The sequence below is a fragment of the Pelodiscus sinensis genome, chromosome 1, assembly GCF_052426305.1.
Source record: "Pelodiscus sinensis isolate ZL-2025 chromosome 1, ASM5242630v1, whole genome shotgun sequence".
Taxonomy (NCBI): Eukaryota; Metazoa; Chordata; order Testudines; family Trionychidae; genus Pelodiscus; species Pelodiscus sinensis.
Genome location: NC_143052.1, coordinates 124,583,090 through 124,727,268, shown reverse-complemented (window position 1 = coordinate 124,727,268; position 144,179 = coordinate 124,583,090). Strand labels below are relative to the sequence as shown.

The 144,179-nt window shown below is 43.4% G+C and overlaps 1 protein-coding gene across 4 annotated transcripts; it reads right to left on the bottom strand.

The window, feature by feature from the left end:
* Window positions 1-25,091: 25,091 nt before the first annotated feature.
* On the bottom strand, window positions 25,092-142,102 carry PRR5 (proline rich 5). 4 transcript variants are annotated; one of them, XM_089770203.1, is made up of 10 exons: window positions 141,750-142,102; window positions 108,590-108,732; window positions 85,283-85,545; window positions 71,749-71,829; window positions 62,992-63,040; window positions 62,049-62,106; window positions 54,944-55,035; window positions 53,967-54,107; window positions 28,697-28,787; window positions 25,092-26,258 (listed from the first exon to the last, which is right to left on the bottom strand). In XM_089770203.1, exons 3-10 carry the CDS (start codon window positions 85,411-85,413, stop codon window positions 25,708-25,710), a joined length of 1,194 nt encoding a protein of 397 aa, XP_089626329.1. In that variant the 5' UTR covers window positions 85,414-85,545; window positions 108,590-108,732; window positions 141,750-142,102; the 3' UTR covers window positions 25,092-25,707. The 4 variants fall into 4 exon arrangements, with proteins under 4 accessions (XP_089626329.1, XP_089626323.1, XP_089626326.1 ...); XM_089770197.1 differs by having other exon boundaries at window positions 28,649-28,787; window positions 141,750-142,087; XM_089770200.1 differs by having other exon boundaries at window positions 28,649-28,787; window positions 85,283-85,396; window positions 141,750-142,087.
* Window positions 142,103-144,179: the final 2,077 nt, after the last annotated feature.

Below are 144,179 nucleotides of genomic sequence, written 5' to 3'. Positions count from 1 at the left end.
AAAATAATCTGATTTAACAAAGTTGTAAATTTCAAGTAGTTTAGGTAAATTGTATTGAATCTCTGTATGGACATTGCCATTAAGGAGTTTAAATCATTTAAACTGAACCAAATTAATGCCTCTTTAATTCTTTAAATTAATGACAGTGTCCATACAGGGTTTTAATGCAGTTTACATAAACCACTTAAAATTCACATCTTTATTTACATTGATTTAATTTTTTGAGTGTCCCTGTGTAGACAAAAGAGTAAAATTTTGTGTGGGCACTTCCAATTAAATCAGGCTTATTTCAGGTTAGTTCAGATCAGTTAGAAATCATCTAAACTAAATCAATCAAAACCACAAAAAAAAGTGTACTAAGAGGTTTAATTAAACTAGCTTAAAATTGACATAAATTAAACTGGTGCAACTTTAACCTTACATACAAGGATCTATACTGCAAGATCATTAAGAAAGGAGCTGTGTGTGTTTTATTTGTCTCTATAAAGCAAGGTCTGTGAAAAGAAGTGGATGCCTAAAGGCCAGATTTTGCAGTAGAAGTAGCCCTTTTGTGGATCTTCATCAAAGTACACAGCACACTATACACTGCATAAACAACAACAGAATTTCTAAATACTATGCTGAGAGAGCCAGGTTGGTGGCAGATTCTTCGTTTGTCTGCATCAGTTTCTTTACTTTCAGGAAACAAACAGCATCCCATCACTGCTAATCATGGTGTTTTTTGGGGTTTTTTTTGCAAAGCTGAAATCCCTTTGAGATGCCTGTGACCACCATACTTCCTAGTGATTTTTTAGGGATTTCCCACAGTTTGTATTTACTACAGTAAAATATTATAAGGAAATATAAGGAAATTCCTCATTCTATTTATACAATAATGTAAATATACTGGGTCAATATTATTTTACTGAAATGTATCATTTTGGCCACAATGATTTCAAAGAACATCTCTGGAAAACAGAGACTCTGGCAGCTTCTATTAGAACAAGAAAATGCTCTGTATATTTCACAGTGCTATATGTTGAACTGTTTTGGATGGAGAAGGCTCTTTCAATTTTGCATAATTATTGTTTCATTCCGTTCTAAAGCAATCTCTAAAGACTCAAATCCTTTACTCTTCTAAAGGTTTTGAAGGTAACGTTTTACATCTGTTTTCAATAGCAGATAGGCCAACATCACATCCAAAATATATAATTACCTTTATTCTTTTTCATACACTGAATGCATTTATTTTACCACATACTGCATGAGAGTATATTCCTATACCAATTTCATCTTTTTTGCGAGCAAGACAGTGGGAACACCCTCCCCTTCCCCCGCCCCGGCCCAGATATTACTGAGGATAGAGAGAACAGAACTTTGTGCTTCAGAACAGCATTTGGGCTATGATAAGATAAGTTTTTTTTTTTTTAAAGAAGTGACACAAGTATGTCTAGAGAAGAAAGATGAAAGTGTACTTTTCTGCTTTGGAGATGAAAGGCAGACATTTAAAAGACATTTTCTGGAGAGAAGACGTATTAGAAAGTCTAACTATTTTTAAAAAAATCACGCCGAGATATTGTTGTGCTTAGATGTAGAGATCAAAACCAGATCTGCTATTTAGAAAATAACAGGAGGTCCAAACATGCAGGAGAAATGGAAACTTCCTTCTTATGGGAATCTGTAGTATGTTTACATTTGCTTCTGGAGAATATTAGACAATTGCAAAGTTTGATCTCTAGGCACTACTGTCCTACAAACAAACAAACAATAATAGTTTCCTCAAAGTGTGTATATCTGTGTTCTGAGCTTTGGTCTGAACTCACTTCAGTTGTACATCTCAGCTCAATTTCTGTCATTAATAGGTGATTTTCCATCATTAGAGGTACTCCATTGATTGTTTTCATGGACACAAACTGTTAAGCAACCCTAAATAAACAGTGCCTCATCTGCTGGAGAGAAACAGATACCCTAAATGTCCTCTTATCTTCCTGGAAAGAGGGGATGTTGGCAGCGATAACTGTCAAAAGTCAGTGCAATTCTTGGCCATTTTTGTACCATCTTCTACCATTTGACAAAGGTCCATCAACCAGGGATATAAATAATGAGAACGGTCATTATAATAATAATTTGCTGACAGTGATAAAGGAAGAAGAAGTAAGGGTGCTATAAGACAATGCACAGAAAGTATCCATAAAGGAGTCATGCTTAGATATCATCTCCTCCCAAATCTGTTTCCAGAATGGTCTCTTTTGACTATTTTATCTTCATATCACATTTCCCATATTGTGGAGATGAATGACAGAGATGCACACTGGTGAGTCCAAGCATAAGGCATTGATAATGATCATTTATTAGCTAGACGCTTGCTTGCTCTGAACTGTAAAGTACAGGCAGTCCCTGGGTTACATGGATCCGACTTGCATCAGATCCCTACTTACAAACGGGGTAAGGCAACCTCGCACTAGCTGCTTCTCCCCAGCAGACCAGGGAGACGCGAAGCTAGCGCGCCCCCCCCCCCCCCCCCAGCAGACCAGGGAGACGCGGAGCGGCTTTTCTCAGCAGACACCTCAGCTTGAGAATAAAGAACTGAGGGAAGTGAGGTGTGGGAGAATAAAACTGAGCTCTGGAGAAATGTTTGGCTAGAGTTTCCCCTACAATATGTACCAGTTCCGACTTACATACAAATTCAACTTAAGAACAAACCTACAGTCCCTATCTTGTACGTAACCCGGGGACTGCCTGTAATCATGATTTGATGCTATGGCACTATATTGTGATTTTTAGTATAAGAAAGCTACAGCCTTACTGTGCGATACTATGATTCTACATCAACACTTACTGTTGCAATGCAAACAACTTGTAATAAAGAATCAGGGAAAGACTTCCAAAGAAGGTAATATGTACTGGGAATACAAATAATAATACAGGCAGTCCCCTAGACTGGGAATACAAATAATACAGGCAGTCCCCTAGACTAACTTATAGGTTATTAAAGCAGACTAATAATGAGTATGTTAGAAGCTAGGAATTCTAGAGAATTAAAAAGAGAAGTAAAGGAACACGAGGAAACCTATGACCTGCAGACTTAAGGGCAACAAGAAGTGTTTTTTCAAGTAAAGTGGGAACAAAAAGAATTCTAACATTGCTACTGAAGGATAAATAATTCAGAAGAGGCAGAGGTGTTCAAAAATTATTTCTGGTCTGTATTGGGGGGGCGGAGGGGGAGAGAAATGATGCAGTCATATCATATGATGATGAAAATACTCTTTCCATCCCACTAGTATCTCAGGAACAACTACTGAAGTTAGACATTTTTAAATCAGCAAGTCTAGATAAATTTCATCTGGGAGCTTTAGAAGAGCTGGCTGAGAAGCTTAGACATATAAAGTTAATTTTCAATAAGTCTCAGAATATTGGGGAAGTTGCAGTAGACTGGAAGAAAGCTAATGTGACTGTTTAAAAGGATAAATGGTGTGGTCTAGCTAATTATAGACTTGTCAGTCTGACATTAAAACAAGGTAATAGAGTGGTGGAAGTGGACTTTATTTATATAAATAAAAGGGTAGTATAATGTCAGTCAGTATGGTTTATGGAAAAATACATCCTGTCTAACTTTTTTTGAGAGGGGAAGGATGAGATTACAAGTTTTGTTTAAAAAAAGGTAATATACTTAGACTTCTATAAGGCATTTGATTTGACATTTTGATTAAACAATTAGAACAGTATAAAATTGACTTGGCGGGTATTAAGGATTTAGGTAAAGACTTTCTAAGGTACCCAATTACAAGAACCTGCAGCACTAGTAGGGATTGAAGATGCTTCTGCCTCCCCACTGGAAGTTTAAGCTGAGGCTCTATAGCAGGGGTGGGGAACCCAAGGCCTTGGGGCCAGATGTGACCCTCGGCTTACTTGGATACGGTTCCCAAGGCTCAGGGCTCCCCTCCTCCCAGAATTGGGGCGCCTTCGCTGGTGCTCCAGCCCCTTACCATTCCCAGAGCATACAGAATCTACTAGCCTGTCCCTGCCCCCCAGACTCTGGTATGCAAGCGGATGTGGACAGTGTCTTTCACCGAGCGCCCCGAGGAAGCCAGCCACCTGAGCACTCGGCGCACGCACCGAGGAGCACGACCTTGCTGGAGGCAGGGCCGCAGCCGCAAGTCCGCAGTCTGGGGCGGACATTAGGATCCAGGGAAGTCTGGGCGGCACGCACGCTGTGCGGGGCGGGTCCGCAACCCGCCCGTTCAAGAGGGCGGCGGCAAGGACAGAACGGGGGAGAGCCAAGAGGGAGCAGGGGCTGGCTTGTGGTCTCCTGGTCTCCCACCCCGCCCCCCCACCCCCTTGCAGGCAGCCCAGAGAGAGCGGTGGCTGGAGGACTCCCGGGGGCGTGGCGGAGCGCTCTGGACCCGAACGGGGACTGGAGGACGAGCCCCGTTGGCAGAGGAACGCCTGCAGGACGCAGAGAGATGCCATCATGACCAGGGACGTGAGTGGGCAGAGCCCAACCCAGGACATTGAGGCTGCAACGGCCCGTGGGGACAACCTGGTAACAGGACACTTGCAAGGACTGTAAGCCAGCGGCCCGGGAGCTCGCAGCTGGGTTAGGACGGGAGAAGCGAGGGGTGGTTGTTAACCACCTCGTCACAGTTGGTTTGTCTTGGTTTTTGCTTCTCACTTGTGTGCGGCCCTCAACTGATTTTTCTCTGAGTCAGCAGCCTCTGACCCAAAAAAAGTTCCCCATCCCCGCTCTATAGGAAGTAAGAGTGGCAGACCTCCTAGCAATGTGAATGGTTCACCAGTAAGCAGCACTGTGACGGGGCTGGCCAGCCCCACACTGAACCAGAGGGCAGAGAGCCCGCCTATTGGGTGGAATAAGCCCCTCCCCTGCAGCCCTGCTGGGCATGCTCACAGTGCAGCCCTGGTATAAAAGGCTGCCGGGCTGCTCAGTTGGCGCTGGCCACAGAAGGGGAAGGAACTCCTCTCCAGGTGCCGGAGCCACAGCAGCTGGATCAAGAGGCCCTGGACCCATTACCCCTGCCAGTGTTATCGCTGGGACGAGCCAGACTGCGCAGCCTCCCTAGAAACCGTCACTACTGTTGCTAGACCTGCACCTTCAGGTGGGACCGCTGTCAGACCGGGCAAGGGGGTAGGAAGCAACCCAGCGCGGGAGTCAGAAAAAGGCCCAGCGGGCTCAGTGAGTTTCAGGGAGGACACCCCGCTGAGCCAGTGGTGGGAACCACCCGCCACTGATAGGGCCCTGGGTTAGGGCCCGGTGGAGAGGGGGGGCCCGGGCCCCCCTACCCCTTCCTCCCAGATCCCAAATGACGAGGGAATCCATTTAAAGGACTAGGCAGTGGGGCCTGCATTTAAAGGGACCAGACCTTGGGGAGAGGAGGGTGGGGGCTGGTGAGCCCGCCACAAGCACCTTTGCTGGTTCTGTGGTTAGCTCCAGGTCTGCCACAGGCAGGGGCTGCTCCAGCTCAGCTGAGTTGGAGCACTCCCTTCCCCTCCCCCCCACCACACACACACTAGCCCCTGTTTAAGCAGTTAACTGGCTAAACAAAGCTTAACCGGTTAACTGATTAAATGGGATTTTACATCCCTACTCACAGCCCACAAACTAGCTAAGTATTTTAACCAGGAGAGGTGCCCAAGTGACAATGCGGACTGCTTGCTTGTTGCTTCTCCAGACCCTAGACTCTGACCCCCTGTTTAGCCTTGACTTTGCAGTTTTGCTTCCTGTCTGTAAACTGGCAGCTGACCCTGACTTCCTGACCTGTCTACATCCTGAACTCTCTTATTTGCCCTATGCTTGTAGGTTGGTGTCTGACTTTGATTTTTTTTCTGGTATTCTGACCTAGCTCAAGCCTGGCTCTACTCCCTGCTTGCAACTTGCTGCCTGATCCTGACTTCCTGGCATTTTGACCTGGCTTTCTCTCAACTTCACTACTTGTTTCCTGACTGCAAAATTAGCAGCTGACCAGTACACGCAGGCAGCCCATGGTCCAGCCTGGACACCAACTTCCACTGAATTCCAGAGAGATTTAGCCACCTACTGTCCTTGGTCTCCTTTGACAATCCCAACCTCACGTGACCTTATGAACATGTTTTTTGGGGTTACACTGCATCTCTTCCATGCCCTTTGAGATGCCTACTTCCCACTGATATTATGCCTATATCCTATATTATGCCTATATCCCACTGATATTAAGAGGAAGGAATGGACTTGTGCTCTAATCAGTAGATCTTATTGCCTCTTCAATGGCAAATATAAGTAAAACAGTTTTCCCTCTTTCCCTTGCCTCCTAAAAGTTTGGTTTTTGCTAATATTCCAGAATCATATCCTTTCTCTCCTCCCCTATTTATGGATTCCTGCATCTTTGAAGGTCTTACAATGGGATTCATATTGTTACTCTGAACAAAATAAATCCCCAAATTAGTTTAAAGTGCAAATAGTGGTTCATAACTTTCGCTGCTGGATGCTGTCCTTGATTTATGTCCTAGACCATTTCTCTAAACAGCACTCAAAGGCGAAAGAGCTGTAAGAGTAGTCTAGCCTAGTGCTCTAAGCATTGCTTGAGGCATCAGAAATGCCTGGGTTGGAATCCTTGCTGAGGCGCACATTGTTTCTGGGGGGCTTGAACAAGTCAGTTAACTTTTGCCTCACTTTTTTCTATCTGTTAAATGGGAATAATATATACCTCACAGGGACATTTGGAGGAGTAACTAAATGTGTAAAGTGCTAAATATTACTGTGTCCGAACTTCAAAATATGTTGTGGGTTGCTACCTTAGCTGATGTAAAAAAGTGCAAGTGAGCTCTGATGCCCATCCATCACTTGGTTTCCCTATCCCTCCTTGCTTGCCCCTTGCAAAGATTCAAGAAACAGATTGCAGCTGACTCAGGTTCTATATAAAAATAAGACTCAAAACAGTGTCAGCATACAAAGTATTATACTTAAACTATGCAGGGAAAACAGAGCAGCTCACATCTATATTAAAATATTGTAGCTCTGCTTAATGGAATATAAATAAAAGCCTCAAAACCCATTAGCCAGCATGCAAAGATATATGCATTGAACACGATCATTCATCAGACATAAATGCTGTGCATCATTCTATCAGAGTTAGGATGATCAGCATAGGCCTTTTGTCAACATAGGACTGCCACACATCTTTGCATGCTTAATTGACACTAATCCTCTTTCTAAGCAGTGAATATAAGCCTAGAAAATAATTCAGAGAGACCAAAAGAATGACTGAGCAGTCAGAACAAATGGGCTGAATGAATCATGTATTTCTGGCAAGTTGCAAGACTCTTTCCTCCCTCCTTTTAGTGCATTTAGAATACATTTTAAAAAAAATCTGTATCTTAAAATCAGTACATTATAATAAGAGCATCTTAGATCACAGTGGAAGTATGGTTATGAAGCATAACTTTTGTATTTGTGTAATGTGGTTTTTTTCCATGAAATAAACTTTGTACCCCTATGTCTTTAAAAGAACATCGCTGTTCCCTGCACTGGGCTTAGTCCTGCGCACTCTGTGGATGGAAGCATCCCATTGACTTCCAAGGGAGACAATTTCCAGGACCTTTGATACAATACAGCAGTATATCCTCTCTCATTATGTAGTTACCCTTCTTTTAAACTTGGGGGGGAGGGGGTAAGTATAGAACAGAAAATCCAATAAGATCCATGAATATTAAGCCTTTACTATGATCAACATGTTTTTCATGCAATCCAGTTGCAAAACTTAAGTCTGAAAATATATATATTTTTTACAATAATTCTCTAATGAAGGACTAGCAGTGGGATGGATTAGGCAAGGGAGAAATTCAGCTGGAAACACTACCCTTATTAAATGATGGGCATTTGGTGAGGCAAAAATATACAGGAATGCAGTCCTTACAGGAATGGTAAGACCTGCAGAGGAAAAGGCTCTTGCACAACCAGTGATTTTAAAAAATGGAGGAAGAGTAGCCTTAATTTGGTAGAAATTCCTGAGCTGAGTAGAGCAAGAAGGTCCACAAGACAGGCTGAAATGAGTCCACACAGCTTTAAACCAAGTATGACAATTTAAAACCAGATCCTGGGGCAGATTGGAGCTAGTGAAGTTGAGTATAGAGCAGGTGTGGATAACCTGCATCTTGTGGGTCACCATACAGGTAGTTTACCTTGAGTCTGCAGGTATGGTCACTCAGCTCCCATTGGCTGCAATTCACTGTTCCCAGCCAATGGGAGCTATGAGATTCTGCACAGGCCGCAGGGACGTGCTAGTTGTCACTTCCCGCAACTCCCATTGGCTGGGAACAATGAACCCAGCCGCTGTGAGTTGTGGGCAGCTGCACCTTTATGCAAGGAAAACAACTTGTCTGGAAGCCTGCCAGCAGCTTGCCATGATGAACCTCCTCCACATAAATCATTAGCTTACTCCCTATACCAGTGGTGGACAACCTGCAGGCCTTGTTCCCTATACAAGTGATGGGCCGCAGTGCCTACCACTGGTATAGGGAGTAAGCTAATGATCCATGTGGAGGAGGTTCATCAGGGCAAGCTGCTGGCAAGTTGTTTTCCTTGCGTCCAAAGGTGCGGCTGCTCCCAACTTTTCCTTTTACCCCTCATAAGACCCTCATGCCATGGCTGTGTTTCCAGATGCCAAAGTGCTGGATGCCAGCCATCCACAGTGCATCAATAGTGCTCCAAAACATGTGTTAGGAATCACTATCATGCAGTTGTCAGCTGCTCCCTCCCTCCTGGAGTTCTGGAAGTCAAATTGGGCTACATTTTATAGAGAGTTTCTCAATTGGGGAAGTGAGTCCGTCTCCAGACCAGATTTTCCAATAGCAGTATATTGTACTACTTCCAGACTGAGCCAAGCACCTGCTAGACTTTAAGATCAGAAGGTATCACCATGATCCTCTGTCCAGGGGTGGGCAAAAGGGCCTCTGCGGGCCAGATCCGGCCCACAAGCAAGTTGATCTGGCCCACAGAGGCCCTGCCACTACCCCTGCCCCTAGGTCAATCAGGGCCTGAGGTGGGAGTGTGCACAAAGTTTCCTCCTGTCTTTCAAGGGGGGTGGTGCTTCTAAGCACTGCATGCTTCTTGCAGGACAGGGGCAGGGTGAGAGGAGACTTCACATGCTTTCCCCTGCCCCTAAGTTCTGATTGGCCTGGTGGTGCAGGGAACATGCGGAGTCTCCTCCAGCCCTACAAGGGGCTCAGCACTTAATGTTAACCACTAGCTGCAGCTCAGCTGGCAGTTGACTAGACACGGTGCTTCCTTCCAGGGCAGGAGCAGGGAGTGAGAGATATCACCAGCGCCCCATCCCCAGGCCCTGATTGACCTGGGGACAGCAGGGGAGAGTACAGTCTCCTCCCGCCACCAGGGACACTGGTACCTAGAGGGAACCGTCTGCTGCTCAGAACAGCTGGCAGTTCTCTGAGGGGGAGAGACTTTGTGCACTTTCCCAGCCACAGGCCAATCAGGGTCTGTGGGTGGGGAAGCACGGAAGTATCCTGATCCCGCCCCTTCCACCTGAGGCCCCACTCCTTCTGGGCCCACTTCAAAAATTTCTGAAGAGGCTCCCAGGTCAAATTATTACTCACCCCTGCTCTAGCCTGACCTTTCTACTCATCCCAGGCCATAGACACTCAGACCTGTAACAGACCCCTAACCTCTGGCTGAGTTACTGAAGTCCTCAACTCATGATTTAAAGATGTCAAGTTACACAAGCTGCCGTTTACACTACAGTATTAAGGAGAACCTCAGAATCATGAGCATCTCCCAAATGGAGATTTTCTAACTGAAATGTGTGTAACTTTGAACAAAATGGTATGGTTGTTCTTTTAAAAGTTTGCACCTGAACATTTATTTAATATAGCTTTGAAACTTTACTATGCAGAAGAAAAATGCTGCTTTTAAGTGTCTTTGTTTCATTGAAACAATCACAGAAACCCGTACCTTAATTGGTCAGGTTTTTTTTTAGTCTTTGCCTTTTTTTATTTGTTTATAACAAAGTGCTGTCCTGTAAAAAAATTTACTTTTTTTGGGGGGGAGGAGCAGAGTCTGCTGCCTGATTGCAACTTCCAGTTCCAAATGAGGCATGTGGTTGAGTCCAGTAGTAACTCTGGTGTGTAGAACTCTGAGGTTCTACCATAGTTTAAACCTGCATATGCCCATCTGTAGAGAAGGGCTCCTATGCTTCTGGTGAGGCCTTCGGAGAAGAAAATACAAGGCCTTTAAATAGGCACCAGATATCTTAAGTCTCTGTGAATCACCATCTTTTAAATGCTGCATTGGCTTTCTAGTACGTTTATTTGGAGCAATGGTGCAATCCAGTGGCCAGTTTGGATAGTAGCACAGTGTATATTGCATAGACTGTAAAGCTTTTGAAGAGAGAAGCATTCTAAATGAACTGTAGTATCATAGCACTGGGCAAAAGCGCAGCAATGACCAAAGATAAGCTATGTACAAGAGAAACGCAGAAGATCTATATATATTGACGGACCTGGCACAGGCAATCATAGTAATCAGTAATTTGAATCAATAATAATTAGCATTTTAAATGTAGTAACTTCAGAGAACTCCTGTTACATAGCATTGAAGCAAAAAAATTGATTCATTCGCTCTGTGGCTGGGCTATAAACATTGTGGGTTGAAGAGCAACTACTTAGTTGAAAGTAGTAAATAGAACTTGGCATCACATTTTCTTCTTTCTCCTTTCAAATTATGCCCAAGGAAAGCAACATAATCAAGAGCTCAGGTAAGTTTTGCAAGGAGGCTGTTGGTCTGCAGTTACTCACCACTCACTTCACAGGATGAACTGGGAGATGGTACTGTTGGGATGATGCCAGAAAAAATTGTAAGAATGGGGTTCCTGCAGGAAACTTGGTCCTAGCACTGACCTGCCCCAGCCAGCTGTGGGGGTAAGCTTCCTCTCCAGCAGAGGCCGCACAGCCAACTTTCAGTCATGGTGCCAATGGTTCTGGCCAAAGTCTGTATTTTGTAAACCTTTGTGATGGGTCTCATGGTAAAGGGAAAGCATGTACTGCTCTGAGCAGCATTAGTTAATCTAGTAGTTTGAGATGTTAGACCGTGAAAAAGAGGGAGAACACACTACTTTAACTTGATCGCTGACTTTTCTCTCCTCACCTGGCTGCCCCCTTTCTCCACACAGCTCATGGGAAGCAGAAGATTTTTTTCCAAGGAATTGGCAGCTACATGGATCATCAACCAACAGAAACACCTCTTAGAATATCATGCACTGCCACCTTATCCTGTTTCCTATCTCCTCTCCTGATCCACTGAGAACTCTGCAGCAGTATTGCAAACAAGGTACCTAGAAACTCAGTCCAAAGTTTGACAGGATACGTCAGTACAATTTGTTTGGTACTACACATATGGCAAGATTTTTAGGCGAGGAAGTAGCTCCAGTTGATCTCAGATTCTGGTTTGGTTGGGGGGGGGAGGCGGGCGGAGAGAGAAGCTATAACAGAAAGGGGTAATTGCACAGATACCATGAGGTTACTGCTAGCGAATCCATTTAATATGATCCCTGTTCTAGTTCTGTCTCAGCTCTCAAGTATATAGCCTGGAAATTAATAATCCCAGCTATATATATATCCGCTGTTACCACTCAAGAAAAAAGATGTTGGCGTCATTGTGGATAGTTCTTTGAAAACATCACTTAATGTGCAGCAGCAATCCAAAAAATGAATGGAATGCTGGGAATTGTTAAAGGGATGGATAACAAGACAAATATTTTGCCTTTTATATAAACCCATGGTACGCCCATATTTATGATACTGCATGCAGATGTAGTTGTCCCATCTCAAAACAGATATATTGAAATTGGAAAATGTTCAGAAAATAGGGCAACAACAATTAGGGGTATGGAACAGCTTCCCTATGAAGAAAGATTAATAAGACTGGGACTCTTCGGCTTGGAAAGAGATGACTGGAGAGTTGAGGTCTATAAAATCATGACTGGTGTAGAGAAAGTAGATAAGGAAGTGCTATTTACTCCTCTTCATGACACAAGAACTAGGGGGTCACCAAATGAAATGAACAGGCAGTAAGTTTAAAAACAAAAGGAAGTATTTCTTCACACTAGGCACAATCAGCCTGTGGAACTCCTTGCCAGAGGATGTTGTGAAGACCAGGACTATAACAGTGTCAAAAGTCTAGATAAATACATGGAGAATAGGTCCATCAGTGACTTAGCCACTAGCCTCTGTTTGTCAGAAGCTGGGAATGGGCAACGAGGAGGATCACTTATACCTGTTCTTTTCATTCTTTCTGGCTTCTAGCACTGGCCATTGTCAGACGGTGGGATTCTGGGCTCAATGGACCTTTGTTCTGCCCAGTATGGCTGTTCTTATGTAAAGAGAATTCAGTACATGAAATCAACCAAGAACAAGGAAGGGTGCAAAAATACCACTCTAATTTTCAGGTTTTTTTTAAAAGAAATAAGAAAAGAAACCCTGTGTCTGCCAAATTAGAAAGGACACACTCTGGTTCTGAACACCCTGAGAGTTTGGATCTGGATCCAAACTTCACAGCTTGGACTCCTCTCTATTCAGAAACCAGTTGGAGGAAAAAATTATTAAAACTTTAAGAGCAAACATTGGAAAGTTTGGAAAAAAGTTACACATTACAGCTACATGAAAGAACATGACACTGTCTATTTAGCAGTGAATCAGATGGGCAGTGCTTCCAGGTAGAACTAGAGGATGAGCTGGATGGTGGCAGTTCTGACCCCGGAAGATCCATAGAGTATGAGTCTGCCTCTTAAGACCATTCAGTCCAACCCCAGGACCTTGTGGCAGATCTTGGCCAGTGTTCCTCCAACTGTGAAGATTGTAGAGCAGTGGTGAATGTAACTTAAAATTTCTTACAGGTACACGCATATTGCAACCTGGGTCCCTGCCAGCTCTTGATGGATTTGCGCACCTGGGTGCACCCGCTTACATTCATTCACGACCACCGACACCACTAACAAGGACAACTGTGGTGTGTGTATAGAAGTACTCAGACTCTTTAAAAGGGGATGAAGTATCTTCTCCCTATGCCAGAAGTGAAAGTAAGACAAGCTGGTAGTATCTCCTGAGCTTTTGATGCCTGGTGATTAGTGTCACAATTGCATGGTGATGGAAGGTATCGAGGCATAAACTATTCTGGTGCTTAGTGTGGAGCATCCCCCAGATGACGGTCTCCAGTGTAGCAGATCTTGGTGCCAGAGATCAATATCTGTGCTGCTCCCGTGGCACCAGGGAGTGATACCAGTATTGGGTAGAGTTCCCTGGGTTTGTTCTGGGGAGTGATGGTGCAATGGGTCCGTGTGTCAAAGATGCTCTTGGCCCCGCTTCTCTAATGGAGGCTGGAACATTCCACAGTTGGAAACCAGGTACTGCATATGAGAGGCCTTGAGTCTGATCTAATCTGGCAGATGCTAGGTTCCAAATAAAAACTGCCTCTCTAAGGTAGCCTAACGATCTTGCTTTTCTGTGTTACTTTTGTCAAGCTGCAGATGTCGGTCTGCTTTTGGAATACAGCTTTAAGATCATTCATTTTATACCATTAATTCTTCCTTGTCTCTCGGACAGTTTCATCGGTCATAAAATAGAAAGCTTTTAAGGGCAACAACTTTATCTTTCTACAGAACTAAATAGGCTCCATGGGACATTGTCGACGTGAAAGAAATGATTATTTATCCATTTAATAATTGTGGCTAGAGCAGAGGTCTCAAACTCCTAGCACACAGAGTACGGTGGAGTTTGTGCTCGGTGAACGTGCTCCACAGCTCCCCCTGCCATGGGGAGGCCCCGACCATTGTTGCTGCTCCGTGCCAATTCCCACCTCTCCTCCCCCCAGAAATCCTTCCCTTCCCAGGCCAGCCAGGAATCCTGGGCTAGCTTGCGCTTTGCACAACTGCTCCAGCTGGAGATGATTCATAGGCTGGGAGTTTGAGACCCCATGGCAAGTGGATACAAGTGAAATCAGGTCCCAGTTTTGCTTGAGCCTGTATAAATGAGGAGTAAGAGTCCATGGCACAAGAAGCTCACAAATTAGAGTAGAAGTGGGGACCTGACACATGGAAAGATTAAGGTTTTTTTTTTTCCCCACGTCACATGCAATAGGTCTGGTTGGAAAACACTAATTCTGTTTTGAAAAACTGAGGGTTTCATATTTGCCTTCCATTTGGAACAAAACAGACATTTTGAAATTTTTCCTGAGGTGTGGGAGAGCCACTGTGTAATTTACCCAGAACAGTCTGCACCTGGGTTTGGGAACTCCAAGATGAAGTCCCTGCTCTGTATGATTCAGAACTGGGAGTTGAATTTGGACCTCCCACATTTCCTGTCAGTGCCTTGACTGCTGGGCTATAGGCTATTTTCTTGCTTTCATTTTGACCATTATTTCCATCCTGGACCCAAGAAACCTTCCTGGAAGTTTCACTGAAACTGAGAGTTCTCCATCAAGAGGTGTCCCTGGGGGTGCTCCACATCAGGTGTAGTGTGTCCCAGCACCTCTGGACAGAGATCTGCTAGCAGTGTTTCAGCAGGGGCCGTGCATGCGTGGCACATGAATTCCCTGCCTAGCTATGCGCGCGTGTGGCCCCGGCTCCCTTCAGTTCCTTTCTCCCATTCCCGGCTGCGGACGGAATGCGGTAGTGCTCTTGCCTCAGCGCAAACTTAATTTAGTTAGTTAGTTTAACTTAGTTTAGTGCTAGTCTTTCCTGTTAACTACTGTTAAGTTGTTACTTTAAAAAAAAAAAAAAAGCGGCGTGGGGTTTGAACCACCGCTTCAGCATTCAAGCCGGTAGTTCTCCCAGCTTCAAATGCTGCACACTCTGTAGCGGAGTGATGTCTGCCCTCAATGGGCATGAATCTTGCCCAAAATGCTTGGGGGGGGGGGCGGCTCTCACGTTTGCAGAGACTGCTCCCACTGTACCAAAAAGAAGCCAGGCTCTTAGTTAGAGCTTAAAGCTAAATTGCTCCACATGGACAGCAACAAAAGTCATGCCTCTGACCTAGGTTCTGGGCAGGGCTCCTCATCTAATAGTAAGGAAATCTTTAAGCCCCCTAAAAGGAGGACAAGTTCTTTACCTCAGCAACCTACTAGAACACAGGGTGTGTGTGTGTGGGGGGGGGGGGGAATCCAGCTACTCCAACAAGAGCTGCCTCAGCCCATGCGACTGTCCAGGCTCCTCGGGCGAACAGCGTTGTAAGCCTGAAAGCGTTTCAAACGCTGCACCAATAGAGGCAAAGAGCCATTCTGTGCCAGCCTTGGTAAACACAGCAATGCTGACCCCCATGACAGCTACATCGGTACCTCAGCCTCTCACAATGGCACCCAATGAAGGGTCAGAGGACTCTCTAAACGCTGCCCCCTTTTCTCAACCGTTAGTGGTTACAGCTCTCCCTCTCACCTCTGAGGTAAGCACGGGTTCCTCCCAGTTAGCGCAGCCCTCCAGTTCGCAAACTCCCCTCATCACGTACAGGGAGAATAAAGATTTGTACATCGACTCAACCCTTCAGTCTCCTATTCTGAGTGAGGATGGATATATTCACTCATTGCTCTCTAACTCATATGTGCAGTCTCTCTCTTCCCCCCCTCCCTCCAGAAGAGGACAAAGAATGTGAAGTGGGAGGGGCCCCCACAACCTCAAGGGACAGTGGGGAGACACGGGTATATGATACCACACCTCCTCAGAGTGCAGATGGCCTCGTGGGCTCTATATCTCTGGATAGCCCCTCCGCTGACATACCCCTCCACAGTGACAACTGTGGAGCCATCATCCACATCAGCACAAAGAGATGGTGTAAAACGAAACACATAGGCTGTGTCTACATTTATTAGCATCCCTTTTCCAGAAATAAGACAAATCGGAATTGCAAATGCCGCAGGGGATTTAAATATCCCCCGTGGCATTTGCATGAACATGGCTGCTGCTTTTTTCCGGCTCGGGGCTTTGCCGGAGAAAAGCACCAGTCTAGATGGGATCTTTCAGAAAATAAAGCCTTTTCCGGAAGATCCCTTATTCCTGATTTTAAGAGGAATAAGGGATCTTCCGGAAAAGGCTTTATTTTCCGAAAGATCCCGTCTAGACTGGCGCTTTTCTCCGGCAAAGCCCCGAGCCGGAAAAAAGCAGCAGCCATGTTCATGCAAATGACGTGGGGGATATTTAAATCCCCCGCGGCATTTGCAATTCCGACTTGTCGCATTAGCATCCCTTTTCTGGAAAAGGGTGCCAGTGAAGACACAGTCATAGAGAAGCCACTCCCTCGCTTCACTAAATCTCCTTACAGAGGCATGGAGAGGGATAATAGCCAATACTTCCCTAGGTCAGCCACAGCATCTGTGGCTCACACCTCATTAGCAGACATGGGAAAAGTGATGCTGCCTCCCACTGGCAATACCTCAGACATAGCCTCTTTCCAAGATCTATTTAAATGTGTAGCACAAGATCTAAACATATCAGTGGAGGAGGTACAAGACACTCCTCACGATCTCAGTAACATCTTACAATCCAGCTCTTTTTCAAAAATTGCTCTCCCTATCAATCTAGCCATTCTCCACCCTGCATAAACTTTATGACAAACACCTGCCTCAATTCCCCCTACTAGCAGAAAGGCGGATCGAAAATACTTTGTGCCACCGAAAGATTCTGAGTTTCTCTTTACACGTCCCATGCCTAACTCTCTAGTGGTGGACGCTGTACAACAGAGAAACAAACACCATCTCTAGCAAATCAGAACCCTTACAATCTTTTCCAGTTTCATTTACTCCCTTTCTTCCACCAATGGGAGCTTATTACCTCTGATAAATGGATAGTTCAATCTCCCAGGGATACACCATCCCCTTTCTTTCCCTCCTCCAATCCCCCAACCCTGTCCCTTTTTAGGGACCCATCTCACAAGATCTTCCTACAACGAGAGAGATCACCTGCTACATATAGGCACCATAGAATCTGTCCCTTCTCAGTTCCACAGAACAGGGTTCTATTCACCCTATTTTCTAATCCAGAAGAAGTCTGGTGGCTGGAGACCCATACTGGACCTTAGATACCTAAATAGCTTCATTAAGAAACAAAGGTTTAAGATGTTTACCCTAAACACCTCTGGAGCCAGGTGATTGGTTCTCCTTTCTCGACTTGCAAGATGCCTATTTTCATGATTCTATTAGACCTTTTCACAGACTTTTTCTTCATTTTGCTTTAGGTACACACCATTTTCAGTACACGGTCCTACCCTTTGGACTCTCTACAGCTCCAAGAGCCTTTTCCAAAATTCTAGTGGCAGTCACTGCCCACCTAAGGAGACAAGGGATCACTATATATTCCTACGTGGATGACTGCCTAGTAAAAGCAAGGTGCAGACAGAGTGCCTCCGACATACATTGTACTAGACTGCTTCCACTCTTTAGGGCTCCTAGTGAACCACCCTACATCGATGCTTTCTCCCTCGCAGACCATCCAATTTATTGGGGCAGACCTCAATTCTGTCACAGCCAGAGCCTCGCTCCTCCCCACCCCGACAGGACTACTCACATCGGGCACCTGGCATTATCCCTCCAGGGCATGCCCACAGTCACTGCTCTTGACTGCCTCCGACTGTTAGGCCATATGGCTTCCTGCAACCTTATGGTTCCTAATGAGAGACTGTTTATGAGATGCCTCCAAGGCTGGCTCCTAATGCACTACAGTCCAAATATTCACTCACTGACAAAGAGGCTAACTATGCCTCCATCAGTTAAAGCATCTCTCAAATGGTGGACAAAGGTATCCAATCTAACCACAGGTACACCTTTCCAATCCTTAGAGCCCTCAGTGGTCATTACCATGGACACCTCGCTCACAGGCTGGGGCGCTCACATAGAAGGTGAAACAGTTCAGGGACTGTGGTCCCCCGCGGAATGTGCCCTGCACATAAATATATTAAAACTCAGGGCCATCCGTCTAGTGTGCCAAAAGCTGCTCCCTCAGGCGACGGGGATACATGGTTATGTCTTCGCAGACAACACGGCGTGCATGTTTTATGTAAACTGACAAGGCGGAGCACGGTCACAGCCCCTGTGCAGAGAAACCATAGCCCTTTGGAACTGGGCAAGAGCAAGGCATATCCAATTATCCGCATGCCATATACCTGGGGCTCTCAACACAACAGCAGATGGCCTAAGCAGGGCCCTTCCCCAATACCACGAGTGGGAGTTGGACCATTCAGTCTTGCAAGAAATATTGAGCCAATGGGGCAACCCCTCCATAGAGCTGTTTGCCACCAGATCCAACAGAAAGTGCAGGATGTATCACTCCAGAGCGGGCATGGGCAAACACTCCCTAGGAGATGCTCTGACTCGCTCATGGAATGCGCCCCTGCTATGCGCATTTCCTCCATTTCCCCTCCTGAACAAGGTCATCATAAAGATAAGGAGGGACAAAGCGAAAATGATTCTCGTAGCCCCGTGCTGGCCTTGACAACCTTGGTTCCCTCTGTTAAGCTGGATGACACAGAGCCATCCAATCACATTACCATAAGTCTCCTATCTCCTCTATCATCCACAAATCAGCACGCCTCACCTTCAGCTCACAATGCTCCATCTAAAAGCATGGCTCCTCAATGGTTCACTAACATAGGGCTCCAGTGCTCCCAAAAAGTCCATGTAGTTCTTCTGCATAGCAGAACGCTTGCAACTACAAAATCACATATCAGTAAATGGGCACGATTTACACACTGGGCCCACGAGCACAATATATCACTGCAATCACACACTCCAGGCAATATTGCAATAATTACTACACCTGAAGTGATCTAATCTCTCATTAGCCTCAGTCAGAGTGCACTTACCTCCTATAATAATATTCCACCCCGGGACTAAACAGTTTCAGGAGGGCCTGCAAGCTCCTTTCCCTGATGTGTCTCTCCTCTCCCCCCTCCCCCCCAGGAACCTTGGGCTGATTCCAACAACTTTAACGAAACCGTGGCCATACCCAAAAAACTTTTACCCAAGATCCTCACAACCTTTCACATAAATCAGTCAACACACTTACCTGTGTTCTTCCTGAAGCTGTTTGTTTCCATCGCTAACCATAACATGGGGAAGAAAATATCATCACAAAGTCTACCCCGTTGGATAGGATCAACATGTATTAATATCTGCTACTCATGTAATAACTTACCTCCACCTGCTCGAATCCAAGCACACTCCACCTGGACACTTGCAACGTCGATTGCATACCTCAGAGAAATTCCACTTGAGGACATCTGTGCAGTAGCACCGTGGTCCACGGCTCACACTTTTGCGAGCCACTACTCGCTTATCTCGGATCTTTTACGCCATACTAAATTAGTGATGGCAGACGGCATACTTACCTGATCCAAAACCCCTACCTCCATAAGACAGACTGCTTGTAGTCACCTGATGTGGAGCATCCCCAGAGACGCCTCTCGACGGAGAAGAGGAGGTTACTTACCTCCTGTAATTGATGTTCTCGGAGATGAGTGTCCCTGGGGGTGCTCCACTACCCTCCCTTCCTCCCCTCTACTTTGGAAACCTTGAAATGAAATAAAATTAAAAGTAATCATGTGAGTCGCGCTCCTCCGCTGGGTTCCGGAGAGAGAAGGAACTGAAGGGAGGCGGGGGCCACGCATGCACATAGCTAGGCAGGGAATTTGCACGCTGCGCATGCACTGCCCCAGCTGAGACACTGCTAGCAGAACTCTGTCCAGAGGCGCTGGGACGCTCTATACCTGATGTGGAGCACCCCCAGGGATGCTCATCTCGGAGTACGTCAGTTACAGGAGGTAAGTAACCTCATTTCCCACAAAGTTTTGGTTTTGATGAACTGTCATTTTCAGACACACAAAAATCATAACCAGCTCTTCACAGGAACTGTGACAGGACTGAGAATGAAACCCAGACCTCCTGAATCCCAGCCTAGTGACTGTGACCACAACAGCGGTCTTCCTTATAAAGACAGTAGTTGTGTTCTAAATGTGCAGCCAAGCTGATTTTTCCCATGCAAAACTAGTTGGAAGATTTAGGCACGTAAAATATTTTTAAAGGGGAAAGCATTCTGAACTCTCATTACAGAACTAGTCTTCCCAGATGGAGAGTAAACGTAATGTACAGGGTTGCATTTCAGAATACAATTTCTGCAGTTAGAAATCCTTGGAATGGAAATGCCAATAGAACTTTAACTGTGATGATGTAAATATAGCCTTAAATACCTCACTTAGCCAAAATAAATAGCATCAATCTCTGGCAGTTTTATTAGCCTTTAAAATACAGCAATTCTACCTTTTGACTTATACATCTAGGGTGTGTCTAGACAGGCAAGATTTTGCGCAAAATCGGCCGCTTTTGCGCAAAAACTTGCCAACTGTCTACACTGGCCACTTGAATTTGCGCAAGAGCCACTGACGTTCTAATGTAAGAATTCAGTACTTCTTGCGCAAATACTTTGATGCTCCCGCTCAGGGATAAGCCCTCTCGCACAAGAATACTTGTGCAAGAGGGCCAGTATAGACAGGCACCTTAATTTTTTGCGCAAGAGAGCCCGATGGCTAAAATGGCCATTGGAGCTTTCTGGCGCAAAAGCGCATCTATTCTGGGCATGGACGCTTTTGCGCAAAAGCACATTTCGCACAAAAGCATCCGTACCAATCTAGATGCTCTTTTGCGGAAATACTTTTAACGGAAAAACTTCTCCGTTAAAAGTATTTCCGCAAAATCACAAAATCATGCCGGTCTACACGAAGCCCTAGTCCCTATTTTTCTTTCTTCTGGTTCTGGACACAGCAACCAAAAGACAATTAGTTTCAGGTAGGCAATCACATTACAGGCAGCCAGCCAGCGCTCTAATACTATAATGCAGCACAGGACCTGAAGGGTGCACGTTTTTGAAAGAATAGGCTCTTTTCATGATTTAATTACTACACAAGTTACCTGTATGAAGAATATTAAAATGCCTAATTTACTATGACCGTGAAAGAGGTCAAATGTAAATCATTATTGCAAACCTTTAGAGATATTATCTCTGAATAGCATGAGTTGATATAACCCTCAATTTTAATAATCTAAAGGTGGGATTTTAAGTTCACTCAGCATTGGGCTATTCTGCTTTCATTGAAACCGATGGGAGTTTTAACCATTGACTCTAGTGAGGGCAAAGTTAGGCCAAGACTGAACCACTCCTAAGAGACTGACTATTCATACATTAAAAATCCTCACACTGGATAGAGGCAGCAGTGCTGAGCAGCAGCCGGCTCCCTGGGAGGGGGGCTGCAGGTGGGAGCCAGTGCATGCTGGGAGCTCCCAGGGAGCCGGATGACACCCTATGCTGTGAGCTCTGCAATATAAGCTTTATATTGCAGAGCCTCCAGCAGGTAAACATTGAGATTTTTTTTTAGTGGTTACTCAGCCACCCAATTACCTGTTTTCCCCCCAATTTCCACTGTTTGTTTGGTTTGGATGATTGCCTGAAGTTCCCTTCCCCCTGCCCCTCAATCAAAGGTCTCTGGAAGGTGAGAAAATATTTGGAGTAGGAAGGGCAAGGCAAAAAATCAGGGCCGAAAAGATGAAGGAAATGTAGGTTATAAACTCAGAAACCAGAAAGCATTCTTAAAAGAGAGCCACACATTTGGTAGTGTTTAAAATATCTCATGAATTTTAGGCATCACCTGATTTCTGAGTGGCCTGGTTTTAGATTTTTGGGTGTTTGGCACTGGCAATATTTTATTTGCAAATGATAGGTTTGCTTTATACAACAGTAATAGGCAACAAAATTGAAAGCCACTACTTGCCCTGGGCCTCCTTGTGTTGTGGAGCTTTCTCTAACGGAAGTACATCTAGGATTTCTTTATAGCCTGGGAAGGTAGTGTGAACTTTCACCTTAAGCCTACAGCATTTTGGGAACCGTAGTCTAGTAGCTGAGTGTCCATTATGTAAGGCATGGTTCTTTACCTGCAAAATTAGTTGGGAAAAGTTTGTATAAAGTGTTGGTAAAATGTTATGTGGTATGTTTGCAATATATGGGATTTAATAGAGTGAGTTCCCAAAGTAGGATGTTTTAAGCTCTGTTCCTGCTGAGGAGCATCTGATGTTGAAGTAAGGTAAAGAACCAAGAATTCTACCAGAATTTAATCACCACCAAAGGTAGTGTAATCATGCACAAGCAGGTGTCTTGTAGTAACTTGATGCAAAGGATTTTCAATACTTATGTGTACTGCAAAACAGGCAACTCCTTGAACTGAGTGATAGCTTTTAATTTTATTTTAGTGATTTGTCCTTTGTATCAAACAAGAAAATAATCTCTCCTGCTTCTTCAGTGATATTTTCCCTGGCAATGCATGGAAATTCTAAGTCAGATCCTTAGCAGGAGACCTGAGATCTGCCTCCACTATGCCTGGGATAACTGTTTAAAGAGCCTGTGTAAAGATGCAGAGCTGGTGCATTTCCAAGCTTATTTTAGACCTCACCTACAAATGCCCCTGTGTTAGAGTGCTTATCTTAAAACCCCACCAGTTGGGGTTAAATAAATAATGAAAATAGTTCTTAAGTTATTACTGGTTTAAAAAAAAACCCTTCAATGACCCTGATTTTACTTTGAAAATTAGTCAACCAATTCTGATTGTACTAACATTACCACACAGGCCAGCTTTGGTTCTCAGGGTATTCTTTTTGCTTGCAAGAGGTTTGTCAGCATGTCAGCCAATATCACTGAGACTTTTAATTGTGTATTAATGGCTTCACATATCCCCTGTACTAGTTTGTATCTAAGCTCCACTTGGGTACATGGGACCATTTCTCCTCTTCTGAGACTTCTATGGTTTTTTGGGCGGAAACCAGTGCATAGAGAAGAAGGTGTAGGAGATGCAAAGTTAAGAACAGAAAAAGCAGAGGAGAGGGAATATATTTTGCTGGTGAGTGTGTGTCCCAAGACTCTTTATGACTTCAGAGCATGCAGCGCTAGAGACCCTGCACTATAATAGTTAAGAAGCCATAAGCCATTTCCTTGTAAATATCAAGGTGGCTTTTCCTGTCATCCACTCTCACTCTTTTCAAGATTCAGCTCAGCTTTTCTTTTTAATGGGTCTGATTTCTGTCCTTCCCCTTCAAATAAAATACCAGATGCAGTGGATGTCTCAGAGGGAAGAAAGGAAAGAAAAGGTTGTATGGAAACTACAAGGATTTCAAGGTTGGCCAATTAGAAAAGCTGTACCTTAGAATACAGGCTTGTTCAGCTTGTCCCTCCCCAGAGTGCAGTGCTCATCTTCATGGGAAGCAGAGACAGGTGTGAACTTGCAAGTCCAAACTCCCTGCCACACTCTGTATCTCACAGCAAAAGGTATTCAGCTTGCAAAGCTTCACCATTGCTCCATCGTGGCCCTGTTGAACTCCTAAGGGTACACTAATATCAAAACCCTAGGGGAATCCCAGTTTTGGAGCGTGACAGAGCCCAGTCATATGCAACTAATCTGGTCATTGTTATATTCAAGTTCTGCATCTGAGCAAGCTCAAGTTTGGAAACAGCTGTGTGTTTTGACCAGCCTTGAACAAAAGTAAAGCATGACTCTTTGAGAGGTGTTTCTACCGAAACACTATCCTTGGGTTCCATGAATAGCCAGGATTTCAACCTCTTCTCACTTCAGGATTGTGTTTTATTTCTCCATATCAAACAAACTACATTACTTGCCATGGGGCAATATTCCCTCTGAGTACTTACCCATTACCTGCAGGTCTCAGTAGCTTGCTGGCCTTTCATCTGAAGGCCAGATGGTCTGCAGGCTACCACCAGGTCTCAGGCCCAACACCTAAGAGGCAGCTAATTGGTCCATTAGGTCTAAATCTGAGTCCCTTAAAGAGACATTCCACCCTGTGAGAGCTAGTAATAACTTTATCTGGGGCAAAACATGTTTTTCTTACTTTTAAAAAAAAAATACATTTAGTGCAAGTGAAAAGTCCTTTTTACCCACAGAACAGGTAGAGTGGGCAGTGGCAGTGCAAGGCTCCGGGGCACCTCCCTAAAAATATACCTCAGCCTTGACAAACTACCCACAGTAGTAAGAGCAGAGGTGGGCAATACAAAAAATGGCAGCTTGCCAGGGATAGTCCCTGGGAGGGCCCCATCAATATGTTTACCTGCGCGTCTGCAGGTATCAGATGATCACAGCTCATGCTGTGGATCGCTGGTTGCAGCCAATGTGAGTGGCAGGAAGCAGCGTGGACCAAGATGCCACTTCTTGCTGCTTGCATTGACTGCAAATGGCGATTCGTGGCCAACGAGAGCTGTGCGATCATCCGGTATCTGCAGAAGTGCAAGTAAATAATCCCTGGTGGGGGCCCGCCAGGGATTAACCCTACAGACTAGATCCACCTTGCAAGCTAGAATTTGCCCATCCTGGAGTAAGGCTAAGCAACTGTGCAGGTGTCTCCAAGGTCCCTCTTGAGCCAGAACTAAGATATGATGAAGTAATGAGAGAAGCTCTCTCAACTTCTGCTTGGACTATAGACCATGGTCTGTGGTTAATTCTAAGACTTCACTCCTCCATGACAAATAATTGCAATATGGCAACTGGGTAGGATCCATATTTATTTTAAAAGCATTAGGTAAAAAAACCTAGGTGAAACTGGGATTTAGCTGCATAGTGCACATTACACGTTATTGGCGGTCAAGTAGCTAAGCTCCTTTGCACCATTCTGGGGGCTTGATCCTGAAATCATTTGTATACCGCTCGTAATAGATTAATTCTACTTACTCCATGGGACTGCTGGCATGGGTAGGGACTCTGCATACTGAGAAGGGCTGCTGGTTCATACTCTAACATCTAACCCTTTAAATCTCCCTGCCTAGTTACAATACCTGCTGCAAAATACTTTAAGAACACTGATAAATAATTAAGATTTATATTTAAAGCCCATAACTTTATTTACACAGGAAACAAGTAACTTGCATTGTGCTAGATTGGAAAATTCTTTAAGAATTTACACAAAATTCTTGGAAGTGGCACATTAAAAGCAAATTAACATAGTCCTAAAAGCCAGTTTTAGGCCATCTCTCCCAACTAGACACTGGATTGGCTGTGAAACACAACATTAGATGCCAGGCACTGCATCGCATTATGTAGCACATTGTTTATTTTACTGTTTTTCTTAATAACCCTGACTTATTGAGGTGAGAGGAGTGCATACACAACACACCAATAAAAGACTCACTATAAATCATTGTATCCTGCTACAATTTATGACCATCTTTTTTTTTTAAGTCTTCCCCCCCAGCCAAGATCATATTGTTTAAAGAGCAATCTGCACCTTTACAGGGATCTTTCAAGACAACTAAAAATAAAAGCTGACTGCAGGCGTACAACGGATTATGCCATTAAATGCACTTATCCAGCTGAACTAACAGCTTTCTATTAGACACTTTCTGATTTAGAAAAAAAACACAAACAATCCACAATCTTACAAAGACAGTAAGAGATCTTACTGCAGAACAATGGGAAGAAAATAGGCTGATGGTTTAAAAAAAACAAAAACTGGGGGGCCATAACTTCAGATAGTGTAAATCAATATAGCTCCACTGATTTTATTTATTTATTTTTTAAATACTGCTCTGATGATTTACACCAGCTGAAGTTTTGGCCCTGTATGTGTACCTTTCCCCTGCTGTGTGGCCAGACATACCAGTTACTTGTACATAACAATAAAACTAAGGATTTGTCTCCTGTCAGTCACACGATGCTTTGTCTGCTCACATCCATGTTGTATGTTGATGAATTTGAACAACCTCTGCCAAAATCTATGAATATTCCTTCAGAATCAGAGTCAATTGACTCCAAAATCTGGTCCACTATATTCTCGGGGCTGGAAGAAGGGACTGGAATCAAGGCGGGGTCCCTGGCCAGCTCAAAAGCCCTGTTTTGATCATCCATAGAACAGAAGAGGCCTTGCTGTTGCTCAATTGCACTGAGTTTGCTGGAACATTGCACTGAACTGGCACTGGGTCTTTCCTGGTCTCCTGGGAGTGAGTTCTTCATGGTTGTCACCGAGCTTTTAGAGCCATTGTCCATGATGGTTGTGAGATTGGAATACCCTTGTAGCTCCATGCAGGAGGTCATTTCAGAAACGGAGTGCCTTCGGATGCCAGTTCCATTGGCTGCAATTCCCTCTGTTTCGTACTCAGCTACGGGGGTCAGCAGTGGGTTATTGTAGCTTTTCGATCTCACCACCGGGTTCTTGGCAAGGATGTCACCTGATTTGGAACGTCGGAAGAAGCGCTTCTCTGTAAACAGACACAAATCTCAAATAAAATCTCTGACGTCTCTGTCTTTTATAGCACCCCCGCCAACCTCCCCAAGCATTCAAAAATGAGGGGTCCTTACAACACGAGTGAATTAAAAAATGAGCTTTTAAAAAAGAAATGTTGAGGGTTTTTTATTTAACCTTCTAGTTTTTGTGTCTTTAGGGACTATATCTTCAAGCTTTTCTTCAAAACTTACTTGAAAAAATAAAGCTGAGATTCTCGATCATTCAAATGAATCCAAAAACTAGGGGTTTGAACGAATGCCAAATATTGTGCAAACTGCAAGAATTTGAGACAGTGTTTTTATTTAATGACAAATCAGGACTGAAATTATGCTCTTAGGTTAATGTTATTGGAAATTCCCTGCATGTATGGGAAGAGAGGCCTGGAATCAAAGTTTACCATGAGGATCTGAGACCCAGCTTTTTGTCCTGTATCTGTTGGAGTCTAACTCTCTTTTGATTTAATTGAGCTTGTCCTTTCACCAAACCACGTCCTCCAGAATGAACAAAAATGTGCTCCAAGAAGATGGTGCTGCTAATTGTAAGTAAGCTATTTAACAATATAAAATCCATGCACAGCAGTTATGCCTCAGTCACCTGTTCTTTGAAAATTAATCACTTTGGAAAATACTGGTTTAAAAACTTAATTAGAAATTACTTGTATTGCCTTGTTGCTTAGTTTCACAGTAGTCCAGATTTTTTCAGCTAATCGTTAGAATTCAGTTAAGCCACTTTCAAACACTGACCACTAGGTGGCAGCAATTTTGTATTATTGGTACTACCTAAGACCCTTTCGGAATGGGTGTGCACACAAGAATGAAATGACTATTAAGCATCCTTCCAGAGGTTCCAAAGTTCTACGAGTTATGTGCCCCGATCCAGCTACCACTCAGGATGCTTTGAGTGGCTTGGGAGGGAGCCTATGCAAGGAGAGAGGTGATTAGTGCGCACTATGAAGTGTTTTAAGGTCAGGTATGTACAATAGCTGCAACCTTTCCCTTTCCTGTCAGGCCTGAAAAAATACCCTTACCCGTAGCCATGTGTCTTGAGTGGGTTTGGGGACCCCACAGAACTAGTGCCAATGAGGCCTAACCTTCTGAAAAACCTACAGTGTTTGATTCCAAGTCCGGTTCCTGAGGCTTGCTATTGGCACCTTAGGGGCTTGGTGTCCCAAGCAACACCAGCAGTTACCCTGTTTCATGTCCTGGTCATAGCAATAATGAATACAGAATATAGCCGCTCCCCATGTTACGAACAAGTTACAGACCAACACTTGGTCCGTAACTCGAAGTGTTCGTAACTCAAATCCCATAGAGTTACATGGCGACCGCGCTGTTCGTAAATGCGGATTGCCGTTCGTAACTCAGATCTGCATTTACGACCGCTTTGGTCGTAAGTGCGGATGGTCATAAGTGGAGGTGGTTGGGGAGGTGGTTGGGTAGTTGGGGAGTGGCTATAGTTCTGAAGATAACCAGCTTAGACTGGCACTCATAAAATTGATCTGTTTCTTTATAGACATGTTGCAACACACTCCACTTTCAATTCAGCTTTGTGTGAAAATCAGGAACTATTTTACTGACAATTTCATGAGGAAAATGGATTAAATCGACTGTCTAGAAAATACGGTTTATAGCTGAACTGGGTAGAAAATTACTTGTTTTTAAAATTATGGGTACAATTATCACTTTTCCGTCCAGACTTGCAGTGCCTGCATATTTCCCTACATTTTCAACAACATAAATTACTCAAATGGAATAGCATTCAGTATTGGCTTCACTACACCGCTACGGCCATCAGTTGGGATCGTCTATGGAAGACACTGAGTGCTTTTGATCATTCTTCATGATTATTTTCAGTCCTAAACAGTTGTATAAGGTTGCTGGGTCCTGATTACAGGGCACAGCTCTCCACTTCAGAATAGCTACATTCAGTAATTGCTGGATGCACTTCTTGTATCTGCCCATCCTCTCTCCTTCTACCTCACACTCCATAAAACATCTGAGTTCAATTCCTTTCATTGAAAGGTAATAGAAAAATGTAGAATTATTCATAGATTTTCAGGTCAGAAGGGGCCATTAAGATAATTTAATTTGATGTTCTATGGATTGTGCTATGCATGAGGTCAACCTTCTTTTATTACAAATTTTATTTCAGAGTTTCAAAACCTGGAGCAGGTTTAGTCCAATTGCAGCTTAGCGGTAATTTTATATGCCCCCAGTGCACCATGAAGGAAAGTACACGCCTCTGTTATCTGACATCAACAGTCACCCATTTTAGGGCACAGGCATGATGTATTTACGAAGTTTTTAGCTAGCCATCTGCACTATGTCAAATCAATGACTTTATAAAAGCCCCTGTTATTCTTACCCAAAATACAAGAGGAGTGTGTGAAGGGTCCATCACTGGAATACAGACCATATGTGCCCAAGTAAGGAGAAACCACTTTCTGTATCAGGGATTCCAGTTTCAAATAGTCTTCAGTCACTCCTTTAGATTCATGAACCCCCTGAAAGAAAGAGCAAAACTGAAGATGAATCCTGTCTCTCAACATCTGAAACTCAAATTGCTCACCAGAGCAGAGAGCCAGTAGGCATTCTGATTACATTATATTCCAAAAGCACACATGCTGTCTTATCTTGGTTTATTATTGTTATGGTTTATATTGCAGTAATGTATGGGAAGCCCAATCAAAAACTAGAGCCCTGTGTGTTGGGCACTGTACAAACACATAACAAAAAGACTGCCACCAGGAACTTACAGTATAAGAGTATATATGTCTACACTGCAATTGGGAGGTGTGATTCCAGGACTTGCAGACTACTTGAGCTAACTTTGAGCCACACCAGCTTCGGTAATAAGAGCAGTGAAGCTGTTGCTGCACAAACCCTATCTAGGACTTTGGTTACATACTCAAGTGGTACCCTCTGGGCATTCTAAGGCCCTGTCTCCACTTGCAGTGGCATGTAATATGAGTAGCTAGCTACATGTGGCAGTGGAACACAGGCCGCATCCACACTGCACTGTGTTACCCAGTATGAGATAGTGAAAGCTTCTCCCCTGCTGGAGCCTTTCCACACAACCTCCCCCTTCCCAGAGATTTTCTTGCTAACAGACTCTGCAATGAGGAAAGACTCGAGCATCAAGGAGGCAGTGGGATGCTACACTACTTAAAACAGCAGTGTCACTGAAGGAGACTTGGTTTTGGAGTGGAGAGAGCCATGTAAGATAGATACCCTGGGAATCAGGACTGTGGGGCACTCTACTTTGTTCGCCTAAGCAGTGCCTTACACTTTACCCTGCCATTTATTCCCATGCCCCTTGCGTGTGCAGTGACTGTACCCTCCACACTGCAGATTCCTCTCCTGAGAGAGCAAAGGTTTAGAGATTCTAAATAAGGGCCTAAATCTACATGGTGTGGAGCCTCTCATAAAAGAGGTCCAGTTCCTTCAAAATTCCTAATGCTCACTGATAGCTTCACCTACTGAAAAAAATTACACCGAAGTTGATACATCAGGGTTTTGACAAACTAGCTGGTGTGTTTATTACGTGGCAGCTCTAACTCTATAGCCACTGACTTCAGTGGAAGCTGCTCAGGTGCTGCAGTTTGAGAATCAGCCCTATAGTCTCTGGGCATGCTGGCACTAACAAATTAGGTCATTTGTATTTAATTCTATTTCGAGCATCCAATTTAACAAATACTTTTACATGTCCCCACTAGGGATGTAAAATCCCATTTACTCAGTTAACCAATTAAACAACCATTATCTAAATCACTGATGATGATATTGAACAGAACTGGACCCAGAACTGATCCCTGTGAAACCTCACTCATTATACTGCTCCAGCTAGATTGTGAACCACTGATAACTACTTTCTGGGAACTAGTTTTGCATCCATGTTATAGTAGTTTATTTAAAAGAAGGACATGCAAGATCAAGACAGTATCAAAAGCCAGAGGTTAGGTCTACACTACAGCTTTTTCCAATTTTATTTCAGAAGAGGCTTTTCCAAAATTTATCCCATCTACACTGGACCAAATTTTGGAAAATTCCCCTCTTTCGGAAGATCCCTTCTTCCTCACGGAATGAGGAAGACAGGGCTTCCAAAAGAGCACGTTTGCACTTCTGCTTTTTTTGGTGGAAGAGCAAACGCGTTACCTGGACATGGCGGAGTTTTTCCGGGATACTCTGGTATCCCAGAAAACACCCCACAATGTAGACATACCCTTACTAAAGTCAAGATATGCCACATCTACCACTTCCCTCCCATTCACAAGACTTGTCACCCTATCAAAGAAAGCTTCTAGGTTAGTTTGACATAATTTGTTCTTGATATATCCAGGCTGTTACTTATCACCATCATCATCTTGAGTGTTTGCAAACTGAGGCTGCATCTAGACTGGCATGATTTTGTGCAAATACTTTTAATGGAAAAGTTTTTCTGTTAAAAGTATTTGTGCAAGAGAGCATCTATACTGGCATGTTCTTTTGCGCAAAAGCATCTGTGCCAGTGTAGACACTCTCTTGCGCAAGAAAGCTCCGATGGCCATTTTAGCCATCGGGCTTTCTTGTGCAAGAAATTAACTTGTCTGTCTACACTGGCCCTCTTGCACAAGGACACTTGCGCAACAGGGCTTATCCCTGAGTGGGAGCGTCGGAGTATTTGTACAAGAACCACTGATTTTGTACAGTACAAAGTCAGTGTTCTTGCGCAAATACTCACGGCCAGTCTAGATAGGCGGCAAGGTTTTGCGCAAAAGCGGCCATTTTGCGCAAAATCTTGTCAGTCTAGACGCAGCCTGACTGTTCCATTATAGTTCTGGATACAGAAGTTGAGCAGACTGGTCTGCAATTTCCCAGGTTGTCCTTATTTCTCTTTTCATAGATGGACACTATATTTGCCCTTTTTCAGTCCTCTGGAATCAATCCTATGAGACATGACTTTTCAAAGATAATCGCTAGTGGCTCTCAGACTGCCTCACTCAGCTCCTACTTAGGAGCTCCCTTAGGATTGGAGAAGGATTCTGCCTGCTATTTTAAAAGGCATTTGAAGAATATGATCAGTTCACTAGCACTATGGGATCTTCTCTCCTCCCACAAGCCCTCACACAGCAGCACCTGCCAGTAAAACTTACTCTCCAGTTTAGTCACAAAGTTCCTTCTTTCGCTTGCAAGAACTAGACTGACATTAATCGTCAGGCCTCATTTTGACTTTAGTTTATTTGCATCCCCACTTTTCAAGCACGGAGACCTCAAAGTGCCAGTATCTTTGAATGAAGTTAAAACCTCCAGCTGTTTACACAGGCAGCAGGTAGTCTTAGCCCTCAGCTGTGCATGCAGTCAGACATTTTTCAATTCTTTTTGAAAAACTAAAGAGCATCTGGTGTCCTATGCAGCTGTGATGACGTTTTATTTTGTCTGTTGGCACAAATACATTGTTACCACCTGCAAGATCCTTCCTGCTCAAACTATTGTTACAGATGTTCCTGAATTCTCTGGAAGGGGATTGTGCATGTAAAGACTAAATAGCAGAAAACACACACACTCACTCTTTCAGTGGAGCAATATATAGCCTCTCAATACCAGAAATGTGAGGATCTTCAGGCTATACGATGAACTTGTAAAACTGTTTATTTTTGGTGTATGAGTTCTAGGTCGAATGCTCCAGAGCCCTGTATTGATCCTTGAACAGGCACAGCACCATGCATAAGCATGTTTCCTCCTCCACCAGTATGCCTGAATGTATGGGAGGGACCTCTTCTATGAAAGAGGGAGTGATGATGTAGCTATGTGTGAGGGGAGGAGTCATCAACTAGAGCTTGATTAAACCACATGCATCATGAATCATAAACCACATGAATCATTTCTGAGCTAGGCTCCAGCCAATCCATAAGCCACCACACAGACCAGTAGACATGACTTCCACTTCTCCAACCAGTAGACCAGACCCTCTTTGTCTTACTTTCTGACTGTCTCATACTGTGTACTGTGCCTAGCACAACAGGACCAATCATGGTTGGGATCTCTAAGCACTACTGAAATTATAAGAATTAGTAAAACTAAATATCCTGTGCAGCCTGAGGTCTACAGCCTTTCAGGTGAAAATATAGGAGACAAGGGGAATAGAGCAGGTAAAGACTCCTCAAGCAATCTTTGCAAAGTCACTTCTTTGAGGAGAATGGAAACATCAGGGCTACTTCTAGACTGGCATGATTTTCCGCAAATGCTTTTAACGGAAAAGTTTTCTGTTAAAAGCATTTGCGCAAAAGTGCATCTAGATTGGCACGGATGCTTTTCATCTAGACGCACTTTTGCGCAAAAAAGCCCCAATCGCCATTTTCGTGATCGGGGCTTTTTTGCGCAAAATAAATCTGAGCTGTCTACACTGGCCCTTTTGCGCAAAAGTTTTTGCACAAAAGGACTTTTGCCCAAACAGGAGCAGTATAGTGTTTCCGTAAGAAGCACTGATTTCTTACATGAGATCGTCGGTGTTATTGCGGAAATTCAAGCGGACAGTGTAGATAGCTGGCAAGTTTTCCCGCAAAAGCAACTGCTTTTGCGGAAAAACTTGCCAATCTAGACACAGCCTGGGTGTGTAGAACATCATCTTCCAATGATACAGCCCTTCCTCTTATTACACTACATTCATCATTTGGGCCCACTGGAAGGAGACCCTTGAAGAATTCCACTGGGATTTCAACAACTTGCACCTCCCTTTCCCCCCTACAATTAGGGATGTCAATGTGTAGATGACTACACAATTAACTGATGAGCCCGAGCTTATCAGTTAATCTTGTCAACTACACGTACTCTCTCCCTCCCCATCCCCCAGAGGCAGCAAGTGGGGGGGCGGGGGGAGAGTGGGAACGGGAGCCAGTGCCCATGAGGAGCTGGCTTAAAAACTGGATCCCCATGAGCAGTGGATCCACCTGCCCCTCCAACCCTGTGCTGCTGCCTTGTGGAGGTGGGAGCTGATAAACACAGGAAGGCAGCTGGGGGGGTAGGGGAAGGTAGGCAGGAGCCGGTGCTGGGGAAAACCAGTTTAAAAGATCAAGGCATTCTTAAAATTTAAATACCCACGTGGGGAAATGAAGAAACAGATTGACAGAGCCAGAAATCTGCATCTTCAAGATAGACCCAACAAGGAAAATAACAGAACACCATTGGTCATCACCTACAGCCCCCAACTTAAACCCCTCCAGTGCATCATTGACAATCTAAAACCTATCCTGGAAAACGATCCCTTACTTTCACAAGCCTAGGGAGACAGGCCAGTCCTCACCTACAGACAGCCTCCTCACCTGGAGCAAATTATTTCCAGCAGTCACACATCACACCTCAGACACACTCCCCCCCATTGCCAACTCGGTCCACACATCTATACTAGTGACAATCACAGAACCTAACCGCACAAGCCATAACATCAGTGGCTTATATAATCGCACACCCTCTAATGTGATCTATGCCACCAAGTGCCAGCAATGCCCCTCTGCCATGTATTTTAGCCAAACTGGACAGTCTCTCTGACAAAGGATAAATGGATACAAATCAGACATCAGAAATGGTGACACAGAGAAACCTGGGGCAACATTTTAACCTGCCTGGATGGACACTCAGTCATGGTTTTAAAAGTAGCCATTCTTTTACAAAGGAATTTCACAAGCCAACTACAGAGAGGGAGTGCAGAATTGACCTTCATATGCAAATATGACACCATTTCCTTTGGCCTGAACAAAGACTTTAGCTGGATGACATATTATTGCACCAGCTTTCCTTACATTCAACACCTTATTGACATCAAAAGTTAAGTATCAGGCACTTCCAACCCACTCAGTCTCATTAGCACCAGGACTACAATTGCCAGATATTTTTTCTCCCTCTCCTTTATTTCTGAAGGTCCCCCTTTTTTTTCCTCTACTCAAGGTCAAGTCATCCAAAGAAGTGGGTCTCAAAGGTGCCACAGGACTACTCATTTTTAAAGATACAGACAAATATGGCTGCTACTCTAAGACTTTTAAGTGTACAGTTATAGTGTTGTTTGTTTATACATTGATGTATGTTGTTAATTATGAGCTAAATAAAACAGCCTTAGCAATATTATCTACTCAAGCATTGAAAAATCATGAATCAGACCCTCTCCACACCTAAGATCAAGAGATGGAAAAAGAAACCTTCATGATTTTTAAGACAAATGATATCTTTTTTATTCTTTTTTCTTACCTTCTGGGTTTTAAGCTTTTAGGGGACATTCATGAAAATGTAACCTGAGTGCTACGAACCTTATTATTTTATAAACATGAAAACTGAGATTCCCACGTAATGGCTTGACTCTGGGAGCTCAGGGTTAAACTCCTCACCCCCAATATGATAGCACATGGTAACACTGGCAAAATGGTGATAATCTCTTACATTCATATTTAGCTGTGTTCAAACAGCAAGATCTCAGTGTTTTGCAAAGATTGCTAGATACTAGAATGGCTTCAGCAAACTTTGAAATGCAGCTACCTCTGGGACAGAGAGCAGTAGCTGTGCAACAGCACAAAGGAAATGAGTTGAGGACAGAAAGTGAAGAGGAAGGAGATAGATCTTCTGTGGGTGTAAATTGTCATAGCTACAGTTTATATCAGTGGGTATCAGCCCACAGGTATCTAACTGTAAATGGGAGGGAGAACCTATTTAGGCAAGATGCAGTAATCGAAACTGGGATTTGGTTAGTAACAGTGCAGGTTCACAACCTTTCCTCCTTCAAAAAGTTCAGTGCAATCTCCAATAACCACAATGGTCACAAGAGCAGTTTTTTCATCTCACCTAAGACACCAACCCCCTATTTAAGTTCTCCCTAACTATCCTAGGGTATGTCTATACAGCAGCATTATTTCGAAGTAGAGTGCGCATCTACACAGTAAGCCTGTTATTTCAAAATTATTTCGAAATAACAGGCTTCTTATTCTGACTTCTGTAACCCTCATTTCACAAGGAGTAAGGGAAGTCAAAGGAAGAGTGTTCTTCCTTCGACTTCCTGCAGTGTAGATAGTGCCAAAGGCTGGTTAAAGTACTTTGACTTCAGCTATGCAATCAATGTAGCTGAAGTTGTGTATCTTAACATGACTTTAGCCTGCAGTGTAGCCGTGCCCACAGAGAGCTTTAGAAAGCTGACAGGATCACAGCCCAGAAGTGATCTAGCTATAGCTGCAGGCATGTACTACAGCATGCAGTAGGATATGAAAAATTAGGGTGAGAGGTCTTCCATAATCCCATTAGTTCAGATGATGCCTCTGCACTCTGCTTTATTACTGAAATCTCAGGCAACTGCTGTGTTCCATTGTAAATGGCAGTGCACGTTGCCTCTCAGCATGGCTTACTGTTCACCACAATAGCCAGGCATGGTATACTTTTCTGGTTCTTGAGAGTACGTACCTGAGCTGGCATTTCAGTTATGTTATGCCATGCTGTGTATCAAAGCATGAGAATAAAACAAAAGATAGACCTGGTGCTAAAAACTTCACTACTTACGATTACATCCTGAGGACACCCCGGAAATTACAGAGCACTGATGGTTATTTCTATTATGTCAGTGTCTAGGGACCTCAGCGGAGATTTAGGTGCTGTACAGACACATGGGAAGAGCCTGGCAGGCTGCCCTGCAGATGACAATCTTGGAAGCCTGCATGGCTGCATCCCTGAGCAGCCTGGAAGAATTTAGCAGTTGACCAGGCAGCTGTCTGATAGAAAAAAAATTGTCAGAAAATTTCTGACCAGTTGTAGACATGAGACACAAGCAGAGTAAAACAGTGATGGCTTGCAACTCCCATGTTAGTGCCAACATACTTGTTCTCATTTTGTTTTGGTATTTTTCAGTCTTTTGGATGGGATTTTGTTGGGTAAAACTCTATTAGTCCATCCAGTTGTCCGGCACTCCTGATAGTCCAGTATCAACTGGAACCCGGAACTGCTCGGGTCAGCTGCTCTCACGGCCGGGCCGCTGTGACCTGTTCCGTTCCACTCACGATCCCCAGCACACACAGCATCCAGCCTGCACGTACTAGCAGCCGGCCGCTGAGCACAGGCAGCTGCTTCGGGACCCAGACATAAGGTTGGGGGAGAAGGGGGATTGGGTGACAGCAGGGAGGGGAGGTGTTTGGCTCTGGAGAAGAGAAGGGGAGAGGAGGGAGATTGGGTTGTGCACGACGTCCCAGCCAGCTCATTGAAAAGCCAGCTGCTCAGAGCACGTGCCCCAGCACCTGGAGGGATACGCGTGGCTGTACTGGCAACTCCAGGACCCGAGCATAACGTGGGGGGAAAGGGGAATTGGGTTGGGAGTATACCCCCTTATAGTACCTCCTGGTACTCCGGATATCCGATAATCTGGCACCACCTAGGTATCAAAGGTGCCGGATTATTGGAAGTGTACTGTATACTGATCTCCAATCTTCAGGGAGGGTGGATTTAAGACGGTATGTCCTTTACCGAAGAAAAGACAATTGCGCTGGAGCATGGTATTAGCCTTCCAGTGGGGTTTGATAGAGCCTTATGAAATTCTACAAGAATACACTCCTTCTAGAAGCCTTGCTGAGAAATAGGAATTGCAGCTGCAGCAGAGAGCTAGGGAGTTTGGAACGGAAAACTTCATGTGTCAGAACACAGTTTAGCTTAGCTAGTGTGGATGCACTGAACAGTTTAAAGTCGATTGGTATAAATTCAGTGGATTAACTACCAACCACTGAGTTTATAAGACCTTTATTTACAAACTGCAGAGGAAAGTTAATGCAAATTTTTTATTTGGTATGCACAACAGTGATAAAAATCAACAGGAGTTGCTCACTGGCAGAAGGTAGAAATTGATCCATTTTAAGTAATTGAAAAAAAGTGACATATGGATTTACTACCAGGCACTGCATGATTAAGTAAAGCTGGAGAATATAATGCACAGATTTACTCAGAAGAGTGACTGAATATTTAAGGATTTATTATCCTTTTAGATCTGTATGGCATATAAGTTCTAAGGTGGTGACAATTACAGCCCCAATTCAGGAAGGCATGTAGTAAGCACGTGCCTCAATGTACACGTAAACATGGTCTTAAATCCTTTCCTGAATTGAGACCAAGATTCTTCAATGAATTTAGCTCATGTGTCCAATATGAAGCAGCCTGGGCTTTTTTAATGCTATTCATGGTAAAATAAAGGATATTTGACTTGTAACTGTACCACAAACTTGATATTTATTAAAAGGTGTTCTGTGATTTTCCATTAAAAATCAAAATAATGACCCCCCCCCTCATTTTTTTTTTTACCATTTTGATCAACCAATTCTAATCAACAACCCACCCTGGTGAGCAATGAAGGGGCAGCCTCCAAAATACATACAAATCCTGACTCAAGTGACTTATTAACATACCATAATGTGTTAATATGTCTTTCATTTCCTTTAATCACACCTCTTCCTCTCCTTATGCTCGCTTTCAGTGAGATTTAGGATACAACTTTTCAGAAGTATCTGAATGATTTCGAAAAAAATCTAAGTCCTTGTTTCAAAAGTGACTTATGCGCTCGGGCTCAGATATACACAGGTGCATCCATCTAACAGAAATCAAAGAGAGTAGGTCCCTAAATACCTTTGTGAATCTGGCACTAGGCACTCTACATCACTATGAGTTTCTATGTACTTATAAAAGTAACCCAAGTCACTTCAGAAAAATGGAACTGAGGCACTTTTGAAAATTTTCCTCCAGCCCAAAATAAGGCAAGGAGAGAAGCTGGGAGATGGAAGTGCAGGACTGAGAAAGGGAAAGATCTGAGGATCCCAGTTCTCAGAGGGATTGTACACATATCAAATACCCTTATTAAACTGGGAGGCTACGTCTACACTGGCCCCTTTTCCGGAAGGGGCATGTTAATTTCAGAGATCGCAATAGGGAAATCCGCGGGGGATTTAAATATCCCCCACGGCATTTAAATAAAAATGTCCGCCGCTTTTTTCCAGCTTTTAGAAAAGCCGGAAAAGAGCGTCTACACTGGCCCCGATCCTCCGGAAAAAGCGCCCTTTTCCGGAGGATCTTATTCCTCCTTTGAAGGAATTCCTACTTTGAAGTAGGAATAAGATCCTCCAGAAAAGGGCGCTTTTTCCGGAGGATCGGGGCCAGTGTACACGCTCTTTTCCGGCTTTTCTAAAAGCCGGGAAAAAGTGGCGGACATTTTTATTTAAATGCCGTGGGGGATATTTAAATCCCCCGTGGATTTCCCTATTGCGATCTCTGAAATTAACATGCCCCTTCCGGAAAAGGGGCCAATGTAGATGAGCCTGGACAGTTCTTATTTCTATAGCAAAATATTTACCAATTTCCCCACTACATCCCTCCCAAACTCTCTCCTAGTCCAGTGTATTCCAATGGCATTTAAGTAGAAGGTGTGGACAAGAACTAGCTTGGAAAAGAGTCCCCTCCCCCGCCCCCCCCCCCCCCCAAAAAACACAAATTTTTATGGCAGGGAAAGACTGAAAAAAGTCTACTTTGGAAAAACAGAAGTGAAATTTTTGGTTGGGTCCCCAGGAAAGTCAGGCAAACCATGGAGTTGGCTGCCTTGACGTTAGTACAGCCTGGATACCAGTTGTCCAGTCAGGCAGCCTAGATTGCTGGCTGCCCAGGAGGGCCATCTGCCTGGAGAACCAGGAGCTAGCAATTATCCTCCTTGGTTGTCTAACTCCTAAAGAAGCACCAGCTCCCAAGCTCCTTGACAGGTGGACTGCCACAGAGCCCAGGAGCTGGCAACTGTGGAGTCCTTGGCCCCATGGCAGCCAGCCAGGTTTCCATCAGAAGTTTAATGAAAATTGACATGTTTCCTCAGAACATTCTGATTTTGATGAACTGGCATTTTCCAACAGTAAAATGTTGCATCCCAAAATTTCTGACCTGCTCTAGTGTGGGCACTTTCTCCCAAGTATCCCTTTCAAACATTCGCATGTCTGGGGAATAGGAAAAAGTTTTCTATCTTCATCTATCAGTGCCAGGGCCCATGTGCCTTAGAAAATAAAACCAAGTTAATTTACAACCAAACTATATGTAATCCCCAAAATGTAAACATGTAATAAGAATACATACATATGGTTGAGTGGTGATAAGGCTTTTTTTCCTGGCTGCAATCACCTGCCAGGAATGAAGGTTACAAAAAGTAACACCCCTCTCCCCCATTATATAGCAAGGGTCTGCAACTACTGCTACTCACACATATAGGCTATGTCTAGACTGCAAGCCTCTTTCGAAAGACAGCGTCTAGACTGCACGTTGAACTTTCGAAAAAGCGGCTTGCTTTTTCGAAAGAAAGCATCCAGTGAGTCTGGATGCTCTCTTTCGAAGAAGCCCTATTTACATTCAAGAACGCCTTCTTTCGAAAGAGGAACTTTCGAAAGAAGGCGTTCTTCCTCGTAAATTGAGGTTTACCGCCATCGAAAGAAAAGCCGCGTTCTTTCGATTTAATTTCGAAAGAACGCGGCTTGAGTCTTGACGCAGGTGAAGTTTTTTCGAAAAAGGCTACTTTTTTCGAAAAAACCCCTAAGTCTGGACACAGCCATAGAGCTGGATCCTGAACTGGAATAAATCAGTGTAGCTCCACTGAAATCAGCAGAATGACACCCATTAACATGAGCTGAAAATATGGCTTTACAATTGATGCAACATTTGGTTCAAAGTTGGGTGATTTTCCTACTGATTTCTGCACAGTATGAAAAGACTGTCTCCAAGGACCAACTTTTCTTCCTTTTTTTCCACGTAAAAAACAAGGTTATCATAAACATCGCTCATTTTACTGTTTTTGAAACAAAACTATTAGTCCTGATCCTCTGCTGTTGGAAACAGGTGACATCAGCAGAACTATGCCAGCTCATACCAGCAGTAGTATGGTCCCTTTGTGATTCACAAATGTTGAAAAACATTGGAAATTCTCCACTGCTTGTTAGAATTTCTTCTTTTCTTGAGCTACATTTATTGAGAAGCCACATCAAGGCCAGATGAGCGGATACAGGAAGGATGACGTGGATAATGTATCTTTTTTTCTTCTTCCCAGAGTCAATCAAAAATCACATGCTACAAGGATGCTACTAGAATAGATCACTAGAGAACTCCTGAATCAATAGGATCATCAGTGATCTACACTATTTATTTGTCAGAAAATCAATTCTGTTATTATTGTTGCTTTATTTCCTTACACTCTCCCATCAGAATCTCTGTGTCCACTTGTTGTCTCTCTGTTCCACCTTTTGTGAAAGGGACTATCTTTTTGTTATACTTGTACCATGCCTAGCACAATGAGGTCATGGTCCATGACAGCAGGAAGGCAGGGCAGGAGAGGAAAGAGATTCTTGAAAGAACACTCAGAACTCCATCGTTGCAAGCAGGTCCTGACTTTTAACAACAGTAGATGTCTCTCTCCCCCACCTATCAGCTCCTAGTAGCCAGCAAATTAGATTTTCTTTACATGGAACATACCCAGAGAGTAATTACTGTAGTTTGCAAAGAGTTAAGATGATAGAGAAGGTGATTCAATCCGGTTCAAACAGGGTGCTTCCCTTACTGGTGGGCAGCTCAATTGCAATGACTGGTTTACTTTTTTCCAAACTAGTCTCTTGCTAGGATTTTCCAAACTAGTATCTCGCTAGGAACTAATGAGCGATTCCTCAAGTGACAGATGAAAACGATGCACTGGTGGTACAAAAAGAGTTTTAAGGGTTGTTGCTAAGTGCCATAGTTAAGAGCTCTCAGTTCCAGCACAACTCATTATATTATGAGAAAGGCAATGTTAAATATTCTTTTGTTAAACCACTCCCTTCTTGGTTTCTTTGTTACCACTCCCATCCTGTTATTCAAGGGATTGCCATTCTCAGGTTGGTTGAGAAAACTCTGTGGTGGCATGCCAGTTAATCAGCTGCAAGCAATTTGAAAGGTGACTAAAAAACCACTACAGGATGTTTTGCTGAAAATGCACACTAACTAAACTGGAAACAATAGAAAAGTAGGCAGTCTCACTCCTGGAAATGATTTAATTCAAATGAACACTCACATAATCTAAGCACTTTCCAGTCACATGGTTAACTGTTTACCTTTTAATTGCCTGTAATTATCAGGCAGCGACAAGGTAATGAATTACACATAAGTTTCACGTATCACAGAGTGGCATGTACTTGTTACTTTTGCACCTAGGGAGCTAAGGGCAAGAATCTACAATGACTACTGCATAAGAATTAACCCTACATTCCCGTCACAGAACAAACAATTACACAGAATGAAGATTTACTCGGCATTGCTCAGGTCCGTGACTCCATATTCATTTTATTTTTTAAATAAAATGAAAATGTAGATGCTTCATTTGAATCATTGCTCTAGGGTGGGGCTGGGGAGGAGGGGGTTCAGTGTGCAGGCTGCTCCGGGGAGAGAGGACAACCCCAGCCCTCTCACTGCAGCAGCTTGGGGCCAGGTGAAAAAAAGCACATCTCCATGCCCACTGCAGTTCCAGCAGGCACTGCTGAGGGAGAGGTGCATGTCCCTCAGTTGGGGCAGGTCCAGGTTTGTCTGACTCTGGTACTCCACCACCACAGTGAGGAATGCAGCAAACTGCACTTTCCTTTGGCTCCCTGATGAAGGGGAACAACCAGCAACGTCCCTGTACGAATCAGGCAAGGGGGGAAACATTAGCCCCTCCCCTCCCTAAAGGGCACCTGGGGATAGGAGGCTAGGGGCTGGGCCAGTCTCGGACTAGAGAATGACAGGGGTGCCCCCAGCCATCCCCTTTTGCCTGCCTGGTGATTGTGTCTCTTTTTTGTATGGTTTCCTGAGAAGCAATCCCATTCCAGCACATCCCATTTTCCTGACACAACCAACCCTTTACCTTGCTTTAAGTTATGCTAAAGAGGAAGCTGCATCCTGAATTTGGTAGTCCTAGCTCTTACCATTTGAGGAGGAGTTCTTGAACAAACAGAAAGTCAGACCAACTCTCTCAAATATATAGAAACTCGGGTCCTTAACTCAAATAAGTTTTTTTTTTCATTTAAGTCGTTGTGGGGATGGGAATGGGGCTAATGGGCTCAGTATCTAGGCTGCTCTGGGGAAAGAAGACAACCCCAGCCCTCTCTCACCACAACAGCTTGGGGTTAGGTAAGAAGTGCCTGTCCATGGTCACTGAAGCCGCAGTGGACATAGCCGAGGGAGAGGTGCATGTCCCCCAACTAGGGGACAGACAGAGACAAAAAGACACACAAACGCTCTGAAATGTATAGTAGAATAGCTGTCCCTTTCTTCACCTCTGCCCCTTGTTGGCCCAATGGTGTTACAGCTGCTCCAGCCGCCATCTTTTACTCCTTGCTGCTCCCTGTGGTCATTCTACAGTATAACTGTCCTCCTACCAGACCTCTCTCTTTCCATTTTATGAAAAACAGTCCTATTCCACCTACATCCCCTTGTCCTGGTGCAAGCAAACCCTGACCTTGCTTTAAATTATGGTAAGAGGAAGCTGCATACCAAATTTGGTGGTCCTATTACCGTGTAGTAGTTCTTGAACAAAGGGACTTAGAGATAGAAGGACAGACAGATGCACATTTATACATTTTATAAATTCATGCCTTCTCTAGAAACATAAGATAAAAAAATAATAATTCAACAATACAGCTGCTTTCTGGGCAAAATCTTCATATCCACAGCCAGTTCTGGTTGTCTGAGTTGGCTCCTGGGCAAATGCAGAGGGTGCAAAAAGGGGAACATAAGAATGGCCATACTAAGTGAGACCAATGGTCCATCTAACCCAGTATCCTGTCTTCTGATAACGGTCAGTGTCAGATGCTTCAAATGGAATGGACAGACCAGAGCTATTACCAAGTGAGTGATCCCTTGCTTTCCAGTCCTAGCATGTGGCAGTCAAAGGGATCACTCACTTGGGAATTGCTCTGGTCTGTCCATTCTCTTCGAAGCATCTCGCACTGGCCATTGTTAGAAGACAGGATACTGAGCTAGATGGACCATTGGTCTCACCCAGTATTGCAGTTCTTGTGGCCGTATGCATGGGGTTGCATCCCTGACCATGGGGACTAATGGCTAGGAGGAATGCAGCTGACAGGAAGATAGGATGTGTTTTCCCTTCACATGACACAAAACCTTTCTTCCTCACATCCTCTCCCCATGGAATACAGACAGAATAGAAAAGGAAGAACTGCTCTGTAGAAATTTTGAACCATGCACTAGAGCAGTGGCTTTCAAAGCTGGGTCGCAGGCTTGCCCAGGTAAGCCACTGGTGGGCCTGCGACACTTTGTTTACTTAAGTGTCCATAGCCACAGAGCCTCACAGCTCCCATTGGCTGTGGTGCGCCGTACCCAGTCAAGGGGAGCTGCGGAAAGCGGCATGGTGCCAGATTCTATCCAAGTTCACTATTTATAATCAGTTTCCACTGCAATTAGCTTATGTCACTCCTGACTCTGAGGCTTCAGCAGTTACACACATCACTGAAAGACATTTTTCAACTACAGCTGTCTGAAAGAAATAACTGCAGCCTGTGTGCTCAGCTCCCATTCCATGCAAGCAGGAACTGTGCAGAGAGCCTCCGCCAGGCCCTGACCCAGTTTTACAGACATGCTCTAAGAAAAAAAAGAAAGGAAAAAATAGGCAGAGATGGGAGAAAGCGCAGCCTGCAGAAAAGCACAGCTTTCAGCCATCCTGCATTTGACACGCCATCATGCTTTTTGCTGCTTTCCTGTCTGCATCTTCCTTTCCTGCCTCTGGGGTACGTGGGAGGATGGGGGAGGGGAGAGGAGAAGAACTGCAGCATAGAGAATGTAAGGGAAAGGATCAGAGAAGAGAGGACGTAAGTGGAGAAGGAAAAGGCAATGGGAGGAGATGTATGGGGGAGGAAGGATGTCCAATTTAAATGAATTGGGACTCGAAGCTGTCAGCGCCATGGAGCTTAAAACTTATGTACCACCACGAAACTATGACTCTCCTGAGAAGTCACAATCCCCAATTTGAGAACCCCTGGTTTAGTCTGACCTCCTGCATAACAAACCATAAAACTTCCCAGTTGTAATTCCAGTTTGAATTAGAGCAACTCTTTTAGAAAAATATCCAACCTTGATTTACAAATCTAATGTTACTCATTATACACAGGACCAATGGGAGACTCAGCAGTATTAGGAGGGGAAAAGAAAGAGTGAGCAGAATTGAGCTGCCTCCCAGAAAAATGTTGTTGCTGAAAAGCACTCAGTAGTGCACCGCCTTATTACCATTACAGCATAAAGTCAGTGTCTGTCCAAGAAGAGAGAGATAAGAACGGTTTCTGCATGCAGTTGGAGTTGAAAGTGAATCTCACTGGAAATCTATGGGATTCCTCTCAGAAATTAGAGGAATTTGAATTATACAATGTTAAAATAAAAAACTTACAAAGAACATGGGCCTGCATTTTTACTTCTGCAAACATTTTTTTAAAACCACTGTGTAACTGACTGAAATTCTTAACAGTTACATGGTTAATTGCTCCACGGGCTGCCGGTCCTATGGGCTCCTGGCAGTAGCCAGGGGTTTATCCGGTAAGGTTAGCCAATAACTCTTACATCACTACTGCAAATTTGGTTTTTGTTAATATTATTATTCACATCAGGCGAATGGTGTCATGTGAATGGGTTGCCTTAGAATGTGTTGTAAATATTGGACCTCAGCCAGCATTTCAATCATTTTAGATGTTTACCTCCAAAGATTCCCCTTGGGGTTAAAGCATTACTATCTCCACCCTAAACCTCAAAAGTGTCTCAGACTTTGCTGGCATCTGTTTTATTCTTCAAACCATAACCTTTCCATGTGATATGACCTTCGTTAGATCAGGGTTTTTCAGTGGCCTGAAGCATCTATACTACTTCTGATAACCAGGTTGGTATACAGACCAAAATGTGACTACAGACCAATTCACTCAAGTGGTCAAAAACAATTTAGTTAAATGGGAGCAAGGCACTCTTATTTCAGTTTTAGAGTGGTTTATATTGATTTAATGTAAGCTGATTTTTTACCTAATTCATACTTGTCTACACACATACTTGCACTAGTTTAATTAAACCAGTTTAGTTTAACTGGTGTAAGCTTCTGCATGGGCACTCTTCCTTTGGTTGAAGCGTTGCTTGTTTTGGTTCAGATTAAACCTGTTCCTAACTGACTTTAGCTAATCTGAAATAAGCTACTTTGATTAAGAATAAGAGTATCCACACTGCCTTTTGCACTGGTTTAATTAAATCAAACTAATGCAACAATTTGTGCAGGTAAGCACATAAGCTAAATGTGTATAAGATATTCCAAGGGAAATAAAGTGTCTACACAAGAGGAGCTTGTACTGATTTAAATTGGTTTCTAAACCAACTTAATTAAATAGAAGCTACCGTAAAATCGCGAGTATAATGCGCACTTTTTCCCCCGGTTTTTAAGGGTTAAAGCCAGGGTGTGCATTATACATAGGAGGTCATCTGTAAAGTTTTTAACTCGCCCTCCCCGCCAGGCTCCTGGACAAGGCACGGCGCGCGGGCAGCTGGGCAGGGGGCCCCCACGGCATGTGTGAGGTTAGCTGGGTAGGGGGCTCCTGCAGCAGGCGCGAGGTCAGCGCGGCTGGCCGGCAGCTGGGCAAGGGGCCCCGCGGTAGGGGTGAGTTCAGCGCGGCGCGCAGGCAGGAGAACAGGGAGCAGGTTTCAAACTCCACTGCCGGCTCCCCAGTGCGGCATGCGCATTTCCAGGGCGAGCCTGCAGGTGGGAGCAGCTCTTTCCTTCCTCTGTATATACTGTAAAATCACGAGTATAATGGGGGTGCGCATTATATAGGAGTTCAGTTTTTTCCAGGATTCTGACGTTGAAATGGTAGGTGCGCATTATATTCACGATTTTACAGTACTCTCTCATGTAAACAAGGCCCAAAGCTAATTCCGTTGAACTATTACTAGGCCACACAGCTCTTCTTGCATTTACAGAACAGGGAGGATGCAGAGTTAAAATATAATGGCACAACATAGGTGAAGCAGGTGCACGTGAGTCATCTGCTTGTAGAACAAAGAGAAAAGGACAATGTGCATTCCTTTTCCTCTTTCCGTTCTGATTAAGGCAAAGAACAAAGGAAACTGGCTCTGCTGTTGTGTATGCTGCTTGCTAATTTTCAGCATAGATCCAATTTAAAAAAGGAAAATAAATCTAATCACGTTGTGAGTGAATTTCATTGCCCAGAGTTTAAGCAGAATCCCCCCAAATAGAACAGGCTTGGTTCTCTTAGAGCAGAGTTTCTTAAAGGGGTCCGCAAAAACACTTTGAGAAACCTGTTAGCTGGCTGCTCCAGTAAGTTTACTTACCAGCGCCGAGGCCACAGAGCCTCATGGCTCCCATTGGCTCTGGTTCACTGTTTGCAGCCCAAGGGGAGCCAATTGGAGAGGCAAGGCTCCCTGGCTGCAGCACCCATAAGTAAACATACCGAAGCGACCTGTTAACTCATTTCTCAAAGTGGTTTCATGGACCCCTTAGAGAAACTCTGTCTTAGAGTTTGTTACAATAATTTTGGCCCAGGCTGACTTAACACTGAGAAATGATGTGGGTTTTTCTCATTAAAGCTTATAGAATGGCTAACACTAACCACAGTTATTCCCCTACCCCAGTGCCCAGGGACACAGCTACTGACCTCAGCTGTGGCAACTCCTAAAATAATAAATTCACCTTCTCAAAGCTTTGTGAAAACAGAGCTAAATATATACTAAGAAAAAATGCTTCTTATGTGGTTTCCCTCTTTAAATATAAAACTACAGCTTGCAAGTGGAAAATTGCTAGCCACCAACTATCATTAAGTCACATCCTCAACAGCTCTAGGTTCTGCTTTTGACCTCATCTGCCCCAGCGTCATTCCTTTAACCTTGCTGGTATTACTCCTGATTTACACTGCTGTAACTGAAAACACAACTTGACTCAAGGGACTAGTTGCTTAGGATCAGTTCTTCACTGTCTGGCTCAGCTCAGGCGAGAAAAATGTGAAGGTAATTTTAAGGGAAGATAGCCGACTGAACAGGGCAGCACACTGGGATTCTGGTGACCAGGTTCTATCCCCAGATCTGCCACTGGCTGACTTGGTCACCTTGGGTGAGTCACTTTAACCTCTCTGTGCCTCAGTTTCCCCATCTGTAAAATGGGGATAATGATACTGACCTCCCTTTGCAGAGTGCTTTGAGATTAACTAATAAAAATGCTGTATATGACCTAAGTATTATTTTTTAAATTTATGTTAGCAAAGATTGGGGTCACTGGATTACAACAAGCCCTGAGGCAAAACTTAGCACAGTGTTTGTGTTAACTGTAAGTTGTGCTCGTAGTACTGTCAGATAAATTTTTTTTGCACTCTAACTCATAGGTTTTTCCTTTGCATTTATAGATGTAACACTTTTAGCTTGAACCGTGAAGGATCGAGGTCATATAATAAGTTGCAAGTGAAACAATGGCAGTATGGCAAGTCACATTTAATTCTGTGGGGGAAAAAATTTCTTGGCACTGGAACTAGCAAAATAATTAAAAAAAATACAGTATCCAAGAAGAAAGCAAAAACAAAGAGAAATAATGCTTTCTGCAGGGAGAAAATCACGTTGCTCTTTCAAAAAATTCTCTCTCTGCAAAGACCCAAACAATTGCAATGGCAACACATGATCCATCCCAGGGTATGAAACAGTGCCTACCTACTGTGACACATCCGTATTCAATAACTGAGACAATAAAACATTATACTGGCCACAGTTCAGAGGTGCACATGGCTCTTATAAACTCTGCTGAAGTGGAAATTTGAGGCCATAGTTGAGCTCATGTAAATCAACTGAAGTCACTAGAGGTGTCTCAACTGGAGTGATGCCAATCGTGGTTTATAGTTCTTACATGGGTATCAGTCGTTGCCATCTTTATCTATGGGGCTGATAGGTCAAAGCACAGAGAAACAATAGCAGAGGGCAGCAGAAAAGAGGTCTCCAATGTGGGAAGGGAGGAGAGAATCATATTGGCCACGGGGCAGAGAAAAGGTACATTCTAGGAAATGCTGATTTGTATCTAGGCCTTCCGGTGTATTTGTATGTACTCATTTCTCATATCCGTAAATACCAGAGGTTCCCCATTTCCCAAACAGCCAAAAAGAGAGTTATAAACATCTCCGTACCCCAAACCACCAGCTACCTACCTGTCTCCTATGCTCCAGTCTCAAAGGCTCAGCAAGGCTACCCTTGACAAAAGACGGCCAATCTAAAACCTCGAGGCCATAATACATTTGCCTCAACTGATAAGCTTTTCTAAAACTGAAGGGGAAAATGTAAGTTCCAAAGAACAGCCCCTGCTGTGCTGAGAGTGTGCAGGTCATTTTGTTCATTGTGACCGATTTGCTGTGCTGCTGCCTAGATGGGGAAACAGCACTCTTTGTATTTGATTACAGCCTTTGAAATGCCCTTTGCACCCATAGGAAATTAGATGGGACACAGAGAACATTTAGGCACATAACAGAGACAAGAAATAAGTCCCACTGACAGAGATATTTATTTATTTTGTCTGTTTTTACATGATGATGACAGACTCAAGAGTTCAAATTAAGTGCAGAAGCCGCCATACGGTTTTATTTTTCCATTAAGACCTGCTGTGTAAAGAGACTTCATCCCCCAATGCAAGAGATAGTGTATACTGTATTCTCTAGCTTTTTAAATAAGTTTGTGCTGCCTGGAGAGGGGTGTTTTTTAAACGCTCTGTGTGGACTCTACACTATCCTTATGTCCAATGTTCAGCTGCATGTTCTCTCATCCCTGTATGCACCCTCTCTCAGGCCTAAATTTGGACACCTAGGGACAAGACATTCCAGTGGCACACAAAGGGCCTTTGTCCCACGTTTTCAAAATAAGTCAGGTTGTGAATAAATACCTTCTGGGAATCACAGTGGCAGTTTTGGCTGTCTGGTGTTTTGTGAGCTGTTCTTTCTAACCTCTGTGGTTTTCACCCCATTTTTCTGCTTCCTTTCTGACTCATTCTCCTGTTTTCTAATTTAACAGAAAGGCCCAAAGAGTGAAGGCTGAATGTGTCTGTAAGCCACACAATGGTACCTTAAATTACTCTTTGAACTCCCCCGTTCCTGGTAATGCTCTTGCAGGTCCAGTAAGTCCAACTACAGCATCTTAGGGCGGCTTTAATTTATGTTGTCTGTACTCGGCCATGGAGCCTAAAACTGCAGTTATGGATCGATGCAGCGCAACTGGCCACACTTTCCCTGCTAAGCTGGCAGAGGAGAAGCAGAGAAGCATAAGCACCTATGGATGAATACCTTAATAAGACAAGGATTTCACCACCTAGGTCTCCTCCTCTTCGACTGCCAGATGATAGTGGTGTGTTCCTCACAGGGTTAGTTAAGATGGTCATAGGACAGATTAGTTGAATGGTGTGGTCCAAACATGCACTGGAAATCCTGGCCCTAGGCATAATTTCTGATCCTTCAAATGACAGTACGAGCTGTGCTATTTGTTACTACTGTGTGGTGACATACCACAGTTTTATTCCAAAAGTGAATGTATTGCTTCCCACATTGTTGTGAACACATCCTCAAAGTGGGGACAGAGGGAATATGAGATTTTATCATGTGGCACGCACAGAACTAGTCACTTGAGTATCTGACCTTTTATAATCCCTAATATGCTGTGTTGCTCTTTACATAACCTAGCTGCTCCAGTTTGTCTAGGCTCCCAAATTCAGATTCCTGAACTAGACTTTCATTGACTTCTTCTCCTCTTCTTACTCCCTAATTTCGTATCTCCACCCTTTCTCTGTAAGGCATCAGTGTCTACACGTGTGTGAAGGACAAAGATGTGACGCAGTGGATTGTGAGATTTTTCTATCCCAAGTCATATAGCATCTTATCCCATCTTATGCCAGAAAATTGATGCAGAAAGTGTATCAGAGGCTGGGGTGCACTCCTTGAGATGAGGCCACCTGGTGCGCTGAAGATAAATGTAGCCCATGTCTCAAGAGTATGGAAGAACTTACTGAAAGAAAAGTTTACCCTATACAAATAAACTTCCAGGCCTTCTCACTGAGAAATGCCCCAAAGTGACTATTTTCTCCTTTCTCCTCTGTTGGCAGCAATCCAGCAAAGCCCTTGGTACATAGTGACCTTTAAAGATGCAAGTAGTCCTATTGAAGTCAGAGAGACTTCTGCTCAAAGTTAAGCATGTGTTTACGTGCTTTGGTAGACTGGGCCTGTATGTTGAATAAGGATCGGTCTCTCTCGTGACTTGTCCCTCTTCTTTATAAACCTTCATTCCCCTTCCATGAAGGCAAGCCCTGTGTTACTCTATCTTTCTCTGGCCACAGGGCTTCACATCTACAAGTACAAAAAAGCTACATGACCAGTACCAAGTTTATCCAAAACCACCAACAAATCCCATTGCCTCCAGAGTGCTTTAATCTTTGAAGCAACCCAGGGTACGTCTAGACTGCATCCCGCTGTCGGCAGAAGGATGCAGATTAGGCAGGTCGACACTGCAAATTAAGCAGGGACCTAAATATCTTGCGCTTCTTTTGCATAAAAATGGCTGCCGCTTTTTGCCAATGTGGCACTTTGTCGGCAAAAAGCGGCAGTCTAGAGGGGGATCTGTCGAGAAAGTAAACCTTTTTTGACAGATCTTGTAAACCTCCTTGCACGAGGCATAAGGGATCTGTCGAAAAAGGCTTTCTTTCTCAACAGATCCCCCTCTAGACTGCCGCTTTTTGCCAACAAAGTGCAACGTCGGCAAAAAGCGGCAGCCATTTTTATGCAAATGAAGCACAGGATATTTAAATCCCCACTTCATTTGCAATGTCCACCTGACTAATCTGCATACCTCTGCCAACAGTGTAATGAATTGGCCATGAATTGGAACATTGTCACTGCTATGTTGAAGAATGTGACCTATACTTTCAGGTTGTAACTGTAGCTGCCTAGGGCTATCAAGGACACACCCAGGACAGCTTAATGTAATGCCAAATTCCCAGAACGGCTAACAAAAAAAGCCATCAGTGTTCCACCCCACACACCGTAGGGGGTCCAACCAATAAGGGGTCCACCCTCAGGTTTCGTTAGAGAGAGTTGCTGGGTTAGGTGAATTGATTTTCCCAGTATGATCTGTCACTGGCTGGAACTTCTCAGCTAACCACAGGACTACAATCTGCAGATGACTGATTAATGGTCACCTGACAGAAGGAATAGAAATATCAGGTAAAAGCAGGATCTGCCCCAGTCTCTCTCTCTCTCTCTCTCCCCATCTGACCATCACCAGAAAACAGAAGGCCCATAGGACAGGCCTTCCTGACTAGCATGTGGAATGGGTCCGAAGGCTCACACAATTGAGCATAGATTCAAGGGGGTGAGCATGCCGGCTTTTGCTGCATCTCCTAAAGATCTGTAAGGAGCATACCTTAGCTTAGCGCATATCTGCACAATGATAAAACCCCTGGCACTGGCCCAGGTCAGCTGACTTGGGCTGGCACGGTTTGGGTTCTGGGGCTGAAAAACCGCAGTGTAGGTATTTGGCCTCAGGCCACAGTCAGAGCTCTGGGGCTCTCGCACTTCGCATAGTCCTAGAGCCTGGGCTCCAACCCGAGCCCGGAAGTCTACACAGCTATAAAACAGCCCCATGAGCAAGTGAGCTGGTATGGGCCAGCCATAGAGTTTTTCCTTTGTTTTGCAGGCATGCCCTTAGAGGCCCTAGCTGGCTTGGAAGCACAAAGATTGGACCCAATTAGTACATCCCTGAGGGTGACTCAAGACAGATCTAAACACTCTTCATCATTCTGGGAAATCCAAGCATAAAACTTTACCAGGTCATTTGAAAGCTAGCATGACAAACTTTGTTAGCCCTGCCCCACTTCCACCCACAACAGGGTTTAATCATACTCAACAAGCTTAAAATACTGCACTCTTATTGTTAAATGTAGAACAATTAACTTCTATACACCTTGATGTTTGGGTTTGGGAAACATTCTTCCTTCTGAATTGACTATAAGCCTTTATGACTGTAAACAAAAACTGACTCATTCCCTGATCCTCTTTGACACTGTAAGTCTTTTGTTTAGTTTCACCTAGATTTTAAATCGCAAAGCCAGGTAAAGTTGACAAAAAAATTTGCCACTAACTTCCTGCTACATGATTGTAAATGAGAGATCCATATGAATAAACATTCAGGGATGAATACATCCCTATGTAAGTATTAATTTCAATGAATGGAGTTGCACAGGAGATGAATTTGGCCTTTTACTGTCAATAAAAACAGTATTTATTATCCAGTTAATGTTTCCTGCTGGTGGATGAGGAAGGAGTGCAATAAACTGGAGCACTGTTCCTCACAGATCATTCCACCACCTTCTCTGAGCTTTCTAATATTCAGTGTTATTCAGCTCCTATTGCAATCACAATGGAAAACTTGCCACTGACATCCTAGTAGTGGCTAATATCTAATTCTTAAAGGGGAAGGTGAAAAAACTGAAATCCAGTGCTTACATCTGGAAAAAAGAAGTGAGGAGTGTTTCATAATCAGGGGCCCCAGCTTCATTTTTAATTTTTTGATGGGTCTGCAACCTCCCCCATGTTAAGCTCTGCTGTTATTGTACCTAGACAACTTGCAATATGGTACTGAGGCAAAATACCCATTCCTGACCCAGCAGTGGCCATGAAATATGAATTCGGTTATGCTTATCTCAGTACCCATAACAGAATACTACATGTAGTATCATTAGCTGTTAAATTCGGCAGCCTTTTAAATCCCATCATATCTGGTAGGTGGCTGCCTGGCAGCTCGTGGATGGTACTTGAGCCCATTTTCCTAGGGTCCAGAGACTGATGCCTTATCCATTAGGCCACTGGGACCTGAGGAAATATTTTCTCAATGACCTCAAACACCAGTGAAAAAGTATTTCCTTTTGTTTGTTCTAAATTCATCTGTATATAAAAATCTACTAACCACAAGGCCTCAATTGCCCCATGTTTTACTACACACAGCCTGTTGTGATTTTTTTCTTTAATTAAATGTTCACAAACATTACTTCCAACAGATACAGTCTTTGAATATTTTTCAAAACTAGGTGCTGTTTTTCTTTCTGGATCTCTTCTCCCTTTGATGGTTTTCCTAGTTTCATTTATTTTTATCTTTATCATTTTCTCCTTATCCCTAATTTGTGACCAAGGATTTCATATTTAAAGAAACACCAATACTCAGAATCTTACATCTGTGAATTACAAACAATTTTGAGAGAATATATTGGCATGATCAAATCTGTACTAAGCATTATGATGAAACAAATCACCAATCTTCAGAAATGCTAGTGCATTAGGTCATAGCAAACATTCAAAGTTGTGTTACTGCCAAAATTGTGAACCAGATAACAAACATGTATCCATTTAGGCTCAATTTTTAAAAGTGACTTCTATTTTTGGGCCCTTTAATGTTTGCTTTGCACAGTTTGAATCTCCATGAACTCCATTTTCAGCAATGTTGAGAACTACAGCTCCATGGACTTCACCTGGACTGGTGGATGCTCAGCATCTCTAAAACCCAGGGTCAAGATTTCTCAGATTTGGGCACCCAAAAATCGGTGGTCACTTTTGAGAATGTTGCTAATATAGCATAAAAACAGAGATGTTAAAAATATAACCAAAACTCCTCACCTGGAGTATCAGCAGCATCTGAATAATTGAAGGTGGAACCCTGGCTCTGGAACGTGACAGGGCATCTTCTAATTTAATATTGAGGGTTATAATATTCCGAAAGTGCAGGAGAGCCAGCTGACGAACCGAGGGCTCCTTCCCCTAGGAACAAAATTGTCACAATAAGGACAATGAGCCATTTAAAAATGATGGTCAGAATCCCAAGTGTAATTGATTTGTTTAACTCAGGGATGGGCAATAATTTTTAATGGGGGGGGGGGGGAGACACCAAGATTTTGGTAAGTGGGCAAGGAACGCACTTCTATAGAGGGGCTGGGTGGAGTATACAAGGGAGCTTGGGGTAGGAAGTTAACTGTAGATGCAAAATTAACCCTGCAAAATAGGAGAATGTGTCTGAAAACCAGGCTCTCGCTCAGAAGGAGGTCAAGTGCCTTAAGCATGTTTAACATTAGCTGAGGTAAAATTCTCTGCTAGAGTGAATGAGTCCAACTCCATTCACTTCAATGAATCTGAATCACTTTACCCCAGTGAAGTACACCAATAACAAAACTAACGGTGTGTCTGAAAATGACTTACAGAGTACATAATTTTCCATCAACTTTTTTAACACTATACCAAAGTGCACTTCACATATATACATATGCACGAGGTATAGCTGGATATGCACATGCTGAAGTCAACAGAGCTCTGCTTGCTTCACTGATTACCCCTCTTCATTTTACTATTCCTATGCTTTTGTTCTAGTATGAGCTAACATAAGGACTAAACTTCCTCACTGCGTGCAATTCTGTTTCTCAAAGTTTCCCCTTCATGTTTTTCACATGAGTACTTCACCATTCATGCAAATGACTTGACTCTATAGAACAGCTGCACCAAAGGATTGGCCCCTCTGGGATAGTCTGACAGTTGTGGCAATCCGTTGAGCAACCCGCCAAACGGCTTTTTCTGCATTCTGAAGTAACAAAGGAATATTTCACCTGCACAGGATAGAAAATAGCCTGAAGCATGGGCAGGACGTCACTGAAAAAGAAATCCCAGGTTTCAGCTAAGGTATCCAACAGCTTCTGTCCTGTAAACACATAAGCACTCCATTAGCTTGTTTTATATTGGAAACAGTCAATGACACATTAACTGAGCAATACAGGACATGATGTAATATACCAGCTCCAGAGGGGAACGGAGGAGAATCACGCATGATCATTTTTAACACTTGGGATGCTGTAGAAGTATCACCCCAGCTTGTACATAAGATTAGTTGGTATTTGTGTCTTTTGGCTCACACAATTAAACTCTCTTACTGAACTTCCAACGCAAAGCTCAGTCAGAGAGATCCCGTACAGAGTATAAGAAAGCCAGCCGGTCACTTCCCCCTGGAGTAAAACCCAGAGGGCAGAAGGGGTGATGGCGAATTAAATCTCTGAGGGTCTCAACATGGAAATGCCACCACATCGTCCCACTTCTGCCCCAGTAGGAATAAGCCACAGGGATGGTTTGAAAATTCCTGGCTCTATAGGAAACAGTGCAGTTCTGTGCCTCCCTGCTGCGCCCAAAGGTGATGCACTTCCAGGCATCCTGCCTTAAAGAGCAATCAATCCCCATCATAGATCACAGCCATGTGGAGCTCTAGGCTGGACTGTTTCCTTGAAATCTCTACTGACGACAGAGGAGGCAATGGCCTTCTCCTCTGCCCCCACCAGGTCTGCCCTATTTGTAACGCTTGCCCACAGAATCTGCAGGGAGGCTCCTGGGCAGAGGGGAGCAGGGGCACAGGTGCAGCTGAGCCCACTTCTATGAGGAAAGGGGCCAACCCTCACACAGAGCCTTGACATAGCATAATGAGACCCTGATCATGACTGGGGCCTGCAGACACTACTATAATACAAATCAATATTAATACCTTAATACTCTGTATGGTACGTACATGGCTCCCGTGTTCTAAGAGAAACCATACGTGTCTCAGTAACAAACTCAAATAGGAACATTTGGCCCAAGCTTGCAAATAGTTCAGGGCCCTAGAGGATAAAAGGCATGAAATAAACATAATGGGGGCTGCCTGTTTGAAGAACAGGCACTTTGGGAAGCACCCTGGCCCCCTCCCCTCAGGCTCTTACATGGCCCCTGCAGCTTGTGCAGGGAGTGGGGCAGGCAGGGAAGCTACCTGGAGCCCTGTTGGGCTGTTGGCCAGGAGTCACCCAGGAAAGTTGCCCGGTCAGTGCCTGCCTCTGGCACTCCAGTCCCTCTCTCCCCCCAATCCTCTTCCATGGCCCACTCCTGCTCCCTTACCCAACATAAGCCAAATCCTTTGTGCCCCTCCTGAACCCATACCCCTACCCAGACCCTGCACCCAATCCCTTGCCCTAGATCACAACCCAAACACCTGCACCTCATCCAATGTCTCAGGTCACAACTGTCTCTTTCACCCAAACCCCCTCCCAGACCTCACTCCCTCTTGCACCCCAGTTCCTTACCCCAAGTTCCCTTCTGCACCCAACCTCCATCCCAGACCCTGGACCACCTCCATTAATATCATGGAAGAGTGCGGTCCTCAACCACTTTCCAAAATCTTGGAGTACCCCCCTCCCCCATCAAAAATTATAGCCCACCCCTGAGCCAGGTGCTATATAGACACAGACCAACAAGACCTGCATCTATATGTTTTGGTCTAAGTATTATTAGAGGTTCAACCTGTACAATCCAGGACTCTCTGGTCCAGCAGGACCATGGATATTGCTGGACCAGAGAGCCCCAGCTGGCCAGGTTTGGAATCACAGCCCAGCCCAGCCCAAGCTGGGCTGGCAGTGGGAAGCCCAGCCCTAACGGGTCCAGTGCAGGTGAGAGCACAGCCCTGGCCAGGGCTGGTGGCAAGGAGCATAGTCCCAGCCAGGGATGGAGGTAGCAGGGCCAGAGGCCAGGAGCTCACCGAGGGTGAAACACAAGGGAGGTCCGACCTATAGTGGTCTTTATGACTAGTCACTTCATTCCACTTCTTAAGTAATTTAAAAAAGGGCAAATGGTAGATGTCTCCAGCCTTGGGCCATTTGTAACCAAGGTGATGGGGCTGTTCCACTCATAGGCTGGTGCCTTTAAATGCTGCTCGTTTCAAATCAAGACCCCAGTACAGTACAACCACTGGGAAAACTAATCCTTCCTCCTTGCTTGGTTGCATAACACAAGGGGACTGACATCCCCATTGCCCTTCACCGCGTGTCATCATCTGCACCAGTGCAGGGTGCATGCTGATTTAGAAGTGTTTTAAGCCCAGTTTAGTGCTGCAGTAAGTGACATGCAATGGAAAAACCTGACCTCAAATCTATTACCAAAGATACTCTATGCCATCCCTATGACGTATCATCAGCATTTGAATGTACAAGTTCAGCCATTATGGGAGACAACTCAATCATTATAAACCTCGTGGCCAGAATTTTCAGAACAGCTCAGCATAGGAACTGGCCAGAAGTGCACAGTGGGCATGGACGGGAGCTAAGCAGTTGAAAATCCAGCTCTGCGCTCTGTTGAAAATTTGCCCCTAAAACATCCATGAACTGAGGTTATCCTTTTGGGATAACTACGTTTTACCTTAGGTCATCCAGGCCTGCTGGCAGCAAAGCAGTCATTGCCCCCTCCGCCCCCCCCCCCCCACGCATACGATGGTCTTCCTGACACTGGGTCATGGCTGCATCTGTGCCAAGAGAGCCACTGGCTGCACTACTGTCCATGCTCTTCGGGCACAGCCAGGGCTCCCAGATGGCTGCCCAGTAGTGTTGTCAGCTGGCTAATCGCCCTGCTCCCTCCCTGAGGCCAGACCTCTGTCCTGACTCTTCTCCAAAGCCCCACCCCAAACTCACTCCATCTTCCTCCCCTCCTTTACGTACGCTCCTATCCTCACTAACTTTCACCAGGCTGGGGGTTGAGATGAAACAAGAGGTGCAGGGTCTGGAAGGGATTTTGGATACTGGTTAGGGGTGCAGAACGGTGTGAGGGGTCAGGCTCTGGGAAGGAGTTTGGGTGTAGGCTCTAGGCTGGGGCTGAGGGTTAGCGTGCAGAAGGGGTCGGCGCTTACCCTGGGCAGCTCCCAAAAGCGGCCAACCCATCTCTCTGGCAGCAGCTTCTGAGGCGGGGGTGGGGTGGAGAGAGGGTCTCCGTGCACTGTTGCCCATATGCACAACTCCCAAAGCTCCAACTGCCTGCAATTCCCAGCCAATGGGAGCTTCAGAGTTGGGGCGGGGAAGCATGTAGAAACCCCGTCCCAGGGCCCACAGGGACAGGCTAGCTGCTTCTGGGAGCGGCATTGAGTAAGGAAGCCTGCCTTACCCCTATCCCCACTGGGCTGCCAGTGGCAGCTGGGGGCCATTTTAAATTGCTCTGGTTCCTGGCCAATCACCCACTCTTCTTCCTCCTGTTGGCGAGCCTGAGCTCATCACTTATATGTTGTGGGCTGTTTACTCAGTGCTGGATACTTTTTAAAGCAATGAATTTCCATGCAGCAACAACAGTGACTCAGAACAGCTGCTCCTGTATCTGCACAGTAAAGTGCATATTCCCAGACAGGCCTTTTACTGTGGGTTGTGGAAGAATGCTTCGAATCAACTGGTGATTAGCATATTTCACACAAAAGAATTTGACTTTCATGTCCTCTGAAAACATGTTTATTTTGCTGTCAAACAAAGGCTTTTGCATTTCCTATGCTATTTGCAGGAATAAAGGAAACTCGGCTTATGTAAACATAGGCCTGATGTGGTCATTCTTATATGAAACACACATATAATATTTTCCATACAGCCACAATATTTTTATACCACCCACATTTTAATGAACTGTTTTAAGTCAATGGTATATGCCTGGCATTAAACCAATTTAGCAATCTAGCATAGGAATTTAGAAATGCTTCTCCCGTATTGTATCTTAAATATTATTTCTAACGATCAACTTTTTAAAAAATTACCTGTCCAGTGCAATTTAATAAATTTTAAACCAATTTGGGACTGAAAAATTGGACTTATACTTTGCAAGCAAGCTGAAGAAACCTTGAAATCCTTATGTCCAATTGTGAGATGTTATGTTAAATAATTAAAGTATTCTATGTTCAGCTCTAGAGGGGAATTTAATGTGAAATTTATTTCCTGGTTGCTGTGGTCAGGGGAATTGTCTTTTCATTAATTGATTTGGGTTCCATAACAATGTTGATTTCAATCAGATAAGTAGACAGCAAGGTCACATTTAAAATTCAGAGAGAGCTATAAGTAATGCCAATGGCTTTCTCTAGGAAACTGATCAAATGGCATATTTAGATTAATAAGTGTTTTGGCATTGTGGGGCACTGAGGCTATGTCTAGACTGCAGGCTTCTTTCGAAAGAGGCTCTTTCGAAAGAGAGCGTCTAGACTGCACGGAGAAATTTCGAAAAAGCGGCTTGCTTTTTGGAAAGAAAGCATCCAGTGAGTCTGGATGCTCTCCTTTGAAGAAGCCCTATTTACATTGAAGAACACCTTCTTTCGAAAGAGGAACTTTCGAAAGAAGGCGTTCTTCCTCGTGAAATGAGGTTTACCGCCATAGAAAGAAAAGCCGCGTTCTTTCGATTTAATTTTGAAAGAACGCGGCTTGAGTCTGGACGCAGGGGAAGTTTTTTCGAAAAAACCCCTGAGTCTGGACACAGCCTGAAAGAAAAAACAAACAGTTACTTACTTCTGGTCACTGTTGTTCTTTGAGATGTGTTACTCATGTCCATTCCAATAGGTGTGTGCTGCACTCACAATCTTTGGAGAATTTTCCCTTAATGATATACTTGTTGAGTTGGCTGTGGAGCCCCCTCAGCATGGCAGCTTTATGGCTCAGTATATAGGATACTGTTGCTCTCTGAGTCCCTTCTTCCCGTAATAATCTGACAGAGGGCAGATGGATGAGATTTCGAATGGACATGAGCAACACATCTTGAAGAACAACAGTTACAAGAGGCAGGTAACCTTTTTTCTTCAAGTGATTGCTCATGTGCATTCCAATAGATGCTTCACCAGCTGTTACCAGGGAGGAGGGACTGGAGATCACCTGGTTGCTGCCTGAAGGACAGCCCTGCCAAAGGCCACATTGTCTCATGCCTTCTGGGTAACGATGTAGTGAGACAAAATGGTGTGGAGGGACAGCCGCATGGCTGCCTGGCAGATATCCTCGATAGGGTCCAGAATGGGCCTAATCCCACCCTGAGCCTTGGGAAGACCACCAGCATTGTACTTAACAAGCCCTGTACTGAGGCTAGTGCCAGGATTTGCTGCCCTGTTTTCAGGTGCCCTGACTTAGGGCGCAGCCTACTAGGGTCTTTCAATGAACTCTTGTTGGGGGACAGGCCTCTATCAGTTTTCTTGTGCAGCACCAGGTAGCGAGAGCACTGCCACATGTTTGAGCCCACCTAGTGCCCCAGGGAGTGATGCCAGTGTTCCCTCATGGTATCTTTCCTCAGCACCAAGGCCAGTGCTGACTCCTGGCAGTGGCTGGGGGCAAAGGGCTGCCTCCATTAGCAGGAGCTTCAGGTGATGGTCACCTTCTTTCTTTGTCCTAGATTTGAAGCTCTCACAGACGGGGCACTTGTCAGTTTGATGTCCCTCTCCATGGCACTTGAGGCATGAAGAGTGCAGACTGCCCTTGGGCATCGGCTTCCCACAGCTCTCACAGAATTTAAACCCCTGAGACCATGGCATATCCTGGTCAGGGGAAATGTAAACAGAAGGAAACACCCCCAAACTAATTAACACTAATGACAACTATTAATGGAACTATGTATAACTAACAAACAGATACCACTAACGGTGCTTACAAAACAATAGCACAAGGAAGCTCCAACAACCGCCACCGGTGGTAAGAAGGAACTGAGAAGGCAGGGGCACCACACCAGTGTCAATCCAATAAGCACCGCTCAGGGAAAATTCTCCAACAATTGTGCATGCGGCACATGCACACACCTATTGGAATGGATGTGGGCAATCACTCAGGGAAGAAAGCTGCATTTTTTAAACTACTATCTTGGATGCCAAAAGGTCTGCAGATGTTTTATTTTATAATCTTTATTTAAAAATTACTTCACCCACCAATGAAATACAGCTGCCTCTGGTGTGGCGTGGCTAATTTAAAAATCACCTCTAAATGCTGCGAAACAGCCTAGGCCATGGAATGACGACTACTGCATTCAGATAAAATAGCAGCTGGAGGCTAGGTAAACCGAATGGATTTGACCATATATAATTCTGCCAATACATTTGTGCTAGCATTTTTAAGAGTTTTTTTCCCCTTTCTGTATTCATATAGACTCATGAAAAAACTGATTTGACATTTCTTTTGCAGTAATTACAAATCTCTAATTAATGCAAAGGTGAGAGAGTGGGGTGCCTGTATGCAGAGATAGGGCCAGACTTTATCCCAGTTACACTCATCTGGAGTAATTCCAGTGGACAACTGTCTTCAATGGACATACTTGACATTTACATGGGCATATATGAAAGCAGAATCTGGCCAATATTCTGAATTTTTATTCCTTCTCTCTGCATTTACATACTTAATTCTTTGATTCTTTCGAATATAAAATAAATCTCATTAATAGTTGACTCAGTTAGGTGGCATTTATAACCACTTTAACTGCAAACAGACAAACTGAGTCATGACAATATAATAGGCCAGATTCTGACCTCATTTATGCCAGAGTAAATCTGGAGTTAAAGACTACAGAATTACTCAGGATTTGCATAGGTGTAAGTGAGATCAGAGTGTGTTCCCATGACTTTTCAGCTAATTGGGAATGCAGGTTTTATATTGTCATTTAATGAGATACTGTATTCTGTTCTCCGCAGCTTATTTTGCCTTAAATAGGTTATAATTGAGACATCAGGTAAAACATTCAAACAGGAGGTTTAATTGGCAATGTGCTAGGCAAAAATTTCTTCTTGGTGGAAGCCATTAAAACACAAGTGACACTAGAACAATTTGTTTGTATGGACTCAATCCAAAACCCAGTGAAGTCAGTGCGAGGAATCTCATTCATTTCAGTATGATTTGGATCAAGTCTACTGAGTAGATGTAGCATGGCTAAATTCTGAGTTACCTTCATAAAACCGGATCTTGTCCCTCAGTATTACCATGCCTTTTGTAAGCAGCTGATTCTGTAAACAAAATACACACATCTTTTATTTCTTGCCTAATTTCTTTGAAGCCACTGAAGATTAAAAAACCAACCAACCAAGAAAACTATTTTAATGGCTGCTGCTCATTAATGGAGTTTTACTCTTCTTGTTTAAATCTACTAGGACATGTGTAAAATGAGAAATCATATTTTTAATCCTCCCAGTGTATAGCAACTTCCATCTGGGAACATCAAAGCTTTTTACAAGCATAAGCATAAACTGTACAACTTTTAATAAGCCATGGAGGTAGAAATTGTATTTTAAAAGTAAAATAATCTATAATTATTAATAAATGGATTCCTGATTGTACCACAAGCAGCTTGAGAAATAACAAACAATTATCACCCAGATTAAATATTTGGACCCTATCAAAAAGATGTATTATGCTGATATTTACATATTAAGTTTTAGCTTTCACTATAAAATAAAATATTAAAACCAAATCTCACGAGGCTCTCAACGAAAGCCATTGAAGTCAATGGATGTTTTTCCATAGGCTTTGAATCAGGACACAGATCATGTCAGAGCACTAGGTCAAATAGGCATCCCACTGTCTCAGCTGGGGCAAATCTTGTCCAGTCTGCAGCCATGATCTGAACCCTTTCTGTATAAATGACCCCAACCAAGTTCCTTAATATTGTCGTTAAAAGACAGAAAAACATCTGGTAAAGTATTTCAGTATTTGAGCTGTCATGAAATTTCAAGCAATGTAACATGAAAATTGATGAAAGGGGAACAAATCCAATTTCCACCCTTAACTTTATGGTAATATCAAGATAAATGGTTTGCCCAATGCCTTATCACCAAATAATTTTACCCAGAAGCACTGACAAACGTAAGAAACTAAATGAAAAGTCCACAAACCTGTAGATACTCAGTAAAAAAGGATCCCAGCTCAGTTTTCAGAAGTTGCCTGAATTAAGAGAATACAGAGAATAAAAAAAGAATTTATACAACCAAAAAATTTACCAAATGTGTGTTGTGCATACAGGGGAAGATTGCCGATCTAACAAAGGGTTTTAAGTTCCATATCTTTCCTTCCAAAAATGCTTAACCAGAAGCATATTAAACAGGGATAGCACACTATAACATTAAACCAACATCTCTAAATATTCAAAAATATTTATTATAGGAGATTTAGACCTGCTAATGAATATATTTATAATACAAATATATGAACCATTAGTGTGATTTCCTTAACTAAAAGAAGAGAGGCTGAATTCTGCCTTCAGCTGCATTCATCTAAATTTGGTGTCACACCACTGAAATCACTAGACTTACTCTGTACTTGTGCCTATGTAACTGAGACTAGATTTTCACTTCACTTGAAGTTCAAAAGTGGAAGAATGTAAAAACCTTTATATTCTATGCTGGTATGTGTCTCTGAGCAATCTGGTGGATTTAGAAATGATGTAATTCCAAAGGAATGAGAGTTTGGCTTGCTTGAATGAGGTGTGGTCTGAGGTTTTAGAGCTCCAGACTGCAGGTTTGGGCCCTAAGAGACTTAAATAACAGAGTTGTATTAAATGTTCATAAAGAAACCTGAACTCCAATGAAACTCTCTGGTTTTTGTGACACGCTAGAAACAGAGTCAAGAGTCATGAACATTTAGCGTAAATCTGGGCCAGTCAAATTAAAACTCCAAATTTGACATGGTTTCAATGCAAAATCAGGTTAAAATGCAGCATGTCATTTTGAATTTGGGGACTCCTTCATATGAGAACCTCTGGGCAAAACTGCAGGAGTGCTAACCTACATCAAATAACATTCCCATAAACTACAATCAAATGAAACAATTGAATTCCACTAGCTTTAATGCCATAATCAATGTATTCAAGATGAAATTTGTCCCATTTAGAGAGTCAGCCTATCTATCAGTTAAGTTCCACATGATACATGTTGGGTGCTGGGCATTTCTGAAACTCTAGTCCCAGCTGCGGCTGCTGAACACTTGAAAAAAAATAAAATAAAAGAGGCTGCCCCTTTTGAGGGAGAGGAACCGCATGTGGCTCGCGAGCCATGGGCTGGCCACCCCTGCTCTACAAGGACGTGTGAACATGCCACATGATTCTGGACACCATCTTGTGATGTCAATATATTTACACAAATCAGTGGAAAGTTTTGAAACAAGCGTTCCCACTACATGCTAAAGCTATATAACACAGGGAGAGACAGTATCTGGAGTTCTTCATTCCTCATCCAAGAAGATTCCTGGAAACATGTGAGGAACAAAGATGGACCTGGGGGAAGTGTTGGACCCAGGCTAAAGGTATTGTTAGCCACTGTATGAAAAACCTGGGGCTTCCAAGCTGTAATTTAAGAAACTGCAAGTGCAGCTGGCAATTTAAGAAACTGCAGCCTGCTTATATCTTCTCTAAGGTGAGAATCACTAATTCATATCCAATCTATCCAGTACATTAAACTTAGTTTGCAGTTTTGGTTTATTTGCTAGGTAATCTGCTTGATATTCTTTATCACTTAAACTGTCTCTTTTGTAGCTAATACACTTGCGTATGATTTAATCCAAACTGGTGAGCTTTGACTGGCATGCTCAGGGAAAATCTCTACTTGGTTACCACAAGGCTGTGTCTACACTGGCGCGATCTTGTGCCAAAGCGGCCGCTCTTGCACAAAAACTTGCTGCCTGTCTACACTAGCCGCGTGTTCTTGCGCAAGTAAACTGGCGTTCTAATGTATGAAATCAGGGCTTCTTGCGCCAGAACTCAGACGCTCCCGCTCAGGAATAAGCCCTTTTGCGCAACTGTTCTTGCACAAGAGGCCAGTGTAGACAGGCAACATGAATTTCTTGCGCAAGAAAGCAACTGGGGGGAGGAGGGACAGAAACAGCAGTGGGCTGTCACTTCTGCCTCCACCTGCCAGGGTCCATACCACAGGTGTTTCCAGATTAGGTTACACCCAGAGTATACATACACCCAGAGTATGGCGGTCCAAGTGCATAAATTCATAAAATACACTTTTACACTTTTCTGTTGCTGCTTCTTTGGTGGAGTTTGAAATTAACATCTAAATGCTACTCAGAATGGAAAAAAAAATCTAGTTCTATATTATAGCTGACCTTTGCTTTATTATCTATTAAATTACAAAAGAAGTGAAGAAAGACTTTTTTTTATCAAGTACAAAGTCTTTCAGCAACTGAGGAAATGCTGCTGCAACTTGTCTTCTTTGTATCAATTAGCATCCTGAAACTCAGAGGAGAGGCAGCTATAAATATACACCATCTTTAATACTGGATATCCTGCTTTCTCACTGTTTCCTCTTTCTTCTAGATTTCCCTTAATTTTTGAGAAGCGTAAATAATGGCATCCAACTAAAGGAATAAGAAAAGAGAACTCTGACAAGTTTAATCTATACGGTTATTCATATCCTATGGGTATAGGTACAAAAGAGCTAAGCAGAGAGAGAATCTACATATAGATTTCTGTTAACTTTTTTAAAAAACTTTTTTTACTTGGCTGAAAATTAAGGTGATTATAATCATTATGATACAATACCTTAAGCCTTATCTCAGCCAAATTCCCATTAAACCACCCAATACGGGCTGAATAAAACCTGTGTTAAAGAACTCAATATGTAAATCAGTTATATTTTGGGGCTACTTTTTCCTCACACTTGTTTTTCAACAGTGTAACTCCACTGGCTTTAATAGAGTTACCCATGTTTTACAGTAGTGCAAGTGAACAAAAAAAAAAATCAGTCTTTTTTACCCTAAATGCAACGCACTCCTCTCTTTAAAGCATCTTTACACTTCCTCTGTGGTGGAAAGGAACGTCAGTGCAAATGAGGCCAGGGCCTCTCTCTCTGTTCTTTAATAGCAGTATTCAGGGTAGAGAAAATTAGTGGGTTTGATTATTATTTTCTTGGACTGTATTTGCACTTATAGCTATAACTACTTAACTTGAGGAACTATCTGCTTTGTTTGATCATCCTCACATACATTTAATGTATAACTCAACAACCTTTATCAGCAGCAGCTGGGTCCAAAACAAAACTCCATACAAGAAGCAGGCAAATTTGAATCAGAGGGAAGGGAAGCAGACTTACCCCATTCTTCCCATATGGCTGAAAAGGATAGGGAGACCTGGACTAATCCTGGTATGGAAAAGGGAGTTACGGTATGGAAAAGATTGAGAACCAAGGGTTACAGTGTGGGACCAGGGCAACTGGATTCTAGTTCTGGTTCTGCTAGGGTATGTCTACACTAGCCCCCTAGTTCGAACTAGGGAGGCTAATGTAGGCATTCGAACTTGCAAATGAAGCCAGGGATTTAAATATCCCAGGCTTCATTTGCATGTTCCCATCTGGTCACCATTTTTAAATGACACTAGTCCGGACTAACTGCCTGTGGCTACATGCGGCAGTTAAATGGTAATTCGAACTAAGTCGTTAATTCGAACTAAGTTCGAACTAATTCCTTAGTTCGAATTACCTGTTACTCCTCCTATTGGGCAGTTAGTCTGGACTTAAAAAATGGTGACCGGACGGGAACATGCAAATGAAGCCCAGGATATTTTAAACCCAGCCTTCATTTGCAAGTTAGAATGCCTACATTAGCCTCCCTAGTTCGAGCTGGGGGCTAGTGTAGACATACCCCTAATGACTTAGTGCATCAAGTGCCTGCCAAGACTGCCAATCCAGAGACCAATCAGTATCCAAGCTAATGGTGACTGTGCCAACGGAAAAATCTGCAAATCACATATAACAGAAATTGTACATACTGAACTAAAGGAAAAACATTTCTATGTTAGTATGCAAGATCTAATGATCAAGCTCAGTGATAGGCAACCTAGGCTAGGGAGTGGGCCTCATGAGTGGCTTCCCTTCAGTGGGCTACAAGATTATCATAACCAAGAGTCTCCCAGGATAGGATAGTTTTGCTAACTGCACTTGCTTCTCTAGAATTTTCAGTGTGCCCCAACTAAACCATAGCAGTGCACAGCTCGTACAGCCAACGTTGTGTGCAATTAGCATTCACCTCACTTCACATGCCCTTGCTTCATGTGTTTCATTTTAGTAATACTGGTGGGGGGGGGGGAACCCTATGCAGTGAACAAAATGTCTCATGGGCTGCAGGTTGCCAACCACTGATCTATCTTATTCAAATTATATTAATCACAAGCCCTCATGCTGCAGAGAAGATATGTATTTTATTATATCTGAATTAGGGATGTAATAGTATAGTCAATTAACCAATTAACTGATAAGCAAAAGCTGATAGGTTAACGCTATAGACTACAAGCATTCTCCCCACCCCCTCCCCAAAAGGGTTGCAGGGGGTCCCCAGGATAGGGGCTGGAACTATGAATACTGCCAGCCCCTCCGCCAAGGACTACAGAATAGTCAACTAACCAATAAGAATTCATGAGGTTAATCGACTATTCAATTAACTGATATTTAACATCCCTAATCTGTATGTCGTATTTATTAAAAAAAAAAAAACACCTTGATACATTGTGAGGTTTTCTGCATTTTCCCTTAGGAAGGAGAAAGAAGAAAAGAGTAGGAGGGAAAGAAGGAAGAATGGCCTATCCAGTGACACTTGGATCAAACATGAATGGCACCCATATATTTAGTAAGCCAGATCCTCATCTGGTGTAAATCAACATAGCTCCAGTGAAGGAAATTATCCTACACACAGTTAAATCGGCTGAGGATCTGATGCTTATGTGTATAATTCATGGACAAAGAAAACCTTCAAATATATGTACAAAACACACATATGAATACTCATGTGCGCACATATATGAATTTGTGAGTCAACAGGAAGATGCACAAATATTGTAGGTGTAAGTTATTTCACCTTGTATTAATATGTCTTATGATGCTACTCAATTCTTTTCACAATTTAATTACAATAAATGCCAATAGAACCTGCATTAGATATAGTTAGAAAATATTTTCTTTTATTATCCTATAACTGTGAAGAAAGTAGAGAATCTAAGGTCAAATATTCTTTACCTAAAGGTAATACTTTTTGTAGGGAAATAAATGCAATAATATCTGAGTTGTGAAACTCATTACATTTGTTCCATTTTATAATAATATTACATTTCAATGCTTAGATAAAACTACAGCAATAATGTCTGAAGCATGACATTTAAACCCAGGCATTCAAATAATCCACAATGTGTTTAACTGAATCTGAAGAAAGCTCAAATTTTAAATAATTACAAGGATTAAGAAACTGTATATTGACCATGTGCAGTAGAACAATACAGTTAAGTCAGAAAGTGGGCAGTTCAAGAGAAACAGCTGCTGCTGCGTACACAAATGTGTCCTAATCTGCTTAAGAGACTGCCTAGCAGTTGGCAATTGCACAAATGCTTCCTCTTGATATACAGCTTCTTCCTGACTTCTGAGACGAAGCCACATATACTCCCCTTACAACAGTGTTTTTATGAAGGATCATTGGGTGTATAAAGAACTGTGTAAAAAACAAAATTCCCAGGTAATCACTGAAAAGACTGCTGTTAGTAGATGGTCAACCTAACTTGGAGCCTAAAAGGAAGCAAACCTCTAAATAAGGGTATGTCTACACTACAGCGCTAATTCGAACTAACTTAGTTCGAATTAGTTAATTCGAACTAAGCGAATTCGAACTAACGCGTCTAGAACTAAAAACTAGTTCAAATTAGCGTTTTGCTAATTCGAACTAGCATGTCCACATTGAGTGGACCCTGAACAGGGCTTAAGGATGGCCGGAAGCAGTGCCGGCAGGGCATCAGAGGAGGACTTAGAGCGTGGAGATGCTGTCTCAGGCTAGCCGAGGGCTGCGCTTAAAGGGACCCGACCCCCACCCCGGACAGACAGTTCTCAGGGGTGCCCCGCTTGAAAACCAGTCCTGGCTTGGAGTGCCCGGAGTGCCCACACTGGGCACATCACAGCACTTGGCCATCAGACCGGCTGCACTTGCCGCAGGCTGCCATCTGGGGAGAGGGGGCAATTGGGGGGCTGCAGGAGAGCTTCCACCCCCAGAAGCCCACAGAGCCAGCCCAGTCCTCCCCATCGGGAGCTCGTACCCCATTCCCCCCTCACCTCCTTCCACTTACCCTTCCCTAGCCCCCCTTCTTATTGATGTACAAAATAAAGATAACATTTCTTCCAACATTGACTCTGTCTTTATTGAACAAAACTGGGGGAGACTGGGAAAAGGAGGTGGGAGAGGGGAAGAGAGAGGGTGGAAGAGGGGAGGGCAACTAACATGATCAGGGGTTGGGAACAGGTCCCAGATGAAGAGAGGCTACAGAGACTGGGACTGTTCAGCTTAGAAAAGAGGAGATGGAGCGGGGACAGGATAGAGGTCTCTAAAAGCAGGGGTTGGGTGGAGAGGGTGCATTCAGAAAAGTTCTTCCTGAGTTCCCATAAAGAAGGACTAGAGGACACCAAAGGAAAGGAATGGGTAGCAGGCTTGAAACTAGTAAGAGAAAGTTGTTGTTCTTGACAAAGCAAATAGTTAACCTGTGGAACTCCTTGCTGCAGGAGTCTGTGAAGGCTACAACTAGAACAGAGTTTAAAGGGAAGTGAGATCAAGTCATGGAGGTTGGGTCCATGGAGTGGTATTAGCCAGGGGGTAGGAGTGGTGTCCCTGCCCAAAGTTCGTGGAAGACTGGAGAGGGATGGCACGAGACAAATGGCTTGGTCACTGTCTTCGGTCCATCCCCTCCAGGGTCCCTAGGGTTGGCCGCTGTCGGCAGACAGGCTACTGGGCTAGATGGACCTTTGGTCTGACCCAGTACAGCCATTGTAAGCTCAGGGCTCAGGGTCGGGGGTCTCAGTGGACCCCCTTGATTTTCATGCACACCTGCTCCTGGGTGGCCAGGCTGATGAGGTCCACGATGTCCGCACTAGGCCAGGAAGGTGCCCGCCTCTTGCGGTCCCGGGCAAGCTCCCGGGAGCCGCCAGCCTGGTCCCGGGAAGAGGGGGTGGGCTGGGGGACATCGGGTGGGTGGCTCTGTGCCGTGCCAGGTGCAGGGTCTGCTGGCTGGGTGCTGGCAGGCTTGCACCTGGCACGGGCACCGTAGCCAGCCCGTGCCCCTTTAAGTGGTCCGGGGCCGGGATGGGGGCATACGAGTTTCCCTGGTGTTGGCCAGAGCGGCCACCAGGGAAACCTGGGGAGGGCTAGCCTCCCACTAGTTCAAATTAAGGGGCTATACACCCCTTAATTCGAACTAGCTAGTTCGAACTAGGCTTAATCCTCGTAAAATGAGGTTTTCCTAGTTCGAACTAAGCGCTCCGCTAGTTTGATTTAAATTCGAACTAGCGGAGCGCTAGTGTAGCGCCTATGAATGTTAGTTCGAACTAACGTCCGTTAGTTCGAACTAACATTGTAGTGTAGACATACCCTAAGAGTGGAGATCCTGGCTGGATTTTAGCCCAATCATGGGTTTTTATGTAAATGTGTGTCAGAAAAAAAACTTCACTTCATTATTTTGCGACAAGTGAACTCTGTAGGAAAGCCCTTGCTATGCAAAACTAAACTACACTATGCTTGGTGATTCTACAGTTCCATGGAGCAGACTCCGCAGGTACCCTGAATGGATGTGCAGTGAATCATTCCTTCTTCTCCTCCCCCACGCTCTCTTGTAATGGTCAGGCACCACCTTGCATTTACTCACACTGAGGGACTGTGTGAGGATAATCACGCTAGCAACCTTGAGGAACACATACTACACCTGCCCCTCTTGTTCCAGCTAGAATACACTACATGTTCTTTCAGGGTGGCACAGTGGTCATATTTGCTCTGTGTTACTCCTGGAGCTCCCACTAATTAAGGTCTCCATAAACCTCCAACATAAGTTAATGCATTAAATGCATGATGCAGCCTCATAAAAGAAAAGTCTATACATTTCCTGAAACTGATTGTTTTGGACTGTGCTTTGCTGCAGCCATGGGAACAATTTCCAAACCGTCAGGAGCCCTATGGATGCGACCATGACTGGAATTCCCAACCCTGAAGCAATATTATGCATGTTTTTCACCACAAGTTTTCAACTGCTGATGTAGTGTTTATGACAGAAGCTTTTGGTTTAGATTTTGCAACATGTCCTTAATTGGCTCAGGTATGAATTGTCAGCAAATGTTCTTCCCTAAGACAATTGAGCAACAAGTATGAAACGTTTTATTATTAAAACTAATTAAAAGAAATAGCCCAATCCATCATGCAAAAGCTAGACCAATCATAATCTGTAAAGAAAACATTATTAAACAAATCTGCTGAAAACCCAGTTAAAAGAAAACTTTGGACACAATTCTATTTCCAGGTACATGGGAGCACTTCAAGACCACTAAGGTCAACACTGTTGCTCTGGATTTAAAGTCTGGTTTTCTAAATTATGTCTATACTGAGATAGGACTACATTTGTTGCCATGACACAAGCAGGTCACTACATTTAGTTTTTCCCTCCAATGAGTTTTGCAGTAAATATAACTGACCAGGAACCAACATCTAATCAATAAGGACAGATGAATGATATTCATTGTCAGTTCCAACACAAACAACTGAAGAAACAAGGCCTCATTGTAGAAGTTGCCAACAATCATTGCTAGCCAGCAACATCAATTTTCTAAAAACTATGTGGCAACACATACAGCTGTTTTACTCACCTAACTCCTTCGTTGAGGTTGTAAAGTTCATGATCTGGGAGCCCTTTACGTTGGAACACTGCTATTACTCCATTATGGATACTGCAAGCAGAAATTAAGAAATGAGTCATTACTCTCCTATGTTGGAAATGCCACCAATTCTATGATAAGCTGCACGTCAGTTCCCAGAGACTTCTTAGCCTGAAGTGACTAGTAATGTTTACTATCCAACTTGAGACACTTTAGAGGGACCCGATTTCCAGAGGCAGATGGTCTTTCTGAAAAGCAAGGCCCTTTAGATGTCACAATTTAAGGACCCAAAACTGAGGTAACCCCAAATCATTAGATACTTTTGAAAATGTAGGCCTATATATTTTAATCACAAGAATAAAGGCCCCTTCACAGGAAATATACTACTACAAAGCTAGGTGATGATATTCTGTGTATTATTGATGTACATGTTTTAAATTATGGTTATTTGACTCCTTTACCAATAATCAGTGGTTCAAGATTAAACAAAAATGAAGTTCAGTCTATAAATATAATGTTATTTCACTTGAATATTTTTACTCGGGTCATAAGAATGTTTAGAGTTTTCAAAGACTTTCAAAGAACAAAATATGGGCACACTTCTCTGATGGGTTTGTGTCTAATTTCACTGGGTGTTTCTGATTCATTTTTCTTACGAAAAAGAACAGTACCATGACTGGAAAGCATCAGCAGCATAGGCCAATTTGTTTCGCCACCTCACTGAGATTTATGCTCCTGCCCTTGTTAGAGGAAAACCTTCTGGAAAAATTAGATGATATTTAATGTGTATGAAAGTTAGCCATCAACAGAGGTAGCGATGAACCAGGTACAGGTATAATCCCTTCTCAACATCCACTCTGAATTCCACTTGTACTTCTCTTGTACACAAAAGTTATTTAGAGACTGTCAGTTTTGCTTGTGTGTTTGTGCTGTGATCAACATCGACTGTGCACAAAACAGCAACCTTCAAATTCTCGAAGCTCTATCTAGTAGTGTAAGTGGGTACTCAACAGTAATTCACACTGCAGAAGGCTGCCGTCTCTTATTGTTCTTATGACTGCCCAAATGTGAAGGGCTGATTTGAAAATTTGCAACATCTGGCAGCCTTTACGCCCTCTTCCAATGTTTAGCAGTCCCGATGACTTGAAGAGGATTCCAAACATGAAGATTTCCAGGGCAGATGTACACTTCAGAATTACTTTGGTTTAAATGTGCTAAGGGGAGTGAAAAACGTGTACCTCTGAACGACACAGTTATTTTACCTAACCCCCTTTGTACAGAACACTATGTCACAGGAGAGCTTCTCTCACCAACACAGCTACTAATTCTCATGGAGATGGATTAACTATGCGAACGGGAATTGTCAGTGTAGAATGTCTTCACTGAAGTGCTACAGCAGCGCAGCTATGCTGATGCAGTGTTTTACATGTAGGTCTGTCCTCAGATGAATAGGGATCAGACAGCAATACAGCCCTGAAATACATAAAGGCTGTGCCTACATTGGCAAGATTTTGCGCAAAAGCAGGTGCTTTTGCACGAAATCTTGCCGCCTATCTACAGTGGCCGCGAGTATTTGCGCAAGAACACTGACGTTGCGCAAGAGGCCAGTGTAGACAAGTAACATCAATTTCTTGCACAAGAAAGCCTGATGGCTAAAATGGCCATTGGAGCTTTCTTGCGCAAGAGAGCGTCTACACTGGCACGGATGCTTTTGCGCAAAAGCAAATCTTTTGTGCAAAGGCACATGTCAGTATAGACGCTCTCTTGCACAAATACTTTTAACGAAAAAACTCTTCCGTTAAAAGTATTTGTGCAAAATCATGCCAGGGTAGATGAAGCCAAAGAGCTCAGACTGAATCTGATGTGGTGAGGCATGCACCATGATTCAAAAAATTTGTTTCTAAGGATATAGATGAGAAGCTAACTTAAATGGTATGTTTGCCCTTTGAGCTGGAGCTATAATTTCCAACTTGGACAGACATACCTGTGCTAGCTCTAATTGAGCTTGTGCACTATAATCAGATCATAACCATGGCTGCAAAAGCAGTGGGAGGGGTCAGCTACTTTAGTGCTCCTAATGTCTCAGCAAGGATAACTCCTGTGGCTCCCATCACGACAGCTACACTTCTGTTTCTAGCACACTGCTAGGTCAGCGCTAGCACAGGTAAGCCTACCGGACCTAGGCACTATCTCCCCAAGTCAAATGTAGATGGACTTCATATCTACCAACCACCTCTCCAATTATATTGCCACATGATTCCACAGAAGTTCTATACCATTTTCTCGAACAGATTCATTCTTACTAATGCATTTTTGCACTGCTCACGGAAGGTTCTTATCAGTTTAAATATTTCCAGGGGAGGGGGCTGGGCTCTTGTACATTTCAAAGAAGGAATGCGGAAGTGCCTATCGACTAGTCAAGTAGTCAATGGAAATTCCTTCGATTACTCAACTAGTAAATTAATTGTTAGTTAACATCCTTACCATATACTCTATCCCAGAGCTACTCAACAGCCCCAGGGGCCACAATAATACTCACAGCATATGCCGAGGGCTACAACATGATGAGGGCCACTACTTAATCGTGGTTGCATATATATGCAAATATATGCAAATAGCTTCTTTCACTCTGATGGGCATGAATAAAAAGATTAAAGCAAGACTACACAACACACAGGCCCCAGGTAAGTCAGTTCTGCTGATATTAATACAATGCAATATTTACCCAATTTCCACCCATATGACAGCACTTTTAATGAGCAATGACTGTCCAGGAATATAACTACTAAAACGCATATCAACAGAAGACCATTATATTGACTACTTTTGTGTTTTGGCTTCCACCCGCAGGCTGCATGTTGAGTCTCATGTAAACCCAAACTGCATCGCGGGCTGCAAACAAAAGGGCCATGGGCTGAGTAGCCCTGTTCTATCCTAAAGAGAAAATTTCTTCCCCACTCTTTATGTCCTAGCCTTGCTTTATGGTTGGGGTGAAGTGGAATCATGGGGCAGATTATGAGCCTGACTCATCCCCACCATCCACTGTCCTTGTTTTAGTATCCTATTCCCCAGGAATGGAGGGGAAAGAAATGGACGGTTCCTGTCCTCCCTAAAGTCTGGGAAACACAAGCACTGCTATTGCAGATAGCCAGTGTGCAGCTGCACAAGAGTGGGAGGAGGCTTCTGGACAGTTGTACAGTCATACAACTATATTTTGAATTTCTCAACCTGACATTGCAGCACTCTGTTAGCGCAAGAGAGCCACAATCTGGAAGTGACTAAATTAACAGCTGAAAAATAACGAATGTGATCAAGTTTGTGTTAGGGACGTTAAAAAGCTTTTGTTGGTAAACTTTTTTTTTGCTAAATTTTTTAGCAATTACAACTTTACATGCTGGGGGTAGGGTAGGCAGCTTTCTGTGCATACCAGCTCTGCCCTCCACCTCCCCTTTCCTGTCTCCCCCCCCCCCCATATATATATATATATATATATATATATATATATATATATATATATATAAATAAAATATAGAGGTAACATCTCAGGGGGGCAGGTGGCTCCCTGGGAGCCAGCAGCTCCCTGGGAGCTGGCTTTTAAGCCAGTTCCTTGCACATACTGGGAGCCGGTGTTTAGCCAAGCTTAAAAGCTGCTCCCTGCTCTCCTCCCCACCCCCGTGATGCTGGGAGGGGCAAGTATTGCATGTACTCGTGAAGGTTAACCAATGAGCCCAGGCTTGTAGCTTGACTGTTAAACTATGTTCTCTAGCACATCCCCTAGTTAATGCAATACTCCCAATGGATACAAATGCACAATATAAGCAAGTAGTCAAAATGTTAATGAATGTTTACAATTATTTCAATGTTAATAGTCAAAGTAACAAGCAAACAAATGGAAAATTCTAAACTGATGTAAATTGATGTAGTTCCATGGTTTTAAATTCAACTGCATCTCTCTCAGCTTATCTTTAAAAACGAAAAATACACTAAGAGCAATCACTTCCAACCCAGACAGAAAAACATACATATGCACTGGCATTATCCTATGTAGCAAAGCTCCAGCTATTCCCCGGGGGTCTTGCACTACTGGTAGATAGCATTAGCCTCAGAGGCTTGCCATGGTCCTCCACACAGCCTCTTTCTCTCTACTAGAGGCAGGAGCCACAGCCTACTAAGCCAGACTCATCACAGACTAGTTCATAAGTTTGGGGTAAAATCCCCTCTGGAGTCCTGATCTCCATTCTTGAGGCAGAGGTTGAGCTGTTGTCAGAGGCTGGGAGGAACCCAGGCCTACCCGCTACTCCAGGTTCCAGCCCAGGGACCCTAAGGCAGCGGCAAGAGGCAGGGTTACTGCCACCCTCAATCTGGCAGCTTTTCTCTGGGCCATTTCCCCAAACAATCCTTCCCAGCACCTTTCCTTTGGTACCTGCTCACTAGTTCTCCACTCACACCCACACAGCTCCTGCACACACTTCCTGTCCTTCGCTCTTTTAAGATGGCACCACAGGCCTTAATTTGCTGCAGGTGTCTAATCAGCCTGTGACTTCTAGTAAGTTCTAATTGACACAGGTGCCTGCCTGATTTTGCTGCAGTTAGGTTTTGGGATTTCCTTTATTCAGCGAAAAGAAAGCAGTTCACCCAAACCCCAGCATGTCTTCCCTCCATTAGCGTGCGGCAGCCAGCTAGTCTGGGTCTGTCACACCTGACAGAAACAAACATGTCTGAACAACTGCGGGGAGAAAAAAGGAAGGATTTTAGCACAGCACACCATCCTATTCTCCTTTGAAAAGTATTTTGGTCCATATAACTGTGAGTCACAAGAGCTGGGTTCTATTTCAGGATCTACTCCGTGCCACCTTGGCTAGCTTCTGGGCCTCAGTTTCCCTATATTTAAAGTGGGATAATGATACTTGCCCATGTCCATAAAGTGAATTAAGCTCAGGGGGTGTAAAATGCAATGTCAGAGTTGAGTATTATTATGAGAGCATGTGATTATTGTGGTTATAGAACAAGCTCTTCAAAATAATCAGTTTCACTTTCCTTCTCTCTTAACCCTACCAAGCACTAATGGAATTGCTAACTACAAAGTGAAACTCTTTCTATTTGATTTTGCACCTGATGAAAAGCCTCACAACTTGCTTGAAAATGCAGCGCTGACTCCTCCTCCCTAATCTGCAGAATGCATCTCTAGTCTACAGGTGGAACTCTCACTGACATTTCTGCACACCAAACATGCAGAATAGTAACAGAGCTCCATCGTGGTGCTACCAGACCAACCACATGGGTCACAGAGTTGAGTTTCACCCTTAGAATATCTGATGGAAAAGATCTTTAGAAAACTAAAAACAATACACACATCTCCGCCCCCCTGTTCCTGGTTTTACCACTGACTTATCAAGCAGTGTTTATCAGAACTCTGCATCTGATTGTCCTGCAGGTCACATCATACTGTAGTGTGGTGCAGGAGAAAAATCACAAGTTTCTGAGTTCTGGAAGGTAACGTTTGGAGCCGATCTGCGAATCCTAATTGTGCTAGTTTGTATTTGACAAAGCTAATACACAAGGCAGCACGTTACTTTGTAAAGCAGGATTGAAAGAGAAATGCAGACATAAAAACTCATTCCAAACTAGTGATGTGAACGAGTAGTCAACTAGACAACTAAGTGATAAGCCTAGGCTTATCAGTTAATCTAGTTGACTACTCGCATCTATATCAGAGAGGCAGCAAGGGGGTGAGGGGAAAGCAGGAGCTAGTGCTGTCCAGTACAGGCTCTGCAGTTCCCTTTTATCCCCAGCAGCCTCTGTCCACGGGAAGCTCAGACCATCTGTGGACAGGGCTGCTCCTATCCCATGCTGCTGCTTCTGATACAGAGGAAGCAGTGTGGGGTGGCAGGCAGCCAGTTTTTAAACTGACTCCCTTTGTGGACTGGCTCCCGCCGGGCACCCCGGGCTGATGCCTCTGATACAGAGGCAGAATCGCAGAGTTGCAGGGGGGGGGCTGAAGCACACTGGTTGCCAGCCCTGCCCCTGGGGACTATAGAATAGTCAAGTGTTCTATTACTCGATATCTAACATCCCTTGTCCAAACCAGCTGTAAACTCATCTGGACTTTCAGATGGTCAAGAACGTTTTTAAGTGTCCACACTATTGTTCCAGAGTCAGAACCAGGTTTGAGACCACCTCCCTAAAAAGGCACAATTACTATCCCGTCCTGTAAGTAATAACTCAGTTTATACCAGGGATTCACAAACTGTCAATCAGGACCCCAAAGTGGGTTGCAACCTCATGTTATTGGCGTCATTAGGACTGGATTAAGACTTGCTGGGGCCCAGGACTTAGGGTGCATGCATGTACACATGCATGTCAGTGTATATGAGCAGCACACAAATGAAGTAAAAAAATCCAACCAATCTTACACATTGGAGGTTGTTGAATAGACTACACATGTGTATGGTTTGATGGGACAGTTCCTTAGCTGGTGTACATCTATATAGCTCCACTGACTATTGCAATTTACTTCAGTTTCTCTCAGTCACTCTCACATACGCACATCCAGCTGGTCATCATTAGGAATGAAACCGAGGCTGGTAATGATTAAGTCTTTACCATCTGATAGCTGTTTGAGGACCTATATGACATTAACGGTAGCAATTACACTTCAGTTTGTAATGGACAAAATTATTCACATCACAAAGAGAGCAGGAGTTGGAAAGTCTGAGCTGGCTCCTGTTCTTCCCCTGTAAGAGGTGGGTGATCTATGGCTAGTTAAAGCACAGCTGCACTCTCTCTGCACAGCCATATGATTGCCAGTCTCCCTGGCTCCTAATTCTCAAGCCTGCTCCTGGAAAGACAGATGATTCATTGGGTGATCTTCTCTTCATCCAGTCCCCCACCTGACACCCCTACACCGTGACAGTTGGGCAGGCTCGCCATCAGGGGTTGGGGGGTTAAGGGGCAATTGTCCTGGGAGCAGAGATTCAAAGGGACACGGAGCTCCTTGCAGCTACCACTGCAGATGGCCAGGAGGCTCGAGCCTCTTTGAATTACTGCTGGAGTGCTGCTCCACAAGTCTCTGAGGGCTAGGGTATGTGTGCACATGGTGTGGTCTGGACATTACTAAGGGCTGACTATTCTCAGCTCCAACCCTTCCACCCCCTTCTACCCAGGGCCCTGCCCCTTCAGGGGGCATGGATTTGTGCCCCTGCTCACAACTTGCTCCGGGGCTCGCAGTGTCGGCCCTGCTGCAGCTGGGGTAGAGGGCTAGGTTTCCACTTCCTCTGGAGAGTGCTGCATACAAGCAGGGAGCACAGAACATGGGAACAGGAATGCATCCACAATTGTGTGAGCGTTTGTAGGAAGTGATAAGGGATTGGTGGATTGAGGTTTCCAGTTATGTAAAAGAAGAGCAAAAACTTATAATGTGCCCTAGTCAAGGCAGCAGCAGAGGAAAAGACATCCCGGGCCCATAAGTAGCTTATGCTACGTTCATGACAAGGCTGAATAGGTACTAGCAGCTTGTTTTTCACAAAATATAGCACTGCAGCAAGAACTGAAAGCCTCCCAGTAATATACTGTAAACTAGTGTGGTAGCACTGTCTAATCTGGGTACTGCAGGTTCTCTTTCTCTTTACCTGCCTCTGTAAAGTACCAGACTAATGAGCCCAAGTCATTGTTTCCTCAAACTGAGTCACGATGAGCCACAAATAGTAAAGAGCCCTATCTGTATCTGCAGAATCCATCAGTTTGAGAATCCAGATGTGGGAGATGGGAGAGAGGGCTGAGAAAAAAGGCAGGTCAGAAAGCAAGGCTCTTTCTAAGACAAAGAAGTTATGCTGTACTTAAGAAGTTATGTTGACATAGCCATGGAAAAATTCACACTCCGCTAGAGCATCACAGTAATACTGATCTAAGCCCTGAAGCAGACATGCAAGGCTGACACTTCCATCCACCTAATCTGCCATCTGGAGAGGCAGATTATTTACAGTGACAGAAAAACCTCTTCCTATGATGCTATGGAGACTTAGCTAGAGAGCTTTTGCCGTTCTACTGTAACTCCTATAGTGTAGACATGATCATACAAAATGAATAAAAATCCTGGAGAACACCAAATCTAGGTCCCTCAGTGGGTTTAATAGTTGGATATGCAATGCAGGTAAACATACAAGTAATAAGATAAATCTACTTGCTACAGGTTCCCTTGTAGTTTAAAAAGTACATTTTGTGCTGAAAATCCAAATATTTCTCCTAATGCCCTTGTCTTTTTAGCACATCAAAACACAATCTGAAGCTGACATACACACAAGTATATGCATGTGTAGAAAGATATTGAAGTGTAAGAAATGAAACAACGGTGAACGTAAAGATATTGCAACATGATTAGCATGGCTCTCCAAAGCTGTCCACTTGTCACTTTTTCAAGATAAACTCTTGTAATAATTTAAAATTATTTGTGTCCAAAACAAAAGACTAATCAAGCATTTCCAGCAGAATAACACAGGCAAATACACCATGGCAATGAAGACATATCACAAAAGACAAAGAAGCAGCATAGCTGTGAGCTGCTGAAGACAGGAATGTTTTTGACAGGAAGTCCATGCTGGCATATTTTGAAGACTTGCCAAAGGCTGCACTAATCTCTCTTAGTTATACATCCCAGTTACCACAGACTGCAGTACAGTGTCCAAAGAACACTCTGACTCCGTGGTTCTCAACCTATTTACCGTTGTGGGGCACATCCAATAGTATGGTCCTGAGGGTGTCACAAGGCTGCAAGTAGCCTGTGGGCTACAGCCTGAGAACCACTGCTCTAACTGAAAGGGAGAATGAACTGCTTAAGTATCAGAATCAGGAGTAGAAGTAAGGAGTTTTTGGCTCCCATTTATTCCTATGTTCAAACCCAACTGTCTCTTAAAAGTAGGTCTTGTTGAGGACTTGGAAGAAAGAGCTAAGTCAATACACATAATGTGTCTCTGAATAATTAGCCAATGTGGGACGGGGAAAATGTCTAACAAAAGAGAAAGCTTAGTACAGGTTGCTCTCTTGTCTAGCACCCTCTGGTCTGGCAACATCCACGGTCTGGCATGATTTTAGCTAGCCGGATGTCCACTAATCATGGGTGTGGCCAAGTTACTCCCAGTCCCATAAAATTTGTTTCAAGTCACCAGTCCCACGTTTCAGTGATCTGTGCTGTTATAGCTCTAATTTATCCCTAAATAACTTCTGAGAGCCCAGTAAGCAGCAGAAGTGTTAGTAATGCTGCTAGAAAATATTGACCTCCCATGGTTCGGCAAATTCTCTGGTTTGGCACCAGCCAGGTCCCAAGAGTGCCGGATGAGAAGTTCAACCTGTACTTTCAGTTTGATAGATTTGAGTTTCTTCCATTAGGAAAGCACTAGTTTAATCTGAAAAGATAGGGATTTTTAATTAAAGATACAACATTGCACCCTCCACTGAGCACTACTTAATGGCAAGTTACTTGCACAGCATATACCTGCAAAAACTAATTCATATTGTTCCTCATCATGTTTCTTAGCTTGGATTTACTGTTAATGTTGATTTCATTATTGTAAGAAACAGTTCCTCCTCCTTCACTGCTTTCTAATCCTTCAACTTGTCATCATTTTCTCTTATCTTAATGTCAAGCAGAATATATGTTCACTTTGCTATAGGATTTTCCCCAACAGAACCCAGCCAATGTTAGCCACTGATTAGGCAGACTGTGCCGGTTCAGTCATTAAGAAAACCTCTTTGGATTTGCTTTGCCCTCAGAGGGTCCCCCTTGGCTATCAGGCTAAAGATTATAAACCGCGGGTTTCTCATTCCAATCAGTTTAGTCAGTAGTCAGCCCTGTTTATGCTGCAGCAGAAAACAAGCAGTTGAAGACAATGGCTGCAAAAGCACCTAAATTATTTTAATCCCATGCAAATTTTGTGAGTGTTAATGAAGTATCATTCAATTATGCTGCTGTTAGTTGCTAATCAGCATGCGATGGCTGGTGAGTTGGTATTCAGAGTTTGTGGGGTTCATGGGAAAGCAGGTACAGAAGAGGCTGTGCCTACCAAGTCTAATTTGCTCAGTTGTGTGCAGAAGCTCAGCATTGGCTTCCTTCCATTTGATTTGACAGTCTCATGCTGTTTTATAGAATTTTAGCTAAGGAGAGGAAGGAAAATCCCTGCAGAGGATGACCCCTTGCTAGGAATGCAATGTGCCAGCAGTGAGCTGGGCAATGACAAAAAATGGAACCCAGTCTCCTGTCATTTGCTCTCACCTAGCTACAAAGAGCAGAATTCACCCTGTTACAAATACAATCCCAAGAACTTAAGCTGATGTCAACCCAGAAAACATAATGATGGAAACTCTGCTGGACAGCTACATTTTGGCATTGGAAGTAGCCACAGCTCTACCTCTGGGGAAGACGGGGGACAGCACAGGCTCAAAAATGGGTGACACAGTCAGAATAAGGTGTGTGGTGAGGCTGACTAGAGAGAGCACTATCTTGAGCGGCTCTCTTCTGAAGCTCCCACTGGCAAAGCTTATAGGGAACCTCAGGTAAAACTGTATGTCTGCAGTTCGCAGACACAGGAAAGAACCAGGGTTATTGTCTTTCCTTCCAAAGGGTGAGTTTTCTCTCATTAGCCATGAGCTTTGCTGGAACAGGGACATTCTGAGGGGTTGTATTTTACATCTCCCTGTATCAGTTTTACTGCGAATCAGGCTTAAAGCTGCTCACAAACACCATCCCCTCCTTGCCACCCAGACACAGCTGCTAAAATTAAGGGGGGAAATGGCAACTAATCTTTAAACATAACAGATTTTGGCTTGATGAGAGTGGAAGACATTTCTGATGCATCTTGTCACTCCCTTGATTAGCAAGAATATTTAACATTTCAATGACTGAAATAGCAGCAATCATTCTCCTGTAAGGAAGGCAGTGCATTACCATAAGTCAAAGGACACTGTCTGAAGACAGCACTTAGAAATATATTTGTTAAACAAGCCATTTCTGTTTTTCAGAAAACAACCACACCAAACACACAGACCCAAACAAAACCAAAATAAGCATGCATTTGCAAAGGCTTACAAAAGTGATTGGTCATTTTGGGTGACCCAAAGCTTAGGTGCCCGACTGGAGATGCCTTAAAAAAGTTCCCAAGTTCGGCATTTCAGAGATTGCTGAACAACTGCTCTCTGAATAACAGGCCCCCTTTTTGTCTCAGGCAGGGCACCTAAATGTGGAGTAACCCCAAATCACAGGTCACTTGAAAATCTTGCCCTTTTTTCCCTGTCACTTCTGAAAATTTTGAACAGATATCAGGGAATTGTTTCAAAGTATGAATAACCCATTATTGGGGCCTCAACTGTCCTGAGACGATAAAGATACATTTTAGAGTGTGTAGAATATCTGGTAAGGTAGATCCTTAAAGCCAAGATGAGATAGGAGCTGCATTAAGCTGAAAGAAAGAGCCACATTTATCCCCTTGTTTTGCTGCAGATATGGCCTTCTATTATTTAATATGAAATGCAGGGCCTGGACTTAGGCTGCAGTCTCTAAACTCACTCGTGTTTTGTAATATTTCTTATGACTTCCGAGCACCTTGGTACATGGAGACTGATGCTCACTCTGTCTGCAAAATTAGCTAGTATGGGACTTACAAGGCAGCAGTTCTACTGGTTTCTCCAGAGGGATTTCAGAGATGCGTGCTATGGAATTGCAGGATGCCAGTGTATGCACAGCAAAGGGAAAAATGTCCTCATGGCAAAAAGGAAAGGTCAATCACGGAGTCCACGAACTAGTAAAGAGACTACTCGTGTATGAATAGTTTGCACAATATGAGATGCACAGGAGATCTTGTCTCCTAAGCACAGATGGCAGATACCCATTGGTCATAACTGGAAAAGCCACCTTTTCCAAATTCATAAATAAATAAGTCTCACATGGTGCTAAACATGGTCCAAGAACAGCAGATACACCTAATGTGAACAGACATTCCTTTTCTCACTGTTCATGCAGCACCACAAGGTCCCTTCCACACTGTTCCCTAAACCCTTCCTATCCCAGTTTGCCAGGCAACCCTCCTCTCTCCAGTCTGACAACTCACTTCTCCCACAAGGCCCATAAATGCTAATCCCAGACAGTGAAAGCTGTCAGCACACCATTATAAAAAGCTCCAAGGACCATATTCTGTCACTCTAACTCACATTGACCAGTGTTTTACTCTGAAAGCAGCCTTACTGATTCCCGTGAGACAATGGGGGAAGTGAAGAGAGAGTAAGAGCGGCAGAATCAGATCTTGAATTAGCTCTCCCTGTGCATACTGGTATTATTTAAGATGCAAGCTTATCAGAGCCAGGACAGTTTCTCCTTTCTGTCTTATATTGTTAAAATGCCTCGCAAGCTGCTAGCTCTTAAAGAACTGATAATAAATACATGAGTAAACAAATAATAGCATGATCATAGTGACAGAAGAGGGGTTTTTTTAGAATCTTTTTTTGTACACCGACATAATCTTATTAGCTTCAGAGGGGTAGCCGAGTTAGTCTGTACAGGATAAACTTAAAAAACAACAGATAGTCTGATAGCACTTTAAAGACTAACAAAATATGTAGATGGTATCATGAGCTTTCGTGGGCACAGCCCATTTCTTCAGATGACCGGAGTGTTGGATGTCCAGAACCAAAAATAAGGAAGAAGGGGGGAAGGGAGGAAGAGAAAAAAAATGGGGGGCGGGAAGAGGCAGGGGTTGTTCAGTAATTTCTATCTTACGGTCAATATGTATCAGTGTTTTTTAAAAATATCAGTAACATTTTTCAAAGTACCCAATGCTCATTTTCAAATGATTGACTTAAAGCCAAGTTTTTAAAAGGTATTTAGGTACCTTGATTTTAATAGGAGTTAGGCACCTAAACACCTTTAAAAATTTGAGCCTGAGGCACGTAGTAGTCAATGTCTCAATTAAAGTCACTGAGACTAAGGCTCTTAAATGCCTAAGTCACTCAGTTCGGAAAATGTTCCTCCAAGTTACTGTTTTGACAAACAGTGATCAACATAGAATTCATACACAGAAAAAAGCAAGCTTTATGGATTATTTTCCCCCTTCCAAAACATATACAGAAAACACAGCAAAGCAGAACATATACAGACACTTTTAAACAAAACCAAATCAACCATGAACTAAAATGTCTATCAAAGTGAAAGAATGTATGTGTATGCTGGGACTTTGAAAGAAGTTCCTGCCTGTCAGAATGGAGCGTAGGATGAACCATCTTCAAGAGGGCTAGTTTATTTTTTTGGTCAGCACTGAGGAAAAGGTTAACAGTAGCCTCAAAGACTGTTCCCACCTGTTCCTAAATGGGTCTTTGGTTACACATAATACATGAATGCAGAAGCCAATATGGTGTTACATTTCTGAAATAAAGCATTGTTAGGAATAAACTATTCCAGACTGAAACAGAGAAAGAGATGGTAATTGTGGAATTAATCATGTCGGCTGCTGTCGGAGAGAGTAGAGGCTCCCAAGCAAGAACTTACCTGTTCCAGGTAGCGTTGGAGCAGGCCCGTCGCTGCTGGGTCCCCCGCTCATCCAAGGCTGCCTGCTCTCTCTTGCCCAGATCACTGAGGCTGGGCGAACTCATGAACTTCAACCTGCGAAGAGTCCTCATGGTCAAATGTGTGTTTGTGCGTGGCAGCTACAGATACACCATCCTTTTTACACACACACACACGCAGCTGGAGCAGCAGCAGCAGCAGCAGCAATACGAGCAGTTCTCTCCGTTTGTTGTTCAAAAAAGAAACTTAAAAAAAAAAGAAGAGAGAACCAGTCTCTAGAGAGCACACCTCTGCCAGCAAGAAAACAAACCTTTAATCAGATCAACTGTGACGTCATAAACTGTGGTTAATAATTTCTCCAGTCTTTTAAAAAAATAAAAACCAAACTTCTCACTGTTGCTTTAACAGTTTGCTGGGGCCCCTTTGAACCAGCAGCTGCCCAAAGTGAAAAGATTTCCCCTTTCCCCTGCTCCTGTGCACCAAAAATGAGGAATCTCATTCAATATGCTGCAAGCTCCACCTGTCATGGGAATTGCTTCTTTCCTCAATGATCTGGTTTTGAGGGTTTTTTCCCCACCCCCTTTTTCTTCACTCATAACTGGAAATGAAATCAGAGGGCAACGGAAAAAAACAAAAAACCAACCACCAATACTGACGCACCAAGACTTTATTGGAAAGTTTCATAACTGCCTATGTCCCACCACGTTAGAAATACTTACACTCAGGCACACATTCATGTACACACATGCAGTACAAACCTAGTGTTTGCCTCAGAGGCTGTTTAAACTGAAAGTGTCTGATAAGCCACAAGAGGGAGAGTATGAAAGAAAGAAAGAAAGAAAGAAAGAAAGAAAGAAAGAAAGAAAGAAAGAAAGAAAGAAAGAAAGAAAGAAAGAAAGAAAGAAAGAAAGAAAGAAAGAAAGAAAGAAAGAAAGAAAGAAAGAAAGAAAGAAAGAAAGAAAGAAAGAACACACCATTAAGTAGAAGCTGGTTCTTTTATTTTGAGGAACTTCAGAGGTTAAATAGAGTGAATAAGAAGGTTAACTATTTGGGATTTTTAAATTTTTTTAAACTGAAATAACAGCTTCACTATCCCCGGCATATCTAGGCTCAACAAAAGCCGCAGCTCAGTTATCTTGTTAACTTCAAAGAGAAGAACGTCCTGCTCTCTCTGATGCTGCAATATTAGTAAAAATTATTCGTTGGTGGAAGAGTCTAGCCAATGTATGACTTGATATTGCACCAAGATTTTGTTTCATATCACGAGGTATTTTTAATATAAGCACTGACCTATGTTTGTAACCAATTTCCTAAAAAAGGTTAGACATGCATCAGGTGAGCATTAGACAACTCTTGGGGCCATTTTCATGTAAGTAACAGATTACTCTGCAAACAGCCCAATTTAAACGAAAAGGACTTCTTGCAGGATATGATACTATTCAGAACATGAATAAAACTTTCTTGTGGGATAAAATTGCACAGAACATTTATAATTATTAGGGATGTTAAAATGTGATTAACTAAGTAAACATGTAACCACTGAAATTCAGTTATATGAGAGGGAGGGGGACATTTGACTCCCCAGAAACCAGGCATGAGAAGAGCCAGCTCCCACCAGCCTTGTCCCCCTTTCCCGCACTGATACAGAGACAGCAATGAGGAGGGCACCTCCCCGAGAGCCAACTTTTAAGCAAGCTCCCCGCACATACCGGCAGCCAGCATGTAACTATGAAGGTTAACCAATGAGCCCAGATTAATCATGTACTTCTACATCCCTAATAATTATTTGTCTCATTTGTTTTTCTTGTATATAAATGTCAAACAGATTAGATCTGTGAATACATGTTGAGCATATGTAGCCTTGGAAGGATTCAATTTTATTAGCAAGTGTCAGAAAACATCGATTTCATCGTACACATGCAAACGGATAGAAACATATTTCTATTGATTATAATAAAAATGTATGGAGTAAGAAAAATGCTACTTGAAACTTATTAGAGTTTGGTTTAAGGATATTTACATCATATATTTTGATATGTGATGTGACAATCTGGCTACGTCTACACTGGCACCCTTTTCCGGAAATGCTTAAAACGGAACAGTTTTCCGTTATAAGTATTTCCGGAAAAAGCGCGTCTACATTGGCAGGATGCTTTTCTGGAAAGCACTTTTTCCGGAAAAGCATCTGTGCCAATGTAGACGTGCTTTTCCGCAAAAAAGCCCTAATCGTCATTTTCGCGATCGGGGCTTTTTTGCGGAAAAGAAATCTGTGCTGTCTACACTGGCCCTTTTCTGGAACAGTTTTCCGGAAAAAGGACTTTTGCCCGAACGGGAGCAGCATAGTTTTTCCGGAAAAGCACTGATGATTTTACAGTAGATCGTCAGTGCTTTTCCAGAAATTCAAGGGGCCAGTGTAGACAGCTGGCAAGTTATTGCAGAAAACCGGCTGATTTTCCAGAATAAGTGGCCAGTGCAGACACAGCCATCTGTGTTTTAATGGTTACAAATTTTAATTTTTTGAATCTCAATATCTACTTCCATTAAATAATTATTCCTTGGCAAGCCCCCCATAATTTCCTACACCTGTAAACAACAGAAAAAAATGCTTAAAATAAACATTGATAAAATCCTTTAAATTCTGCCATGCCTAAGTATATGTATGTATGTCTTTAATAACAAATTAATGCGTCAGAGGAGTGAAAACTGATTTTGAAATTCACAGATGCCTTATATGAATCAGTCATTTGTAAGTATTGTCAAAATCTGGATTCATGTATTTATTCCCCACCCCTGCCCAAAACTGAGCTGAGCTCTTTGCGTACTGGCAGGGGAGGGAGAGGAGAATAAGACACTGAACAGATCACAGGGGAATAATATTTTATTTTGGGCTAATATTAGTTCTCAAGCAAAGACTTGGTTTAATTTTCTATTGGCTGCCCTTCCCGCCCCAACAACCTGGCATAGGGGAGATGGGTATCATAATGTATGAAACAGAAAAAAATCATTTTTATGACTACAGTTCTAAATCTAATCTACTTTTGTACAAAGACGTGGTTATTTCTACTCTGTTCCAGATGTTTAAACCCCTCAAACAAAAACAAACAGTCCACTATATATAAGGCAGCGAAAAGAAAACAAACACAACATATCACAGTATTCTAAGCAATGAGGTGACTTCTACAGCATACAAATCACTGAACTAAAACACATACAGTAGAGCCCTGTTTGTTCAGAGAGGATGAACATTGAAATTTATCTGGATGAACAAAGGGAGAAACTAGGTAATTTGTAATGAGGAGTTTTCTGGGGAGGTCGTTCAGCTAAGCATTTCATTACTCTTTTTAATGAAATGACTAGCTGATAACCTGGTTAATCTGTGACAGTATAATTCTGCCTTCTTTCAGTTTCTACTCTCCTTTGAAGACAAACATTTACTGTTTCTCAATCACTGTGAACTAGAGAGGTTTTACACAATGTGGATTAAATCTTTCTTGGAATGTTAGTTCTTTCTCCTTTCTTGACTACACAGGAAAAGCTTACAACATGCACATTGGCTGTGCTTGTAGAATAGCTATTAGCAATTCTCTTGATGCAAAGATAATTTTTAAACTCTCCTTTTAATTGCTCTTCATCTTTTTCCTTTGAATGCTCCACATGCTTACTTGAGTAATCTCAGTGTTTGTGATAGGTTTTCAACTGCATATAGGAAGTGCTGCTGCTAAAGGCAGTACGGGGCTTCACTTCAGATATACTAACTAACCCCTGGATACACGCTAACAGAAGGAAAAAAGCTCTCTCGTTCCGTAACTGCAAATTCCACATCAATAACCGAACTGCACTAACTTCTACCTCTCAGTCTCAATGAATGGCCTCTGCATCTGAATACTAAATCCAAAGTCTGTCTTTCACATAAACCACAAGGGATAAGAATCATTTCCACTTCCAGGACAGTTTTTTCTGTTGAGTAGAAGTGGGCAGGTTTTATTTACACTCCTCCTTCCTCCTATGCCACTAACATGCAATCTATGCCTCCACCTGACCAAATGTTGATTTTCAGATAAGCTACTTTGCTTTCAATGAAGACTACCTACACACATTCATAAGAACAGAAAGGTATTTAGCACTTACATGGCACTTTTCTCTCACAGAGCTTAATCGCTTTCTAAGCATTAACCGAGGCACAGAGTAGCTATTGTGCTTAAAAATTAGCCTCCTAGCTTACTTCTCAGGAGGTGCCAGCCCTATGTCCACAAGTCCTAATTCAGCCTGAAAGCCACTGGGAATTAAGGAACATTTATTATGCCCATTTATCCTTTACAATGAAGGGCACAGGAGAATGGCCTAGATCACACAGTGAGCCAAAGCAGAGTTGGGAATAGAACCCCAGAGTTCTAACTCCTAATCCTATACTCTTAACCACTGTCTTCTAGGCCATTATGCTGCATGCTAGGGAGAGTATAGTGCTGTCTGGGGTAAGGAGCAGAGAGGAAAGAAGGCAGAGTTAGGGGAGAGAGGAAGAGCTACAGTGCTCCCTGACTCTGGCTGCATCTACTCTTACAGTGGTGGGTAGACTACAGGCACGATGCACATACCTTGCAAGGCTCTAGCTGCAGGGAAAGGGTCCAGAAGTAGGGAACACTTTGGCAGCAGGGAGGCAGTGGGCAAAGGCTCAGCAAGGTGCTAGTGCCTTTTCCCACTGTCTCTCTCTGGTCAGAGCCTTTCCTCACTGCTGGATGCTTTATCTGCCGTGTGGAAAGACTCCGGCAGCAGACATGACACTGCTAAACATAGCAGTATAGACATGACAGGCACTGTCTGCCTCGGAGAGAGCCACACTGGTGCTTTGGGCCGGGCCTCACATGTGTAGAAGGCTTGACTTGTCTGAGCTGTGCCTCACCGTCTACACACTATTCATACACATGCTAGCTGGGCATGCAGTATCTGAACAGCCTACACACTGCTCTACGTGCACATGTAGCCTTTGAGATATAAATGCATTGGAGTGCTGCTATTGCTCTGCACCATCTTCCTAAAAGAGCAGCCCCTACATACCACTCACTTCCGACTAAATAGCAGGAAAATAACAGACTTTCCAAATGCTTAAGTATTGCACAGGAGTAGGGATGAGATCACCAAAACCAACTAGTGACACAGGAAAGGGAGGGGTGTTGCCATGGCTCCACAGTGAATAATCAATGCATCTTAAATACAGATAGCAACACTTGGCACTTAAAAGCTCCAAGCCTCTGAAGTACTTTGCAGACATTAATTAACTCAACCCTAGCATACAACTGTGAAGCAAGATTAAATATTATCATCTCTTTTTAATTCACATGGGACTTTGATCCAATGATTAAGTGAAGTGACCAGTGCTACACAGAAAGATGGCAGCAAAGTAGGAACAGAACCCTTGAGGCCACTCTCCTAGGGTACGTCTAGACTACATGCCTCTGCTGACAGAGGCACATAAAATAGGCTACCGACATAGTCAATTTGTCTCATCTGAGCAGACATGTTAAATCAACCACCGGTAGATCAATCGATACAGCAATCCACTGTCTAGAAGCCCCTATATCCATAGTGTCCAACCAGTTCTGCCATTGCTAAAGCAAACTAACCACACTCAATCAGCCAAATAGACACATGTGGCTAGGGGCTAGCATGTTGGACACCATGGCCCTATATGGTGTGCACAGTTGCTGCAGTCCAATGCCAGGGCCCTGTGTAGAATTGCAGTTTTTAAAATAAAATAAATAATAAATAGATAAATAAAACCCTTAAGTGCAACCCTAACATGCATCTATTTGTCAAGTATGTTAATTTGTGATTGAATGCTGTATTTTAATTATTATAGCATTGCCAGTTCCAAGGATTAAACAATCTTGAGGCAGCCCCCACCCATCCCCAAAAATAAAGAAATTTACTCTCAGTAATAAATACTGGGTTGTTTTTATTTGTCTTTCTGGGTTTTGAGCACAGTTTGGTCACATTTTTAGCTTCTCTGAACTACCAAAAGGAGGGGGGGGGGGGGAGGGCAGGGGGGGGGGGGGGAGGAGAGGAGGAGAAAAAGAAAGAAAGAAAGAAAGAAAGAAAGAAAGTTTTTCATATTACAATACTCCAGGAGTTGGGGCTTTTATAAACACTCCAAATATCAGAAGAAATAATGCATCTTAGCAACTGTGATTATTATGGGCCAAATTTCCCCCTCAGTTCCATGCAAGCCACCACACTGACAACATAACACAGCAGTGATATCTATATATGTATGGAAACATTTCAGAACAGAATTTGCTATGTCAGTTTTATTTTATTAGAGCATAGTCTTTTAAATTGAATATTAGCACTAGACTACAATATCTTTTTAATTAATAAAAATACTAATTTCATTTCCCCCACTTTTCAGAAGAGTTGTGGGTAGAATTGCCTTAGAAATGCTGATTATTCTTTTGAGTCCAACTAAAGAACAGATAAGTGAACTCCGACTCTTTAAATAAATAGTTAAAAACTCCACCAAACGCATTTTTAGATCTTATAAACCACACAGCCGAACTGAAAACATGTCTCAACACATGCCAAAGACGAAGAATTACTCTTTTTAAAAAGCACACTTCTTAAAGGCACAGTTTGTTTTGTTCCACCAACAGTTAGCACTTGATGGGAAGAAAGCTCCTCTTGGTAAAAAGAAGAGGGTAATGGAAGGAAGAGAGATGAGGAGAAGCACTGAACGCATCAATTATTTTGAGAAAATCTCTCCTTAATGATTCCTTGTTGGTAGGGGGAAAAAAAAGAATAGTTGAGAGTAAAGGAAATATAAAATGAAATTAAATTTGCAACCAATCAATGATAAAGAATCTGGAAATAAAGTCAGCTCACTAGAGCAGTTTCTGCTGTCATTTACTATAGCTGGTCCTAGGGTAGTAATAAAGTTCTACAGGAAAAGCCTGTCCTCTGATTCATCATTTCCTAACCTCAGCTTCATTCCCAAAACTCCATGGAGCTCTTTGTAGGAGCTTTTGTGGAGGGATAGTCAAGGTGTGGGTGGGGGTGAGACTTTGCTACACAGGTGACTTCCCTCTTCCAGCCAAGCAGAAGGAAACAAGCCTGTGAAGAGCCTCCTCCCTAAATCTCAGTTAAAGGGCACCATCTGGATCATGCTGCCATTTTGCAGTAAATTTTATAACTGCAGCCACTCATCAGAAATATTAGACTTGTTCTGCAGTTAGGCCAAGTCCACACAGATCCACTGACTTCCAATGGAACATGTCAGTTTCCCCACAGGAGGATCTGGCTCAATGTTCATGTCTGTGAGAAGACGTCTTGGAACACTACGAAGCAGGGTTGCCAGGTGTCCGGTATTTGAACCAGACAGTCCGGTATTTGAGCTTTCTGTCCGGGAAACAAATTGAGAAAATACTGGAAATATAAATGTCCAGTATTTTCTAATTAAATAAGTTTTATTATTATCATGAGTATCAGTATGTAGTTGAATACTGCCTTGCTGGTAGACATGCTCACACTGCGTGAGCGTGTCTACCAGCCAGGCAGTATGCAGCTACACAGTAGAGAGGAGAGAGAGGGAGGGGGTGAGGGTGGGCCTGGGGCGGGATGGAATCCCCGGGGCCAGACTCGCCCGTGCACCCCGCCAGGATCATGCATGGGATGGGCAGCATCCTGGGATCTGCGTGCACCTGTGTCAGCCCTGCTCCCCACCAGCCAGCCTCGCTCCCTCCAACCCCCTGCCGGCGAGGCCAGCCCCGCTCCCCCCGACCTCCTGCCGACCAGCCCTTCTCCCCGCCAGCTGGTTTCCCCCCCGGCCAGCCCCGCTCTCCCCGATCCCTTCCCAGCCAAGCCAGTCCAGCACCGCTCCCCACAATCAGCCCTGCTCCCCACCGGCCGGTTCCCCCCCCAGCCAGACCCGCTCCCCCCAACCCCGTCCCGGCCAACCCTGCTTCCTGCCGGCCATTCCTCCCCCCACCCACGATCTCCCCTGGCCTGCCCCGCTCCCCCTGACCTCCTCCTGGCCAGCCCCACTCCCCTCCTGGCCAGCCCCTTCTATCCCCATCTGAGATCAAGCGTGTCTGGTATTTTTTTGAAATCATCTTGTAACCCTACTACCAAGTAACAGCAAAGGTTCTGTATATAAGAACTTTAAAAAAACCCCAAATGCTTGTATGCACACAAATGAACAGACTTTATGAACACTAAAGCAGGGAGCTGTGAGCTAACACAGTAGTCAGAGCTGAAGACTAAAAAAGACAAGGCTTCCCAATTCCTATTCCAGCTCTAGACCCTCTCTATGGCTTTGGATTCTCAATCTTTCTGCCTCAGATTTTACAGACTGAGAAAGATGAGAATATATACCTGCTTCATAGGCCAGCTGATCCCGTATTCCATCTGCCCAGCAGAACCTCTCTACTGGGTACCTTTGAAATCATCTTAGTAGGGCTCTGCATAGCTGTGGGATCCATGTTCTTAGTTCACAGTTCTGCATGGGAGAGTAACATCTTAAACCTTTACAACTACCCTATGGAGGGTAGTTTGTGCCTCCACTCCCACATGGGGATATCAAGGTAAATTAAATAAGTAAATGTTTGTCATGTGCTTTGAGATCTCAAATAATAATATTAAGAACCATGCAAAATAGTATTTGTATTACTTTTATTATTTCAAGCATCCTTTTTAAAAAGAAAATTACTGTATACTTTCACTCTATTTCAAAATATGTAAGACAGTAAATTGTAGCCCACAGAAGCTGTCAGAGCCCATACTGCAGATGCCCAGATAAATAAGGTGTCTGGTATCATGCCAGCGGTGAACTGTATCCAGCACATGGCTTCTTATTGCCTACCCCTGTTGTAGGGTTTAGCAATTAAAGTGAGAGCTGTAATTGGAATGAACATGTTGGAATGTTTTATGAGACAGTGAAGATCAGTGGCTTAGTCTGCATTATCCATATCATTTATGAGTTTCCTCATCACTCTTCACTTTAGTAACCAACAGGGTCTGTTCTTTATCAGTAACAACACCTCTGGGCAGCAGCAATTCAAGGTCTCAGTGCTACGGACTCACCCAACACCACTGTACTACAACTCACTGTAAATAGGGTGATGATATCAATGTCCATCCAAGCATAGGGCTTTGTTACATAATGGAATATAATGTGATACATAATAAATTGACATTTCAAAATTTCATTCAATAAATAACTGCATCATTGAAACTGTTTTTATCTTTTTTTTACAAATTCATGGTATAGTAGAAAAATAATCTTTAAAAGCAACTCATGTTTATGATGTTTGTCAACTGCTGAATGAATTCTCTCATAAATTGCTTACCCTGCATGATATTAATAGTATCTCTGAACACTATGACCTTGACGTAGCAGTTCAGCCATCACTGTGCTATCTTCATCAGTTATACATGGTACAGTGCCTTCCAAATCTATGATTCCAAGGAGGCCAGAGCTGTGTGTTATGCTGCACCGCCTTTCTTACATCCACACAGTTCCAATTCAAGGTCTTCCAAGAAGGCTCTGATTGTCTTGGAAGGGCACCAAGATAAAGAGCCCACTTTGGTAAAAAGCTGAGTTTCCAATACACTGCAGCTGTTAACAACACAACTGCCGAGCTCTACCGTTAACATGTTCATGTGTGAGTTACTGAAAACACAAGCACTGCCTTAAGATTACTGCCAACCCCCATGAGAAATTCAAGAAGGTCAGCACAGACTTAACTAATGAAGTGCGAGAATTTTTTTTTGGGGGGGGGGGGGGAAGCCTTGCATCAAAGTATGAAGGATACTTCAAGCTTCTCTTCCTGGGTCCCATTGTGCTTTTTTCTTATAAGTACTTTAACTTTCTGGAACAAAGTACAGAGTACTGCAAGAGCTACGAAAGCCTGGCCATCAATCTGGATTGGCTCTTCAGAAGGTATTTCATTCCCTTCGGCTTTGAAAAGATCCATTTTTTTTCAAAAGCAAAGCTATCTTTGAGCTCAGACAGCATGAAGAACTGGACTATGAAGAAAGTACAGCTTCTATTGAACCCTCTTTTATAAATGAAACCAAACTTTTAAAACTTGACATAGAAGCCTTTCCTCTTGAAGAGAGCAACTCCAAAATGGCAGCCACAAGCAATGTGGTGAGATTTTGAAGCTCCTGCAATGTAGGATGTGGTATGCCACATTTTGAAGTGATGACCTTGCACAACCATTTAATAAGAAGGATTCTTACCATGCACATGATATACATACATTCTTACCATGCACATAACTACAGAACAAAATACTGGTCTCGAAATAGCAAGAGTAAGAAAGGCAGTGACCACACAACTGATTTTCAACTTCTACATGTATCTTAATCTTTCCTTTCTCCCTGATGTCACAACATTAGCAGGTCCCATTTTCTGTAGCATCCTAGAGTGGACTAGATAAATGCTAGAAATTTAGGAAACTACACAGCAAGGTTTGTGAGAATTCTTAACAGCTCCTTTTGGCTATATTTGTCAATTTACACAACTATCTCATCCCTCCTTCCCATCAGCCCAGCTTCAAGTTCCAATCACATGTCATAGTAGCAGATAGAATAAAATTGTGAGGCACGTAGAAGAACATAATTTGTTGGACAAAAGTCAACATGGTTTCTGTAAAGGGAAATCATGTCTTACTAATCTATTAGAGTTCTTTGAAGGGGTTAACAAACATGCAGACAAGGGGGATCCAGCAGATATAGTATACTTAGATTTTCAGAAAGACTTTGACAAAGTCCCTCACCAAAGGCTCTTGTGTAAATTACATGACCATGGGATAAGAGGGAAGGTCCTTTCTTGGATTGAGAACTGGTTAAAAGACAGGAAACAAAGGGTAGGAATAAATGGTAAATTTTCATAATGGAGAGGGGTAACTAGTGGTGTCCCCCATTGGTCAGTCCTGGGACCAATCCTATTCAACTTATTCATAAAGATCGGGAAAAAGGGGTAAGCAGTGAGGTAGTAAAGTTTGCGGATGATACCAAACTGTTTAGGATAGTCAAGACAGAAGCAGACTGTGAGGGACTCCAAGAAGATCTCACCAAACTGAGTGATTGGGCAACACAATGGCAAATGAAATTTAATGTGGATAAGTGTAAAGGTAAGTTACATTAGAAAAAATAACCCCAACTATACGTACAGTATGATGGGGGCTAATTTGGCTATGACAAATCAGGAAAGAGATCTTGGAGTTATCGTGGATAGGTCTCTGAAAACTTCCACACGGTGTCCAGCGGTGGTCAAAAAGGCAAATAGGATGCTAGGAATTATTAAGAAAGGGATAGAAAATAAGACACAGAATATCTTACTGCCCCTGTATAAAACTATGGTACGCCCACATCTTGAATACTGTGTACAGATGTGGTCTCCTCACCTCAAAAAAGATATTTTGGTCTTGGAGAGGGTTCAGAAAAAGGCAACTAAAATGATTAGGGGTTTGGAACGGGTCCCATATGAAGAGAGGTTAAAGCGACTGGGACTTTTCAGTTTAGAAAAGAGAAGACTGAGGGGTATATAAAATCATGAGTGGTGTGGAGAGGGCGGATAAAGAAAAGTTATTTATTAGTTCCCATAATAGAAGAACTAGAGGACACCAAATGAAATTAATGGGTAGCAGGTTTAAAACTAATAAAAGAAAATTCTTCTTCACACAGCGTGTAATCAACCTGTGGAACTCCTTGCCAGAGGAGGCTGTGAAGGCTAGGACAATAACAGAGTTTAAAGAGAAGCTAGATAATTTCATGGAGGTTAGGCCCATAAAAGGCTATTAGCCAAGGGATAGAAATGGTGTCCCTGGCCTCTGTCAGAGGCTGGAGAGGGATGGCAGGAGACAAATCGCTTGATCATTATCTTCGGTCCACCCTCTCTGGGGCACCTGGTGCTGGCCACTGTTGGCAGACAGGCTACTGGGCTAGATGGACCTTTGGTCTGACCCAGTATGGCTGTTCTTATGTTCTTATAATACAATGCATATGTGGTCGGTATCATGCCTAATGAGTTGTCATTCAGAGTAGAAGCCAGTGTCAACATCAGGGTAGACGATGATGATGATGATAGAGGATGAAGAGAAGAAGAAGAAAAAGAAAAACCCAGCATTTCCATAAGTCCCAGTCCTGCAGACATCAGAGCTTTCCCTCACATAGAGAAATCCAAGTGTGGAAGCTTGGGGGGGGGGAAGTGAAGAAAATTCCATGGGATTTCCCAGCTAAAGCTTAACCTAGATTGTTCAGTCGAGCAGAGTATCTTCCTCTCACTTAAAGAATGACTGGGCTATGTATAAAATTAACATAACCACGACACTAACCCTTTTCTTCCATCCCAAGATGGGGGACAACAAATCATGGAGACGCCCACGGATCCTGGGAATGGGAAATTTCTCCTCAAAATCATGATCTCTCTCCCACTTTGAAGTTCAATGTCAAGCAGCAGCAAAACAAGCGAACAATGTTAGGAATCATTAGGAAAGGGACAGAGAATAAGACAAAGACTATCTTATTGCCTCTATATAAATTTATGGTACGCCCACATCTTGAATACTATATGCACATGTGGTCATCTTATCTCAAAAAAATTTCAGAAAGAGGGAACAAAACTTATAAGGGCTGCTGTACAAGGGGAGATTAATAAGACAGGGACTTTTCAGTTTGGAAAAGAGACAACAAAGTGCCTCTATGCTAGTGGTCTATAAAACCATGACTGGCGTGGAGAAAGTAAATATAGAGAAATTATTTACTTGTTCCCATAACACAAGAACTAAGGGTCAGCAAATGAAATTAACAGGCAGCAGGTTTAAAACAAAAAAGGACATATTTCTTCACACAATGCAGAGTCAACCTGTAGAACTCCTTGCCAGAGGATGTTGTGAAGACCAGGACTTTAACAGGATTCAAAAAAGAACTAAATAAATTCATGGAACATAGATCCATCAACGGTCATTAGCCAGGATGGGAAGGAATTGTGTCCTTAGCCTGTGTCAAAAACTGGGAATGGGTGACAGGCAAGGGATCACTTGATGATTATCCGTTCTGTTCATTCCCTCTGGGGCTCCTGGTATTGGCCACTGTTGGTAGACAGGATGCTGGGCTAGACGGACCTTTGGTCTGACCCAGTTTATGCTCTTAAATTACTGGTAAAAGCCAGATTCCAATACCCTTATTCACCCTGAATAGCATATTCCTGAGCAGTCCCACTGAAATCAGTTCGGCATACTAAGTGCTTTTTTTGTGACGGTACAAAAAAAGCACTGGACATACTTAAGGAGGAAAGTACTCCTCACCATGAGCAGGAGGCTCAGAATCTGGCTCTTTATTTGTTAAACATACTTAGCTTTTCTGTCTTTACAGACACTGTCAAGTACTTTGGAACCACATTTAAGTAACCTTTACATTTTCAAGCTGATATATTTTAGTCACTTGGGAGTGAGGTGAGAAGAATGATCCTGAGAAATCTCTAATGCAAAACCAGACATACCAATTTGAATTAGTTTACATCTTTAAAAATGCAACTGGACTGAGTACCAAGTTTCAGCCTGATGATATCTGAAGTGGCTGTAATAAATGACAAACATGATTAAACGCCGGATAGGAAAATTTAGGAAGGAGAAGCAAGCAGATCTTTACCTACTGCAGTGCTACTGGGCACCACTACTATGCTATTTCATACACCCATATGACAGGGTGTGCAGTCATAAAAAAGCCACACAAGTAAGATGCAGGATTGCAGCCCCTGACAATTAAAGCAGGAATTTTTGTTAAAAGAACTTTAAGAAGTTTTAGTTATTCTTATAAAACAAGTAATTTAAAAAGACAACTCCAAGTGCCTTTTTTTCAAATGAGTTTTCAACTTTTTATTTGGCTTCTCGCTATTCAAAAAAATCTAGTTAAAAGTTTTAAAATAGTACTTCTTTCCTGGCCCATGTAGTCCTTTTCCTTCTGGAAGAGATATTCTCTCCCTTTTTCTTCTTTACAGAATGTGAACCAGCTGAACCTTTCATCCAAGTATAATTCACCTGGCATCTTCCTTGAGCAGTGATCCCTCTGCCAGTTGGATGTCTGTGCAATGGGTCTTTTATTTGCTTTTTAATAATAACCTTTATTATTGTGTTTTAAAATTTCAATTGAAAGTTAAAGAACCAAGCTAAAAGCCACTGATGGCTCCTAAAAAGACAGCCTATTCAGTCAAAGGGTACGTCTAGACTACAGGGTTTTGTCGACAGAAGCTTTGTCGACAGATACTGTCGACAAAGCTTCTGTCGACAAAGAGCATCTAGACTACATTCAGTTCTGTCGACAAAGCAAGCTTCTTTGTCGACAAAACCCTGTAGTCTAGACACAACCTTACATGCAATAACACCTTCTGTCGACAGAACTCTGTCGACAGAAGACGTTATGCCTCGTAAAATGAGGTTTACCAGCGTCGACAAAACTGCTGAGTTCTGTCGACGTTATGTCGACAGAACTCAGCGGTAGTGTAGACGCAGGTATAGTTTTGTCGACAAAAGTCCACTTTTGTCGACAAAACTCTGTAGTCTAGACACACTCAAAATGACCTAATGGTGTGGGTAAGAGAAGGCTGCAGAGTCCAAGCAAAACTGTTCCTTCTAGTGGAGCAAGTGGCTAACGTTTCAAATGCTCCCTATGTGTGGGTACCAAAGGAATTCTGTCTTTAGGAAGTGCCCCATATGCCTCTGCTCTGCTTGTGACTCTGGAGGCTACTTTCTTGTTGCTCAGCACGAAACAGGTAGGGAGTGCATGGAATATGGGCTCAGCCCCACTTCCTTACTGCTCCGCAAGAATAGCTGGCCAGATGAATAGGGAGACGTAAGATGTTCCATAAAGGGGAGTGAAGTAACTTCTGGCCCCGGAGAGCAGGAGAGGAATGGAAGAAGAACAGAAAATGTCTGAATCACCATCCATTTGATGCTGTACTTTTGAGGTCATGTAGCTTCATGTTAGCCTCCACTAAGGCAGATAGCACTTGCACTCTAACCCCATGCAAGCACCCCAATAATTCAAAATCAACATTCACAAGCTAGGTGCGCCACCTCCTTTTAGGAGATGCTTTAAATATCACTTAGCAGGAAGTGTCTATGATATATTCGTCAAACCTCCTTTCATTTCATTGTCCAAATTCTTCATAATATGACATCAATTCGGGGGAGGGGAAGGAGAGGGAGAAGATGTGTATTATTCTTAAATTTTGCTTTTCTTAAGCTCCTTCAGCCATGGCCACTTCAAACAGTTTGCTAGATGAATCAGCCAATTTCTTAAAGCTGCAACAAGCTTCAGACTAGTGATGCCAAACATCAAAAGGCTCAGAAATCCTTGTCTAATAAGTTCCCACAGCTTATCTGAATATTGTCTCAGTTCTGTGATCCTTATTTAGTCAAATTTCCACTGAAATCAACTTGAGTAGGGACTGCCAGAATTCATCTTTCATACTGCAATTCACAGGAGGTCAGAATTCTGGAAAGATTTTTTCAGTTCTTCCTGATTTCATCTAGGGCAGTCATATCTAATCATCATCCTCTCTCATATTTTGCTTTCTCTGTTTCTAGACTAAGAAAAGAGGAAAAGGAAAAGGGGATGGGGAGTAAAACGGAATAAAAGAAAAAGGGAGGCAACCACATTTTTCCAAACCTTAGGTCATATTTTGGTTAGATTTTAGTTCTGTGCAGTGGTTTGGCTCAGCACATATTTATTTCACATGGGCGCAATCCATTTCTGAATTAGATTTAAAAAGTTCTGCGGCCATAAAATTCTTACTGTTTAGCTGGAGATATTACTTGCAAAATAAATTCTATTGAATTATGCTAAGTTTGTTACATTCCTCTCAGACACATGGGATTCTAAGGACCCAGAACTGTAATTATGGCTGACTGTAAACATACAAACAGGTGATTAGGAAACTGTAAGAAACTATAGCTTGCAGCAGCCTTTAAGAAACCTGTTTCATCAGACTGATCAGTACAGCTGGTAAAAATGTTTCCATTCCTGTAAAATAGTCACTTCTCCACATTCTGCAGCTTCTGTATATAGGCAACACAATGAGCAGTACACCTTGAAGAGATTACGAGGGTGGAAAAGGGACAATTTATAAAGTGAAATAAATGTAAAATTTCTAAATTCGGCATTGTGTAGATGCGCCAAATTTTGAAATAGCCTATTTCAAAAAAGAGTCGAAATAAGATACGCAATTTGCATAGCACAAATTGCATATCTTATTTCGAGCTAAGGGTGCAGTGTAGACGGTGGCACCCTCAGTCTGTTTTAAAGCTAAGAGGCCACTTGTAGAATTCAGCTGTATGATTTCAAATGTAGATTTCGACTGTGCCCTTTCCCAAAATTCAGATCCAAACTTTTGATTCATGCTTCTCTGTTTGATTCTCTTTATTTTATTTAGTACAAGAAATTAACATGCCATTTGAATGTGAAATACAAATACAAATTAAACCACCAATCTTATTCCACATCTGCCAAGCTGAAAGCTTTATTTTACTATAACAACACCCTTTTCCCACCACATACTTTTAACAAAAAACTTCCCATTTCAAACATTTTAGCAATTTAAAACATTGTCAAACTGGTTAGGAATTTTGACTGACTCAATTTTTGGGTGTGTAAGTTTAAAGAACTGAAAGTGGCCTTAATTTTTAAAAGTTGGGTGCGCCATAGGCCACTTGAAGGTGCTAGAAGGAAGGCGTCTAAGAATGGAGACATCCAAAATCACTAGCAGCTTTTGAAAAATCTTAGTTTTTTCAAATTATGAACGGACTCCCCCCCCCAATGTTATGTTTTACAAAATGCTAAATTTTCAGAAAGTATTGTCTAGTGCTGTGGTGTCCAACCAGCTCTGAAGCAGTAGCCATTATTGTGGCTATTGCTATAGCAAACTAGTCACACTCAACCGGCCAAACAGTCACGTGTCTAGTGGCTAGCATGTTGGACACCACGGGTCTAGTGATTAGATTAGAGGAAAAGAAAGACAGGATTCCTGGGTAATGGTCCCAAATCTATCACTGACTCAGTCTCCCCAACTCTTATGCTTCCATCGTGAGTCTAACAATATTTGGCATTATACTCAAAGCTCCAGCTCCTGGAATCCTATACGTATCTGAGAATCTTACTTTTTACTAAAAAATGTGTTTCTAGCTCTCACAGTTATAAAGAAAAGCTGGAAAAAGTGTGTCTTAAAAGATCAGAAACGAGAACACCAATTAAAATAACCCATTTTTAAAAAAAAATTCAAAACAATCTCATGACTTCTTGAGTCCCAATATGTTTTTCAAAGGTTTGGGGATGGCACTAGTAGTGGCTTATTTTTTGACTCTGAGCAAATTATTTACCCCCTTTGTCCTCTATTTGTAGTCCCTAGCCCTATAAAACTTGCTTATACAGGTCTGGTTTGGAGAAAAATGTGGAAATCACACTACTTTTCTCCCCTGGCCTTGTATTAAGTATTCGAGAAGAAATTAATATAGTAAGTTGAGACAAACTGAGTGATGCTGAAGAACACTTTTTATCTGCCCATTCCTGTTGGTTACACAGCACCTAATGGGTACTGGAGACCCTCACAATTCACAGAATTGCTGTTCATGGTTCCATGTATTTGCAGGTCTTCTGTCCTGGCCTTGGGGAGGGAGCAGTGGCAAGTACCCTGTGGCTGCCAAGAGTTCCCCGCAGCTTACTCAGTACAGCTGCCAGGTGCCATGGTGTTCACCAGAGCTCTTGGCAGCTGTAGTGAGTTCCCTGCTGCTCCAGGTCCCTGGAGCGAGTTCAGGAGTCGCAGGGAGTACACCACAGGGGCCAGGAGCCGCAACTCCCAATATTTATGAATTTCGCCATTCGCAGTGGAGGTGTTCCCATATCCATCATGAAAGGCGAAGGTTTACTGTACATCTACTCTCAAGCCAGGATAAATTTCAGATTTGGGTAGACATACCTATCCTACCTTTGATTTTGCTAGTGTGCCAAGAGCAACAATGTAGCGATCACTACATGGGCAGGCTAGCCACTTCAGTACAGTGGGCTGAATGAGATTATACTTACATGGCTAACCTGTGCCGTGGCCTATGTAGCCACAACTATATTGATATTTTATAGTGATCTGTAAATAATCTTGTTTTTCTGTAAACCTAAACTATGGTTGGTTCTCCAATGACAGGATCATGCCACTTGGTACTGGAATCCATCTTGAATGTTATCCTTTTCCTCAGGGATGGGGTGCATGGAACAAAGACATCCCACCCTGGGAAAATTCCATATAAGGAACAAGAGGCAAACCATGATTATCTTCAGCAGGCTTCACAGATTGCTCCCCACCACAGAGAATTCATGAAAGGACATGGAAACAAAAGAACTCTAACAACAGGGATGGAAATGAACTGTTGGATCCAGGTGAGAAAGAACAGCTCAAGCCTGAAAAGACTTCACCTCAGATAAAACTAGGGTGAGAAATTATTAATTTGTTACAACTTCTCTCAGGCTTAGCTGGCATGTTTTGTTTTATTTTAGCTTAGTAACTTACTTTGATCTGTTATCTCTTGCAGCCACTTAAATCCTACTTTTTATATTTAATAAAATAACTTTTGTTTATTACTAAATCAAGTGTAAATAATTGTTACCCTGGGGGAGGAGGGAGCACGCAGGGAACAAGAGCTTTGCATATCTCTTTTCACTGATAAAAGGAACGAACTTTATGAGCTTGGTCTGTGTAAAACTTTTATACAGAGTAAGATGGAATTATCTGGGTTTTTGATCCCACTGGGGCTGTGCATCAACATGCTGTGTCAAGTCCCTGTGACTGAGCCTTCCCAGGACTGAGGTGTTACTATGCTAGGGGGTTGTTACCCCAACTCTGTGCCGTGAGTGGGGGGAGAGAATCAGAGGTTTTGGCTCAACCGAACAGGGTGATGAGGTGCCGCAGCAGCAAAGGGCAGGCAGGCAGGCAGGCTCAGTGCTATGATCAGCCCATCAAGTGACAGTCTCAAAGGGGTTCTCTGTGATCCAACCCATCACACCTGTTTTGAACAGAGACAGTTAAAAATTATTGTGTTCAATTCCAGCGTCTCAAGTTTTGCTTCCCTTTTGCAAGCTGAACAAACACTGAGTTCAGGAACAGATCCTGTGGGCGTGATGTGCTTGCTGTTATGCTCAGTTGAGCATGACCACAATACTGTATCTTTCCTTGATGTGGCATGCACACCGTTAATGTTTCACATCATTTTCTGATGCAACTGTTCCAACCTTAGTTGAGCACTGTTTTGTCTTTGAGGTGTTTTTTCATTAACAGGTTAAACTGGTATTTCAAGTAGGCAGATACTTTCGTAGCTATTTCAAGAGGTTCAGCAGCAGTGATTTGCCAGCAGCACAAAAGGGTTATGAGAGAGTGGCTAGCTGAATTTTCCTGACCATCACCCATAGTGCAGATTTAGGGCACTGGAGGCATATGGCCCTGGAGCCCCCCAGCAAGGAACACTGTGTGGGTTGCATCACTCAATTTCCTAGAAGAGGGCTGGTTGGGTATCATCTATATAGGAGGGAGAAAAACAAATAATAAAATAAGAAGAGGCAGTAAATGCAGGGTAACTTTTACTGAGCAGGGAGCAATATTAAGGGAGCACAAGGAGCTAGGGTTTAACATGGAATTTTAAAGCTATTACATAATAAGAGATGAAATTATGTCTCTCATCCAACTGTGTTATCCATATAAACCAAGCTAACATAGTGCACAGTTGGATGATCGGATTTTATTACCGTTACGTTCATCCTTCTTTTATTGTGATAGAACAAAAAGTCCTGTTTCTAATTAGGTCCTGTGACGGGCCGCCAATGGCACGCACGCCAAACCACCCGGGGAGGAGGGAGGAGAGCGGGGCCGCGGGCGGAGCATCGCAGCACCCCAATGCCGCCGGAGAAGGGCGGTGGGACCAGAACCTGAGCCCACGCATGTGCGGCAGGGAAACCGTGGGCCCCGGCAGTGCCGGGAGGGGCCGGGGCCGTGAGTGATGGCTGGAACGCGGCGAGGGAAGCTGCCTTGTCACAGGGGGATGAGGAGGGGCGTTCTCAGGCCACATCACAACCAGCAGGCCAGTTCAAAAGGGCCCGCTGGCAGCAGGAAAGGGGGCAACCTCCTCCGCCGCAGGCAGTGAAGGGCTGGGCCGAGGACGGACCGGACCTCTCCCTGAGGCCGGCAGATGGCCCGCCCCCACCCCAGGGCATCCTGGGACAGCCCCCGCAGGCAGTGGACGGCCAGCCTGGAGGCCGAAACCGAGCGGGGGAACTCATGCCACCCGAGGAGGGTACAATCTGGCAGGGACTCGGCGCAGGAGAGCGGAGCCCCAGGAGGAGCGACTGAGGAGCGCCACAGGCACCGAGCATCAGAACCCCGGTAGGCAAGGAGGGGCCAGAAATCGGACCCCAAGGGCCCATGGGGGGAGGAAGCAGCCCGGGGTGGGGTCCTTGTGGCGCCCGTGGACGGACGCATTTAGGGAACGCAACCCCGTCTGGCATGCAGGGGCAATGCGGGCCCCCTGCACTTAGGGCCCCCGGCTGGGACCCGGTGGAGAGGGTGGGACCGGGTCCCCCTCCCCCCTTCTATCCACAATCCCCACCAGGGGACACGCAAACGCTCTCACGCTTCAGCAGGCCTATCAGACTAAAGCCGACGGGGCTAGCCCCTACTCCAGAGGGGCCAAACTCTGGGCCTGGGACCCACTAACTGAGTTGAAGGACAGACAGCGGGTCTGCTGAATCCCCCCCGCTCACCTGAGAGGGGGTGATCGCACCCAACCTACCGGCCCCAGAGTCAGGAATCCCACCCGGGGGCCAACAATCGGACGAGGGGGTCCGCTGAGCTCCCCTGGCCGGCCGGAAGGGGGTGATCGCACCCCGTGGCTCGTCCACAGGTCCCTATCCTACAAAGACCTGTGTACATGCATGATCTTAAGCATGAAATAGCCCTTTGAGGGAAATGGGATTGCCTGCTTGCTTAAAGTGAAGCACATCCATAAATCTTTGTAAGGGTCAGGACCTTAAAATGTAAGCTAATTGGCACAGATACCAGGTTTATATTAGGGTGGCCATTCATGCATCCCCAGAATATTGGATGTTCTGGTACTTCTGGAAACTGCGAGGGGCCACACATGACAACGTGACCCCTCCAGCATGACCCTACCAGTGTGACATTTTAAGCTGGCTCCCCCCCAGCAGCGGCTCTTGCTTCCCTCCCACTTACTGCCTCCAATGAGAGTAGTCATCTAGTTGACTGCTCGTTCATATCCCTAGTGGAGGCATCACTCTGCCTTCACCCAGGGTACGTCTAGACTACATGCCTCTGTTGCCAGAGGCATGTAGTTTAGGCTACCCGACAGAGTAAAATGAAGCGGCGATTTAAATAATCGCCGCTTCATTTAAATTTACATGGCTGCCGCTTTGAGCCGACAAACAGCTGATCAGCTGTTTGTCGGCTCAGCGCAATAGTCTGGACGCTCCCCTGCCGACATCAAAGGGAGCTGTCGACAACCCAGATATGCCTCATCCCAGGAGGCATACCTGGGTTGTCGACAGCTCCCTTTGATGTCGGCAGGGGAGCGTCCAGACTATCGCGCTGAGCCGACAAACAGCTGATCAGCTGTTTGTCGGCTCAAAGCGGCAGCCATGTAAATTTAAATGAAGCGGCGATTATTTAAATCGCCGCTTCATTTTACTCTGTCGGGTAGCCTAATCTACATGCCTCTGGCGACAGAGGCATGTAGTCTAGACGTACCCCCAGTGTGGCCAGTACTGCTGTGCACACTAACCAGAAGCAGTCCTTCAGTCTGGAGCACACAAGGATTATGACTATAATGTTGGGTTCACAAGATGGGAAGGTTTTTTGAGTGCTCCCGCTACATAAGATTCAGTCACAATGTGGACCTTCCTAATTTTCTCCTGAGTGCAGGGACTGTGACTGTGCTTAGTTCTCATAGGGCATGCACAAGGGTGTGAGCAGTCTTCCACTTGGAACACACACAGGCATAATCTGCCAAAAATTACTTAATTGATCATACCAATACAAGGTGCAATTTGCCATCCTGATGTTGAGTAGCATCTTTGCTCATGAGCAGCCCTATGTGAGACACAGTCACATATATATGGGGAAATCTAATCCTCCTCATTGGAATTTATGAGCATAGGGAGTGAATACACACTTGGGTGAAAAATGTCACCAGGAATATCCCAGCAGTTATTCCTTGCTATAAATTCAGAATAAAGCATCATATATGGGGTTATGTATTGCAAGAAAATGTTTAAATATTTTTACAATGAGACCCATCAGGGGAGTCACCCACATTATTTTTTTTAAAATGAAGCCATTGCAAAATGCAGATCCTGAGCTTTGCTGATGAAGTTCAGTCAAATCAGTGGGATGAACTTCCTTTAAGGTCTACTTAAGGGTGAGAAAAGGGATGATTTGGGAAGAAAAATCATTTGAAAGCTGTTACTGGAAAGCTTTTGTTCTAGAAAAAAAAATCAGCATAACTATACATGGTATCACTGTTAAAAGAAACAACACACTGAAAAGGATTAGTAAGGAACCATAATATCTCTGTCATACACTCACATACACACTCTCTCTTCCCTCCTCTCTCTTTCACCGCCCACACCCACGATGATTGGCATTTTCTAGAAAATATTCCAAGAAACCCAAAAAACATCTTACTTCCTGAAAACCATAATCCCAAATATTAATCCCTTGGACTCAATTTATAGCAATACACATGAATGAATCATGTATTGGTAAACAGTGTCTGAAATCTTTAATCCAGTTTAAAATTGGCTTTATGGTCTACAAGTACCTCCCTCTCCAGCTCAATGTTATGGGGGTTCTCAGACTATGAACTGAATTTATGCAGAGCCCCCCAACTCTAAAGTGCCAGGCTTCAAACACTCACTTATGTTGCTTTTTCACAGACTTAACTCTAATCCAGCTGCAAATGGATTCACAATTGGAAGGTTACTGGTGCCATTTTTTTTATTGCTAGACGGCTAGACAGATACATATCGACATGAGCTGACTTTAAACATCACAAGATACTGCCATGTTATGCACTAATTCTTCAGTGGCAGACAGTACAATGTGGAGTTGCTATGGGACACTATGCAATACAGAAGTTAAAAGGAGTCAGCTCTTCATTTCATTGAAGTTGAGCCCTCTGCAGGGATGTTTGAGAAGTGGAAGCATTTTAACAGTGTGTGGCAGGTGTTGCAATGGCAGTACCTTACCTGCTGATGGGTGCAGAACACAGGACTGAATGGCAGGCACCTCTGCAATATATTCCCCAGGGTCACAGAGAAATTCCAACAGGCAAGAAAATTTGGTGGAAAAGATCAGCAACTTGTAAAAAAAAAAAAAAAAAAAAGCAGCTCTGCAAAGGAAGATGAAAAAGAATGTAGTGTAAACGTTCTAAAACATTATGAATAAATCAGTGACAGGCAATAAGCAGTCTGTGGGATGGACATGGTTTGTCAGTGTTAGCTCCTAGCAGGCTGCCGAATGCTTTATTTACCTGAGAGTCCTCATGTATGGCCGCTTTCAGCTCCTGTTGGCCACGGTTCACCATTACCAGCCAATGAGAACTGCCCAGCCCATGCCACTTGCCCCAGCTCCCATTGGCTGGAAACAGTGAACCGCAGCCACTAGGAGCTATGAGCAGCTGTACCTGTGGATTCTCAGGTAAACAAAGTGTCTTTCGGCCGACCAGGGCTAACCCTGGCAAACCACATCCAGCCCACGCACCACTTTCTGCCGACCACTAGAATAAAGGATCATATTCAATGCACAGAGTAGAGCATAACTGGAAGTTGAATACAAATTCAAACAGAAATACAGTGCAAATGTTTCAACCATGTAGTAATTACCCAGTGAAACAACTGACCAGTGATTATGGTGAATTCTCCATCACTCGCAATTTTAAAATAAAGACAAGGAGGTTTTTCTAAAAAATATGCTCTAGGAATTATTTAGAAAAAGTTTATGGCCTCTGTTATAAAAAAGATCAGATGAGATAATCATGGTGGTCTCCTTCTGACTTTGGAATCTGTGGATCTCTACTCATCACAATGCTCCAGTACTTCATCACTAAGCTTGGAAGGCTTAAAGTTTTATTGGTAAATGTCAGATCGCATCAATTTCAGCCTATACACATAAACCAACAAACACATATATCTATCAACAATCACCAAAGTTCACAGACAAAAGAAGTAAGAAAAATGTTGGTTTTCATCCATGAAATTTTTTTACTACTGGTTTGACAGTAATGAGATGCACTTTAAAGCAAGGGCACATGAAGTTAGTTGCGTGCGGATTGCACTCTACATTGTAATCAAAGAGCTGCCCCAGTTCAATCAGCACACCCTGCAAATTCTAGGTACACAAATGCAGTTAGCAAAACTACCCTATTCCAGGAGACTGTCTTGGTTATGATAATCTTGCAGTCCACTGAGTTGAAGGACAGCCACTTAGGTGGCCCACTCACTAGCCTCAGTTGCCCCTCACTGGTTTAAGATATTTACTTTGTATATGTTGAAATGTGAAATTGACAATTTGTGTTTAAACAGCATACAAACCTTTAACTTTTTGAATCTCAACATTTACTGTCATTTAACAAATGTAATTTAAAAAGACACCGGGACAAAAGTGTTCGGTTTTGTGCAATTAGAAAGTTGGCAACCTTATACTTAAAGCTGACAAGGACATTTTTGTGTTTGCTTTTCTCTTTCTCGCTCTGTCTTCTTTAGTGAAGACTGGCTCATTAACACCAATCCAGATAGTTACACCCACTGGTAAAGAGGAGTTTCCATTACCACACACACTGGAAATAATATAAAACAAAGAGGTAGCAGATGCAGTTTAAAATTGGGATGTAAAATCCCACTAAACTGGCTAACCTGTTACACATAGGCTGTGTCTACCCTGGCAAGAATTTCCGGAAATGCTTAAAAAGGAATACTATTCCGTTTTCAGTTTTTCTGGAAAAGGAGCGTCTACATTGGCAGGCTGCTTTTCCGGAAAAGCCCTTTTTCCAGAAAAGCGTCTGTGGCCAATGTAGACGCGCTTTTCCGGAAAAGAGCCGCGATCGCCATTTTCGCGATCGGGGCTTTTTTCCAGAAAAGACTACTGGGCTGTCTACACTGGCCCTTTTCCAGAACAGTGTTCCGGAATAAGGACTTATGCCCGAGCGGGAGCAGAATAGTTTTTCCGGAATAGCAGCTGATTTTGTACAGTAGAGCATCGTTGCTTTTCCGGAAATTCAAGGGCCAGTGTAGACAGCTCGCAGCTTATTCCAGAAAAGCGGCTGATTTTCCGGAATAAGTGGCCCAGTGTAGACACAGCCATATTGTTTAACCTGTTAATCAATTAAAGGAGGCAAGCAGGGGGGCTAGAACACTCCTCACCTCTGCCACAGAGGTGCCCTGGCCCATCTCAGAAAGAACCTTGAACCAGTGAAATTCTAGGATAATTGCAACATTGGGATGAAGAAGGAAATATCTAATGACAGGTGATTTTCTTTAAATTGCATTTATTGAAAGTTGCATGGATTCAGAATGCTAGTAATTCTAGCAGGGAGAAATTAGTGGGCAGAGTATTGATGAGACATTCAAAAGCACAATATATGATACTGAACCACGTTCACATAACATATGTAGAGCCCTGCATGGATACAAAAACTGATATCCGCATCTGCCTCTGCACAAAAAATCTGTGTATATCTGCATCCACATCCACAGTTGTGGATACCCATGGATTTAAGTCTACGTATTTGCACAGTTCCACCTACAAAATTTGTATTTGCAAAATGAGCCACTGATTTCTGCATCCACATCCCCAGATGCATATATAAAAGCAGATATCCATGGATTTGAACAGCTCTGAACATATGTGTTTATATGTGCAATTATATATAAAATCAACATCTATATTCGAAAATCAACTTCATGTTTTCACTGTAGATGAACCATGCTTAAGACTGGAATAAGCAAGACATGTTGCAAGTCAGTACTGAGCTGAACTGAAAGTGCTGCACACACTACGCTTATTGCCTAATTTTAATAGTCTCAGCAATCACATAGGTTTCTAATTTCTGCCATCGGATGTTAGCAATATGATGTTCATTCCAACAAGGAATGACCAGCATACTAGGTCTTCCATTTCAGTGGCCGTGGGATAAAAGCATGCAAGCAAAACAATAAACATGAAAAACTGACATGGTAATTGAAATTAAGCTTTGATAAACCTAACAGTCTGCAGAGCCAAGGTCCACTACATGAGTGTCTGCATCAGCGATGCCACAAACCTATTTCTACTGCAGATTTTACTATTGGGGCATCCCCAAATTACCGAGATAAGTGCTATTATTAATTACATTACGGCCTGGTCTACACCAGAAAGCTTTGCCAGCATAGCTATAGTGATTAGCAGTATGAAAAAAAATCACATAGGTATGTATGCCAGCAAAAGCCTTAGTACTGTATAGATAGAGCTGTGTCAGCAATCAAGTCTGTTTGCTGGCATAGTTTATTATATATGTGGAACTGGGGCAAGCTATATAGTAAAATAATAGGGATTTTCTTGGAAAGCCCTACCAGCAAATTGTTCTGGTACAGACAAGGCCTTAAACTTACTAGAGAGTGTGGGGGAAGGCTGGAATGCAAGGACAGAGCATACTAACTGTGCTCTCCTCTTTGGCCTGCTGAGTCTGCATAAACACAGATCCTATTTTGTAGAGGCCTCTGCATATTTCCACTTGTGGGGTGTTTCTCCTGTTATTGCTGACCTCCAAAAGGCTTCTAATAACTAGTGTGCACTGTGCCAAGATGAGCACTTTATAGTGACGTCAAGGCCAAGGTTAAGTGGGGTCCTCAATCTTTTCACTTCAGTCCTTTTCTAGACTCTGACTGACATTATGGGCATTGGATCAGGTCCTGCACACATTTGTAGATTACTATTTTCACTGAAAAATAACTCTGAAAATTACTTTATGCTCAGAGTGACATATGAGGACTTGGGTTTTTCTCCTGGGTGAAAATCACTACTTTTTTTTTTTTTAAATAAACTTGTATCTCCTTAGCCATCTTGGTAAATTGACCTGAAAATTATAGCTGGAAGCTGAAATCCTGGCCCCACTGAAATCAATGAAAAAATTCCCACTGACTTCACTGGAGTCAAGGTTGCACCTGGAATTAACAATACAATTTGCTTTGTTATTGTCTTTAAAACTATTGACGGCAACCTGTTTCCCATTCCAAGATCATCTGTCTGAGATCCTTTTCTGCTGTTGCAACTGAAGATAAACTGCTTGTGGAGCTTGATTTTTGCAAACTGGGGAAGACAGTAACTTGTGGTGAACAACTGCTCCTCCAAACTCTTAGTTTTATTCCCAGGTGATCCACCTAAAGAAGTGAGTTTTTCTGTATAAAAACATGTCACCTTTTTATTACATTCTGGACAGGCAAAAAGAAGCAAGTGGCAAAGATATGCAGCAAGAATTACAAAAATCCTTTAAAAGCTAAAAGCAGCATTAATCTACAGCAGGGTAAGGGCAAATGATCCTCTCTGCTACTTTGGTTTACCTTTCCCTCTACAGAACAACTTTAACTAATTCCTCTCCTCAGCTAAGGCCTCTCTTATCCCACTCTTTACAGCCTCTTTCTTAGGAAGGAATAATCAGCAGAGAACAACTACAGACTCACTAAGGATAGGTTTTCACTGAAGAGTTAGCCTGCCAGTGCTACTGGAACTAGAAGTGATCCTAAAACCACTGGTTTAAGGCAGTAGTAAGAAACACCAAATACATGGTTTGCATCATCAGCGCACACACCCTAAAAATGTTCCAGCACCCTGTAGCCTGCACTCTTACTTGAGCGTTGCCTATAAATCCCTCCAGGGGTCCACACAAAAAAATCCAGACCCAAATATGGTGATGTTCAAGATGCTCTTTTGCTCTGGGGCTAGTAAACCCACCAACTTTACAGTGAGGAGACACATTCGGAATCATTCAAATGCTGGTAGTCCTCCAATGCCTTCCCACAATTCCTTCTATAGACATAGGAGGACAGATTCTCCCACAATTCACTGGAAAAGAATCATAAAGAAACTCAGCTTATTGCAGCACAAAGAACCTGTGGATATGCTACTTGAAGTCTTAGTGTCACACATTAGTGACCTCTTCTATTCTGCCCCCAGCAGCCATGAGCACAGACGTCAGGAACACAACTTGGGTTGGAGGTGGTGTGGCCTAATCGTTGAAGCTAAGGGAATAGTTAGGCCTGGAGGTAAGAGTGGAGCCACACTGGAGTAAAAAATCAGGAGCACAGAACAGCTAGTTCCAGAGTCTGCTTTGAAAAGTCTGCTTCTGCTTTAGACAACATAAATCTGAATATTAACTTCAGTGTTAGGCCAACACTCAGCACTTTTCAAAACCCATCCCAATGGGCATATTCTAATATCCTTAATACATACTTGCTATCTTAGGATCTGGTTTTGCAGTCAGCCTGTGTATGGAACTCACAATAAAGTTAACCCCACCATGACTTCAACAGGAGAATCTGTGCCCAGTGCCCAGATTCTGCTGACAGAAGTGTCAGACCACACGCCAAGTAGACTCTTCCAAAGGTAAACATCTTCAGCTAATAGAAGCCTTCCTGTCAAGAATAGCTGTAACCCTTAGTGACAACTTTATAGAGAGATGAGAGGTTTGGTGTAGTGAGAATAACTAAAAAAATCCAGTTGTGGTTAAAGAACCAAATTATCCCATTCTCATCCAATCTGCCATACTCAGTACTGTTGGGAGTTAGCAAATATTGGACAAAATAAGGGAGAGAGAAAAGGATAGTATTTTACGGAAGCCAGAGGCCACAACTGGTACCCCAAAACAGAGAGAATAACACTTCTGCAATGCCAGGTTAATGTGAGAATTGACCACCAAAGTCACAACACTAGAACTCTCCTTGAAACAGCTCCATTTCCCATGAACCAGTGGATCCAGCTGAATCCAGCAGAAGGACTTCAATAAGGCAGTAAGGGTTGGGGCAAAAGAGAAAGGAAGCATTCTGTGCTCTAACAGCTGAGTCAAAGCTCACTAACATCAATGGGGCTATGTCTACACTCACGGCTTCTTGCGCAAGTAGGGCCGTTCTTGCGCAAGAATCCACAGAGCATCCACACTGCCCACCCGCTCTTGCGCAAGGAAATTTACAGTACAGCGTGGTAAGAGAGGGCTTCTTGCGCAAGACAGGTGTAAGCCCTCTTGCACAGGAGCTCTTGCACAAGAGGGCAGTATGGACACTGGGCAGAGATTTCTTGCGCAAGAAAACCTTATGGCTAAAATGGGATCATCCACACTGTCATAAGCGCTCTTGTACAAAAGCACAACTCGCACATGGCAGTGTGGACGTTTTCTTGTGCAAGACTTCTTGCACAAGAATCCTTGCGCAAGATGTTCTTGCACAAGAAGCCGCCAGTGTAGACATAGCCTGGGAGTCTTTCTACTGACAACAGTGACATGCTGGATCAAGTCCTAACCCATGTAAAGGTTTTATCTGCTAAGTGATTTCAAACCGCGGGTTGTGACCCAGTACTGAGTCATGGAATGTCATGCACTGGGTTCCATTGTTGCAAGGTGATCAGATGACAAGGGGAGTGCTAAGGCAGGCTACTTGCCTGTCCTGCTCCACGGACCGTGCTACGCCCCAGAAGCAGCCAGCAACAGGCCCAGTTCCTAGGTGGCAGAGAGGGGGAGTGGAGAGAGTACACTGGGCTCTATACACTGCCCCTGCCCTGAGCACGAGCTCTGCACTCCCATTGGCTGGGAACCTGCTACTGGTTGTTTCTGGGGCCCAGCATGGTCTGTAGTGCAAGGAGAGGCAGGAAGCCAGCCTTAGTATCCCTGCTACACCACTGACTGGCCAAGGTAAGCCCCTCCTGCCACAGCCCTGACACCCCAAAGCCAGAGCCCTCTCCTACAACCCAAAGTTCTCATCCTCAGCCCCACCCTGGGGCCTACACTCTAGGCAAATTATGTTGGGTCATGGGCATCAACAATTTTCTTCAACTGGGTCATGAGAAAAAAAAATGAAAACCACTGTGCTAACTTATAGGCCCGTGCAATAGCAAAAAGCATTCACATTTCACTGTACTATCTGTAGATGTATTCAGTCTTTTTCAGGACTGCTGTTTGATCTGAGGAAGAGTTTGGTACTGTCCGGGTAACAATTTACAGCTATTAATTATTACTATTAAAATCAGCCAGGATATACTGAGCACTTAAGGTAAAAAATTATAGCTATGAACTTTTCTGACGGAAGTCTACAAATGTAACACACAAGTTAGGGTAATAAAGCAAGAAGAAGGACAAAGCAATGACAATAAGAACACTCAGTTATGCACTGTGGCAAGTACATATCTTGCTGTTTCTGTTCCTGTTTTTTAAAAAAATGCCTTTTTGTGGTTTGTTTCTTTTTTGTTCTGATTTCCTCCCTACTTCTTGATGGCATGACAGTAGAGACATGAGTTTTAGACAACAGAGGTGCCTTAGTAAAGTAAGTAAAGGACATGTGCAGCTGAGAAATTGCATGGGAGAAAACACCAATGCATGAATGAATGTATTTAAAGGGGCAGCAAGGCTGGTGTCACTGGTAGAGAAGCAAGGGGTGCAAAATGATATCAGATTAGCGATGTAAGCAGACACCGCATGTTGTAGGTTTTAAAAGCAAAGACGGCTTTATAACAACGAAGGCAAGCTTCAATATAGGGCAGTGAGGGTTGGGGCAAAAGGGAAAGGAAGCATTCTGTAAAAGTCTGAGTTCACAACTGGTAGTTATTTAAGTCCTGTTCTCAATTTCATTCAAGACGACTGGGAAGACTATGTAGGAAATAGTTATGTGAAAGTGTAACGGGGTACGCAGTTAACCAATGAGTCATCCGTTAACCTTCACAGTTACATGCAGCTCCCCATGTGTATCAGCTCCTGGGGAGCCACCTCCCTGCCCCGTACATGACGAATAAAGGTCCGTTGCAGCCCAGCTCATCCTCCTGTTTAATTGGTTAACCAGTTACATCCCTAGCTGCCAGTGCAGGGAGATGGCTCCTGGAAGTGGCAGCACCATGCCCCACTCCTTTGTCTATAGCATCTACTTGGGGTGCTGCGAACCAGCAGATACAGATTTCTATCCACAGATATCCACATCTCCAAGTAGACATTGTATCCATGCAGGGCTCTAGCAATGCATCCTTGGGCTCCAGAAAGTCAAGTCAATTGTGATCAGGATTACTATAAAACTTGTTTAACATATATAAAGCCCTACCTATCCAGAGGGATTGGACCAGGTCAATGAATATTTCAGAACTTACTAAGTAACATGCTTAGTGACAATTCTTTTTCACTAAACTAAAATTGATTTAAAAAGAAGACAGAGTGAGTACTGTGGTTTCAGTATGGTATTAATTCAACATTTGAAATTTGGGTAGATCCTGTAGCAATGCTCTGTGGGACCAGGCAGAAGCCACAAGTCCAACTCAACCCTGTCCTCACGCTCCAGAGATAAAAGCTCTGCAGAGCTAACCTGCGGGATTATCATGCACTATGTCATTCAGTAATCATGAAGCTAAACAACTAAAAGAGGGCACTTATGGGCTCTAAGAAGCATTAGCCTAAGCAACAACAACTGAGACACAACACATTTTTTCGAGATTAATGACTGCATGGCAGGAGTAGATGGGCCTTTGCACATCAGGGGGCCATCTACCCCGTGCCAGTGATCAGTCCCTGACAAATGTTCTGCACTAAACTCATTATTGATATTACAAAGTAAAAATCAAAATTAGCCAAGGTCTGGATTTCTAATGGGTACATAGGAACTTTATTTCTGACTTCATTGGGTGATAGATCAGGCCCTAGGCCACTAGAAAAATGAGACCTCTCAGAGGAGTCGAGTGGTCCACACCTCTCTTCCTAGTGAACAGGACTAAAAAGGAAGATTGTATCACTCTTTCCATCATGCCTCAGGGCCTGTACTGTACAATCTCTCCATCTTCCATATCACAGCATTGCCAACCTCCCAAAAATCACAAGTTCAGATCACAAAAACCATGAGATTGGGTTAAAATAATACATTGGGGGAGGAGGGTTCCCTCTGGTATTTGAAGTCCTATGGTTCACATGATAAAATTATGAGAGTTGGCAATGGTGGCAACTAGATTTAGGCCCTGATCCAGCACAGCACTAAAGCAGGTGCTTAATTTTAAACAAGCAGGAGTCCCACTGTATCTTGTGCAGATCACAGTCCTTTGACTAGTTGATGTCAGTTTAATTTTTCAAAACTACCCACCATATATTTAAAAGCATAGGATTTGACTCTGAAAGTTTATGGGTACTGAAACCTTGTTTGCCTTCCAAATCACAAAGGCCACTAAGATTTTAGAGCACTTGGGAGGTTCTGTCCTAAATTCCACCTTATTTTGACAGGATTGTTTGCTAATATTAATGTGCACTGTTATATACTCACCATGCTGTTCATTTGACTGCCTCAGCTGGTCTGAAAGAAATCGGCGTGTCACTAACAGCAGCTGCATAGTTTATGTGGCCAGATGGTTAGGTACAGCTAGACTTTTTCTTTCTTTCCGTCTCTGTGGGGAGTTTTTTGCACTACTTAGGTCTTAACATGCAGAGAGCAAATTAAAAATTCTTCTTATAATTTACTTCCTGAATGTGTGCACTAGCAATCAGTCCTCAGACAGACAGATGGTGACTGCTGCTGCACAGCTGTTCCGGTGGTGGCAAGTATGACAGATGAGCGACAGGCAGGTGCAACGGTGCTTTGGATTGCCAACTAAAACTGAAAAACAAAACAAAAAACAAAACAAAAAACCCCATACCTAATCTCCAAAGCCAACCAAGTAGCTGAGTAGTAGTAGTACAGCCACTCTCCGAGTTACAAACAAGTTACGGATCAACACTTAGTCCGTAACTCGAACTATTCGTAACTCGGACCCCATTGAGTTACACGCGACCACGCTGTTCATAAGTGCGGGTCGCGTTCGTAACTCAGGGACCGCCTTTAGGACCGCTCCATGGGAGCTTTGGTCGTAAGTGAGAACGGTCATAACTTGACAGTTTGCAACTCAGGGAGCGACTGTATCTGGAAGTTACCACCATCTGATGACTGTTGAGTGGACCATGAAAAATAATTTGGTGGTCTTAGTCAATTTCTAAGCTGACAGGCATCCATGTCAGTACATACCACTGCTATGGTTGGCACAAGAGGGCACCATTACTGGCAGTCCCAGTAGAGATGCTAACAAATGAATGAGCATGTAAACTCAACTAACCTCTTACCCCCCGAGATGATTGTCTCAAACCCAGGTGTAAGCGAGGTAGGGAATAGAATAGGATGTTAAATTTAGATTAATTAACCAATTGAATAGTCAGTGGGATTTCCATCAACTTTTCAATTAGTCGATAAGGGCGCTTCAGCCTTCGAACTGTTGCAGCAAGAGCCTTGCCCTGGGGCTCTTGTACATATCAAAAGGAAGCCCCGCAGGGAACCCAGGGGCTCTTATACATTTCAAAAGCAGAAGCCCTGCAGAAAGCGTGGGGCCAGTAGGGGACTCCCTCACTGGCCCCACACTCCCTGCGTCACCTCAACCTTTGAAATGTACAGGAGTACCAGTGGGGCTCTCCCACCAGCCCCTCACTCCCTGCAGTGCCTCAATCTTTGAAATGCAAAGACATTTCAAAAGCAGAGTCGTAGCAGAACCAGCACCAGCGGAGACTGCTTCAGTCTCCACTCGCACCATTTCCCGCTGTGCCTCTACCTCCCCTGCCCCCCAAAGAGATGGTGCTGGGGGGGGGGAGGAACCGGTTTTTAAGATGGCTCCTCCCAGCACTGGCTCCCCCCCCTTGCTGCCTCTCTCTGACAGAGGAAGCAAGGGGCGAGGGGAAGCAACTAGTGTTGCGTCACTAGTCAACTATCCGATAAGCTTATGCTTACTGGATAGCCAACTAGTTGCTTACATCCCAAGTGTAGATGTGTATTAGCTTGCAACGCTACTTCATGCTCTGTGGCTAAGTAGAAGACTTTGAACTGGATGGCTGTGGAAATCACGACCTTTATAAGCATGACAGTTCATTGTAGGTAGAGAGGCAGAGGAAGGACAAGGTCATGAAAAAATAAGCAATCCCCAGGAAAGGCAGCACTTCCTTGGAAGGTAGTTCGTTCCAAGCATTCTAACAACACGATGTCTCTTTTATAGACTGCTACTACTGTTTTCCCACAAGATCTTCCTCATGCTAACAAGAATATGCATGATCACCTACTATCCACAACTAAGAACCCTCAAATGAGGCAACTTTCAAAGGTAGTCAATGCAACTCTTTACTTTGCCACTTCCAGGGGCTGAATATACTCCCTAACCAGCACTTGTACCATCTGACAGTCTGGGGAACAGAGACCTGAGTAAAATGAACTCATGTCTCTCACTAGTAACAGAGAGCAGTAACCCCCGATTAGCTACACTTCATTTACTTAGATTGTAAGCTCATCAGGGCACAGACCGTGTTTTTGTTCTGCATTTGTGTAGTGCCTGCAATATTGGAGCCTTAGTCTGTGACAGGGATAATTAGACAAAACAGACCGATTACACAGAATACTCATGGAAATCCCAGCCCTTTAAAGACAACCATGACTGCACTATTTTGCTCCAACCCATTATTGTGAGGTAGAAGCAGCAGCAGCAGCATTAAATGAAGGCAGAGGTCAGCACTAAAGAGCCTCATCAAGTCCCATAACCTAGGGGCAGCAAGATGTACAAAACCCCCCTCAGGTATGAAGCATCTCTCAGTCAGACTGGAAGATCAGGTTCGTCAAGGAATATTCAATGTTTGAACAGACTTTTGAAAAGTCAAAAAGCAAATAAGTAAAGCGGACTTGCCAGCTTGAGTCCTAGCACGGTCTAAGTTTTACACCAACTTTTGATCACTTCATTCTTAAGACTGGCAGAGGATAACCTTCCTTCCTCCCTCCCTCCCCGTGCTAATTTACCATGACTGTCCTAAGAGGGATGGATCCCATGATTTTTGTGTCTTTTCCCTTTCTTGTCTGTCAACGTTTCCAGGGATTTCTGATATTTTTCCATGTATTGAGCAAGTGAACAGTTAAGGCTTGACCTCGCAAGAGACAGTGTACAGACAGGTATCTATTTTCATGCAGAGCTGCATTGACTTCACAAAATGAAGAATTTAGGTCTTTAAGCTCTGTTGAATATCTTAAGAGAGCACATGATAAGACTGCACAGGACCATATAACATAACATGGAATCAACAACACTGCAGACACAAAAATTAAGCAGAGTGAACTCACAAAGGAACCCCCAAGTGATATACTTCCCAATAGGTAAGGAGAAAAGAGGTGTGGGTGAGGCAACATGTAGAAGTTTAAAGGTGAACTGAAGGCAGAATTAACAAACCCCTACACTTCCAGCAGTATGACTCAGGCCAAGAGAAATAGTCAGGGTTTGCCTTCACAAGGTGGGATGGATAGGAAGAGTGCTGGCCAGCACTTGGTGACTAAAGGGTTAAACTCAGGTAGCTAAGGGTGCAGGCAGGGACCCAGAAAAACCAATGGGTTACAGTGCTGAAATTTAAATTGCAAATATATATCTTGCTATTTCTATTCGAGGGAGTACTAAGTTAGAAGCTGGAGGAACAAGATGAAATAATCAACCAAACCAAAGTTACCACATTTGACCATAAATTATTTCACTTGTGTAAGGAAATGGAATTTGGTGAAACAGAAGTGAACCTTGGCCACGCTTGGCAAGTTTGGCAATGCTTATCTTCAGTGAGTTAAAAAAAAACGAGAAAGAATGAAAACCACACACATTACAGAATGGCTGATTTCAAGTTTATCTTCAAACAGTCCTGTTGCCTTTTACAAATGTTATCACTGTATCAATGCTGAATTAGCACTCTAATAGAGAACATTAACAGTGCCTTCCAGTTCTGTCACAGCACTTTAAAATGGCCAATTCTTAAAATGCAAAGACAATTAGAAAAAAAACTCCTAAAACCTGCTAATAGACCAGGACCCCATCATGATCAGTGCTATACAACCATACAAAAATATGGCTATATACACATTACTCTTCATATGCTGCAGGCATAACTTAACTTTACAACAAAATTAACACCCAAACATAACAAAAATATAGTAGTAAACCAAAAGCTCAAATCAGCCCTTTTCCACTCCTCCTATTTCCCCCCATTTTCAAAAGTTAGTGGGAGAAATGGCTTAATAGCATAGCATGCCCCAGAGGTCCTCAAGTCATCAGATTACAATTATTTCAGAACAAGGTGACAAAGCTTTTAGGCCTTCACAAAAAACAACTTGTCACAGTGGTGCAGCTGCACTGCCTGGCTGGAAGTGGTTTTCATCATATACAGGGTGTGCAGTTTTGTTCAATGCTTTCAGCAACCCCACTATAAAATTTGTTCTAACGCCTCTACCTACGCAACAATTCCTTCTTATACACAGTTGTAAGGTTCCCAGGGAGGATAGACCAGTGGTTAGGACTTGGAATGTAAAATTCCATTTAACTGGTTAACTGATTAAAGAGGGGCAGACTGTTTGAAGAACCCCTGCCTATGGCACACCCAGGCCAGGCCTGTCGTGGACAGGGACTGCTCCGGCCAGCTGGAGTGCTCCCGCCTGTGGAGGGTAGGGGGCTGCTCCATCCCCACTGATTAACCAGAACTAGGGATGTTAGCAACTAGTTGAGTAGTCAACCACCCAATAAATATATACTTACTGGGTAGTCGAGTCACTGGAGCCGGTGCTAGGGGGTAGGGGAGAAAGAGGCACAATCTCTTAATACATTTTAAAAGCACAAGCGCAGCAGGGGTGGGGGAACTGGGTGCAAGCCAGGAATCAGCTGATTCCCAGCTTGCGCATGGTCCCCCCGCTATGCCTGTGCCTCCTCCGCCCCCCCATGGAGATGGTGCTGGGGGGAACCAGCTTTTAAGCACTGGCTCCTGCTCCCCCGCCCACTTGCTGCCTCTCTCTGATACAGGCAGCCAGGGCGGGGGGGAGGAGACTAGTCAAGTCACTAGTTGACTATCCGACAAGCATTTGCTTATCAGATAGTTGACTAGTCGCTTACACCCCTAGACATAAGTAGGGTTACATGATGGAGTACAAGGTGGTAAAGCACTTGATCAGCAGTATACACAACAGAAAGCTTAACAAATGCAATATTTAAAAAGGCTAACTTCTCAGTAGTCTTGCTTACACTGCAATGGCTAACACAGTCATAGAATCTTATAGACTGGACAGGACTTGAATTTCAAATGTTAAAAAACAACAACAAAAACACGAATTTGGTCAGGTCGTCACTGTATATTGTAAAAAAATGGTGAGACACAGGCCCACTTCATTTCCTTCATGGGTCACCTTTAAAAAATTGAAGAAAATATTGATTATACAAATGTGTTCCCCATTTCTAATTTATTTGACTTTCTTCCTGGGAAATCTGACTTGAAAAGTGTAGATTTGGGGGAGTTGAACAGGACTGAGTTCTCTGGTAAAATATGAAATTGTAAAAAGAACTTGTGTTCACAAAAACATATCATTAAAATGTTACAATAGAGAGAAAAGCCAAGGATCCATGAGAGCCCAGTAAATCAGATGCAGCAACAGTCAGCCAGTGAGCACACTGGAGACATGCATTTTGAATGCAGTGAAAAAGTCAACTTGCTTAGGTCAGAATACAGTGAAAAAGTCAACTTGCTTAGGTCAGAATAAGAAAGCCTCTCTCCTGAGCTAGATACTATCTCCAGAATCCAGTATCCCTAGCTAACAAGAGGAATGCTATTTCACCATTAGGCTACGTCTAAACTGGCCCCTATTACGAAATAGCCATGCTAATTTCCAACTTTGGAATAGGGAAATCCGCGGGGGATTTAAATATCCCCCGCGGGATTTAAATAAACATGGCCGCCGCTTTTTTTCCGGCTTGGGGAAAAGCCGGAAAAAAGCGTCTAGACTGGCGCAATCCTCCGGAATAAAGCCCTTTTCCAGAGGATCTCTTATTCCTACCTGAAAGCAGGGGCCGGTGCTGGAGGGGAGCCGACTTAAGAGGTGGCTCCCTCCAGCACCGTCTCTGTGGAGGGGGGATCAGGGGTGCAGCGGGGAACTAGCAGCACTTCTGCCTTTGAAATGTAGGAAGAGTGGGGAGCAGACGGGAGCGGAGGACTCAAACAGTCCCTCGCTGGCCCCGTGCTCCCCGCTCGCGCTTTGTTTTTGAAATGTACAAGAGCCGCAGAGGGGGCTCTTGTACATTTCAAAAGCAGGGAGCGCAGGGCCAGTGGAGGACTGCTTGAGTCCCCCCGCTGGCCTCATGCTCTCTGTGGCACTTCCACCTAGGAAATGTAGCAAGAGCCGACAGGGTTCTTGCTACATTTCAAAAGTAGAGGTGCCCTTATTGACTAATCAAACAATCAATGCAAACTATTCAATTAGTTGATTAATCTAAATTTAACATCCATACAGAGCAATAATGTACCAGTTAAATTAATTTGTCATGTTCTCACCTAGACCTTCAGCTTTCAGCTTTTGTTTTCCAAAAAATTACCTATCTCCAGAATTAGGAATTAAGATCCACAATCAAAATAAAACAAGAAAAAATGGACGATGACAAATGACAAAGTTACTGTGAACGCCTGACTCAATTAATTGGAAGCAGTGCCAGAATTAGGTATTTCTGCGCCTGAGACAAAATATGAATTATGCACCCCCTCTCCTCAGGTTAGCACATGTTGCACTCTTCGCTTTTGCAGCTTATTATTTTTACTTATTGCGTCTTTGTGCCCCTGATTATGATGCGCCCTCACAAGCACCCCGCTTGCACCATCCTTATTACAGCCCAGATTGAAAGGATTAGAACTGGGTCTGTTACATGATTGCCCAAAGATGCTAAATTTGGGGCTTGCCCTCTATCTGGCAGTAAGACTTAATTGGGGTGAGTCACTGTTATATTACTTCAGTTTTATATCATTTCAGTGTAACTACATTGGTCTTAAACAGGAGAAATGTACTAAAGAAGTCTGTAGCTAAAAAGCTTGTAGCTTCCACTAGCAGAAGGTTGTCCAATAAAAGATATTACCTCACCTATCTTGTCTTTCTTTTTGTCTTCACTGGACTTTTGTATACTGTATTAACTGATTGCCAATTAACTCAATGCAGTTATCAGTGGAGCTAAAAAATTTCATCAAAACAGTTTTTTGGCAGAGTGATGTTTTTATCGAAGCTAAAAATTTTCAAAATGTGTCAATTTTGACAAAACGTTCAGAAAAACAGAGTTATCCATGTCAAAATGGAACCATTTTATTTTTTGTTTCAAAGCAGTTTTTCAACATGAAATTCACTGTTTTGTATATAATTTTTAAGTCGGCTTTCCACATGTGCTGGAGCACAGCCTCTATCAGCCTGGGCCCCCAGCGTAGAGGCTGCTGCCGCCCCATGCTGCTGCTTCTTTATGCTGCCAGCCTCACTCTTAGGAACTACTGAATAATCATGTAACAACTAAGATTTTGTGCAGTTGCGCAATTATTGAATTAATTGATATCTAACATCCCTAGTAAAGACATTTTCCACATGTTCCCTCAAGGTTTCAATTATTTGTTCTTCACTCCATGGATCAACATAGGATAAAGAACAAATCTAGATCAAACTGGAAAGTGTCCAGACTAGCTTTTACAAATTGCTAACTATCTTGAGGTACAAAAGTCTAGTGAAGACAAGTCATAAGTAAATGCCCAAGGCTGACTTGGGATCCTAATTCACATAATGTTAAAATTTATTAACACATTTACCCAGTATTGCTAGGATCCTTAAGAAGGGGTTCAGGACAGGCAGCTGCAAGGGTTGGGGGTGCAGGTGTCAAGGTAGGGGCTTGGGAATGTGGGAGGGGGATCAGAAATCAGGATTGAGTGGGAGGAGGAACTCAGGGCAGAGGGTGGGGATGCCAGCATCAGGGCAGGGGGTTAGAAGACATGGCTCAGGGGCTTAGAAGACATGGGAGGGGGGTTGGGGCACCCACTGGCTTCTCCCCAGGGCATCATGTGGCCCAACTGCCAACTTCTCCCTGGAGCCAGCGTGACTCACACTGGCTTCTCCTCAGCGGCAGTAGTAGTCACCTACAGCCTAGGGATTTCCATCGACTATTAAATTAGTCGATAAAAGCGCCTCCACCTTTGAACTGTAGCAAAAGTGGAAGCCCCACAGGGACTGTGGGACCAACAGGGAACTCCCCCACAGGCCCCTTGCTCCTGCGGCACCTGAGCCTTTGAAATGAAGAAGAGCCCCAGGAGGGCTCTTGTACATTTCAAAAGGATGCCCCACCGGGAGAGCGGGACCAGCAGGGGCCCTACTGGCCCCTTGTTCCATGCAGCTCCAATCCTCTGAAATGTACAAGAGCCCTGGCAGGGATCTCGTACCTTTCAAAAGCAGAATTGCGGCAGAAGTGGAGTCTGCTTCAGTCCCCAGCCATGCTGTTTCCTGATCTGCCTCTGCGTCCTCTGCCCCCCACAGAGATGGTGCTGAGAGAACCAACTTTTAAGTGGGCTCCCCCCAGCATCAGCTTCTGCTCTCCCTTCCCTTCTTCTCCCCCCCCCCCCCGCTTCTCTCTGATAGAGGCAGCAGAGGGGGAGGGGGAATCGACTAGTCGCATTGCTAATCGATAAGCTTATGCTGATCAGATAGTCGACTAATTTCTTACATCTCTACCTGCAGCTTCTCCCTGGAGGTGGCCTGAGGGCAACGGGGGCCACCCACAGTCCAGCCCAACTGGCAGTTGCCCCCTGAGACAATCCAGGATGGTGGGGTGCTTGTTGCCACCTGTGGTCATTCTGGAGTATAACTGTCACTGCTATCACACTCCTCCCTTTCTGTTTGATGAGAAACAATCACATTCCATGCACATCCCATTGTTCTGCCACAACCAAACCATGTCCTCATGTTCAGTTACAATAAGAGGAAGCTGCATATCAGATTTGGTGAAGCTCTCTCTTATTGTTTAGGTGGAATTCTCGAACAAACTGACTCACAGACAGATGGACAGACATATATCAGACCGAGGTGCAGACTCTCTAAAATATAGAACAGAAGATATTGCTGAGCCATCGCAACTCCAAAAAACTGAAAACAGAGAAGCAGCAATGAAAGTAACTTAACTTATCTTACAGGGACTGTCCTATTGCAACCCGGGTTCCTGCCAGCTCTTCCAATAGCTCCCTGATGCCTTTTGCCACAGGTCTGCCAGCTCTTGCCAGAGCTGCACACCAGAGTACACCCGCTTACTTTTACCTCTGCAGAGAAGTACAGACAAAAAGGAAAAATCCCTACTAGAGTCATCTACTGTTCTGGATGGAAAAAAGTGAATTACTAGGATAAAACACGGATCATCAGTAGCAACTAGTGTCTGTGGCATCAACACCAGCACCAGGTAATAAAATTTACAGCATAAGCAACAAAAAGGGAGAGCACACAGTTCTGTGTAAGGTCTCAGAACAGAAAGAATAAAACAGTATAAACCGAATAATACAATTTGATATTATAGACACAGAGGCAGTACTCTAAGGAGTCAGAATTCAATACTTCACTGCATATATTCAGATTACTCCAACTCCCATGCTTTCTGAGCACCCCTACAACATAGCACTTGTGTTCCCTAGCCTATTAAAATATTTTTTAGAATCTATGGAATCAAACTACGTGCATCATTAACAATGCAGAATCAAATCAACAGTTCGCAGAGACTGAACACTAACACCCTCAGGACTATAAGTGAATTCTTCATAATAAGCAAAGGGAATAAACGAAAAATAAAACTGACTGCAGTTCTGAAGTCTCTCTAAGGAACATGTGTCACTGCTATGCCTAAGGCTTTTTACTATGTTTTCAAAGCAGGAAAATGAGAGCTTTGTTGCAGTGTCAACAAAACACAGGGCCGCTTGTTAAAGCTCAACCAAGCAATTATCTCATTCTTCAAAAGTTCTCTGACTTTTTATAGTATGACAATTTGCCCAATCACATTATGCTTTCACCTTGCTTTCAGCACAGCATATCGTTTTGCCCAACATGTCATCATTTTCTCCAAAATACACTAATTTCATTGCATTTCCTGTTCTTCACTCTGCCAGGTCAATGACATTCACTGCATTTCCACCCTATTCACAGAGACAGGAGAATGTACAAAACACAGCTTGGCAATTGTGATGTAAACATCAACCCTCAACTAATGGTGCATCAGACTAGATGATCATGATGGAGACCTTAAAGTTTATGAATCATTTACTTTCATGTGACTTTGGAACAAGGCAATAATAGTTAGAACTATTTGTAGCACAAACAGGTGATATGTCAGTACCCCACATACAATAGCTATTATAAAGTGCTTGTCATCAGTGGATTTTAAGGAAGTTTATACAACATATCAGTAACATCCCCATTTTATAGTTGGAGCAACAGAGGCACATAGAAGTGAAGTGACTTGCCAAAGGTCACTCAGCAAGCCAGTGGCAGAAACAGAATAGCACCCAGGTCTCAAGTTCAGCCCGCTAGGCCACACTGCCTAAAATAAACATGCATACAAAAGACACATCCCACAAATACTAAGCTGAAATAGTGAGTCTTGGTTCTCCCAACTTGCAACACCCCTACAGTTCCAAAATAGGATTTTTTCAAGGAACAACAGCTGCCAGCTATATGGTGGTTTTATATCGACAAATATCCACACCTTCCCACATTCACACAAAACTAATTGTGAATTTGCATAGACAATCCCAGGATGGAAGGCTTTATTAGCACACTAGACCATGCAGTCCTCTTCTATCTATATATCAAGGAGCAGCAAAAGGGAGTATCAAACCCATTCTTAGTTTATCAGATTTTAAAGCTATGTCATTTTAATTTTGGCATTGCCTATGGGCCAAATCCTTCCTTGGTAAGTGCAATGATGAACAACATCTCTACCAGATGTGTCCTCTGCTCTGGGGATCCTGAAAGATTGGTCAGAATTCACCAGACATGCAGTGGGACGCACCTATTATGGAAAGCAGCAGCATGTGCCCATTTAGCATATGGTAGTGCTCACACCAGCTGGCTAGGACCCTTGGAAGCTGCTAGTGAATGAGTCAGCAAAGTAGCAGACCCCCTCCTCACTCTTCGTACCAAGTGCAGCAGCATAGAATAGGCACAATTCTAGCCACAAAGCATGTTCTTCGCTGATTTAAAGTTCATAAAATTCTACTGTAGTCAGTTGGATTATACAGGCCACAAGGCAGTACAGTGTTTGGTCAAGAGCATGCAAATACGAAGTCTTTAGAGGGTTCCTTTTTGTCCAAAGGACATGCTAATGTTGACAAGTGACAAAAAAATCTCAATAGAACCACATTTTCACTCTATAATAAAACCACATTTGTAATGCAAAACTAAAGAACAAACAAGTGTTGAGTGATTAGAAGAGGACCCGGGTTCAAGAATTTCTGTTTCCATGCCTGAAACCATGACCCTGAATAAGAATAATCACAATCCAGACACTAGCCTGATACAGAATGCTCCATATACCCTTGCAGTCCAGACTCAAGAAGGCAACTATCAGTAACTTTAGTATATCAGTATAATTGTTCTTGCCTTCATCGATTCATAGATTTTAAGGCCATTATGCTTTTCTAGTTGTGCCTTCTGCATAACTCCTGCCATGTAACACTGCAAATCCCTCACAAGAGTATGCAGCAAAGGGAGGTCTGTGTGCATAATAATGACTTTCTTATTACTATAAAATTTGCTACTCCTTTAACTAGAGAAACCATTTTTTAAAAAAATGATCAAGCTAGACCTCAATAGGGGAATACTTACACCTAAGCATTCATCAGCCAGTCACTGAGATGAGAGAAAGAAAATGTGTGTGAGAATAAGCATCTCATAACCTAAGGAGACAGATGAAAGGCAAACCTTTTCTGCTTAGACTCTTTAGAATTTCAAATGTTCATGGGAAATGAGATCTGGTTTTGGAAAAGACAGCATTGTTATGAAATTTATTCAGATGTTATAATATGACCTCGGTATAAAATTTGACATGTATTCCCCTCCCATTCCTAGAGACCTATATGTGTCTTCTTCAGCTAACAGCCCTGAGATCCAGAATAAATAATCAGCAAAGAAAGAATCTACTCTGCATGCCTTGTCTATTTAATTATATAAGGGGAAAGTACTAGATAGTAACACAGACAGAATGTTACAAGAGGGACAGATGAAGGCGTAATTATGGCACAGAAAGAAAAATACTTAGCTCTTTATATTATTGAAGTGCTGTGCAAATATTCATTGATTAATCCTAAAACACTCCTGTTAGGCAAGAAACTGCATGCAGCATTGAATCCATGCTGGTCTCAGGATCTAAGAGAGACATGGTGGGTGACATAATATCCTTTATTGGACCAACTGAAATGCTGGATTCTGATATCTTAAGGGCCAGATTCTGATATTCTTACTCATGTTGAATAGTATCTTACTTCTCAGTTGGTTGCACTGAAGTCAAAGAGACCACTTGTGAAGTCAAATGCTCCCCAAAGTAAGTAGGCGTATCAGAATTTCATGTCACACAGTACATTCATTACAGAGGTGGGATTAGAACTCATGAATACAAGAAATGTTTACAAGACCTAACTAAACAGGAGCCACTTAATCTCAAGGTACGGGGGAGAGTAAGTCATACCAAGGTGATATCAGTTCCACAATTTAAATACATCTCCCAAACCAGTGGTTCCCAACCTGTAGTCCACAGAGCCCTGGGGATCCATGACGGTACTGTAGGGGGTCAGCAGAAAGTTTAGGTAAGGAAAGGAACGGATCGGGCCCACCGCAGGACTGGGACTTTCCACCAGGCAATTCTTGCCCAGGGCTCACAGTTCATGCATGCTGTCTCCCGCCCGTGGGAGGGGATCTTGATACCCCAGGAGGCACCATCCCTCCTTAAACAGCAGCACAGCTGGCAGTGGATGGTCCAGCCCTCTCCCCATCCCAGTCCCGCGGTAGGCCCAATCCTTACTTTTCTTTTCCTTTTCTTTTTTCTTCTTTCCCATGGCTCCATGCCAGGGCAGGAGCTGCCTTTGACCACAAGATCCCCACCTCTTTCTGTATGCTCCATGGATGGGTAGGGAACAGAGGTGGCGGGAGCTGAGGAAGCAGCGCTGGCCCAGAGATGTGCTGGCCATTGCTTCCCACCTCTCCCCTTGGGAGTCCATAAGGTTTTAATCCATTGAAAAGGCATTCGTATGTTCGAAAAGGTTGGGAATCACTGTCCTAAACTAAAGGTGACTGTTGAATACTCCCAAGAAAGGAAAATGAATCCACCTGACTCCATAAAAGTAGACAGTGGAAAGACATATTACCAATGCCAAAAAATTGATTCTAAAATAGCATGAGACTATGTATGTCTTTGTATGTCAGATCAGACCAACATGTCTGGTATCCTGTCTCTGGCTGGGGCCAATCCTAAGGCTTCAGGGAAATTTAAAGAAATTCACAACGCGTCCAACAATTTGTGCAATTCTGTACAACGAATGAAAAATCTCCTTCCTGACCTCATAACAATAATTTTATACTCTGAAATAATATACTCTAATTACTCTTAGCTTGTTATCTTGCATGCATAACTATACACAATTGGAGCAGAATCAACCAATCCCACAGTAAGGCATGCAGAAAAGAGATACAGGACAGTCTAATATAAAACAAAGTCAAATACAAACTAATACTTACAAGCATGCCTAACCCAGGTAATTATTTGATAATGATAAAAGGACAGGTTGTGCAGTGGAAAACTGTGTTGCAGTAGAATATAAATTAGAGAAATTTATTTCAGAAGTATTATGGAAAGCCAAATTTGATCCACATAGGCAAAGTTCAAAAATAATAGATCTAAACTTTGGATTCTTATCTGACATTTCCAAACCTCTGGTAAAACTGGGGAGAACACTTTATGAGACAACATTTCCAAGAATATAGGATTTGCCATATCAGATTGGGCCAATCATGCATCAAATCATATATGCTGCTGAAAATAGCCTATGCCTCCGATGTCAAGGAAAGTGAAACCCACTCATAATGAACCTGGTTACAATAAAATACTATATAGGAAATAATTTCACCATAGCCACTATAATAGTAATGGAAACAATCAGAAGTGAATAACAAGCTGCCTGTATAATTTACTATCATAATAAATAAAGCCCCTGGTAATTAATAAAACAAATTCACCGTCACATATTAACACAGAAAACATGAGATGTTCCATTTAAATTGAACTACAGAAAGTGATCCATTAATCCGTTCACCAAAGTCACTGAAATTTGTTGCATGGACTCTCTCATCTGGTGCTCATCTCGATCAGCATATATGCTGTTTATCAGAGGAATAATTTGGTGAATTACAGTATATCATAATTTTAAGTCAGATCTAACTGCAGGAAGCAGTGCGGGCTGCTGCTTCCCACAGCTCTTATTGGCCAATGGGAGCTGCAAGCAGCCATACCTGCACACATGCAACTAAATAAAGCATCAGGCGTCCTGCCAGGGGCTAACTCTAGTGAACTGCATCTGGTCTGTGGGCTACTTATTGCTCATTCCTGCTGTAACAGAGGCCAATGAGAATGGAGACCATCATATTGCAGTAGTGTGCTAACAATTTGATAATGAAACTAGAGATGCCACTTCCATTTTACACCCCTATTTTCCATTACTTATATTTTTAAAACGGAAATTCAAACAATTTCATGGGCCTGATGTAAAAGCCAGTTTTCCCATTAATTTGAATTTTCATTGGATCAGACCCCTAATATAGACCTGTCAGTCTTTTTAAACTTTGAATAACGAAGCTGAGGGAATGGCATATCACTTAGTAAACTGTGTATAGACTAACAATATGTATTTTAACGCAGCTAAATGTAAATGTGTAACAAAGAATGTAAACAGTAACTTTGAAAAAGATCTGGTCAATAATCAGCTGAGCAAGAACGTCCACTGTGATACTGTGGCCAAAAAATCTAATGCAATCCTGGGCTGCGTAAACAGGAATCACAAGCAGGAGCAGATAGGTTCTTTGACCTCTACAATTGGCACTGATATGACCACTGCTGCTATAGGGTATGTCTACACAGCAAACTTATTTCGAAATAACACCTTTATCGCGTCTACACAGCCAAATCGCTATTTCAAAATAAATTTGAAACAGCGGAGTGCTTATTTCAAATTTGGTAAACCTCATTCTACGAGGTATAACACCAAATTCAAAAGAGCTATTTCGAAATAAGTGCTGTGTAGACACTTATTTCGAAATAGGGGGCCTCCAGCCTTCCCAGGGTGCCCTGGTGGCTACTCCAGCCTCAATCAAGAACACTTCTCTCCCTCTCCCCTCCCCGGAGCCCTTAAAGGGGTAGACTCTGACCACAGTGCCTGTGCCAGCTCCAAGCCTGCCAGCCCAGAGCCAGCAGTCACTGCCCCTAACCCAGTGGCCCCAAAACATGAGCCAGCAAGCCACTAGCAGCCAGCCCTTCACCTCTCCCCAGGAGCAGTCTGCCAGCTCCCAGGAGCCTGCCAGGGCCTGGAGAAGGCAGGCGCCTTCCTGGTCCAGGGCGGAGATCACGGACCTTATTCAGGTTCGGGGGGGGATGCCCCCAATGTCCATGATCTCCACACTGGACGGAGGAACGCAGCCATCTATGACAGGATAGCTGCCAGCCTGGCCACCAAAGACCACATGCGAACCCAGGAGCAGGTTTGCATGACAATCAAGTTGGTCCGGTGATACCCCCTACCCTGAGCCTCCCCTCCCTCTTCTTCCCCTTGTTTCCCCCTTCCAGCTCCTTCCTCACAGGTTTCCCCCTCCCCTCTCCCACCCTCTTTTCTCCCCTTTCCCACTTCCTTTCCCCAGTCTCACCAGAGTTTCATTCCCTCCCCCCAGTTTTGTTAAATAAAGAGAGTTTGTATTCATGAAAATACATGTATTTTATTTGACATCAGGAAGGGGGGTTAGGGAGACGTGAAGTGGAAGGACGTGAGGGAGGAATGAGGCACAAGCCCCCAGTGCGGCAGATCAGGGAGGCTCTTAGCACTCCTCAGGATGGAAGCGCTATTTCAAAATGCATTTTGTGTGTAGATGCGTTATTTTGAAATAAGCTATTTCAAAATAACTATTTCTAAATAAGCTATTTTGAAATAACACTGTAGTGTAGACATACCCATAGGCTACGTCTAGACTGGCCACAAATTCCGGAAAAGGGATGCAAATCAGGTAAGTCAGCATAGGGAAATCCGCGGGGGATTTAAATATCCCCCGCGGATTTAAATAAACATGTCCGCCGCTTTTTTTCCGGCTTGGGGAAAAGCCGGAAAAAAAGCGTCTAGACTGGCGCGATCCTCCGGAATAAAGCCCTTTCCGGAGGATCTCTTGAAAGTAGGAATAAGAGATCCTCCGGAAAAGGGCTTTATTCCGGAGGATCGCGCCAGTCTAGACGCTTTTTTTCCGGCTTTTCTCCACGCCGGAAAAAAAGTGGCGGACATGTTTACAGGCAGTCCCCGGGTTACGTACAAGATAGGGACTGTAGGTTTGTTCTTAAGTTGAATCTGTATGTAAGTCGGAACTGGCGTCCAGATTCAGACACTGCTGAAACTGACCGCCAGTTCTGAGTTACATACAGAATCAACTTAAGAACCCCAGGCGTCCCCAAGTCAGCTGCTGCTGAAACTGATCAGCAGCTGATTCCAGGAAGCCCGGGGCAGAGCAACTCTGCCTGGGGCTTCCTGTAGTCAGCGCTGGTCAGTTTCAGCAGAAGCTGACTTGGGGACGCCTGGGGCAGAGCAGCTGGGGTGCTACTGGACCAACCCAGCAGCACCCCATCTGCTCTGCCCCAGGCGTTCTGATTCAGCCGCTGCTGAAACTGACCAGCAGCGGCTGAATCAGGACCTGGGGCAGAGCAGCTGGGGTGCTGCCGGGTTGGTCCAGTAGTGCCCACGGGCGCTGCAGGACCAATCGGCAGCACCCCAGCTGCTCTGCCCCAGAGTCCAAAACAAAAGCCTGGTCTGCTGGCGGGGGGAGCACACTAGCTGCGCCCCCCCCCAGCAGACCAGGGACACGGGGAGCAGAGCCGCAGCGGCAGCGGGGTGCCTCCCCAGGAGACAAGCAGACAAGGGCTGCCTGCGCAACTGCCGAGGAGGTGGCTTTGCTGCCACAGTGAAACCTCCTCCCCGGGAGCTGAGCCAGGAAGCACTGGCGACCCTGCTCCAAGAGAGTCTTTGCTGTAGGCTCTTCAGTATAAAACTAAGCATTATCCTGCAGAGCTCAGAGAATGGCAACCGTGTAACCGCTAAGATTTTCAGCAGTTACATGGTTACCCTATTACACAAACATCCCTACTGTTGAGTCACTTCAAGTCATAGAATCATAGGGCTGAAAGAGACCTCAGGGGGTCATCAAGTCCAGCCCCCTACCCAAAGCAGGACCAACCCTAACTAAATCATCCCAGCCAGGGCTTTGTCAAGCCAGGACTTAAAAACCTCTAGGGATGGAGATTCCACCAATACCCTAGGTAACCCATTCCAGTGATTCACCACCCTCCTAATGAAATAGTTTTTCCTAACAACCAACCTAGACCTCTCCCACTGTAATTTGAGACAATTGCTCCTTGTTCTGCCATCTGTCACTACTGAGAACAGCCTCTCTCCATCCTCTTTGGAACCTCCCTTCAGGAAGCTGAAAGCTGCTATCAAATCCCCACTCCCTCTTTTCTTCCGCAGACTAATTAAGCCTACATAACTTCAGCTCTCCTTGTAGGTCATGTACTCCAGCCCCTTAATCATTCTGGTTGCCCTCCGCTCTACCCTCTCCAATGCATTCACACCCTTTCTATAGTGGGGGCCCCAGAACTGGACACAATACACCAGATGTGGCCCTACCAGTACGGAATAAAGGGGAATAATCACTTCTCTAGATCCGCTGGAAATGCTCCTCCTAATGCAACCTAACAAACCATTAGCCTTCTTGGTTTACCCGGATACACTGTTGACTTATATGCAGTTTCTCATCCACTTAATCCCCAGGTCCTTTTCTGCTGAACTGCTACTTAGGCAGTCAGTCCCCAGCCTATAACAATGCTTGTGATTCTTCCATCCCAAGTGCAGGACTCTACACTTGTCCTTGTTGAACCTCAATGGATTTCTTTTGGCCCAATCCTCCAATTTGCCTAGAACCCTATCCCTGCCCTCCAATGTAGTGGACCTCTATCCCTATCTTAGTATCAGCCGCACACTTGCTGAGGGTGCAATCCATCCCCTAATCCAGATCATTAATAAAGACATTGAAAAAACGAGCCTTAGAACCAATCCTTGGGGCACTCCACTTGAAACCAACCGCCAACCAGACATTGAGCCATTGATCACTAACCGTTGGGCCCAACAATCTAGCCAGCTTTCTATCCACCTTACAGTCCATATATCCAATCCTTCCTTAACTTGCCGGCAAGAATATTGTGAGAAACGGTATCAAAAGCTTTGCTCAAGTCAAGGTATCCACTGACTTCTCCATATCCACAGAGCCAGTTATATCATCATAGAAGCTAATCAGATTGGTCAGGAATGACTTCCCTTGGTGAATCCATGTTGACTATTTCTGATCACTTTCCCCTCTTCCAAGTGCTTCAAAATGGATTACTTGAGGATCCCTTCCATGATTTTTCCGGGGACTGAGGTAAATCTAACTGGTCTGTAGTTTTCTGGATCGTCCTTCTTCCCTTTTTAAAAGATGGGCACTACATTTGCCTTTTTCCAATCATCCAGGATCTCTCCCGATCGCCACAAGTTTTCAAAGATAATGGCCAAAGGCTCTGCAATGACATTTGCCAACTCCCTCACTACTTTCAGATTCATTAAATCCAGACCCGTGGATTTGTGTATGTTTAGCTTTTTCTAAATAGTTTCTAACCCGTTCTTGTTGTTTCTCAGTGGAAATATCTGCAGAGTGAAATCCTGACCATCAAACAGCAAAATGGACCATGCTCTTTTTTAATTCCTTTTCATTGCCACCATCTTGGTTTTTGCATGATGTTGGTCAGTCAACAAAGAAACATTATTCTTCTCGAGGAGATGGACCACCAAGTTTCCCATGAAATCTGCTGCATCATTTGTGTGCACATAGAAGATTTTATTTAGAAAGAGATACTGTCTTTCACTAATTAAAAGTAAGCTTCAAATCACCTTTCGGTCTCTCAGGCAGATTGAGTTTCAGCTTGATCAACACAAAGGACTGCATTGTGGCTACTTGTACTGTATGACTGTCTGATGAGCAAAATGGGACTTCACTTCAACAACTGTTGTTGATCTTCCAGCAGTCTCAAGGTCATACATACATACATAAATGGCATTTATATATTGCTCTTCATCACACACCACAGAGGCAGCATGGGGGAGGAGAGGGTAGGAGGAAGCCGGTACACACAGGAACCCCATGTAGCAGTAGTGGGGGTGGGGGAGGAAGGTGGGAGCCAGTGCTTTTAAGCCAGCTACAGTGTACACCCATTTGTGTAAATGTGTAACTGCTAAATAATTCAGTGGTTACACGTTTACCAAAAAAACCCACATTTGTTAACATCCCAAATTCCCAAAGCATCAGATGGGTTAGAAACATGCTGGTCCTTATTAATGACCTGAGTCCATACAGAACATCACCCATGCACTTGAATACACAATTTAAACATCATCCATGGTTTGAATGTTAAATTCTGATCTTTAAACTAGTAAATACACAACCAGTTTCCCTTAATAAAAGCTAATAATAATTCTGACTTATAGTTGTTCTAATATTACATTTTTCATCTTCAAAGAGCATTGGCTAATTAATCTTCATGCCACTAACAAGTCATAGAAAAAGCAAACACAGCACAGAGGATATACTTCCAGACATGCAGTAAGCAATTTTCATTTCTATTCTTTGTGCATAGTGTCAGCGAGTTCTGATTAATTACTGGACCACAGATGCAGGCAGATAATTACCATTTCTCATCATTCAGCAAATATTAATACAACCTTAAAAATAGAGTACAACTGATCAAGTCACTGTGACCAGGACTTTTAAAATAATTCCTGATCTTTCGTATGTGTAAGACCAGAAGAAACTGGCCTGAAGATAATTGTGTTAGATGAGGTTAAAACTGGTTTCAATAAGATAAAAATAAGACTCAATGGACCTACTTCTAATGTAACTATGCTAGTTTTTCATACAAAAAGCTGGGTTCTGAATTCACTTGCATTGACTGTGTTAGTCTAAACTGGTATTGTTTCGGGATCTGGCTCAGTCTATTTTTTTCCCCAATTACTATCTATGACAACATTTCCACAAATGTATGGCAAAAGCCTTATTTCTCATTATCTATTCATTTTGTTCAGTGATTAAGTGCTACTTACATTTTCTATTACCATTCTAATATATTTTCATAAGCTTTTATGGTATAGCTACAGAACATTAAACCTACTAGGTTTCTACATAAAAATATACTTTTTACTGGCTTCCTTTACTGCTGCTATATTTTACTCCTACATTTCTACCTGCTGTTAAGGAAAAAAAATTCCTCCAGAATATGTATTATTAGTAAGGGGGTGGGAAAATGATTATAATTGGGAGATCAGGTTTGCAAAAATAGTGTCAGGGCAGCTTTTCAAGAGTTTACTACCCACAGCTGGAGCCAAATTTTCTGTTGCACTCAGGAGCTTACGTTATGCTGCTTTCAACCATGTTTAAAAATTCAAAAAGAGAAAGAGCACAGACCCTAATGTGATGAATTTTTTTGTAAATCTAGCCATTTATTCTGGGGCTTAAAATAGGACCAGAATGATTTTGAAAATCTGGTCCTGATTGTAGGTAAAAGGTTATTTTAAAAATTCTGGCTATAGTGTTCTTCTTTAAAGAGACTTCCTTTTCAAGTCCACTGGGAACAACTCTTCCTTCAGTATTCTTTCCAGCCTCTTCCTATAATTTGATTAATAATTAATGAGAACTGAAGACTAAGCATCATGTTATCCATTCAGCAGTGGTACATACATCACACCTCAATCAATTCATTTTTTCATAATAGGTTATATATTAATATTTTACTTACTGGAAGTTATAAAAGTATGTGTATTGCTGGAATTAAGTTTCAGATGTATTTTTCTTTATTAAGTAGGGATGTAACAGTATAGTTGATTAACCGATTTGCAAAAGCTTATAGGTTAATGCTATAGACTACAGACATTTCCCCTTCCCACCCTTGCCAGTAAATTTTTACCAGGCTGGCTAGCAGCCCCACTCAGTCCCGGCTTGCACCGGGTCCAGGAGCTTATATCCCACCCTGGACAGGGGTTGCTGCAACTCCATGCTGCTGCCTCTATATCAGAGGTAGCAGCGTGGGGCCACAGGCAGCTGGTCTGCAAGGAGAGTGGTTTTTAAACGGGCTCCGCTCACTGACCAGCTCCTGCCTGGTGCTCCACATTGCTGTCTCTGATACAGCAGCACGGAGTGGCAGGGGACTCCTCAGTAGTGGGGCCGGAGTACATTGGCTACTGGCCCCACCCCCAGGGCCTATAGATTAGTCAAATAACCAATAAGAATTCATGAGGTTAATCAACTATTCAGTTAACTGATATATAACATCCCTACCTAAGATATGTAGTAATGGAAGAGAAGTACTCTCACAAGATAGCAGTGCCCTTCCATGAACTCAGTGGCTATACTATACCAGTATAATATATTAATCCACATCTAGCTGATTGATATCGCACTACTCAATTAATTCCAACTTCAAAGAAAAATAGCTAATCAGGCAACTGATTTCCCCCCTTCTCTCTCAATGGTTAAAAGGCCTTTCATCTTCTCTCTCACTTTTGGGCCCTAAATGAAGGATCAACACTTTACTTTTAGACTATTATATATTGTATCTCTTTCATTATAAAACAGTGTGCCGGTAAATATAATCACTGATTGTTTCCTGTCATGCTGGCTGGAAATTATCAAAACTATAAAGGTTAAATAATTTCCTTGATACATTTTTCGCCCTTTCTAAGGCTGTCTGCTACTGGTGATTTTTTTCACAATCACAGACATTCACCAAATTAATATGGTCTTGAAGCAGGGATGTTAGCAAACATGGGGGTTTTTTGTTTTTGTTTTTTTGGTAAAATGTGTAACTGCTGAATTTTCAGCAGTTACCCATTTACACGTTGGGGAAGAAGGAGGTGGGAGCCAGAGCACATGGGGAGCACTGGCTCCCACCTGCCCTTCTTCCCTCCCCCCGCATCTGATACATAAGGTTTCCCACATGTATCAGCTCCAGCCTGTTCCCTATATCACCTATGCTTCTGCCTCTCTATCAGAGGCAGCACACGGAGGGTGGGGACAGGTGGCTCCACAGGCACTGGTTCTTATGTGGATCCAGCTTCCCTTGACCCCCCCCCCCACACACACCCTAACCCACATTGCTGCCTTTGTGGGAGGCAGCAGGGGAAACAGGAGGCTCCACAGGAGTCAGCACACACAGCTTAAAAGCCGACTCCCCACAGGATCCCACCTTCCCACCCCTTACTGCCTCTGATACAGTTAAATCCAGTTAGATGAATAATATTCCAGGGACAAAACGACTATTTTTGCACATCTGCCTCAGTTATACTATATTTTAGATATGTATTTCTGATGTGAACTGTGACTCCAGATACATTAATTTTGTATAACTATGACATGCTAAAACATCACGTTGGCAAGCAAATATGAGGGCTAAACATGAACCTGGCATTGACAGAAAGGTATTGAGCAAGTACATTTTAAACTATATTTTACTAGACATTATAGAATGAACAGACATTAACCAGAAATTTGGCTGAATCTCTCTAATATAGTATTAGTTAACACATAAAGGTTTTACAAATCTCACTAATTTTTAAAACTCCTTACTTAGTATACTCAATATTAAAAAGCTATCAAAATGGTAATGTCAAAATAGATTCATATTGATATTAAATGGATGTTATAAGTTTCACAATGCAATGGCTTTATTTTCTGTTACATAATTTATTTCAAAAACTTAACATTGTCAATAAAAACATTTACAGATACCCATCCACATCTGAGCTATGCTTTAGTTTCTAAGTACAGCTTAGAATGGATTAGGAGTCCTCACTACATTTCAGCTAAAATGTATTTTTCCACTTGGAAAAAAAGTGTTTTCCCCTTCTGATTTTCAGAAAGAAAGACTACTTTTTCCCAATACCCAAATCTCTCCCAATGAACAAGAGACCCCCTTGTCTAACGTGCGGCTACTGCGCTACAACTATGTGATTTCCAAGTACAAATTGAACCTCTTTAGTCCTGCAACATCTCTGGTCCCACTTGATTTTAGTTAGCTGGATGTTCACTTATCATGGGTGTGGCAAAGTTTTTCCTGGTCCCATAAAATTTGTTTACAGCCACAGACCCGGCTCTCAGTGTTCTGGGCTGTTATTTAGCTCTATTTTTTCTATAAATATCTTACAAGAGCCCAGTAAGCTGTGCAAGTATTGGTAATACTGCTACACAATGTTGACCTCCAGTTTGGCAAATTCTCTGGTTAGGTACCAATCAGGTCCTGAGGGTACCAGACTAGAGAGGTTCAACCAGTATTTACCAAGTCACAGCTTGAGAAGATTTAAATTGCACCTGTATTTGCCTTCAGCGGGTCTCTGGAGTTTGGAAAAAATCAAACACACCTCCCTAGAGACCACGCTTGAGCGCCCCCAAACATTTGCTGTTCAAACCAGATCGTTTTATTCCTCTCATTAAGGTGCCGCTAGGCTAAGCCTCGTGTCTTTATCCTCCTAGGAACCTGTTCCCCAGCAGAAATTAAGTTACCTGAGGCTACATCTACCAAGAGAAACCAGAGGACCCCTGGGGCTGCCGGGCGGGGGTGGGGCAGAGCTGCATGTTGTTGATGAGACCTGCATGTGCAGGGCTACAGCCACACTAAGTGCTGAGGCGGCGTTTGCTGGTAACAGCCCGACCCAGCATCCCTCGCACACGCCGCCGCCTGCCCACGCGGGCAATTCCTGCCCGTGTAAACGCGCTCCCCTCCACTTCGCCCCGCGGCAGAGCTGCAAACCTACCAGCAGCGCCCATGCATCCGCAGCCCACCCCTGCCAGGCATGGCACCCTCCGCCTCGCGGCTCATGGCCCTGGCCCGGGAGCCTCTGCGCAATGCCCGGCTGGCGGGGAGCTCCCCGGCCGTGCGCAGCCCCCCAGCCCCGCGCCGCGCTCCCGCCCGCTCGCTTGCTCCACTCACCGCGTGCGCTGCCGCTTCCCCGCCAGCCCGGGGCCGCCGCTCTACGCGCGCCGAGGAAGAGGGGCTGAGGGTGGGAGGCAGCAAGAACGCAGAGCCCGTCAATGGCCCGGAGCCGCCCGCATGGCGGTCACCCGCCGCCTGGGCTTGGGCAGATCCTGCATCTCGCTGCCATTTTTGTCTCCCCCTTGGAGGTATGTGGCGGTGGGTGGCGATACGAGCCCCCTCTCTGCCTCCCCTCTCCGCCTACCGCTGCTGCGTGCACTGGAAGGTGCGGTCACCAGGGGGGAGTCGTTAAGATGCACAACGCGCTGCGCCTGCACTTGGCGCCCTGCCAGGAGTGGGGTAGTGGGGCGGGGAGAGAGCAGGCTGGAAAGCAGCATCCGCTTCGCAGACACAGAGCGAGAGCGCAATAAAAAGCAAAAAACACCCCACACAGCCAAGTTTGGCCAAGACCCCACGAGGAGCAGGAGAAGGCTGGGGAGCACGGATCCGTTTCTCCTTTTGTTCTGCTTGCTGGTCCGATGCCAAGCAACCACAGGGGGGCTCTCCAGATTTCCCCCTTGCAGACTCAACATGCCAACTGAGCCCCATGCTCTTATCTACAACCGCGGAAACTCTGGAGTTCATCCCGCGTGGAATTCAGTCCTTTCCGCCTGCTTTGGAGCAAAAAGCCCAAATTTCAATATTTACCATACAACAACATTTCTGGGGGGAAAGCTTTGGAAATACTGAAATGACCTTTTAAAAATGCTACAGAGATAGTTTCCATACTGATAGATAAAAATTGAAAATTTAAGCAAATCATATTGAAGCTCTTCAATCTTAAACTGAAATTTTCAAATACTTTTTCACTAAATAGATACATTCCCATTAAATGTTTGGTTGCATCCAATCAGCATTTTCTGTCCAGAAAACTGTTCTGCTGGAAAATTTTCTTGGCTCTTAACCTTCACTCTCCCCTTCCTCCCCCGCTTAATATTAGGGTCTGTTTTGTTTCATGAAGAGATCGGGAAGTGACAATATAGACAATGGGACATAAAACTGCGTCAAAAAGACTGGAAGCAGAGTAAATAGTGCTCTGGAACAGCTGAAATTAACAGTGTGTGCAAAAGTGCATATTGGTAGAGGAGTGGGTTCTGGGTTTTTGGTTATTCATTGATGACCTTGTTTGTTCAGCCTGTAAGTTAGTTTGCAGAACAATTCCAGCGACCAAGCATGGTGACTGGACTGTTTCTGCACTGCTGAACTGTTGAATTGTTACTGCTGGGTTAAAAATGGTAATTATACCACATTGACATTAAATGGGATATTAAATTCTTAAGGAAAGCCATGAGTTAGACCAGAAGCTTGCTGAAGCTAGAAACGCCTGTGAACAAATTTATCCATGTTCACCATGCAGATTTACCATTTGATCTAAAGAGCCCATAGGATTTTTCTAAAGTTATGATACATGTTTTCTGCATCCAACCTTCTGCTCTAACTTAAAAATACTAGCTTGTATAACAAATCACAAAATATATAAATTATATTCTCAGTGAAAGTTCTGTAAAGCTTCCATTCTTTTGGTTAGAAACTGTATTTTTCTGCATGTGTGAAATGGATTGTTCCTTCCTAAGTGGAGTATTTTACATTTGTCCTTATTAAACTTCATCCTATTTACCTCAGACCATTTCTCTAGTTTGTCCAAATCATTTTGAATTATGACCCTATCCTCCAAAGCACTTGCAACTCCTCCCATCTTAGTACCATCTGCAAACTTAATAAGCATACTCTATGCCAATATCTAAATCATGGATGAAGATATTGAACAGAACCAGTCTCAAAACAAAACACCGTGAGACCCCACTTGTTATGCCCTTCTAGTATAATGGTTATTCAGCCAGTTATGCACCCACTTTATAGTAGCCCCAACTAGGTTGTATTTCCTTAGTTTATTGATAAAAAGGTCATGTGAGACTGTATCAAATGGTTTACTACAGGGGTTCCCAAACTTTTTGACATGGGGACCAGTAAATCCATTCACAAGCTTTTGGAGGACCTGTAACATTCATTTGCATATTTGCATATTCATTAAGCAAATGATGAATATTCAAATAAGTTGTTTCTGGTCCTCCCGAAGCCCCCCAATGCCAGCGTTAGCAAAGCTTTTGATACAGTCACCCACAATATTCTTGCCAGCAAGTTAAGGGAATATGGATTGGATAAATGAACTGTAAGATGGATAGAAAGCTGGCTAGATCAGGGTTTCCAAAACTTTTTACTTTAGTTGGAACCCGTTTTTTTTTTTTAGTACTGTTTTTTGCAGCCCAAAAATATAAATGCATATAAAAAAAGAATTAAAAATGAATAAATTTTCAGTGTTTCACCCGGCTGAATCCTCCACCCAGCTTGGGCCAGGGCTTGGGGGACGCGGCGCCGGATCAGCACTCC

Coding starts and splice junctions, on each gene's coding strand:
- PRR5 (XM_089770197.1), bottom strand. CDS start 85,413: ATGAGGACTCTTCGCAGGTTGAAGTTCATGAGTTCGCCCAGCCTCAGT. Junction 63,041..71,748: donor AACCTCAACGAAGGAGTTAG/GTGAGTAAAACA, acceptor CTCTTAATTCAG/GCAACTTCTGAAAACTGAGC. Junction 54,108..54,943: donor CTATTTTCTATCCTGTGCAG/GTGAAATATTCC, acceptor TTTTGTTCCTAG/GGGAAGGAGCCCTCGGTTCG.